General features: G+C 35.4%; 2 pseudogenes; both read right to left on the bottom strand.

The window, feature by feature from the left end:
* Nucleotides 1-35,666: 35,666 nt before the first annotated feature.
* Nucleotides 35,667-72,863, bottom strand: LOC106983172 (D-aminoacyl-tRNA deacylase 2-like; annotated as a pseudogene).
* Nucleotides 72,864-76,824: 3,961 nt separating this feature from the next.
* LOC106983171 (actin, clone 302-like) lies at nt 76,825-130,793 on the bottom strand (annotated as a pseudogene).
* Between the last annotated feature and the right edge of the window lie 13,386 nt (nt 130,794-144,179).

Genomic DNA, 144,179 nt, shown 5'->3' with positions numbered 1-144,179 from the left:
TAATATAACTAGGATTATATTTAAAGCTATAATGCATACATCATAACTTTTCCTAGAAAATCCCACTGACATTCTAAAGAATTTTTGAAAATCTTTGAGAAAACATCAAGGGAAAGAGGAACTCTGAATACAAAATTACTAATGTTAAGTTCAGTAAGGGCTGCTGGTTTAGGAACTGCAGTTGGAGAAATCTATGAAAGAGGTGTAAAAACCAAGAGCTAATTCAGCCATGTGGGGCCTGATCTGGGGGATGTTTCTTAGACTCCGTGAGTTCAATGAAGATTATCTTTTTCAGTTTTGACTCAAAATGGACAATGATTGCCAAACCCCACTACCATCCAAAAATTCAGAGACAGAAGAACCATTCAGCAACCATAACCCAAGTCAGAAAGAGACCAAGAAATGACAAAAATTGAGCAGCAGAGAGAAGTTAGTGTCATATAAAGACTGTGGTCATTCAAGGGGCACCTGGGTGGCTCAGTCGGTTAAGCGGCTGACTTCACCTCAGGTCATGATCTCGCGGTCCGTGAGTTCGAGCCCCGCGTCGGACTCTGTGCTGACAGCTCAGAGCCTGGAGCCTGTTGCAGATTCTGTGTCTCCCTCTCTCTGACCCTCCCCCGTTCATGCTCTGTCTCTGTCTCAAAAATAAATAAACATTAAAAAAAATTAAAAAAAAAAAGACTGTGGTCATTCTGGAGAAGCATCACTGGAAAACAAAACAAAACAAACACTTTTTGGAAATACCACTGATGAAGGGAGAATTTACAATGTGAACCTCAATCGGTTGTAAACTGACTGAACATTCCCCAAACTTGATGTAAAAGCCCAAAGACAAGGTGATCCTGATATGGCAATTTTGGGTACTCACTGAAAAAGAATGGAAATGGCTATGGGCATGATAATAAGGAATTTGATTTCAGGAATGTTTGTATAATTCAATTATTTATGCCATGGCTACCATCACAATTAAAAATGAGAGTTTATAAATACATGTATTTTTACAAGCACATCTGTTAATAATACAAATTCTTTATTTGTTTTAATGTTTATTTTTAGTGAGACAGAGACCGAGTGGGGGAGGTGCAGAGAGAGGGGAAGTCAGAAAATCCCAAGAAGGCTCCATGCTGTCAGCAAAGAGCAGACATGGGACTTGAACCCACAAACCGGGAGATCAGGACCTGAGCAGAAATCAAGAGTTGGATGCTTAACTGAACCACTCAGGCCCCCCTACAAATTCTTTGTTTTATAATTTTCTACAAACAATACTTTTAAAGACTTCAACAACTCTAAAAGGAACTGACCTTTTTTCATTTCCAAATGAATACTAACTTTTGTTTTATTTTTCTATTTGTTAAAGAAACCATAAACCCTTTGCATTTAGTTTCTAATTACTTTGTTATTCAAAACATGCGTAGAAGTTAGCCATCATAGAATAGTTAATGAAAAGGGCCTTTATCAATGGAATTTTAATAGGAATTAATTAGCATTGCTATATACACTTTAGCTAGTTAGTAGCTTACTAGATATTTACTCTTTTATGCCTTTACTATGCCAAGGTCTACTCCTAGGGATATGGCTGAAGAAAAGAGATCCACAGAAAGAAGTAGAATTCATTTTATATACTCAATATGTGAATTTGTAAATCTTACAGTGCATACAAACCACTCTCATGGATGTATGCTTAGAATTTATTCAAAGATGCCAGTTACACATAATTCTAAACATTTTCCTGAGAATTCCTTTCATAACCAGAATTTTTTCTCTGTAAGTTGAACATCCTTCACTCATAAAATACATCATTTATTTTTATTATTTGCTGAAGTGGATTGAAATACTGATCTCTAGGGTACCTGAGTGGCCAGTTGGTTGAGTGTCAGACTCTTGATTTCTGCTCGGGTTGAGTGTCAGACTTTTGATTTTGACTCAGGTCAGGATCTCATAGTTTGTGAGACTGAGCTCCACATAGGACTCTGTTGACAGTACAGAGGCTGCTTGGGATTCCCTCTCTCTCTTTACCCTTCCCCTGCACACACACTCCCCCTCCCCCACATCTCTCTCTCTCTCTCTCTCTCTCTCTCTCTCTCTCTCCTTTCTCTCTCAGAATACATAAACTTAAAAGAAAAAGAAATACTGATCTCAATTTTTATTCCTCATACCAGGTCATGTATTCATCATTGGAAAGGTATACTTCCCTACCCCTTGACTTTGGGCGTGGCCATATGACCTGGTACAATCAATAGGATGTTATTGGGCATGATATGAAGAGAGGCTGGAATTGAGATCATGTGGTAAAGCTTGACATATGAACTCTAGAAATTCTGTCTGTGTACCACAGAAGCAGAGAGAGAGTTATAAGGAATGGAGTACAGCCCCTACCCACCCACCCCCTCAAAGAAAACAAACAAACAAACAAACAAAAACCTCAAGAAACTTTTGTTGAACCAAGTTTCCAGATAATGACTGCCTGAGTCAGTCACCAGCACAGCAGGCTAAACTATGCAAATTCATTTTGAGTAAACTCATAATCTCTCAAGATCACTCACAACCTTACTTCCGGAGCGGTTTGAGTCTGCAACCACTCTGGTATTGCATACTCCTGCTTCTAACCGGAAGATCTTTTTTAAATGACAGTTTTACAGTGATTATAAAGATGTAGAAACAGAGGCTCCTGGATGGCTCAGTTGGTTAAGTGTCTGACTTTGGCTCAGGTCATGATCTCATGGTTTGTGGGTTAGAGCCTTGTGTCAGGCTCTCTGCAGATAGCTTGGAGACTGGAGCCTGCTTCAGATTCTGTGCCTTCCTGTCTCTCTGCCCCTCCCTCGCCCATGCTCTGTCTCTAAAATAAATAAACATTAAAAAAAATTTTTTTAAAGATGTAGAAACAGAACTTCTACTCTATGTCTGCCGTTGTGAGTAGCCATGTGGAGTTTGTATTTGTGTTAAACAAAGAACATGAAAAGAGTAAATTTTAACGGGTAAATGTTTTTGCTTTGTGAATGTAAAATTTTAGTTTTAATATAAGGCTTATCGAATTTGAGTATTATCCAGTTTAATTTACACAACAGGATATTGATTATTACTGATTAACACATGCTTATCTTGTGGTTATTACTAAAAATTATTTTGTAATTTATAGAGAATCCTTTTGGGATGTCAAACATGGTAGTTAAGTTTCTAAAGAAAGCCATTCCCCACATAGAGCTCCTTTAGCCTGGGCCCTAGAGCAAGGCACCTATAGAACTGACCCAGCCTACCTGGAGCCAACCTGGACCAAACCACAGCCTGCAGCTGAAGGACAGTCAATTCACATACCAGTAAGTGTGAGAATAGAGGCTTATCTTTTATAAACCCTGAGTGTTGTTGCGGTGTGTAATTTAGGATTATTGTGGCATTTGTGTACCGAGTCAGGTACTGGCTTTTCAGACTTTTTATTTACTGCTCAAATTGTTTTATCCACCATTTCACTTTACACAATGTTTCCATCACAGAAAGGTCTCAGGGCTTATCTGCCGATTGACTGATAACTCAGCTTTAGACAGTTGGAATTTACAACCCCACTGAAGAGAAAAGGAGTCCACGTGAAAAGTTATAACAATGTAGGATGCTATGCGATAGTACACGTGTTATGCACATGATGAACACTTAGGATTAAAAGGAGGAAAGAAATAAGTGTTATCGGTGACTTCTGTAGGATAAAATACAGAGGAATCTGTGAAGTTTGCTGAAGAAACAAGTTTTAGACTGTATTTAAAGGATTATTAGCATGCTTAGAGAAGGAGGGAGGTCTGCAGAAAATGAGGTGTATACCTAGGGCATGACTGAGCACAGCATTCTCAGGGGTAAGTACCTAGTGGAGAGGTACCTCTGGGAACATGCTGTACTGGGGTTCAAGCTTTGCCTCTTACCCACTTAAGTCGTTGGAGCAAAATTAGTTAACATTTGCAGACCCTTTTTTTCTCTTCTCTGTAAGTGAGCTAAATAATACTTCCTTTTGGGACTATTTTGAGGATCAAGTGATGTAGATTACAAACCGGCAGGCATATTGGATACATCAGAGACTATTAGTTCCCATTGCTCCGTTGATTTTTCCCTCATGTCCCCATATATCTATCTATGTTTTGCTGCTCTGTTGTCTAATTTTCATTTCTAAGCTAAAAACATAGTTACATTTCTAATGTTCAGTTTAAGTTTGGGGAGTATGAAAGTAAGAGAAGTAGAGCCATGAACTGGGAGATGGGTAACAGAATGAGACTCTGGTATTCTTTCATTAAATTTTACAGGGTAGCCAATAACCGTCATCTAAACAGTAATACCAAGAGAGTCAGTCTATGACTTTCTGTGTTTTCTCAGGTGTGAATGAATCAGGGTGGGTAATCACTGGTGAGAAATGAAAAAGCCCTTTGTGTTTCAAAGTGTTTCTTTTCAAGTAGCTCAGTAAGCTAGAATAGGAGGTGGCAACAGCAGTGGCACAGAGTTAACAGACACGCACATGCTCGTGCACCCTCATACTCACATACTGTATCTTATCACAGCATTTTCTGAGTTTTAAAGGACTGGTGCTGAGACATGTTCAAGGTTGCACTGAAAACAATTCTGTTGCACAGAACGTGTCCTTAGAGACAAACATACACTGAAGGATTTCTAGGTCAAGAACAAACACTTTGAAAGAAGATGCTTTCTGCTTTCATAGTTTTATTTGCTATATTGTTGTTCTTGCTGTTTTGCATCTCTATAAAACATTATACTTATGAAGTCATTTAAAAAATAATTTTCGAAAGAGTAAATTTCTTACTTAACCTGTGTCTGACAGAAGCATTCATTTTCTTTGGCAGACTCTCAATTTAGGATTTTTTTTTAATGAACATAATTCAAAACATAAAAGCACGTATACATGAATAATGTATTGGAGAAACATAAAAAAATACCTCATAAAATCCCTTTATTGAGATTATGCTTCACATTTTTTAGGTAGATGGTAGTAGAATGGGAGAAGCTCAGTTCTGAGCCCTAAGGGGGTTAAAAAGGCCATTAACGCCAACGGAGATAGAAAAGAAGACAGAGAACAGGATTTGGGGAGAGCACTAAGCTGTAGAATGTCCTCCGTCAGTTATGACAACCATCAGTGAACTCTAAGGTTGTAAGGGAAATAGAATTTTAATTAAACCAGTCTTAGGAGCAAGAGGGCTCAGAGAAATTATTGGGTGGGACAGGGCAGCATACCAAAAGCAGATATCAAGAAACAGTCAAAGTTACACGCAAAATTATTATATTTTCAGGATATAAAATAATATTCAATTTCTACTGAGCCGCTGGAATGAATTAGGCAAGGTGTAAGCATTTGGTTGGATGGGGGCATTAGAAGACTTTTTAGTCAAGATTTTTTGTACTGGGAAGATTATGTGAAGTAATTTGGGGAGGGCCAAAGTTGATTGGGTTTTTGGTGGGGATCAAGGCTGTTCTCCCAACCTTCACATCAGAATCACCTCTGTGAAGCCAGTCACATAATCTAAGATTGAAGTCACAGTTTCAGTTCCAGCAAGGGTAGTTTTAAAGAGAAAAACATTTAATGAACATAGTGGGGACTAGAAGAAGCCTAAAGCATAAGGCATACATACCACCAGGGCTTGCCTCAGGGACACCAGATCCTTCAGCAGTAGGAAAATTCCAAGCTGCGTATATTCAAAAGATGGGGGGAGAGGGGGCTTATAATCTGCAATAGGGTGGTTTCTGTATTGGTCCAAATTGAGCATACAGGGGCACCTGGGTGGATCAGTCAGTTAAGCAACCAACTCTTGGTTTTTGGCTCAGGTCACAATCTCACAGTTTGTGGGATTGAGCCCTGTGTTGGGCTCTGAGCTGACAGCACAGAGCCTGTGTGGTTCTCTCTCTCTCTCTCTCTCTCTCTCTCTCTCTCTCTCTCCTTCTGCCCTTCCCCTGTGCCTGCACGTACATGCCCACTTTCTCTCTCTAAATAAACTTTAATTTTTTTTTTTAAATGATGCAAACAGATGAAAGGAGGAACAAAGCTGTACAAAGGATATGTTGGAGAAACACCAAGTATAACTACTTCTATATGATTTGGGGCGCTTCTGAAAAATTAAGATAAAAGTACAATAAAATTAAATCAAGATAAAACAATATAAGCAGAAATTAACATATTTGTTATATTTTACTTCTGTTAAATTTACTGAAGGAGAAAGACATTTTACCAATGTCAAAGTTTTTTTTTTTTTATTTAGGCTTTGCTTATTTTATTTAAGAAATTTATACATAGACATTTAAATCTTGCCTCAGGGACTCCTCTATTATATAGATAAGGTACATCCTCACCTGGGGTGGCCTGCGTGGCTCAGTCAGTTAAGCATCCGACTTTTGATTTTGGCACAGGTCATGAATTCAAGGTGTGAGACTGAACCCCATGTCGGGTTCTGTCGGGGATTCTGTCACTCCCTTTCTCTCTGCCCCTCCCCTGCATGCATACATGCTCATGTGCTTGCTCCCTCTCAAAATAAATACATATACTTAAAAAAAGATACATCCTCAACTGAACCCATTTGGTGCCCCTCAAAGTTCTTTCTGCCTCTATTGGTGAGGTCACAGGCACATGACAACTCTCTAATGATGCGTCCTAGCTCTGCCTCCTACCCTATGCCCAAAATTCAATTTTTTTTTTCTGTTTTAGTATCTCTAATTTCTCCCTTACTGCTCTATTTCCATTTTTTTCTCCTCAGATGTGATTTTCCTTAGACTGTTTGCTAGGCTCTTGATTTGTATGACATCATCTTTGGGTTTTTCTCAATGGCATGAAAACTGAAGATTTGTGAAATCCTGCCCCCATGCCAGACCCATTGTCTTCAATTCCCTGCGTCTCTATCCAGATCACTGGCCTCCAGGTACCCACTTATCCAGGAGGGCCGTTTCAACACAAAAACTACTGTATTAGAAAGGTCATAATTTTTAAAGATACACATTGATTTCATTCTCTCTCAAGCATTCTAAAATCAATTGTTGAAATTACCATAAAAACTTTTTTAAGTCACTACCCAGGATGGAAAGCTTTTTAAAGGCAGAGAATGTTTTTTCACTAGCAATGGATACAAAGACCAACACATAGGTAGGAACACAGAGGCAGAGTTTAGCAAGTATATGACCAACTTGATATAACGAATGAATAGAACAAAATACCTTCCAGGGCATCTTAACAACATATATGAAACACTGAGATCAGAGTGAGTAGGGGTCACAGAAGTTTAGTGCCAGCAGTATATAAGCCATTAAACTTCTCCAGGGAAGGCTTGTGAAATCACACTCTGACTAATGAACTTTGACTACAGTTTATCCTGATTTTCTGATACAGACCTTTCTTTTGACAATCAACCTTCTCTGGTATCTGAAAATAACTGAAAACACATACTAATCTATATCTTCTGATTTTACCAAAATTTTAGCTTTGCATTTCTCATAGAAGTTTCGCTTCTGAACCTTGGCACTCTGAAAACTGGTTTCTAATACTGTAGTGCTGAGTTTTCCAATCTGTTTCCCTCCCTGAAATTCTAACCATGGCATAAGCAACCTCAATTTATCACTGACATCATCATTTATTACAACCCTTCATCCTAACCACCCACTGCCTTTTAGTGTCCTTTCTTTTTACTTATTTATTTTGATGGCCTGCCTAGCTCCGAGTTTGCCTTGCATTCCCGATTTGCCTTTCAGCCAAGTGGCTAGTGCAGACTAAGGGGCTATCATCATCCATCACCATCAGCACGCTGCACATTACTCACGGCATTTCAAATGGATGGTGCACTTCAGTTTTTTACATCCCCGATGCCTTTGGTCTCTCTGCCAATAATTCTTCCACTTTAATACTTAAGAGGCACCCAAAAGTTTGGATGTTTGCATATCTGCTTCACAAGGAAGCATGGTGCAGCAGAAGAAAATATCCTAACTTCACGTCTCTTCTTCCTCTTTTGGTGGATGAGTGCAGACATGTGCTAGAAATTCTCTGTCCTTTGGTGGTGAAGGACCACCCCTGTACGTACTGATGTTAATCTTCTTAGTGTGGGAGATAGTATTTATACAAAGATACAAAGTGTTAATCTTTCAGGTGAAAGGAGGTTCCAAGTCTAGTTAACTACTTTGTTCATTTATATACTACAACCTTCAAAGAGATGAAGTGCAAGTTATTCTCACAACATGATCGTATTTTGTACCTGGAATAGAGTTCGGATTGTGAAATAAGCATTAATTATGCTAAACATAGAGTGCGTTGTGTTCTATTTTTATTTTTGCCACAAAGACGTGAATCTGTGTTCACTGCTGCAGTCCCAGTTGACACAGATAAATTCAAAGAAAGGAAAGCAGTAATAAACAAAAGTGTCTTAATCCTGAGAGGATGGGCATTAACTATTGGGAGATATAACTGTAATTGACAGAGATTACCATGTAATCTGTACTTCCTAATAGTTTCATAAGACTAAATATTAGGTCTCAACGAAAAAATTATTTGCAACTACATTTTTAGATTTCATTGTATATGTCCTCAATAAATAGGGTAATTGAATAATTTATTCTACAAACTCTTTATATAGTGGAGAGTGCCAAAATAGTAAAAATTGCATTTTTTCTACATATTTTTTCACTTGGTTGAATGATTCTGTTGGTGATCTATGAAATAGTTCTATTCAAAATCTAATTTCAAAACTAAAATTTCTTCTAACATTCATGTACATTAAAGGAAAAAAATTGAGCCTTGAAATAATTGTTAGAACATGAAAAATAATTTAGACCACCGTTTGCAATGACATGGATTGAGTTAGAGAGTAATATGCTAAATGAAAGAAGCTAATCAGAGAAAGACAAATACCACATGATTCCACTCATATGTGGAATTTAAGAAACAAAACAAGAGAGCAAAGGGAAAAAAGAGAGAGAGGCAAATCAGAAAACAGACCTTTTTAAAAGTTTATTTATTTTAGTAATCTCTACACCTAGTGTGGGGCTCATGACCCTGAGATCAAGAGTTGCATGCTCTTCCAATGGAGTCAGCCAGGTGCCCCCAGAAAACAGACTCTTTTTTTTTAATGTTTATATTTATTTTTGAGAGAGAGAGAAATAGAGCATGAGTGGGGGAGGGGTAGAGAGAGAAAGGGAGACACAGAATCTGAAGCAGGCTCCAGGCTCTAAGCTGTCAGCACAGAGGGGCTTGAACCTGTGAACCACGAGGTCGTGAACCTGAGCTGAAGTTGGACGCTCAACCAACTAAGCCACCCAGGAGCCTCAACAGACTCTTAGTTATAGAGAACAAGCTGATGGTTACTGGAGGTGATGGGGATTAAGGAGACACTTGTGATGAGCATCTGGTATTCTATGGAAGTGTTGAATCACTATATTGTACACCTGAAACTAATAGTACACTGTAAACTAACTAGAATTTAAATAAACACTTCAAAAGATAATCTAGACCAAAAATAATCTAGTATATTCACATACTTTAATCAATTTCTCTGTCAGAGCTGTTTCCCCAATACTGTGTCAGTTTTAGAAAAAAGTTTCTGAAAAATGCACCTTTTTTTTTTTTGGATAAATGGATTTTTATGTCTTTCCCCTCCTCCCACCAAATCGTGTCTACTATCTTCTTCAAAGTTGCATTTAATGGGTAATGACAAGTGTACATCTTCAATTAGCACTTCTCTGTAGATCACAACATTGTTAATTGAAAAAAAATATATTGTTTAGCTAGGAGCTAAGATGTCTGATAAGCTCATAGCAATTTAACCTAAATGGAGAACTTTCCTAAAGTCTAATTTATTGCAAAGAAAAATATTTAAATATTCTATCTAAAATATTTGTGCAAGTATTGTATTCGATCTCTATTCCTTTGATAAATAATTTTACTGACAAGGGGACCTGAGTGCCCTGGGTGGCTCAGTCAGTTGAGCATCTGACTTTGGCTCAGGTCATGATCTCACAGCTCGTGAGTTTGAGGCCCATGTTGGGCTCTGGGCTGACAGCTCAGAGCCGGGAGCCTGCTTCGGGTTCTGTGTCTCCCTGTCTCTGCCCCTCCCCTGCTCACATTCTGTCTCTCCCTGTTAAAAATAAATAAACATTAAAAAATTGTTTTAAATAATAATTTTACTGACAGAAGTCTCCAAAACATTATCTTTATTTGGATGAAGCATTAAGTGTATTATAATTTAGGTGCTGCCAAATCATAGGTCTTTTTGGTTCATTACATTTTGGTTTAGTAAAAACTATTTAACTGTTCTGCAAAAAGTGTGTTTTTATATTACTGGGTAGAGAAAGACTTTGTTTATATTGTAAGATGACTTCTTAATTTCACATATACTTATGCCAAGTGAAGTAATAACTGTTAATTATTGACCCCATTAGGAGATAAGAAACTTCACAAAGTTTTAAATGATACCAGTTTTACATCAGTTCATCAGACGCCTGAAATAGAAATTTAGTAATTATCAGTACTTGTTTGATTTTTTTCTCCATTCAATTTAAGAACTCAAAATAAAAGTTCTGGAAATGTATTCCCCTTGCCTTTTTGTATCACCAAAGGAAACATTTCTGATGGTCATGTCCCAGAAACACAAGCCCACTAAAACTGAGATTTAATCATACGAATATAGAATGTTATCGCTTGTCTATCTATACTTTACCACAAACCAATAAGATCCCATGATAACAGCAGCACATTACAGCTGAAAGATTTTGCAAGACAGAGATGCTCCCTGAGGAGGAGGTATTTAAGCTTAAATATTAAGCTATTTAAATAGCTACATAGCTATTCAAGAAGGCTATATCTATTCTTAAAAATTGAATCAATAATTGGTAACTTAAGAAAAAAAAATAAAGCATCAAGCCCAAATGGTTTCACTGGTGATTTCTACTAAACTTAAGAAGAAAGGATACCATTCTCCATAGTCTTTTCTAGAAACAGAAGGAGAGGAAACACTTTCTAACTCTTCTATGAGGTTAGTGTTATCCTAAAACCAAAATCAGATAAATATATTACAGAAAGGGATAACTATAGACCAGTATTCCTCATAAATATAGACACAAAAATACTAAACACAGTATTCGCAAAGCAACCCAACAATGTGTAAAAGGAATTTTATACCATACCAAGTACCAACTGGGATTTAATCCAGGTATGCGAGTCTGGTTCAATATTCAGAAACCAATCAATGAAAAACAATTTTGCCAACAGGGCAAAGAATAAACAAATAAAAATGTGATCAGATCAACTGATAGATAAAAAGCATTTAATAAGACCTAACATTTATTATAAAAATTCACCACATTAGAAATTAAAGGATACTTTTTCAACTTGCTAAAGGACACTTGCAAAACACTACAGCTAATATTATATGTATTAAGAGACTCACATTTTTTTTTTCTCCAAGACTGGGAACAAGGCGATGATGTCCTCTTTCACCACTCTTGTTCAACATCATATCAGAAGTCCTTTCTTATTGCAGCAAGATAAGAAAATAAATTCTCTACAAATTGGAAAGGAAAAAATAATACTGCCTTTATTTGTAAATAACATGATTATCTATGTCACCCTTACAAATCTACAAAAGAACTTGTTTAACTAATAAGGATGTATAACATGTTTGTAGGATGGAAAGTTAATAGAGAAAAGTCAAAAAATATAGAAAAGCCATTTGATTAACTATATACCAGCAATAAACAACAAGAATTGGAAATTAAAAAAAAATAACATATATGAGCACCAAAAAAACTGAAGTACTTGGACATAAATCTGACAAAGTATCTATAGAATCTTTAGAAAATTATAAAACACAAAAAATCAAAAAGTCAGATAAAAGTGGAGATATTCTTGTTTATGGATTGGAAAACTTGATATTGTTAAGATGTCAGTTCTTCCCAACTTGATCAACAGATTTGATCAAAACCCCTACAAGCTATTTTATATCAACAAACTGATTCTAAAATTTATATGGAAGGAAAAACATCTAAAATAGCTAACACCATATTAAATAAGAATAAAGTTCATACCACCTGATTTCAAGACTATTAAGTTAAAGTAATTGAGACTGCATGGTATTAGCAAAAGAACTAACATATACCTATGGAACAGAATAAAGCCAAAAGGGAGACACACAAACATGGCCCACTTATTTTGACAAAGGGGCAAAAACAATTCAATGGAATAAAGATAATCTTTTCACCCAATGATGATGGAATAATTGTAGGTCTATAAAACAACAACAAAAATGAACCCAGAGATTGTATACCTTTTACAAAAATTAACTAAAAATAGATCATGGATATAAAGGCAAACTACAAAACCATAAAACTTTGAGAAGAAAATGTAAGAAGAAAATCAAAGTGATCTTGGGTTTGGTGATGACTTTTTAGATGTTACACCAAAAACATGATCCATGAAAAAGAAGAATCAATACATTGGACTTTATCAAAATTAAATATTCTGTTCAGCCTAAGATACTGTGAGAGTATGAAAAGACAAGCCATAGATTGGGAGAATATATTTGCAAAACACATATCTAATAAAAGAATTATATTCAAAATATGCAAAGAACTCTTCAAATTCAACAATAAAAAAACAATCCAATTAAAAATGAGCTAATAATCTGAATAGACACATCAACACAAAGATACACAGATGGCAAATAAGCATATAAAAACCTGCTCAATAGCATTTATCTTTAAGGAAATGCAAATTAAAACAATGAGATACCACAACACACCTATTAGAATGACTAACATTCAGAAACTTGACAATTTCAATTGTTAGGATGCAGGGCAATAGAAAATCCTCATTCATTGCTGATGGGACTGCAAAAGTTATACACTTGGAAGACAGTTTGGCAGTTTCTTACGAAGTAAAACATTGTCTTACCATATGATCTAGCAATCACGTGCCCACTTATTTATCCAATTGTTTTTAAAATTTATGTCTATACGACAAATACATGTGAATGCTTATAGCAGCTTTATTCATAATCTCCAAAAAGTGAAAACAACCAAGATTTTCTTCAATAGATGAATGGAAAAATACACTGTTGTTCCTCCATGCAATGGAAGACTATTCAGTGATAAAAAGGAATTGAGCTATCAAGCCATACAAAGATGTGGATGCATCTTAAATGCATGCTAAGTGAAAGAAGCCAATTTGGAAAGGCTGCATGCTAACAAAGGCAAAACCATAGAGACAATAAACAGATGAGTGGTTGCCAGATGGTGGGGAGTGGGGAATAGGTTGAGCTGGTAAAGCACAGGGGATACTTTAGGAAAATGAAACTATTCTGTGATATTTTAATGGTGGATACATGACATGTGTTAAAACCCATAGCACTTTACAACAGAAAAATTAACCTAATGCATATAAATTTAAAAAGTCTTTTAGAAGGTCAGAGTATCCAATGATTGAATATAGATTGTGATGAAAGAACCTGTATCACAAATGTATGAAAGATCCTTACTGAAGGGATAAGGAGCAAAGGTGTGCCGAGCCAAGTAACTTTGGAAATGCATGGAGTCTGTAAAACTAAAAGCAAAAGGAGTTGAACATAAGAAATGTACTGTGGTTGAAAAAGTATTTCCCATGGAAGTGTGAGCTAATACTTCAAAAGCTACTGTATTTGTATATTGGAATTTAAGTAAATAGAGGTGAATGGTGGGAGCCAGATTTTGTACTGCTGAAGTAGAAAGTTAAAATCAAGAATAATGATTTACATGGTTATGCAATAGAATTGAAGACAGTAGTATGAACTCATGTTTAGCTTAATGTAGATACAGATGGATACACATATACACATACATGATTTATAAATATTATAAATATTTTATACATATATGTAAATATAAGTTAGTATACACATATATGTTCTTGCTCTGTCCTCTGAGACTTGCTAGAAGCAATGATGCTGCAGAAGCAATAAACACACCTAACACCTAGATCTTGGTTTTTAATTACATTTTCCAACATAAGGAATCAAAGCTCTTTGGAGAAATGTCTGATTCTAATATTGAGCTAGGAAATATAAAGGCTGAGCCAGGAGGATCTGTAGTGGCACAAAGTAAGGAAACAGTGAAAAACAGTAATGGTGGTGTGCCATAAAGAAAAAGGAGCTCCCAATAGCCAAAGATAGAAAAATTTGAGTAACTAAGTAAATAGTGTTGGATTACGATCCAGCATATAAAGCAAATATGCAGGAGCCCATGTTGATATAAATAAGTGCTTAGATGCACAGATATAGGAGAATAGACAAGTATCGCATGCAGAAGACACTCTGTCCTCAAGGCGATAAAACATAACATTTCACTCCTTAAGTGACCTCCTTCCAAAGAAATCAATGTGGAAAGAGATAAAGAAGAGAAACTTTATAGTGGAAAAGCCTAACATAAGCTATCTCATAATCATGATTAACATTAATAGACAGAAGTCAATAATACGGTAATAACTTTGCCTAGTGACAGATGGTAACTATACTTATGATGAGCACAGGTAATGTGTATAATTGTTGAATAACTGTGTTGTACATCTGAAAATAATACAACATTGTATGTCAACGACACTTCGATAAAAAAATTTAGAGAGAAGTCATGTTGATAGTAGGTACTCTTGATAGGATATTATTAAAATGGCATTGTATGGTCTTCCTGTCACAAACCTATACATCCAATCTACTCATGAGAAAAAAAAAAGACATCAGGCAAATCCTAAGTAATAAACATTCTACCCAATCTCAGTACTCCTGAAAAATTGCCAAAGACATCCCAAGAGAATGAGTCTGAGAAACTTTCACAACCAGGAGAAGACTAAGGAGACATGATAAGTAAGTGGATAATGGTATCACAAATGGAATCCTGGAATGGACAAAGGGCATTATTTAACAACCGAGGAAATCTGAAAGTATGGCTGTTAGTTAAAAAAGAATGTGTCAATATCAGTTGATTACTTGTGACAAATGTCTCATACTAATATAAGATGCTGCTGGTAGGGGAAGCTGGGTGTGGGGTATCTGCAAATTTTCTGCACCACCTTTACAACTTTTCTGTAAGCCTAAATCTACCCTAGAATAAATGTTTATTTTAAAAAGTAAAATAAAACAAAATAAAAAAACACTCTGGGGTCACCAAACAAGGAAATGAACAGCAGTGAGATTTTCACCTTGCAAAAACTGGCAAAAGCATTCAGGCCATACATTCAAAGGCAAGACTACTTAACTTATATTTTTCCCACATATTTTACTCATGCCTAATATACTTGTTTAGGTTTCCAGTGACTCTGTCAAAAACTAGTCTGATATGGCCGTGTGTCTTGCTGGTCTTGGCACATAGCGCAGCTGGCTTGTGCTTCAAATGGTTGACGGGGGCTGTCCTGTCTTATTACTAGCCAAGACTGGTCACATGAATCAGAATGCACTTATTTTTCAGGTGACCACCTGTACTGCTGATCTTAAAGGAGAGGTTTCGATTACCTTACCTCTTGGACTCTTGGGAAGTGACAGGCTATTTTTGATCTTCTTTAATATTTATTCACGTGGTAAAAGCAAAAATTCTGTCCAGAGCATAGACATCACACACACTACTAGAGGAGACCTTGGTAGGAGCTGTAATGACAATCTACCATACCCATTCTGACTTCTATAATTATTATTAATAGTACTTCATTACATTAAAGCAAACTCAAACAAAATGCTAAACTAGATGGGACACGAGGACAGTCATAAATGAGGACTATCTGTAAAAAGCCAGGATAGATGATTATTTAATTCAATAAATTTCCCCAGAATTAGTTGCAAGAGTTTTTGTTGCTCTAGTTTTGTTTACATATTAAGAGTTTAAAATTCAAGTGCTTTTCTTTGCCTTTATTCATAACTAAAATTGCCAAACCAAGATGGGGCAAGACTTTGACAAATGATTTCATACATCATCTTAATTTTACCAAAGACACACAAACTGAGGCAGTATAAGCAACTTGGAGAGATTCACCAAGATCAATCATGTTGGAGCTATAATTACAAACTAAATTTTCTGCCCCTGGGCTTGCTCTGCCACTATATTACCCTGATAGTTTATGCTGAAATTTTATCTCTCCTTACTGAGGTCTCTCTGGCATTTTGTTTCAGAGCAGCCAGAATGGCATTGATGAAACTAAAAGTGTTTATGTAATGATTTTTAAAACTTTTTTTCCATAACATTTAAGGTATGCTCTTATAGAGCTAACAAACCGAATATGAAATCAAAGGTACTATTCCATCTGGTCAACGTCCTTACTTATGAGAGGATTCCAGTGATTCAATCGACCTCTCTTTGGGGAGCAACTACAATTTCTAAGCCACTGGGCTATGTACCAGAATGAGGGGATGGGAATGGGGCAGAACATAAATGTCTAATCAGCATGAAAGACTGACAAGCAGGTGTAATTCGAGGCATCATAAACCATGTAATGATACAGTGTAAGTTTACGGGAATACCAACTAGAGTAATGTTAACTCTGATGTGGATATCAGGTAAAGAATCATGAAGAATGTGACATTTGAGCTTTAAAGTTGAAATAATGAATAACAGAGAAAAGGAAAGATCATAGATGCTAATGGTGATTGCAGAATGACAACTGTCCTTATTTGTCATTTGTTTCTTGAAGGGAATTTGTGAGGGTTGTTTTTTTTTTTAATGTTTGTTTATTTTTGAGACAGAGAAAGCACAAACAGGGGCAGGGTAGATAGAGAGAGAGGGGCACAGAGGATCTGAAGTGGATTCTGCGCTGACAGCAGAGAGCCTGAGAGGGGCTCAAACTCACAAACCCTGAGATTACGACCCAAGATCATGACAAAGTCAGACATTTAACTGACTGAGCCACCCAGGTGCCCCTGTGAGGGTTTTTATAGAAAAGTATATTGGGACCAGATGATACAGTTCCTTTAAGGTCATCTGGCAGGGGATATATATGTATTGAATGCCATTTAACTACTCTGTAACAAATATTACGTTGTTGCAGAAATACCATCTTAGAAATGAGAAATATTTATTAACTTTTACCCATGATGCTCTGTATCAAAATTTCATGGGTCAGTACTATGAAAGCCTAAAATGAAATAAACATCAGCATTATCACTAAAGGTCAAAAGTAAAAGCGAGCAACGGTGAGCATTGGGACGTTTCCACCTGCTGGAATAGCAAAGGCAGGCAACAGTAAGCACAACCCAGGGAGCTGCAAAAAGGCTTTCGTATCAGTGGTGGCACTTCTCTGATCTTGCTTAGTTTTGCCACTTAGGTCTTTGCTGACATTGTGAGGGTCTACCTCTCTGAGGCCAACGAACTGTATCTAATAGAGGCGTTTGATTAAGCTGACACACTTAGTATATACGGAAAGTAATATGTTTCCTACGAACTACAATTTACTCCAATACCTGTATCATATATGAGAACTTTATTCCAAGGACAACAACTTGTTATATTACGAATATGCGGTAGAGCATTAGGGCTTAGGTGACAGGAAGGAAGGTTACAAAATCATTTTTATATGATTCCTGCAAAGCTTTGGTCATTATATACTGTCTTATTTTTATATATGATTGGTAATACCAATCCACACATAGATTTTTAAGCCTTGCTAATTTTCTAGAAATTGCAAGAAATATTGAGTTTATTCATTTGGCTATGCTATTCAACATATTGTTTTAAGGAGAAAAATTGCACAGAAGATAATTTCATTTCTTTTAAATGCAAATAATCAATAATGCACAATTTTATTATCCATTTATAGTAGTAAATTTTCAGAGCAAATCAGCCAAAGAAAATTGGAATTTAAAAGTAATTATAAGGCATGTAAACTTAATATAATCATTTATAATGTAGAAAAAATATGCTAAACACTTGATTTCCGTAACTTAAACTTTCATAAATATTATTTACCTTAAAATTATTAAATCTACCCACACAATATGAGATAATACATATATTAAAATAAGAACTATATAAAACTAATATTAAATGTATTATTATAAAACATATAACTTATATAAGTGGAGCATTCCACTTGCATCGATTTTGGGAGAATATGTGACAAAATATGAATTCTACTTTATTAATCTTAGAGAATGTAATGAGTGACGGGGGAAAACTGTATTTGCTACTAGATCTTTACTGCAAGTTTTAGGAATGTTTTAATAAAAGATATTTTCAGGGGCGCCTGGGTGGCTCAGTCAGTTGGGCGTCGGACTTCGGCTGGGGTCATGATCTCACGGTCCATGAGTTCAAGGCCCTCATTGGGCTCTGAGCTGACAGCTCAGAGCCTGGAGCCTGTTTTGGATTCTGTGTCTCCCTCTCTCTCTGACCCTCCCCTGCTCATGCTCTGTCTCTCTCTGTCTCAAAAATAAATAAATGTTAAAAAAAATTAAATAAAAAAAAAGATATTTTCAGGCATGACACAAGAGTTAAAAGCAAAGTTCAGACACATATGAAGTTTTTGAAATTTTAGATATTTGCAGATTGGAAGTGACATAAACTGCAGGGAATACTTTTTAAAAACTTATACTTTTAGCCCCAGGGCTGACATTGCTCCTAATTATGTCTATGGTTCATTGATTATGGATCAGATGAACATTTGTCCAAATATATATATTTAGAAATATGTATTTGTCTCTTAACGTTGCCATAGCTTAACAAAAAATTAAAGCCATGCGTGGGGTGGCTCAGTTGGTTAAGCGACCGACTTCAGCTCAGGTCAGGATCTCACAGTTTATGTGCTCCAGCCCTGGGTTAGGCTCTGTGCTGACAACCCAGAGCCTGGAGCCTGCTTCGAATTCTATGTCTCCCTCTCTCTCTCTCTCTCTCTCTGCCCCTCCCTTGCTTGCACTCTGCCTTTTTTTCTCTCAAAAATAAATAAACGTTAAAAAAATTAAAAATAAATAGAAAAATTAAAAAAGTGAAAAGAGACTGTATAAAGAAAAGGAAAGAAAAGGAACTGTATAAAGTATTTGTATATTCAAATATGCTAAGGAAAAAAAAATGACCACAATGGAGATTTCCATGATAACAAAGCTATCACTCTCATAGTGAAAGAGCTCCAGTCTCACCTCACCAACAGTACACACACGTACCAGCTCGTGCACACGTACCGCACACACAGACCCCACAGCAAAATCTCAGCTCTCCACAACACTCCCTGCTTGAAAACTTAAGAGCAGAGCTCCTCTGGACTGATTATTGTACCACTAAGGAAATAACCAGTCTACTCTGGAAATAAATCTAGTAGCAAAGGCTTTATTGCTCTGAATTTGCAGAAAGGAGTCAATCAGCCGGTAAAATCTGCCAACAGGTGCTCTGCCTGCAGTTTTCTCCTTGCTTAGTTCAGAAATTAGTTAACATTGTAATTATTTTGCAACAAAGATGTGTTTCTACAGTTAAGTAAAAACAACCTTTTTTTTTTTTTAAGCTTTCCAGCTGACTTGCATGTTAGCTACATTTCTGAAGATTTCCGCCCCCCACCCCTTTCTCCTAATAAGAATTATATTTCTGGGATGCCTGGGTGGCCCAGACCGTTAAGCATCCAACTTCAGCTCAGGTCATGATCTCACAATTCGTGGGTTCAAGCCCTGCATTGGACTCTGTGCTGACAGCTCAGAGCGTGGAGCCTGCTTCAGATTCTGTGTCTCCCTCTTTCTCTGCTCCTCCCCCATTCACACTCTGTCTCTCTCTCTCTCTCTCTCTCTCTGTCTCTCTCTCTGTCTCTCAAAAAGAAATAAACATTTAAAAAATTTAAAAAAATAATTACATTTCTTTCTGAAGTGGCTTATATTTTTGAAGTGGATAAATCTAGAAAATAAAGTTCTTCATTTTGTTTTTTTCTCCAAAAAAGCATTTTTTAAAAAGTGTAATGATTTTTAAAATTCACATGTTTGTTTTGGGGAGAGTGAGTCTCCTAAGTAATCTTATATATTTTATTTTTTTTTAGCTTTGTTAAGTTTTTTATTTTAATTCCAGTGTCTATTTCCCTTATATGTATGTGTGTGTTTTCTACTATAATTAGCCAAAGGCATAATGTAGAATCAGGGTAGTCATAAATATGGGACCAGAAGCTTCTCTTGTCAGAAATATAGATATTTTTTCTGTTTCCATAAAGAGATTCCCTTTTCTGTTAATTTCCTGCTGTTACTTGACTTGTTGGTTGAGTTATGCATCTCTCTTTCCTCCTCTATTTAGTCTAATTTATTTCCGAAAGTCTAAAAGTTTCTTAAATTTACTGGTACTAGATGTGTATTTCTCAGCCAGCAGAAGGTCACCTGTATCTTTCTATGGACAGTTAGAAAAATTTATTTCTAGGAGATGTATAAATTGTAAGCCCTAAGTATTTGCTCCTGTCAGTTAAACTTTCCTGGATTTTCTTTTTAACAGCTGAAGTCAATATGAAAATTAAAAATATACACACACGTATACATAGTATCTGCTATGCATATTTCTATCTATTTCAACTATAATTTTTTTAGATGTTTATTTATTTTTGACAGAGAGAGAGACAGACAGAGCATGAGTGGGGAGGGGCAGTGAAAGAGAGGGAGAAACAGAATTGGAAGCAGGCTCCAGGCTCTGAGCTGTCAGCACAGAGCCCGACGCGGGGCTCAAACTCACAGACTGTGAGATCATGACCTGAGCCAAAGTCGGACGCTCAACTGACTGAGCCACCCACGCACCCCTATTTCAACTATAATTGTAAGTACAGTAAAACCTTGGTTTGCCAGCATAATTTATTGTGGAAACATGCTTGTAACGCAAAGCACTTGCACATCAAAGCAAATTTCCCCATAAGTAATAATGGAAACTCAGATGATTCATTCCACCACTGAAAAATATATTCATATAAATATGATTATAATAGTGTAATATAATACAAAATAACAAATAAAATACAAAATATAAAGAAAAATAAATTAATCAACACTTACCTTTGAAAACCTTCATGTCTGGTGTGAGAGAGACAAGAGAGAGGAGGGTTATTGTGTAGGACAATTTTCACTATCACTAATGGAATCATTGTTATCTATTGGCTCAATGGAATCTTTTTTCCATTGGGGCCATTGTATGAGCTCACACAAATGTTGACTACAGTACAGTATTAATAAATTCTTGCCATATATCATATTTAACCTGACAATAAGACAGCAGAGGAAAGGGTCTCTATCTGCAGACAGCCTGACGTAGAATGAAGCAGAGCATTCCTAAACTTCCCCTTGTATGGAAAAGCAAAGGACTGTCCATAGGTGCTTCCAAGTGACAACAAATACACCAGTTCCAGTTGTGGGCACCTTCCAAAATTCTGAAAAATCACTGATTTCTGCCAAACACTGAAGCCTGAGACTGAGCATCCGAGCTTGGGAAACAATCACCCACAATTCCTCAGTGTGTATGTGTATGTGTGTGTGTGTGTGTGTGTGTGTGTGTGTGAGAGAGAGAGAGAGAGAGAGAACCATTGGTGCAGTTGTGATCATATGACATTGGGTATCACATACTACTCGTATTACAAGACATTGCTCATTTATCAAATTAAATTTTTTTAGAAATGGTTGCTTGTCTTGTGGAACACAAAATGAACAAGTTACTTGCAATTCAAGGTTTTACTGTACTAGTATTTGTCAGATATATAATCTCATTTAACGAACAATAACAATGTGAAAAAGATTTGCAAATTCTTATTTTAATAAACTGCAAAGTGGTATATAAATGTAAAGCTCTATTTTAATGATAAAAAGATCATAAAGAGAAAACAATTTGAGCAATGTTAGAATACAGTCATTTTATTTCTATTTGCCATTAATAAAGCAAAATAATAAAAGATTTAAGCCATCCTCATGCTGCTGTGTTTTTTACTTACTAAAACCCCTTTTTATAATGTTTATTTATTTTGAGAGAGAAAGAGAGCTTGTGTGTGTGAGCAGGGGAAGGACAGAGAGACAGGGAGAGGGAGAATCTCAAGCTGTCAGCACAGAACCGGAAGCAGGGCTCGATCCCACAAACTCTGAGATCATGACCTGAGCCAAAATTAAGAGTTGGTTGCTTAGCCAACTGAGCCATCATGTGACCCCTAAAAAGTTTTAAAAGTAAATCTTTCTTCAACAATGTTTTCTTTTTTATTTATGGTGGTAAACTGGAGTTTGATTTACAGTAATTGGCTGAATGTGAAATTTTTAAATTTTTAAAGCAGAGAATTATTACTATAATGGTTTGAATTCTAGTTTTAACTCTAGTGCTATCTATCAAAAATGGGAATTTTCTGTCACAGATATGCTAAAAATTATCTCTAAACTCCCTTCTAGTTCTGAGACATAATTGTATTATAATCATATTTTATTTACAAACTGAATTTAAAGAAATGTATAGATCTCAATATAATAAATTGTGCAAAAAAGCACATAACACTGGAACTTTCTTGACTACTATCAGACTATTTCCACTTGAATTTACTTTCTGTAATATTTTTTATTCCTCCATTTTATGTAGTTTATATGTATAAAAACACCAAAATGAATTTTATAGTTAATATTCAAATTTTAATTTACTTCATGAGAAAGATAAAACTATGCATTTAGATACTTGAAAGAAGATTTTAAACATCAAAACAGAAGGGTGGTATTCACATTTTGTTGAACACCTATAGAAGCTTGGGGAAACATCAAATGCCTCCACAATTAATATACTTTGTACTCACTTTATCCTTAGGCCTGGGCTCTGGCAGTTTCTCTAGGACTTGGCCTCTCAGAGAAGGTTACCTTGTTGTTATAGTTGATAAGGTCACAGTTGGTGCCATCCAACGCATTATAATTTTTTTTCACTTTGTTAATTTCTGAGAGTTATGTGATGGATATAATTTTAAACAATCTCCTCAAACCCATATGCCATACATAATCTAAATACAGAAATGTCCCTTTAACCTGGGAGTCACTCAAAGATATTGTTAAGCCAAAAGCTGACACTTGAAACACATTTTTAAAAAATCAGGTGGTCTCCCTTCTCTGCATAAACTCTGCAGTTAGGATGTTGGTATGTCTCAAGGATTAACTAAGGTCAGGTGATAACCTGCATCTCAGAAATGTTTATATGAGCAAAGATTTCCAGTGAATCCAAAGAACAGAAAGTCTTTTATTTCCCTCTCTGGACAGTACTTCCATCTAAGAGACCCTAGTAAATGCAGTAGAAAATTATATAAAAATTTTAATTCAGTACTTTATCTAGTTGACCAGGGCCAGAGTAAGGAGGGGGTCAATTTATATATATATATCCAGATCAAGCTAAAGATATAAAGAGGAGTAGTTCAAATTAATCTACCTAGGATCAGTGAATTTAGTCAGTTTTTCTGACTTTTTTTTAAGCAGGCCACAGTAGTTTCTATCCACTTTTCATGAACTTAAAAGGTATTGAAAATCAATTTCAGCGAGATGTGCAATCTAATATTTAAGGGGCTATGGTAAGATCATTTTTTATATCTTTGCATGTTGTTATGTGTTAAGTGGGTTTAAAATGCAATATTCTAGTATGAAAAGATGCTTTGATTATGCCTCTAAGCTCATATGAGGGCTAGATTACACCAACTAATCAGCAAACTAATTCTGCTTTTGTGGGAAAGAAAACTAGCATTCAGATGGGGGGGGGAGGTAGGCAACTTTTCGTGGGCAACAATTCAGTGGATTTATTTTTCTGACGAAAAGTCATTACACGTCGACACTCACTCTATCTTTATGGTTCAAAAAATCAGAATCTTGATTACAGAGCTCGCTGAAAAGATAGAGGCTGGGAGCATTAAGCGAATGGGCTGGTGAGGGACACCAACAAAATAAGCTGGAGAGAGACAAAAATGGAAGACGTGGTAAGAGGGAGAAAAAGAAGTGAGAAAAGAGAGACAAGAAGGGAGGAAGACACCTCAGAAAACAAAAAGTCTGTATGTGGAGGATGACTGCTGCAGGGCTTTACTAGTTAAAGAGCAGAAAATCATGCACAAAATTTTTTTTTTAATTTTTTTCAACGTTTTTATTTATTTTTGAGACAGAGAGAGACAGAGCATGAACGGGGGAGGGGCAGAGAGAGAGGGAGACACAGAATCGGAAACAGGCTCCAGGCTCCGAGTCATCAGCCCAGAGCCTGACGCGGGGCTCGAACTCACGGACCGCGAGATCGTGACCTGGCTGAAGTCGGACGCTTAACCGACTGCGCCACCCAGGCGCCCCAACACAAAATTTCTTTAACATCAAAGAAGAATGACTTAAGTTTGGTAAGTGTTGTTCACGTTTGGGAACAATATGAGTTTGTTCACTTTTTCATTAATTTATTCATCCATATTTAAAAATATTTATTCAGAATCTTCTATGTGTTAACTTGTTTGATAGGCCCTAGGGGTATTTTGGACAAGATAGAAATGGATTCTACTCTCATGGAATCATATAGTTTGTCAGGGTTAGTAATCCAGGAATTGATTAATCCTCAAACAGTAATAGTCAATGTTTCAAGGATAAGGTTTTCCATGTATTTAAATATGTTTAATAAGGGCAACTGGTGGAACTGCAAAATATGTTAAGTTTCATATATCATAACCTGAAAGTTTAGGTTAACCAAGTTCTTTAGATACTAATGTGTTATGTTCTTCCAAAGTGCTTTCTAAAATATAAATCTCTTAGGAAGGTATATATTAAGAATGATATTTCTTGGTTGAAGGAGTGACTTAAACAAAATTGATGATGAATACGCCACGTAATGGTAAATCTGGAGACAGATAACCCTGGGCCAGTGGGGTCTCCATGATTCCAGAAACACCCAAACTCCTTTTGTTTTTCTGCTCTTCCATCCTCAGGGAAAATCCTAGCAATCACACTCTGACAGCTAGGAGTGTGGGAGCTGTCTTCCCAACAGAAGGAAGCAGAACTATGAGTGGCCAATAGTCAACATTGGTCAGCTATATTCTCTTTTAAAGTGCTTCCCCAGAAGCCCCAGGAAACAGCTTGGTATATACAACACTTTGGTGAAGACAGTGTCAAATAGTAATCTTAACTACATAGGAGGATAGCAGATATATTCCATTTTTTGGGCCAATTTCCTCTTTCCAACAATATCTGATTTCTCTTAGCAATGAAAGGATAATAAACAATGGGTAAGGAGTTATCAGTCTCTGCATCACATAGAAGAGTAGATCTTAAATGAATATACCTGAGTGTTGATAGTTGGAGGAGGGCAAGAAAATCATTTGCTGAAATATGGGAACCTAAAAGTTCATTATCCTCTCAGTTTTCTCTGGCACTCTGTAGGGACCCACACACACACACACACACACACACACACACACACACACACACGGCTGATGTATCCATTTACTATGCACTATAGAGTTACCTCTCTCCCAAGCAGTCTGTAAAAAGTGTTATAGTGAATACAATAGGTGTTCCGTTAATATCTTGATAGCATAAAGGAAAAAGAGTGAAGTATTTCCAAACCAGTAGGACTTAGGCTTTAAGCTATATTTAGCTGGGTTTTGTTATCAAATCAGGTGTCAAGGAGCAAAATGATCAAGAGGTAAAAGGATGAAAAGAAATAGAGTGTGATTACTATCTGACATAGTTGGAAATGATGAAGATTCATCGAAGCTAATGCCTTGAGCATCTTTACTGAGCAGATTCCTCATAAATAATGAAGCACTTAGTGTAATATTGGTTACCATCATTTTAGTTAAAAGATGCTAAATGCTTATTAAATAACAGTCTATTTCTTGGGTTGTGCAGGCTAGAGTCCCTAGAGACAACATATAACACTTGATCTCAGCCAAAAGGCCAACAGGAAATAGTCATGATCCATTTGGAAACATTACCGACCTACAGTACATATTCAATTACTACCAAGAAAGAGGAAAACAAACAAAAAAAACCCCTTAAATGTATACTACTACAATTTATTTTAATGTTTGTAGGAGAATACCATTAAGCTTGTACTTCATTTTTGAACTTTTTTGTATGTATTCTTCAGTGATCTTATTGTTTACTACATAATATATTCAATAAATAAGATCTATTTTCTCTCACACTATATTATCATCTTAAAGGGTAAACTTAGATGTTCCTACTCAGATCTGATTTTTATGTTGTCATTAGTCTAATTTTTAAATAACTGCAATTTTCAAAAGTTTTACAGTTGGGAACACTGTGTTATGTTTTTTTTTTCTTTCCTTCTAGAAACCAATGTCCATGAATTTCAAAAATATAGGTGGCAAAACTTTGAGGAAGATATACTTTGTGGATACAACAAAAGCTGGTTTTAGTCATTATGATATTTTAAGCTACAATTCGTATTTTCCAAATCTTCTGGAGTTTTAGCTGTGATTTGCAAGTGATTTCTTTGTCACTTTTAAAAGTATGTGTCCACCCCTTTATTTCATGAAGACAACTGTGCTATTTAACCATGCTACTCTTGAGTAGTTAGTAGAACAGAGACATCATCAGAGCAGGAGCTAAATGTCTCAGGAGGAACACAATGCCCTCTTTAACATCTACACGCAGTGGGCATTTGTTTTGATTTGATTCATTAGACGTGTGCCTAAGTTCCTAAGTATGCGTTTTCCCTTTCACTCTTATAATTCCATCTAAAGGAGAAAATATTATTCCTATTCCTTATACAAGTTGGCATGCATGCTTAACAACATTTGGTTTCTGTTGATAAGCAGTAAAAACAATTGTAATAATAGAGAGATTAAGGAACACTTTATGTGGCATGTATTGTTCTAAGCTCTTTTCGTCTATTCTCTCATTTAAATCCTCCATTAAGTCTACAAGTTAGGTATATTATTGTATAATTATTATCATCACGACACAGATGGGAAACTGAGGCACCAAGGTGTTAAGTGACTTATCTTTAGTAATACAAGAGATATGATAAAGTGAGATAAGCTCTGAAAGCTGGAAATGTGACTACAGAGCCTGGGTTCTTAGCTAATGTACGTATTGCTTCCTGAAAAATCAAATCCAGCCCAATTTAGTAAATATTCAGCGTAAGTTTCTATTGTGCAAAGTATGGCTGTACAGCCTGCTGCAGCCTCGATACTGAGGTAGAGAAAGCAATCCCAATAGAAACTCAAAGACAGACAAATAGCAGACAAATCTTGGAATGTGGCACAAAAACAGTATTTGAGTGTTATCTTGCTTTATACTTCAGATTCAACATGGAAACTCAAAGGTTTAAGAAGATGCACAATGATAAGCTAAAAAGTAAAAGAAGCTATGAGGTAAGATCCATTGATAAAGCATGTGGCAGCCGTATTTAGGAGAAACATCATCAAGGATGATGACGTGACCTGAATTTACTAGAAGCAGATTTTGAGTAATGGTATCAGTTCTTGACGAGAACTCATACGACAGGACTTCAAATCCCACCTCTGTCATCCATTTGTGATCTTAGCAATATCATTATTCATCTGTGAATCTCAGTTTCTCATGGGATTTAGAAACTAAGGGTAAAAAATTTCAGGTGGCATAATAAGGATTGAAAATTTAGTGCATGAACAGTTTATGCTGGGGAAAGCTTATTAAAATATATTAAAAGTATTTTATTTCAGGAATTTTTCATCCATTATCTCATTTCCCACAATAATGGGTGAATTAAGTATATTTATCTTATATATGAAATGTTGAATCTGAAAGAAGTATTAAGCAAGACAACCCTCAAACAAATATTGTTTTGATGTCAAATTTCAAGATTTGTCCACTACTTGGAAAAGTCACAATAAACATTTGCTATATCACTATTTTCATATTTAAAAATTCTATTTTGAAGAAGATAATTTTTCTACATAGCTATAATATTTTTCCATCTATACTTATCTCAATAAAATAGCCATTCCAAATCACATATAAACTGATTTATTTTCCTTCCCTTTTTCAATATGGTTTATTCACTAAAATACTATGCCTTTGAGAATACTAAACTTTGGTTCTGCTATTATTTTTATGAATACTTCCTTTATAAATGACAGCACAAGAGCTTTTGTGAATCAAAGATCAAAATCTTGCCTATAAACAAAATCATAACATCCCATAAATTACAAAATTTTGGAGTATGGAATAATCAGATTAGACAGCCACAGTTCATAATTCATCCAAGTTTTCTACCACTGCTATATAAAGCAACTTGATTGGACTCCCATAAACACTGAATCATCCCTGTCCTCACTAGGGAAGTCAGGTCTTACACTTCTCCAATTATGAGACTGGAAAGGCATTGCAGAGAGGCTTAAACATTTTTTTTTCTAAAAATGGGAAAAAATTATCAGGATCATCGGTTCACTAAGCAGCCTCAAAACATCAGAGATGCCCTAGCACTTTTAAAAAATAGTAATTAAGTCTCTGCTCGTGATAGATGAGTGATCTTCCTTAACGTGGATTTGCCAATCTGATTATATCCGCAGTCATGCCAGTTTAATTGCCTCAAATAACAAATACGCATTTTTCTATTTGATTTACACATTCACACCTCATCATGACTAACAATCTTCCAATTCTTACAAAATCTAAAAGAAAAGCAGCATATATTTTCCAATTTGGTAAGAAAAGACACAACCCAAAATTTATTTCATATTGTTGGCCCTCAGTCTGGCAACCAGAAATAAATCTCCTCTTTTAGCTAAATTTCAGGTTAGTTATCTGATAATACATAATGGGTTTGGGTTGGGGGTTTGGGATTTGAAAGCATCTAAGAATGGGCTTGATTGATTTAAAAATGGAGAGAGTAATGAGCTAATTGGAGAAGAAAGGTGAGATCTGGGAGAGACTGAGCCTGACTGCAGGACAGGAAACAATGCCACAATGTCACCAGTGCAGTTTGGAACAGAAAAATGGATAAGAAATACACTTTAAAAGTATTGCTCTGTGAGGTGCCTGGATGGCTCAGTTAGTTAAGCATCAGACTCTTGATTTCTGCTCAGGTCATGATCCCAAGGTCCTGAGATCAGGCTCCCACTGGGTATGGAACCTGCTTAAGATTCTCTCTTTCTCCCTCTCGTGCTCCTCCCTGCTTCGCACACTCTCTCTCTTTCTCTAGAAATAAATAAATAAAGTATTACAGCACTGTGTGTTATGAATGGCAATGTCTCTTTCAAGTTTTTAAGATGTGTCAGTTAATATTGATATCATTTTTCAGGTCATTGAAGGCATATTTTGGTAGGCAAGGCAATGAGATATATTGCCTCAGCATGCCTAAATAAAAGGCCCCTGAGTGCAACTTTTTACAAAAAAAAAAAAAAAAGGATTAAGAAAAGCTTTTAGTAAATATCAATGCAGTATTCTCAAAATGACAAGAACCTATTTATATCAAGACTCAATACTTAGAAATTTCTAACAAATGTTTCTTTTTCTCCCTTCCTTTTCCACATTATATTCTACAAATACATTTAATGCTAAGTGTTTTTTATAGATACCCAAATTATAATCTCACTTCTATTTTGAAGAAAGATATGATGTTTCTTCAGTTCATTTGGATTAAATTATGTCCCTATAGTAGGTCTCTTAATTACTGTCTGTATATTCAGTGCTCCCAAGAACCTCTGAGTGTTCAGAAATATTAGCATATTGTGCCTATCCCTCAGGGAAAAGGTCCATGGTGATCCAAATTTGTCTTTTGTTTTTCTTTATTCCGCATACTGTATGCTTCCCATAAGCAATCCCTCTTCTACACTCATAGGTGCATAGCCTACATGTTCTCTTTCCTCAAACCCAGGTTAATCCCATCTGTAGCTTTTTCATTCCCATAGGTTACAAAACCCATTTTACTGACACATATTAAAAATATGTCCAGGGCATCTGGGTGGCTCAGTCAATTAGGCATCAGACTTCAGCTGATGTCATCATCTCATGTTTCATGAGTTCGAGCCCCACGTTGAGTTCTCTGCTGACAGCACAGAGCCTGCTTCAGATTCTCTGTCTCCCTCTCTCTCTGCCCCTCCCCTGCTTGCGCTCTCTCATTTTCATAAATAAAAACATGAAATAAAGGGGCCCCTGGGTGGTTTTCTTGGTTGAATGCCTGACTTCAGCTCAGGTCATGGTCTTGCAGTTCGTGAGTTTGAGCCCTGCATTGGGCTCGCTGCTGTCAGCACAGAGCCCACTTTGGATCCTCTGTCCCCCCTCTCCCTGCCCCTCCCCTGCTCATGCTCTCTCTCTCTCAAAAATAAATAGGACATTAAAAAATGAAATAAAATAAAAGCATATTCTGGTTCACCAATATGCAATAACTCCATTCCTTCCAGTCATAATTACCCCAGACATAACAGAACAAACAAGCACAGGTAAATTCTAAAAGGTGGAAAGAAGTGGGCAGACTGCCTAGAGACAGGGCATGAGGCACATGTAGCAGTGAGTCCCCTGTGTCTCCTTCTTACTCCATATACCCCAGATGAGGACTGCAGGAACTGCCAAACTGGACACACACAGATCAATAAAGCTCCAAGAAAAGCCCGTTTTCTCTAACAAAAGACCAGATCAAGATAGCCTAACAGCAGAAACATCTTTCTGTCAATACCTGCACTATTCCAGTGAAACACCAACAGAAAAACCATGTTACAGTTTTAGAAGAGGTTACCATCGGGGGAGACTAGGTAAACTGTACTTGGGATCTTTCTATATTCCTTCTTAGAACTGCATGGGACTCTACAATCTCCATACAAAATTTTAATTAATATATTCTGTTTCTAGCTTTGTTTGTCCTACCTTCAGATTAACATATCTAAATGTCTTCATATTTCAACAGATGTCTAGGTTTTAGAATAAAAGCTTAAAGAGCACATCGAAATTCTACCATCAACCAGTAGATCAGGGAAGGAAGGCCCTTTTTACACAGCGCCAAGTTACCTGTGAAGTCCTATGATTTGTTCATTCCATGAAGTTTTTATGAGTTCATTTCACGTGCAAGTCTCCAGGAGCACAGAGGCAACTATGCGATGGTTCTTATCTATTAAGCATTCATAAGTACGTGTTGAATACACACATAAACCAAAATTAGATTTATGTAGTGATAAATTCAAGTGCATGGGAGGAGAATATAACTATGAGAAAAGAGCACAGGGAAGGAAAGACTATGGGTGGCAGCCAATTCCACATATAATTGATTCCAATTTGGTCAGAAAGTATGTATAGGAACAAGAGTTGATTCTATGGCTTTTGCACAGTTCTTCTGCTAAGCTTACACTGCACCATTCAATCAATTACTCAGTATCCATTCAACACAACTATGTTGGTGCCTCATGGCATTTTTAAATAGTGTGGATATTCCTGATGGCATGTGTTAGCTTACAGCCATGTTCCTGCTCCATCTTAAAAATGTTTTGACAAAGTATGCCTGGAAGTCTTTGAACTAAAAGCTGTTAATAGTCTTATTTTTTGTGAATAAGTCTGATGGTCTTATTTATTGTGAAAACAATTTGGAGGATACTAACATTGAAGGTAATTATGAGAAAAACTAAGGTCTATTTTGCAAACAAATAAAATACCTATAAACTTAAGATCTAAAAAAATATTTGAGTCCTATGGGTTTTTTTTTAATTTACTATTACTTGTTTATATGAATGATAAAAATAAAGAGCCAGATGAAGACATAAAGTGCGTAAGGTCTGGGAGTCTCTCAAACATAGCAGCTTCCATCCCCTTGGAGTTTGGGATATGTCAGTTTCCTCATATGTGTATATGTTCACCAACCTAGAAACTCTCCAAACCGCAGAATTTAGGGTGTAAGCATGATTGCCTAAATCATTGGCCATTAGTGATTAAATCAGTTGCTAGCATTTTTTGGTCTTCCGTGGAGTGTGTTAATGTGTGTTGGGGTGGGGTGTGGAGCCAAAAGTTCCAATCCACTGGTGATTACATGGCTGGTTCCTCTGGCGACCAGCCCCCATCCTAAAGTTGTCTATAGACCTCTCAGCTAAGAATCATCTCAGTAACATACCAAAGACCCTTCCAGCACTCAGGAGATTTCAAGGGTCTTAAAAGCTCTGTGCCAGGAAACAGGGCAAAGACCAAATGAATATTCTTTTATTATATCACAACTCTAGTCTTATATTAAGACATTTTAAAATTTATCTTTTAAGTTTCCTATAATCTCTAGATTCCTCCTCCATCCCTTTTGTTTACTTACAGCTTGTGGGTTAAGGGATCTTGCCCTGTAAAATTTCCCACGGTCTGATCTTTGCTAATTGCACACTATGGTAAAGTTTATTATGTTCCTTTGTCCCTGTATTTCCTGAAAATTTGAAGTTCGATCCATAGACTGGTTCAGACTCAGGTTAGGTCCCTTTGGCCAGACTATAGGAAACATTGTTGTCTTCCTTCTTTGTAATATTAGTAGGCTTTGATTCTTAATGCTTCTATCTCTTAAGTTTTTGGAGACTGTTAAGTGGTGATTTTTCCCTCAACTTATTTAACTAAAAAGAAGAAAAAAGTTAACCCATTGCTCCCCACCCTACCTCCCACATTAAGGTAGAGAAACCTATATAAATAGCACTCTAACTTTTGTAGCATTCAGGTATTTTCAGTTTTCATCAACTTCATGCAGCCAGCATGTTCAATCAAGTTTTCCTCACTTCATTAACCTTTAGCTATTTTACATATTTTGTCCATAGTATTCTGCTTTTTATATCGCTAGCAATTTTTACTGAATGCTAGCTATTGTGAATGATATATTGTGGAGTATCTAGATTTAGCTGTCTATATAAAGCAGGAATTTTCTAGGTCTCAACTGACTGCCCTGAATATTCAGTGAGGTCTCCCCACTCTGGCTCATGAAGTCTAACATCGCCCTGTTCTGTTGGAGTTCTGTAGGTTTTTGAGATTACATTTCCCCAGTATTTGATGTTTTTCTGTACTTGTATATTATATACATATACAGCCAAAGACTCCAGGTACTCTTCCGCAGATGTATGGAGAATTTTTCCTAAATAGCTTTCTCTTATCCAGTACATCTTACTGATAATTTCAGCTTCCTCAGCCTCCCCAATAGCCTATCTTTGTTTTCACATCTCAGTAAGACTCGTATGTTCTGCTTGTATTTTCTGTTGCCATATTGTATAGAAATCCCTTCTAGGCCAACATCCTGAGCAAACATAAGTCTCATACATTTTTCTTTTTCAATAAGGGATACATTCCTATAATTCCTATGTTCTGATATCTGAAAATAGTTATGTCATATTTTGTTCACTTTTCCAACGCTCTACATACTGGTATAGGACTAGACCACCTTATCTCAGTCATTGTCAGAAGCAGGGGTCTGGATTCATTTTGAAGGGAGAGCTAACACGATCTGCTCATGGATTATATGTGAGAGATAAAGAAAAGTCAAGAATGACTCTAAGACTTTTACCTGTTCACTTAGAATGATGAAGTTGGAATTCCATGAAGGGGATAGGAATCACCATGGGAGGGGCACACTGTTTGTTTCTATTGTGGGGAGAGGTACGAATACCAAAAACTGAACTTTCAGACATGCAGACTTGAGGTATCTGTTAGAATCCATATAGATACACTAGGTAGGTAGTTAGATATTTAAATGTAAATGTCAGGGAAAAAATGTAGACTAATGACTTAATTGAGGAGTTCTCAATGTGTAGACAAGTCTTGGGCTAGAAAACATTTCCCTACAAATCAACTGTAGATAGAAAAACAGATGACAAGTAGACCTCAGACTTTAGACCTGCTTGGGTCCTCTTTAATGGAAAATGAGTTATTAGTTGAATCACTTTTAATGGAAAATTATTTTACTCTACTTTTTCTTTTCTATATAGGCAGTACACACCAGTGGAACTTTTTTTGTTGTCTTTGAACTTGGTGTTCAAAGGGATACCAAGAGTGCAGTAATGGGGAGAAAGAAATTAAGAAATGAAAGACTAAAGCACACTGAATTCACTGTATAAAAGGAAGAGGAGGAAAAGATGGAAGAGAAAGAACAGTGTATAAGACAAGCTACACATGTGTTTGGAATAGTACATAGGAGGCGCTCAACAACATTTACTCATTAACTGTAGAAATGAATAGTTCACCCTTCTATTTCTATCCAAAATAAGAGCTTATAAGGGGAGACTTCCTGGAAAAGTCTCAGGTGGGACTAGTTTAGTTTTGAATTTGGTAAAATATAACTCTTGGAACCCATCAAGAAAAATAAAGTTATTCAATTTCATTACATTTGGCTCCATATTGGTTTCAAGTTACTTCATACTGTGGATAATGTTACTTTTAAGCCATGGACACAAATGATTTTCTGTTTGGTTCCATCCCAAACTAATGTTAGCATTTTAATAATTGAATTTGAAATGGCTTTCTTTTGTTTACTGAAGCAGTGGTGGTTATATCACAAGACTGTAAATCACTTAAGCAGTAATAAAGATGCTTCTACAGTATTACACAAGACCTAAAGTATTGTCTGTGCATTTTGTGAGAACAAAGGCCGTTGAATTTTTTTTTTCAGTTTGTGCAGGATTTTACCTAATTTTAAGGCAAATAGTTATTTTTATTATATACTACACACACTTGAGGGTCTAAGAAATATATTTTTTCTTGACTGAACAAAATTATTCACTGCAAAATACTTAAATACACCTAAGAATATTCCCTCAATGACTGTCAAGTGAATAGAAAGCAGTGTTCAAATTATCAAATGAAAGTGTAGAGAAAGCAGGACGAAAGGTGACTGAGATCCAGCTGTCATTGGGTCACTCAGTTCTTGTCCCAGATGTACCAAAGAATTGGAGACCCCAGATCAGAACGGGGAGATAGAGTTGATCAAGTAGGTAAGTAGAATACACTTGCAAGAGTAAAAGCAGACCACTGCCAGAAGAAGAAGGATGGCAATGGCTCCAAGAAGCTCTACCTACAACCTTTTAAGCTTGTTTTGTGTACATGTGAATTTGGCTTTATTGATATTTTTGATTGACACCTGGTGGTTATATGACATTATGGCTTCTCAGCATGCACCTACCCATGATGCATTCTATATGCATTTATTTATGTATTGTGTATTTATGAGTGTCTTATGAGCTTTTGTTGTGACCTTAAAAGTACTTAAGGGCAAGGTGCACATTTTGAGCACATGCTCATCTCTTATAAGTCCCCTTGTGGCTTTTGAGCCAGCTCTGTGGCAAGGCCTTTCCTGTTCTGTTAGCCCTTAGAGGTAGCTCTGAAAGTGTGACTGTTAACTTTCAGGGTGGCTCCAAAGGTGTGGCCAGCACCTGCTTTATCCTTCCTTGCTCATGTCTAACACAGTGTTTTGCGACTTGACAAGGTCATCCAATTAGCAGGTTACAGAGTTATGGATGGGACCCAGGATTTTCTTATCTAAAATTGCTGGTTAGCATAGTCAAGAAGAAGAGGAAGAATGGGGCACTTGGGTCACTTAGTGGGTTAAACGTCTGACTTCAGCTCAGGTCATGATCTCGCGGTTTGTGAGTTCAAGCTCTGCATCCGGCTCTGTGCTGACAGCTCAGAGCCTGGAGCCTGCTTCGGATTCTGTGTCTCCCTTGCTCTCTGCCCCTCCCCTTCTCACACTCTCTCTCACTCTCTCAAAAATAAACATTAAAAAAAAAAGGGGAAGAAAATAATTAGAGTTGAGATCATTTTATACCACAAAACAATTGCAGAAGCTAACTTAATTTTTCAAAACTAAACTAGGTGTGTATATGGTCCACTGGTATCCAGCTTTATAACTCCTGTTTGTTCGGGTAAGTATCCTGTTCCCGCCACAACCGTGGCTTCAGCCGTCTTGCTGTTAGCAGCTAATTCCTTTTCACACAGAGTCACAAATTGCGGATAAAGTTTTAACCCTTCTGCTTTTCCAGAGTTAGAGTGATACTGCATATTTCTGCCTTTTATTCTCCCACCAAGGGTGGCTTGAGGGATGATAAGAATGTTGCCAAGGAGCTCTAATACAGACACGTGCTTGCCATTTTCTGTTTCACTTAATCATATTAACCATTTTGTGAAGAAGTTTTTTATTAGGTGCCTTGGAAAAACACACATAGATCACTAATGCTCCCTGAACCTCCTGGGTCTCGGTGACCCCCTTGGCTGGGTGTATTTACAGCCAGCCCCGCAGGCACTGATCCAGAACTCCCCGGGCCTGAGGTATCCGGCTACCCTCAGCCTGGTCTCAAACCCTGGCAATCTAACATGTCCAGGTCCTGGGCTTGAGGCCATTTACATTTTTAGCTATAGTAACTGATATGTAATCTCTGGAAGAATTATATTTTGACTACATTTTCTGGTAGTTAATGACTGAGTGTGTTTCCCAAAAATTCACATGGTGAAGTCTTAACTCCCAATGTGATAGCATTTGGAGGTGGGACCTTTGGAAGGTAATAAGGTTTAGATGAGGTCATGAGGATACAGTCCTCAGGATGAGATTAGTGCCCTAATAAGAATAGACCAGATAACCTGCTTTCTTTCTTCTCTCTTCTATTTCTGCACCATTTGAGGATACACCAAGAAACCAGTCATCTGCAAGACAGATGACTTCACCATAATTTAATGATGTTGGCATTCTGATCTCAGGTCAGACTTACATCCAGAACTGTAAGAAATAAATGTCTGCTATTTAGGACACCTAGCCCATGGCATTTTGTTATAGCAGCCTGTGCTAAGACACTGTATTGGATTTCGATTCTTCTCTCTATGACTTGTAAATAGAGATTTCCAAAGGTCTGCTGTTTTAGTGAATCAAATTTTTTAAATTTTATTAATAAAGTAAATTTGAGAAAGAGACAAAGAGAGACGAGAGAGTGAGTGGGGGAGGGGCAGAGAGTGAGGGAGACACAGAATCTGAAAGAGGCTCCTGGCTGTGAGCTCTCAGCACAGAGCCCAATGTGGGGCTGGAACTTACAAGCCATGAAATGACCTGAGCCAACTATCATATGTTCAAGCAATTCTACTTTTGGGTATTTATCTGAAGAAAACAAAAATATCAATTCAAAGATAGATATAGATAGATAGATAGATAGATAGATAGATATAGATAGATTGCAGCATTATTTACAATAGCTAAGACATAAAAGTAACCTAAGTGTCCATTGATAAGCGAATAAAGATGATGTACGTATGTATGTATTTATGTATGTATATATGCATTCCTTCACTGGACATACTTCATTTTATTGTACTCACTTTATTGCACTTTGTAGATACTGCCTTCTCTACGAATTGAAGATTTATGGCAACTCTCAAGCAAGTCTATCAGTCCCATTTTGCTCTCAGCATTTGCTCACTCCATGTCTGTCATATTTTGATAATTCTTGTAATATTTCAAACTTTTTCATTGTTATTATATTTGTAATGGTGATCTATGATCAATGATTATGATTTGCTGAAAGTTCAGATGAGGGTTAGCATTTTTTAGCAATAAAGTATTTTTTCATTAAGGTACGTACATTCTTTTTGACATAATGATATTGCACACTTACTAGTCTACAGTAGAAACAGAACTTTCATATATGTATTGGGAACCAGAAAAATTATTTGTTGTAAAGATCACTTTATTGCTGTGGTCTGGAACTGAACTTGTAGCATCTTCAAGGGATTCCTGTGCCTCAGAATATTACTCAGCATTAAAGAAGAAAGAAATGTTGCCATTTGTGACATCATGGATGGACTTACAGAGTATTATGCTAAGTGAAATAAATCTGAAAAAGACAAATACTTATATGTGGAATCTAAACAAGACAAACAAACACAATAAAGCAAACTTATAGAGAACAAAGTGTTGGTTGGTTACCACAGCTGGGAGATGCTGAAGGTGAGCAAAATATGTGAAGGGGACTAAGAGGTACAAACTTCTAGAAGAGAGAGAGAGAGAGAGAGAGAGAGAGGGAGGGAGGATGGGACCAATACTGTATGCTCTCACTTCTGTGTTAGAAATTTAAAAATAAATAAATAGATAAACAGATAACACAAATTCATAGAAAACATCAGATCTGTGATTACCAGAAATAGGGGTGGGGAACGGGGAAATAGAGGAAGGTGGTCAAATTTTCAGTTACAAGTACTAGGGATGTAACGTACAACATGATGACTATAGTTAACATTGCTGTTTGGCATATGTAAAAGTTGTTTGGCATATATAAAAGTTGTTAAGAGTAAATCCTCAACGTTCTCATCACCAGGAAAAATAAATGTATTTTCTTTTTTTTCCCCTGTATCTATATGAGGTGATCAGAGTTAACTTACTGTAGTAATCATTTCATGGTATGTGAAATGGTAAGTGAAATCATTATGCTGTACACTTTACTTATGTGGTGATATGTCGATTACATCTCAATATAACTGAGGATAAGACACTTGAAAAATATTATTGATGGATTTGAGTACTGAAAACATACAGTTTTTAAATTTCTAAAACATAGAAAAGCAGTAAGTTAATAAACAAGAAGTAAAGATGAAACTAGGAAAATATTTAAAAATAACATTATTAGTGAAGTGTTACTATCCGCGATATATATGAAGTTTCCATAAGTAAGAAACATTAGATTCTACATAAAATAAGAAGATGCATAAGGAGACAATGTGTAGAGGAAACAAAATTGGCCAATTCACTTAGAAATATATCATGCTTAAAAGTGAAACTAATGTGCAGTTTTAAAGTATTTTGTCTATCACATTTGCAAAGTTATAAATAAATCCTGGAATATATCATAGTTTTCAAGCATAAATTATGTTTAAGCATAAACTAGTACTATCTTTATGAGACATATTTAGGCATGATTTTAACTTTTTTGGTTTGTTTGCCATATTTTGACCCAGAATTTGCATTTTTGGGGATCTAGCTTAAAACCTCCACACTGTGGAATCATTAATGTTCCATACATTTATTTCATCATTAATCACACTAATCCAAAATTAACATTAAAAATCTCAGAGAGGTACTTTTCTTTGGTGGTTACTGATCCCAATACCCACTCTCCTTTTTTTTTAATACTAGAACATTGATAATTTTAGCTGGATGGATGACCATCTACTTAAAGACCACATTAGCAAGACTCTGGTAAGTTCAAAATTGCCATGTTTTGTCCAGTAAGATAGCAGCAGATGGTGAATGTCACTAATAATTCCTGAAAAGAAAATGCTACCCATTCAAGTATGTTTTCTGACATTCAGTCTTATTTAGATGAGGCATGGTGACAGCAACAACCTAGGGGATGGTAGCCTAACAGTATAGAAGATACCGCTTTCCCTCCAACTCATCTGGCATTTCAGAATTTTTAGAAAAGACGAGTATGATTATTACATTGTTTAAGACACCACTATCAGTTCTCAAAGAGCTTTGACCACGTCTTAACTAATAGTTTTCTGTACTTTCCCAATAATCTACAATGAATATCTACACAGATAACACAAGTCAACATTTAAAAGAAGAAAGAAACCAAAAATAAAACTGGACAGAATTCACTCAACTGGTGTTTTACTGCTAAAAGCTGGTGGTCTTAACTCTAAGCTATTTGGGTGCTTAAGAATTTCTCAGGACTTATCACTAGAAAATATTCTATATGTAAGTAATAGATGTAGTATACTGACTTTAAATGAATGCTTTTATGTGTATATTCATATATACATGAATATAACAGAATTGGGGGAAAGGTAATATATAACAGCCTTGTTGAATTAGCAGAAGGTCCTCTATACTTAGAAAAAAAACAGAATAATGTTAGCACTATGCTTCTTAGAGAAACCTTGCATTTTAGCATTGTCAAATAGACTTAGAATTAGTTATTCTGTATAATGATAACCATTAATTTGGGTTAACTTTTTAGTCATAATTAAGTGACTATAATACAACAACCTAGCTCATCGAGTTAGATGAGGATTAAAAAATAATTTATCACTGTAGCTAGCATGCACACATGGAGTTCCATAAAGATTAGTTTTTGTGATTATGATAAGCAAAATTAGAGATGAGATACTAAGATTAAGTGACAAACAGAAAACGTATACCTGGGTACCTCTCAATGGACATTAAGGTTAGAAAGTTAATGTGGATTAATTGAAAAGGACTACATGGTAGTTAATAATTTTTCACTTATTCAGTTAGTAATTCAAAGCTGGAGATATGCCTTGGAATAAAGATATAACAAAATGCATACTTTAAGATATTGAACCGTGTCAAATTATACTTAACATGTGTATTTAAAATTTATTGTGCTATGACCTTTTTACTGTCACACATGACTAATATCCTCCAATGATGCTATAGAGGCAAAGTGTTTTCATAGATGAAATATTTTTATAGGCAGAATGTAGCCTCAATAGAGAATAATTATTTTATTTCTAGTATCATTCAGTATCAAAAGACTGCTTAATATCATCATTAATAAACTTAAATGTAAAAAAAAAAGAAAAAAATTAAAAAAATAAACTTAAGTGTAATATCTGTCTGGGTGTCATTGCACACTTTTATAGAATGTCATCTAGAGTAAGAAGATGCAGGAGATTATGTTTGAGTTCTATACTACACGTAAATTATGTAATGTGTTTTTTAGGTAGGTGAAGGAGAAGTGGGATAAAGTAGGCTGAGTAAATTCATTAGGGATACATGTAAGCTGTGTTTTAATTATACATTATCCCAAGGTAATATATACCTAATAAACTATATACATAACTATATATAACTATATGAGAAACTACGTATATAACAGTTTATGTTACTGAAAACCATAGATTTGTAAAAATATATCCATTTTCTTTCTTCTAAGCCTGGCTTTCATGTCTTCTGATATCAATTACCCCATCATTATTTTCCCTTAATTTTTATTACCAATCTTATTAGAATGTAAGCTTCTCAGCAGAGGAATATAGGTCTGTTTTATTCAACAGTTCATCATCATCATCAAACTGACTTGCAATAAAACTGCCATATAGTCTCTTACACATATAAATAAAATGTTTAATAAATACATATTTTTAACTAAAGAGAATCAGCAACATTAGTAAAGGAAAGAAACTTGGAGATCATCAAGTTTTCGTAAATAAGAAAACTGAGGCCAAGAGAGGACAGACAAAAAAGCTCAAGATCACAGAACAAGTCTATGGGAGAGATTATATGGTCATGCGAATAGTGGTAATTTTGCATTTTTTCCTTTAAACATTATTGCAATATCCATTCTCTCTTTCTTCTTTTTAGTAAGAAATATTTCTCATTATTATTTTCAATCACTTTCCCTTTTAACGATAAAGGACAGTCTCTTTAATAAAAATGAGTTGTTGGTAAAATGAATGAACATAACATTAAGGGTAGTTTCTCTGGTCACCATGCATGATGTTTCTGAAGTATGCAGTGGATAAAACATTAAGATTAACTTAATGTATATGGATAACATTTCTACAAACTAGTTTCAGTCATAAAAAATATAGCGCAGAAAATGTCATTTCCAAAGTAGAAAGAGTTTCATGGTTGTGCTAGGATTCAAACTGAGACTTTCTAGTTCAAGTGTAGAATTTTCTATGAAATAAACGTATATATATGTTAAATTAGCATGGTTTCAGAATAAATAATAGATAAATGTAGTGCACACTAGTAACCAATTTTAAGTTTCTATTCTCTTTTCCTCCTTCAGACGCTCTACCTGGTGACTGTATTTTACAACCTCTCTTTCAGTTCGATATGGTCATATGACTGTGTCCACACTAATGACATATGAACAGAGGTGGTATGTGCAACTTTTGATGTATCATTGCATTGCACTATTTCCCCTGGAAAAAAATGTTAGAACACAGACCTGGTAGTACTTTGTCTTGGACCGTGCAGATCAGGACAATACCTTGGAGTATGGGCAGATTTATAAAGGATCTTGGTTACTGAATGATATTTTTAAAAATGTTTATTTATTTTTGAGAGAGAGAGAAAGAGAGCGCACATGCATGCAAGCGGGGAAGGGGCAGTGAGAGAGGGGGAAAGGATCCAAAGTGGGTTCATTTGGCTCTGTGCTAACATCAGAGGGCCTAAAGTAGGGCTTGAACTCATGAACTGCGAGATCATAACCTGAGCCAAAGTCAGAAGCTTAACCGAGTCACCCAGGATGTCTAGGTCTCATTCTTACTACATCCTTAGCCATATGTATGTAGCCTATACACTTACTAATATAAAGTAAATAAGAAATCAAGAGAGACAGAAGGGATGTAACTCTAACTTAAGCAAGAGATCAGAACTCAGATCCTGGAAGCCAAGAGTAGGTGGAAAATAGAAGACCAAGAATTGGACAGGGTAATTAATGACAACTACAGACTGGGAAACATATACTGCTTATGGACACAAAGAACTCATGCTGGATATGCTTAAGAGTAATAAATAGATAAAAGGAGAAGGTCTGTTCCTTTTCAGGTTATCTCAGAGAAATTAGAGTGGAAATAAAGTAAAAAAAAGTAATGAGGATGAAGGTCTTCTCAGGGAGATAAGCAAATAGATGAGAAGCAAGAGAGTTAAATGAACAGTATGGTGAGAATTAATGTGTATCTAAATATGAAGAATTATTTACAAATACACTCATTGAGGGGCTTTTTAAAGGGTTCATTAAGTAGTAGGGACTGAGCTTATATTCTCTTGGCTGAATTAAGTAATGGTTCTGAACCTCAGCTTTATCACCTGAAAAAGAGTGGTTTTAAGAATTTGATAAAAACACGATGGAAAGAAAATGGCACATAAAAGTCTAATCATTCTTGTTTATATCATTGTTAGAGAAAATGAGGCAACTAATTCTCTGTAGGATCTGACATCATCAAAGTAGAATATAATAATTTATCTGTGCTCTTGAAAAATAAGTAGATATCTTTTAGGCAGAGAGGAAGATAGGGTTTTTCAAACAGAAGAAAGTATAGACTTAAAGGCAAAGAATCAGGTAAGATCATCATACATAGAGGAAATTAATAGAGATTTACAAAGCTTGGAACATAGGTTACAAAATAGAAAATAATTGAACAAGTAGATAGGGACAAAATCTGAAAGATTTAACTTCCAATTTAAAGTTTTAGACATAATCCTATGTGTTAAAAAGCATACTTTTTTTTAACCAAAGAGTGATATGAAAGATATATTTTATACAAAGAAATCCAAATTCATTATGGTGTATGGAAGAACAAAACAGGCCACTACAGGGAGATTGGACAAAAGATTTGGAAAGAGAATTGATATCCAAACTAAGTCAGGGGAAACAGGCATACATAAAGAAAAAAAAATGATTGAAGAGATAATCTGAAAATAGAATCAGTATCACTTGGTAAATAACTGGATGTGGGATACTCTGTAACTTGAGAAACTCATGATTCTAATAAGCAAAATTTCAAAAACTGGGAAAGAAATAGATTTTTAGAAAAGAAATGAGTAAGTTTTATGAAAGTGTGATTGTTGCCAAAAGTATAGGGATATGGGTATGCCTCAGGTATATATACTTAAGGTAAAATGATGCATATAAGAGTAACATAAAAATCATATTTTTGCTATATTGTTCATCTCCTATATCTTCATACTTCTTCATAAGGAGTTTGTATATTTAATATTAGCTGCTTACTCCCAAGAAAGTATTTGAATTTCAGTGTGAAGGAGCTTGTTGTATGACAAAAGGAACAGAATGAGGAAGACATTAAACATGGCCCCTGCATTTATAAAGCTGAGTCTAGAGTGAGGAAGCAGATAAATTGTGATGGTCAATTTTATGTGTCAACTTTGACAAGGGAAATGGATGTCCAGATTAAACAATATTCTTGGTTGTGACTTTGAGTATTTCTCAGTAAGATTACCATTTGAATGAGTAGACTCATTAAAATAGATAGTCTTCCCCAATGTGGGTGAGTATCATCCAATCTGTGAGGGCTCCAATAGAACAAAAAGGTTTATGAAGGAGGAAGTCACCCCTTTTTGCTTCCTTCATGCCTTCCTGAGCCAGGATATCAGTCTCCTGCCCTTGAACTGAGATTTGCACCATCAGCTCCCCTGGTTTTTAGGCCTCGGGAATAGGACTGGGATTACACCAATGGCTTTGTGGGGTTTCCATCTTGCAGATAACAGATCATGGGACTTCTCAGGCTCCATAAAAGCATGAGCTAAATTATTACAATCTCTTTATATAAATCCACTATGGCTTTATTTCTCTGGAGGACTCTAATACACAAACTAAGAGAAATTTGTTGATCAAGGTACCATCATGACCAATGGTGAGGAGAATAGCAAGGTGAAGTCTAGCTTGTGGGGTTATACTCACATGGTAAATGGAATCACACAGCTATTCTCAGTCATGTTTCCTGTTGAAAGGATTTCTGTCCCTAATAGAAATGAAGTGAACACCTTCCAGTAGCAACAGCTAATATATATGAAGAAGAATAGAAGCAAAAAACCACTCATCTAATCTAGAAAGGCCTGATGGACAAGCAGGGAGAGGAGAAAAAAAGAAAAACACTGGCCTATATGAAACCATTTCATCTGAAAACTTTCAACTTCAGTAAAAGGGGTTTGTTTAGTCCTAACAATTTCTTCATCAACTCAGGCTAATATTAAATTTATTCCTCTGTAAAATCCCAAGAAAAACATAAGTAAATTGAAACTAAGAGATAAAGAAAAACCTTTCACTGAACTTGTAATTTAATAAAAATTGTTATCTATGGATAAGAAAAGGAACAGGGTGAAGAGGCAATGATGGAAGGGTGCCTTTTCGAAACACACCCTGTTACTGTAGTTTTGGTTTAGAAAATATATAAATATTTTACATATTCACAAAGAAAATTTTAATTTACAAAAGCCCCCTTCACCAAAAAAAAAAAATTGAAAAAAGTAAGTAAAGAAACTCAACTTTATATCAAGGTGGAGAGATAGCCACATACAGAAGTAAATTACTTTAAATGACTTTGAAATAAATTAGAAGCACAAAGAAATAGTAAATATTATTTAGCAGTTTAAATTTGGGGTGTAATCAATATTACGAATTTAAACTTATTGTGTAGAATAACACAACTGTGTTTTACCTTAATGTTATAAACCAAATATTTCAGTAAAAAAGAATGAGATCAAGATCCAACCAGTTTAAATTTTATAATGTTAAAATTGAGTCTGAAATATGATAGACCTATAATTTTTCTTAGGAAAACTACATTTTTCTATCTAAAGAAAGGTTTGTATCTTCAAAAACAGCCATGTCGTGAATGACAAGAAAGAGTAAGAAACTCCAGATGAACAATCAAGAGAAATAACAAAAGAATTCTTTGAAATTCAGAGTATTCAATATTCAATACTTAGAAATACTAAAGCGATTTTAAAGTTTAATGTAAAAATTTCAAAAACACTGTCATAAAATAATTTTTCTGCAATATAAACCAGTAAAATATTGCTGAAATCATTGACTGAACAAACGCTTTTAGGTCAAATTAGATTTTTGTAAACAAAGAATCCTGTGACTAGCTTCAAAGTTAGTTCTGTTAAATTAAGAAAAAAATCCCATTTACAATTGTACCAAAAATAAGATACACAGAATAAACCTAACCAAAGAGGTGAAAGAGGTATACTCTGAAAACTAGAAAACATTGATGAAAGAAATTAAAGACACAAAAAAGTAGAAAAACATTCCATGCTCATGGACTGGGAGAACAAATATTGTCAAAACGTTTATACTACCCAAAGCAACCTGCACATGTACTGCAATCCCTAACAAAATATGAACATCCTTTTTCACAGAACTAGAACAAAGAATCCTAAAATTTGTATGGGACCACAAAAGACCCCGAATAGCCAAAGCAATCTTGAAAATGAAAAGCAAAGTTGGAGACATCACAATTCCAGACTTCAAGTTATATTACAAAGCTATAGTCATAAAGAGAGTATGGAACTTGCACAAAAACGATGGAACATAAGACTCAGAAATGATCCCAAATCTATATGGTCAGTTATTCTTTGGCAAAGCAGGAAAGAATATCTAACCGGAAAAAAGACAATCTCTTCAATAAATGGTGATCAGAAAACTGGACAGCAGCCTAAAAAAAGAAAGAAACTGGGACACTTTCTTATACCATATGCAAAAGTACACTCAAAATGGATGAAAGACCTAAATGTGAGACCTGAAACCATAAATAAATAAACCATAAAATCTTAGAAGAGAGCACAGGCAGTAATTTCCTTGACATCAGCCAAAGTAACTTTTTTGTAGTTATGTCTCCTGAGGCCAGGGAAACAAAAGCAAATATAAGCTCTTGGGACTATATCAGGGAAAAAAAGGAAAACAAACAAACAAACAAAAACACCTTTTGCATAGCAAAGGAAACAACCAACAAAACTAAAGGGCAATCTATGGAATGGGAGAAGATATTTGCAAATGACATATCCAATAAAGAGTTAGTATCCAAAATATATAAAAAAATTATACAACTCAACACCCCAAAACCAAATAATCCAATTAAAAATGGGCAGAGGATATGAACAGACATTTCTCCAAAGAAAATATACAGATGACCAAAAGACACATGAAAAGATGTTCATCATCACTAGCCATCAGGAAAATGTAAATCAAAACTACAATGAGATATCATGGGTAAAATCAACAACACAAGCAATGACAAGTATTGGCGAGGATGTGGAGAAAGGGAAACCCTCTTGCACTGTTAGTGGAAATACAAATTGATGCAGCCACTCTGGAAACAGTATGGAGGTTTCTCAAAAAGTTAAAAATAGAACTACCTATGATCCAGTAATCACACTACTGGGTATTTTCCTAAAGAATGCAAAAACACTAATTCAAAGGGATACATTCACCCCTATATTTATAGCAGATTGTATACAATAGCCAAGATATGGAAGCAGCCCCAGTATACATCAGCTGATGAATGGATAAGGAAGGAGTGTGTGTGTGTGTGTGTATGTGTATAATTAGGTATGTATACATACACAGACACACACAGAATATTATTTGGCCATATAAAAGAATGAAGCCTTGCCATTTGCAATGACATGGATGGAGCTAGAGAGTATAATGCTAAGCGAAATAAATTAAAGAAAGACAAATACCATGGGCTTTCACTCATATGTGGAATTTAAGAAACAAAACAAATGAGCAAAGGGAAAAAAAGAGAGAGAAAGAAACAAATCAAAAACAGAGTTGTAACCTCTAAAGAACACTTTGGTGGTTACTAGAGGGAAGTTAGGTGGGCAGATGGGATAAAGCGTAATAGGGATTAAGGAGGGCACTTATTGTGATGAACACTGAGTAATGTATGGAATCATTGGATCACTATATTGTACACCTGAAACTAACATAACACTGTAAGTTAACTAAATAGAACGAAAATAAAAACTAAAGAAACTACTTCTTTTAAAATTCTCAGGAAAGGGGCTCCTGGGTGACTCAGTCGGTTAAGTGTCTGACTGCCTCAGGTCATGATCTCACAGTTCTTGAGTTTGAGCCCCACTTCTGTCTCTATGCTGATTGCTCGGAGCCTGGAGCCTGCTTTGGATTCTGTGCCTGCGCTCCTCTCTCTGTCTGTCTGTCTCTCTCTCTCTCTCTCTCTCTCTCTCGCTCTCAAAAATAAACATTTACAAAAATAAAATTCTTAGGCAAGTGTTACTCAACATTTTCAGATTTGGATGAGGAAAAGGTAATTCATAAAGATAATCCGTAAACAATGGATGTAATTATTTATGCTTTATTCGGGATTTCTTTTTCAGTTCCAGTTTAGTTGGTTGTTGTTTTTAGTTTTTTTAAGAAATACATTATGTTAATCTTTCTTTTCTGGGAAGTAAGAAACATGGGCTTTCAAAAACCTATCTATTTGCATGGCATTATTTGTATGTTATTATTATACACAGAACACCATGGCCATGGTTCATTTAGATTAGATTTATTTATCTTAATTTAGAAAAAACCTGTGGTGTTTCCTACTAAAACATTATCTTTAAGATTTTTTTTTAAATGTAAGATTTCAGGCACAAAAATTGAATGGTTAAAGAAATGTCTATTAATGTGCTGCGTATATAATAACTGAGCACCTCAGAAATAGAGAGTGATATTTAAACTCTGTGGGAAGATCATGAATATCAGAGTTCCACTTAACAAACATTCTTGACAGGTTTTTATTTATTTTTAATATGCTAGCAAAAACATTTAACAGAACTCAGGGTGATTTTCAGTATGCTCTCACACAATCTTAGTACTTCATGTGAACTTCAGGCATCTGTGAAGTGATCATTTACTTTCACTTCTTTCCCAATTCACTTTGTCTAAAATGACTTGACACAACATAAATTTACTTTATTTCACTTACAAATATAAAAAGAGAGGTCTTTTTATTTTATGAATTAGTTTCCCTTTGTCCATATATCTTTCCCAGCTGACAAAAATAATGTATATTAGAGTCTGTGTTAATCTCAAATTCCTCTAGACTTTTAGTCAGGTAAACATGAAAATCTGCATATTATAATTACTATAAATCTGGAAAGGTTAATTTGGACATAATTTTTAATGTATCATCTGCTAGACTTGGAAAACAATGATAATTTTACTTCGTCTCATGCTTTCTCTCGAAACTCCTTCCAAAAATTTTCCAACTTCTGCCTTCCAGAAACCAGGCAATTTCAAACTATAAAAATATACTTAATATATACATTTCAAACTAATCAATTTTACATAACAAAATAGTTTTAGTCTCAATATTGTTACATGAGTTTGATGTGGTCTGTGTATGATCTTTTGGGATTTCTATTTTGTCTCCTGATATCATTTCCTTGAATGTACCATGTGGCAATACTACCTACTATTTTTCTTGTTTTCTAAAAATTGCTTGTAAAACCTCCCAGAGTATTTAACGAAAATGTTAAATTATTTGAAAAATAGTTATTTTAGCTATATTTATTACTATGAAATTTTTTATAAGCTGTGATGCTGTATTTTTAATCTATTGATGCAGCTGTGTTCTTTTCAGTTAAAATATTTTAAACCGTTTGTATTCATATAGCTCTAATTTCTAATAAATCCATGAATCTCAATGTTTATAATGGGTAAACTTTTCTTAAATATTTACTTGATAAATTTTTCATATTCTAGAATTTTCCCTTAACTATGTTTACTTTTGTGAATACGTCAATTTGTATGTTGAGGTCTGAAACAGGTTTCTGACAATTATGTTGAGATAATAAACAATAATCTAGTTGATCTCTCTCTTACAGTTCAAAGAAAACAATCATGAGATAATTAAAATAAGACAAAACTGAATGCTAAGACCCTGAGTTTTTAACTCAGTGCCAGAAATTAATATCACAAAAGTCATACTTTTCCAATGTGAGTGGAATAAAACAAATAAATAATAAAAAGATTTCCTAAATAATTTCTAAGTTCTTTGGAGTTTAAAAATTCTAGAAAATTACAATTTTGTTGATATGACCTATATATAGTTATATATATTTATATTATTTTATGTATATATTATATATACAGTGCTGAGTGAATATTAAAATTGGACACCTTAATTTCTTTTCAGCTTCAAGTTTTTATGTAAATTCCAGTTAGTTAACCTACAGTGTAATATTAATTTCAGGTGTGCAATATAGCAATTCAACACTTCCATACATCACCCTGTGCTCATCATGACAGGTGAATTCCTTAATCCCCATCTCCCATTTAATCCATGCCCCCACCCACCTCCTCTCTGATAATAATCCCTGTGCTCTCTGTAGTTCAGTGTCTGTTTTCTGGTTTGCCCCCCACCTTTTTACTCTTTTTCCCTTATGTCTGTTTTGTTTCTTAAATTCTACATGAGTAAAATCATATGGTATTTGCCTTTCTCTGACAGATTTATTTCACTTAGCTGTACACTCTCTAGCCCCACACGTGTCATTGCAAATGGCAAGATTTAATTCTTTTTGATGGTTGAGTAATATTCCATTCTATATAAATACCACACCTTCTTTATCCATTCATCAGTCAGTGGACATTTGGGCTCTTTCCATGATTTGGCTATTATTAATAATACTGCTGTAAACATCAGGGTGCATGTGACCCTTCAAATCAGAATTTTTGTAACATTTGAGTAAATACCTAGAGGTACAATTGCTGAGTCAGGGTAGTTCTATTTTTAACTTTTTGAGGGACTTTCATACTGTTTTTCAGAGTGGCTGTACCAGTTTGCATTCCCACCAACAGCGTAAGAGGGTTCCCCTTTCTCTGCATTCTCCCCAACACCTGTTTCCTGTGCTGTTAATTTTAGCTATTCTGACAGGTGGGAAGTGATAGTGCATTGTAGCCTTGAATTGTATTTCCCTGATAGTGATGTTGAGCATCTTTTCATGTGTCTGTCATCTAACTTCATGTTTTTGAAAAATTGTTTATTCATGTCTTCTGTTCATTTTTTAATTGGATGGCTTGTTTTTTGAGGTGTTGGCTTTTATAAGTTCTTTATATATTTTGAATACTAGCCTTTTACCAGATATGTCATTTGCAAGTATTTTTTCCCATTCCATAAGTTACCTTTTAGTTTAGTTTTGATTATTTCCTTCCCTTTACAGAAGGTTTTTATCTTGATGAAGCCCCAATAGTTTATTTTTTTCTTTTGTTTCCCTTACTAAAGGAGACATTTCTAATAAGTTGCTATGGCTGATGTCAAGGAAGTTATTGCCTGTGTTCTCCTCTAGGATTTTGATGATTTCCTATCTCACATTAAGGTTTTTCATCCATTTTGAGTTTCTTTTGTATGTAAGAAATTGGTCCAGTTTTATTCTTTTGCAGGCTGCTGTCCAGTTTTTCCAACACCATTTGTTAAAAAGACTTTTCCATTGTGTATTCTTTCCTTTTTTGTCAAAGATTAGTTAACCATATAGTTGTGGATCCATTTCTGGGTTTTCTCTTCTGTTCCATTGATCTATGTGTTTGTTTTTGTGCCTGTGCCCTATTGTCTTGATCACTACTTATTTGTTGTTTTTTCTTTCATAAATGTCATAGCAGGTTTATTAGTAAGAGCCATAAATGGAAGCGGTCAAAATATCTATCAACAGGTGAATGGATAAATAAGCAACCATATGGAACAATCTAAAAATCATTATTCTACTTGAAAATAAGCCAGATTACGGGGAGGGAGGGAGGGAGGGAGAGAGAGAGAAAACACTGAGTGATTCTACACACAAGATTCTAAGAATACAAACTCATCTATATTTGTAATATAACTTGAAGTCTGTGATGCGTCCAGCTTTGTTTTTCTTTTTCAAGATTGCTTTAGTTATTTGGGGTCTTTTATGGTTCCATACAAATTCTGGGATTTTTTGTTGTAGTTACGAAAAATCGATGTTGGTATTTTGATAGTGATTGCATTAAATGTGGAGATTGCTTTGGGTAATATAGACATTTTAACAATATATGCTTTTCCAATCCACGAGCATGGAATGTTTTTCCATTTCTTTGTGTCATCTTCAATTTCTTTCGAAATTGTTTTATAGTTTTCAGAGTACAGATCTTTTACTTTGGTAAGGTTTATTCCTAGGTATCTTATGGATTTTGTTACAATTGTAAATGAGATTGATCCCTTGATTTCTCTTTATCCTTCTTCATTGTTGGTATATAGAAGTACATATCTACATATATTATCATGTCATTGGCAAATAGTGAAAGTTTGATTTCTTCCTTGCCAATTTGGATGCCCTTTGTTTCTTTTTGTTTTCTGATTGCTGAGATTAGGATTTCCAGGACTATGTTAAATAAAAATGGTGAGACTTTGGGCTCCCGAGTGGCTCAGTCAGTTAAGCTTCTGACTTCAGCTCAGGTCATGATCTCACAGCTCATGAGTTTGAGCCCCACGTGGGGCTCTGTGCTGACAACTCAGAGCCTGGAGTTTGCTTCGGATTCTGTGTCTCCCTCTCTCTCTGTCCCTCCCCCACTCACACTCTGTCTCTGTCTCTCAAAAATAAATAAATATTAAAACAAGTTTTTAAAAATAAAAGTGGTACGACTTGACATCCCTGTTTTGTTCCAGACTGTAGATGAAAAGTTCAGTTTTTCCCCATTGATGATGATGATATTAACTGTGGGTTTTTGTATATGACCTTTACAATGTTGAGATATGTTCCCTCTATCCCTACTTATTGATGTTTTTTCAGATTTTTGTAGTGGTTACTCCACAAAGGACTTGAAACCAAATGCTTCTGTTTTTTTGACTTAGGTATCAAAATATTGGGATAGTTTTTTTTTTTTTGGTTATTTCTTTTTAGAATATTAGTTATTACTGCCCTCATTTTTGTCTGAAAGTAGTGTTGGAGAATATGGATAGGACAGATCTAGAACTGCTGATCATTAGGGAAATATTAAACTATTAATAGTATTTAGAGAGAAAATAGAAAAATATACTACTTTTGTAACAGTATTTTCTTTCTAGTACTCAAGTTATTTATGTGCATTTTTTTATATACTCTAAAAAAAGGCAGTATATCTGATTCATATCTCACTCATGACATGCATGAATGTATGCTTAATAAATGATGTAATTAATTTCTATAGCTTGCTTCTCTTGCAGGGTAAGTTTTTTTTTTAATTTTTTATTTTGTAATGTTTACTTTTGAAAGAGCATGAGTGGGAGAGGGGCAGAGAGAGAAGAAGACAGAGAATCCAAAGCAGGCTCCACACTGTCAGCACAAAGCCCGTCGTGAGGCTCAAACCCACCAACTGTGATATCATGACCTGAACCAAAGTCAGACACTCAACCAACTGAGCCCCCCAGGTGCCCCAGCGTCAGTTTCAAGGATAAGAAAAAAGAGAAAAGAATCTCATATATCTTTAAACTCTTTTTTTATTTCCTGAAGTTTAATTCTTTCTGAATTAGGAAAACCAAGCAAACAAAAATATACCCTCACTCTCAGTGTTGGTTTCCATTCTGGCTCCTTCTCAGTCTCCTCTCTATATGGCACTAACTCTGGTCTTTCCAAGGCCCCAGATTTACAGAGCAAGGAAGCCAAGGTTCAGGAGTCCTCACTGGTGTGTTCTTCCCCAGTGGTTTGTATGGTAACGAGACCAACCAGACTGCTTTATCAAATGTAGAAGATATGTGCCAGCATGCATGCCATCACCCTTCTCTTTATTGTACTTCTCTCTCTTGAATTTAAATTTTAGATCTATCATCCTTCTGGGGAGGATAACTAAAGATTAAGAAAAATAATGTTCTCTAACAGAACTCTACTTCAGTGGTTCTCCACCCTGGTTTACATGGGAATCCCCTAGAAAACTTTAAACATCATGACCAAGCCGCCACAGAGAAAAACCTAATAAAGTTGATGTGGGAAGGGACATCAGTATTCTCACATACAGTCAATTTGACAATCAGTGACTTGGGAGCTACCTGGATCACCTGCTCAAAAAATGACAAAATGATCTGAAGATAACAAAAAGAAACATAACTAAAGCTCATTATCTCCAGCCTTGCCTCATTTGAGAATTATGGGTATGATTTATCTTTTCTTAATGACCCATTAAAAAGGTTTTATAATGGGGATGCCTGCGTGACTCAGTCAAATGGCTCTTGATTTTGGCTCTGGTCATAATCTCATGGTTCATGGAATCGAGCCCCATATCACACCCACACTACGTGTAGAACCTGCTTGGGATTCTCTCTTTCCCTCTCTCTCCACCCTTCCACCACTTGCACTTTGTCTGTCTCAAAATAAGTAAATGTTAAAAAAAAAGTGTTTGCAATCGCTATCTATGTGATATTGAAAATTACAAATTTAAGCAGCGACAACTCCCTGAACTGCCTCAAGATGAATGTGACTGAGGGATGCTACACATGGTTATATGCGTACACTCTCACATGCACGTTTTATCCAAGGGAATCTATTTTCACCTCAGATTCCTTTCATCAAAGAGAACCTAATCTATTGTTTCCCATTATGATTGTGCAATCAAGAAAGAAGAATATAAGACATGGAGAATGCATTGTCCGTGATTGAAAAAAACGCATTAATCTAGTAAATACACAGAAATAGCCTTTCAGTTCTTCCAGTATATGCTTTAAGTGCATACACCTACATAGTTTTACTTTGTAGCCCCTCCCACTCCTAGTTAACATAAGATCTGTTCTTCACCTGAAGATTTCCAACCACTGGTGTTTTCAAGATTATAGTCCTGTAAGAGCAGAGTGGCTACGCTTATACATAATTCAAATGGGAAATATAAGTTTTTTTCAAATTTATGTTTGGCTATTTTTCCAAATTTGAGTTCATTATTAGCCATAATTGCTAAGGGGAAAACATTATATCCTTTCTTAAATATGAGACACAAATATTTTATTTAGAAAAATAGAACCTGAGGGGCTCCTGGGTGGCTCTGTGGGTTAAGTGTCCAACTTAGGGTCAGGTCATGATCTCACAGTACTGACACCTCAGAGCCTGGAGCCTGCTTTTGATTCTCTGTCTCCCTCTCTCTCTCTCTGTCCCTCCCCTACTTGTGTTCCATCTCTCTCAAAAGTAAATAAACATTTAAAAAATTTAAAACATAGAACCTGATATTTCTCTGTACAGCATCCACTTGAGAAGCTTTCTTGTTTATATTCCCATGACTTTTTAAAAGAAATCTTTCAATTTTATTGACTATATTTTCTGTTTGCTTATGTTAATTTATATGATCTATCACTATGGTTTTATTGGTAAAATTTCCTTCTCAAAAAGTTGGAACAAAATGTTGTATATAAACAGATTAATCACTGAATTCTAATAAAAGAACTCAAATTTACCTTCCAAGTTCACTGAGTTTGTGCATTAAGTCAATCAATCAGTCAGTCAGTTAGTCAATAAATGTTAATTGAGAACCGGTCTCTGCATATGATTAGGTTTGGGGCCAGAAAAACTAACACTAACACACATTCAAAGAAGGCAGTAAAGTAGTGAAATTTCTACACTTACTGTAATTGTAAACTCTTAAGCTTAAGGACTTAATTAACACTTTAAATTAGTAAGTAATTCAAGCTCTAACTTCTATTACTGAAAATCAGGTAAACAAACCCCATATTTCTCCATTGTCTTACATTTAACAATATTTGGTTATGACTATACATTTGTTGTGTTACGTATATCCCACTTTGATTTATGTAGACAAATGAGAGATCAGTTGTTCTCATGCAGATAATAGTCAAAATCAGATTTAGTATGAAAGTCTCCCCAAATTATTTCCTATTACTGAATGTATGTTCTATAAACCACATACGACCAACTCTAATAATGTCAAAACACAAAGAAGTATATAAAAAATGTTCCAAAACACAAGATTGATCATATCCAGAAGCCAAAGGAATAAGAAAATAATGCTTCAACATGTTCAGGAACTCAAAGGAATCCCACAATGCTGAGATCACTGTGGTGAAAAGTTCCTCCCTTCTAAAAATGGAAATAAAGGGCCTAAATCCTGAGCATGAGGGATTTTATTTCTAAAATAAGTTTTTTATAAATTCATTTTGGCTAAGGACAAAAGGAAGGTTGGTAGATTGTGCAGGGCTTTTACATTTAGACTCCTATTCTGTTTTAATACAAGGAGACACAATTGAAAGCATTGGACTCAGACTAGAGTGACCATCTAATTTATCATCCAAACCAGGCAATTTTGTGAACAAAAGAGGAACTACTGATCATTAGGCTGGACAATACACAAAATCTCGAACTCTCCTGTGCTTTCCACGACATAGGGTCATGCCTATTGCACACAGACCTGAAGTTCTAACCCTATTTTTTTTTACCTAACTAGGTATAAAAATTTGTGGAAATTTTATAATACATCTTGTATCTCAATGCATAGAATTAAACCTGAAAATATGCACCATGTGTCTGTGACACATTAATCATTCAAAATATGGTAGTTATTCCAGGAGATCTATTTTTTCTTTTGGCATCTTTGATCTAAATTCTGTCAGACATAAGATATTTCAAATTTTTCTATTGCCAAATTTTCTCTATATGTTCGTGAAGATATTCCAGGATATCTTTACGAAATATAGTCGTGCCTGTCATCACTGCCATGAGAGGAACGTGCCCATTCTACAAGGAGAGAGACATGTGGAGGAGAGCCATCTCAGGCAAGCTCAAGCTAAGTCAGCTGATGTATATATATATATATATTTTTTTTAGCTCAGGGGCCAAGGAACTTTCTTCCATAAAGGAAAAGGCAGTAAATATCTTCAGCTTCAGGGCCATATGGTCTCAATACCAACTATCAACTCTGCTGTTGTACAACATAGTCTTAGATAACATAAACCAACAGCCATAGCTAAATTCTAATAAAATTTTACTCCTAGAGACTGAAATTTGAATTTTATATTATTTTCATGTGTTGCACAATATTTTCCCTTGTTTTTTTCAACCATTTAAAAATGTAAAACCCATTCTTAGTTTTAATGAATTATACAAAAATAGTTTTCAAGCCTTATTTGGCCATTAGGCAGTAGTTTGCGAACCCCTGTGTTACTTTGTTGTTTATTCATTTACTATTGAAATAAATATACTTGAGCTTATTGTTTACTTTTACATGTCACTGAAGTTGGTAAATTTTTGTAATTTAGAGTTATTTTACTAACAGCGAATTGATACAACTTCAGTACAGAATAGCCGAAGATTGTCAGTGTATAAACATTCATATCAATATGTGTACACGATTTTGGCAACTTATCACCTTTGCATGTAGTAGCACAATGTCAGTTGTGGTTGATTTGAAAACTGTGCTAAGAAAGAACCATAAAGTCAGGTAGTATTTTGACATTTTTCACCTGTCTTCTGGAAATTGAAAACAAGCAAACCAGCTATTTTGTTGGTTGAAAGTGAACACAGCATCTATTTATTACCTTTGGACTGAGAATTGCCAGAGCTCACTTTCCTCCTTTCCTTCTGAAACTGTAATGACCAGCTTTTAAGATCAATCAGCCTGGGTCCTTAAGTGACCATGTTTGAGATGCCCCGTTTCTGTCTGCTAATGGACATCCAGCATGAATGAGAATTGTTAACTTAATTAAACAAAGAGGCCATTAGACTGAGGTGGCTTTAATGCCTCTGTAGCCTACATAAGCAAACCAAAATCTAAGCCAGTATATCCTGCAAGGTTACGAAATCAAAACCTCAGGACAACCAATCTCAAATAGCCAGCTAAGTTTTTCCATATAAGGCAAATGCTTAAACTACAGCCAATCATAATTTCCTGGTTCTGCTTCCATCACTTTTCTATAAAGGTCTCTCAGAGCTCCTGCCAGTAGTGAGCTCCTAACCATTTCTAGTTCAGCACTGCCAGATCATGATTTTTGCTCAGATAAACTCATAGTTTTTTAGTACAGGAATTAACCAGAATGAAAACTGTTTAGTCGCATAGATTTGGGACTGTTTGCTGTCACCATGTAACCTGGTATGATGTGTGCATACATAAACAGTAAAAATTTAGTGCTGTATTTTAAGTGCTGTATTTTAAAGATAAATATACATATTGCAAAATAAAATAGAATACTTTTAAAAGTTGTTGTTGTGGTCTTCCTATTTAAAAGGCAAATATTGTTTACTTTTCAAGACCATATCACTGAGCTACAAATTTTACAGGTCCCAAAATTTTCTCCACGGGAGATTAAATACAGAACTCCAGAAAATAAATATAAATGTCAAATAGGATATTTAGGCAGATATGTTTGGCTGTCACCATCAAATTTTAAAACTGCTAATGTGGACCAAAGCAGTTCCTTTACATACAGTAAGCTTCTATCATCAGAAAGTCTAAAGCAAGTCTATTACGGTCCATAAAGAAATACCATAAATTGTTCTTCCATACAAACAAAAAGCAAATAAATGACACGTTGGATGAATTTTTCTTATCTACAAGTAATTCTTATATTGCTCAAAAGGAGTTGAGGTCTGGTGACTTGAAATAATGCAACTGTTAACCTAGGAGTGGTTGTGTCTTTTCTGTGCCCTAAGTTGTTGCTCAAAGCACATTAGTATAAATTTTGCATTTCAAGTATGCTCTCTTGATTTAAGGAATGAAAGGGCAGACAAGGAACCACCACACACTTTTCTTGCCTTTTACCACACAATCAATTGCATTCAATCTGTTGCTAGAAATCCTCTAGTGCTGCTTGGCCCTAAATCACCGGTATTCAAAGGTTTATTGCACATTCACACTCGCTTGTCATTTGCAGGAAGTCTAATTGAGAGAATTTACAGTTGGTTGAGTGTTTCATTTAGATTGTACATGTTTAATAAAAGCTTTTTAAGTTACTAATCTCAGCTCAGGAAACAACAAAAGTGCTTGAGGGTTAAAGAATAAAACATAGCAGGTAAATGTTATTGTGTGACATTTCCTTATAATGTTTCCGAGGAACTGCATTTACTGGCTTTGAATTGTTTTTACACATCTAACTCGCTTTGCTGGAAAAATTGAGCCTATTAGCTATACCACGTGACAGAAATGTGATGGTAGAATTACTTCTCAGTCAAAATGCTGTGGTTAGCTGAAAATAGTGTCAATAATTATTGCACTCGAGAAGAAAACTTAAAATAATATCTCCAGTGAAATAATCTTGAGCATCTTTTCATAAAAATAAATCTAATTAAATGTTAGGAACTGATTTTAGCCTATGTTACCGTGCCATCATCTTGAAATGGGACCCTGATTTTCAACTTGCATTATTGAACCATATGCATTGTTTATGGATGGTACTGCGCAGAGGGGACTCATTTCATGCAAATGATCCTTGTTGCTATTTAGCCTTATATTTCAAAGAAAATGTGAAACTATGTAGTAAAAAAGACCACAATGTTAAGGTTCAAAAATGTGACATGATAAACTTCCCAGATATATCAACATCTGAATTCTTCTCTCTGTTTTGACGTGGCTAAAATTGTTTATACACATAACAATAAGAAAAATTAGACAGTGCTAATAAGCAATGCTAAAGGACAAAAAATCAAATATGTAGACTAGCTCTTTTAGTACACAGTTGAGAACCTGCCTGCCTTCTCAGTACTCAGTGAACATTAGTCCCTTGCTATTTTCCTTAGTTTGGTGCACCAAATGCTAATCCTACTGCATGACACGGAGTAGCTCTTTAAACTCCATTGTTTCTAAATAAACTCCTCTCTTAAATAAAAGTGTGGATCCACCATTACCACCTAGCTCAATTGGATTAGAATTTGCATTTAAAAAACACATAATTTGCAAATGGTGTTGATGATAACACGAGGCATGAAACACATTAGTGTATTAGGATAGAACCATTTGTCCTTAGAATTAAATTTACAGTAGACAAAATAAAGAAAAGCATTCTCTAAACAGATGGCTAAAATTACTAATACCAAAAAAAAAAATAATAATGAAAACATTCTCACTAATTAGACTGTTGGACAACATTTCTCTAGAAATATTTTAATGAGTTTTAATTGTAATTGATTTTGATCCAGATTCACTTATTTTCATTTTGGAAAGCTTCAAGCAGAATGATGCAGGGAAGTACTTTGACAACATGGACGAGAGTATTTCAAAGCGAAATCGAGAGTTTAGACTTCTCTTTCATCCACTCAATCATTGAGCAAATTATATAATTGTCTACATGCTAGATATAGAGCAGTGCACCAATATGCTTCCTGTGTTCCTGAAGCAGACATTCAAATGGAAGAAAGAGATAAACAAGTAAATGTTTTCTTCATGAGTTCCATGGAGAAAAATAAAGTTATAAAGAGAGGTCAGAAGTGGGGTACAGACAGTACGCTTCTTTAGAGTATCAGAGCAGGTCTCACTCATGATGTGATATTTGAACAGAAACCAAGGGCAAGTGAGGGAGTTAACCACATGGATCACCAGGGAGAAAAACTATCAACATCGGTAGTCTAGTTCTGTATTAAGCCAAAATCAGCTATGACTACATAAACAGCAATGTGCACTAGAATTGTTTCTTGAGTCATCAATTCGCTGAACGCTTTATTCAACACAGCACCACATCTGCCATCCCTATCTTCATTCCCTTCCCTTTTCTTTCTGAGCCAGCTTCAGCTCTCACCGTGGCTTTCCTCACACGAGGCCCTGTGCGCAATCTGCTTAACTACTGTTAGGACACATCAAATAGCTTCAACTGCTGCATCCTTATTCCTGCCTGATTTTGTCTGTGTAACCATGGTAGGCTTGAAAGAGAGAAGAAATTCACCTACTTTCTCTGAAAGTTGGTTTGAATGTTTTCCATCTTATCGTGCAGTAGCTTCTTCGATATTTGTATGTCATCTGTTAATGCCTTTGTTTCTTCACTACGTGTGTATTCAAATCAATCAATAAAGACATCCTTGCTTCCCAACAACTGCACACTTGCCATTACTTCTTCTTAGCAAATAAGTACATGTTAGTTTTCTACTGCAATTGTAACAAGTTACTATAAACTTGGTGGCTTACAACAACAGCTATTTATTATCTCACATTCTGTGTGGGTCAGAAGTCCAGGAGAAGCACAGCTCAGCTGTGCATAGAGTCTCACAAGGCTGAAGTCAACATGTCAGTAAGGCTGCCTTCTTATCCCAAGACTGTAGGGATGAATTTGCTTCCAAGCTCATTTAAGTTGTTGGCTAAATTCACTTATTTGCAGCTAGGGGAGAGAGGTCCCTGTTTCATCCCTGTCAGCCCCAGGGCCTGACTTTCCTGTTAGAGGCTGCCCACATTCCTCGTTCTGTTTTACATGTGGCCCTTCCTGCAACAGCAAGGCTGCTCCACACATTCGGAATCGCTAACCTCTTCTGCACTGTTATCTCTCTTCTGCCACCCCACCCAAAAATGTAGTCTTTCTCTGAGTCCACCAGAGAAACTTCTCTACTTTAAAGGACCTAGGTGTTTACATTGGGTCTACCTGGATAATCAAGTATAATCTCCCTATTTTAAGGTCAATTAATAATTTTTTTTAATGTCCACTTACTGATTTTGAGAGAAAGAGAGAGAGTGCAGGGCAGGGGCAGGGAGAGAAATAGGGATAGAGAGAACCCTAAGCAGGCTCCAAGCTCAACTCAGAGCCCAACGCAGGGCTCAATCTAACAACTAGGAGATCAGGACCTGAGTTGATATCAAGAGTCATATGTTTAACTGCCTGAGCCACCCAGGTGCCCCAGTTGCTTAGCAATTTTGATTCCATCTGTAAAGTCCCTTCACAACAGAAACTAAATTAGTGTTTAAGAACGGTAATCTTGGGGGAACACCTTCAGAATTTAATCTACCATAAAGTGCTAGCACCTTATGTTAGTATGTGTTGTCATAAAAAGAGCAGCTGTTAAAGCTGGTAACTATTAATATCTTTACGCTATAGATGGAGAAAGTGAATGCAATTTAAGTAACTTCCCCAATGTTCTTTACCCAGTGAGACCTGGAACAGGAATTAAATCTATGTCTGTATGATTCCAGAGCACATGTTCTTCCTCAAAGAATGGCATGCTCTTCTTCAAACAATGAATGGCGATGTCAGATACACCTTGATGAGCAGGAATCGAGGCAATGGTTCTAAGTTAAGCTTGATTAAGCAACTACTTTGAGGTCAGATTATGGATTAGGTACCTGAAAGACTTCTCTGTAGCACAGTAAATAGTAATCTTCTACCTGGAAATGCATTGCATTTGAAACTACTGGTGGTCCTTTTAAAAGTACAGTATTCTTTTTGTTTGTTTCTTTAGATAATTTTGTTCACATTATTTTAACTCATGAGTTAAAACAATCACCTCTCCATTTAAAAGAATAATTTTATATTTAAATATAAAGGAAATAGATTAAAGCATTAATTAGAAGAATACAAAATATGTATATCCCAATACTAGAATTATGTCATGATTCTTTAAAAGGCATATGTTATTTTAATAATCAAGTGACAATTAAAAAGATAACCACTTTAATGTTGTGAAAATAGTAATGAGATTTTTAACATCAGTTCTAGATCACTAATATATATATACACATGTATATACATATATGTGTATATATATATACAGCAGCGTTTCATATTTATAAGTTTCAGTCATGAACTTCAGCTTCTACATATCATTTGTTTATTCTAGAAATTTTGACTAAATGTAAGTAAATGAAAACACAATTAGAAATCATAGATAAGGATTTCCAAGCGCAAATTAAAAAAAAAAAAAAGAGGCGAGTTTGGCAATACTCATTTAATTTATAGTCAGACTAAAAAAATTGTAAACATACTTGCATTTGTAGCCAAACTAGATAATTTGAGGGCAGAATATTTTAAAAGCACTAATAGTAACTATTTTTTCCATTATTCAATGAATAGATTAATATACTAGATATTGAAGAAAACATTCCCTGACTTACATTATGGATTACGGTTGTATAGCCTTTAGAATAGTTTGAATTCCAAGACTGCAACATTTTTCAGAGAAAATAAAGTGAACATAAAGTAAACATACTGTTTACATTTTAAATTCAATGCTATGTTTTTCACAAAAGTCTTTTATTGTATTGTAATTTGAAGAAAAAAAGAAATGATGCACTTGGGTCATTTTCTCAACTCATATTACCTAGTTAATTAGATTAATATACAGAATCCATTGATCAGCAAATTGTCATTACTTGTAATATAGAATCTGTAACCTTGCTCTTTTAAACTATAGGTCTTCTCAAATTTAAGAAAAAAATTGCAATCACAGTAAATATTTTTAAAAGATGAATGCTTATACCAATAGGGATTAAACACAGTAAGGATTCTCCTCATAATTATTGACAATTTTTAAATTTTTTCTTTTTAAAAATTTTTTTAATGTTTATTTTTGACAGAGAGAGAGAGAGAGAGAGAGAGAGCGAGCATGAGTTGGGGAGGAGCAGAGAGAGAGGGAGACACAGAATCTGAAGCAGGCTCCAGGCTCTGAGCTGTTAGCAGAACGGGGCTCTAACTCACCAGCCATGAGATCATGACCTGAACCAAAGTCAGACACTTAACCAACTGAGCCGCCCAGGCTTCCCGCAAAATTTTTTAATTTCTATTAGTCGACAAGAAAGATAATCTTTGCATTCACTGATATGTTGGTTACAGAGAATAGAATAAAATTTGAGGATTTGTCTAGTACATTGGAAACTTAAAAATCTTAGCTTTTAACACCTTTATAACTTTAAGGATTTGCTATTTTCTATACCCAATACACATGCACACACATATACACACACGCACACGTACACACATCCACCACAAAAAACTCAGCTGGAGACAAGTTAAATCTCTGTAGGGACCAGAACCTCTCTACACTAGCCGACTGTGATTTTCAACTTATTTCCAGGCCACCCGTCTAGTTTTCTGGGTAGTCAGATTTCTTTCCACTAGCTACTGCCAGAGGATGTGTTCAAAGACCTTAGTTCTGGGATTCCGCTTGGCATGCACAGGGTTACTCAGAGAAGCGACTCTGCAGTGTTTTCATAGTATAGTATAGAAATGGAGGTTTGCGTGTATCAAATCCTTGACAAATGTTCCAGGCAGTTAAGTAAAACTTTGTTTATATTGCGTGCCTCTCAACAGAAATTAAGAGCTGTGGAAACAATTCACGCAAGTGGTTGGCAATCTTCTCTCGTTCTCTCTTAGTGAATATGACAAGCTCACCTGCTGTGGGAGGCTGAAAATAAAGGACAATCTCACCACATTAATAAAACATGAGCCACAACTGAATCTGAGGCCAACTAAACCACCAGAGACCTAGTGTGACGCTTAATTTTGTCGATGATGGAAGTACTTTAGCCTGAGGTAACTTTCGTGGAGGCCATATTTGCGTGCAAACCTTCACTTAAAGCACTACAGCTGGGCAGAGTTAATGTTCATAGGGGTGTAAACTTACAGTAAAAGGCAGGAACTGCATAAGATGTTACATTGCTCAAGCCAGTCAACTTTGGTAGTGGCCTAATGTTTTATTGAAGCTCATTCCTCCTCACAGGAGATCTGAAAACCCACTTAGTGCCCTCAGAAAATTGTCTGTTTTGGCTGCATGGACTGGTTCCTAATCACAGAAAGATAAAAACATCAAAATAAGCTAATAGGGTTTTGCCATGAAATACGGTCCCGGGAGAGCGAGAAGTAAAACGGGAAGGTTTCTGGGGGATCTATTAAGTTCAAGGGTTTGGTGAGGTTAAGGGAACATGCTCCCATACAATGAAAGGAGGAGACAGAAAAGGCATACGAGTAAAAGGGGAAGTTAAGAAGAAAAAATAAAAAATATATTCTTTAGGAAATGAAAAAAAGACCCAGTAAATTAAGTAAAACCATTCTTAAATTATGTATCAGTCAGTGTTTGAAAATGATGCTGAGGCATTGAAACAGAATTATGGTGATGGCTCATATGAAAAATGTTCCTTGGAAAACAGTTTTAAATAAGAAATCATGATACAATGCCACCAGAGAAAAGACATTTTGTGAAAGAAAATTTTGCCTTCTGTCAATTAGATATTCCAGGCAAAGATTTCAAAATTATGTTTTCACTTATTTCCATGTTCGTTCCTTGAGAATGAGAAAATAGGATTTCTTTAAATTATATTCTCAACCAAACAGTGTTTAAAAATGGAAATATGGAAGAGAAAACATATAAAATGATTGATTATTGGAGAACCTTGGGATTTCTTGTTGATCTCATCTCCAGCTACTTAGGAGATTTCAAACAAGGGCTTATGGAAAGAAGTCTATAAAGAAAATAGTGCAACTTACAGAGTTAATACTTCTGAGTCTCCGTATGCTTCAATTTGTCGTGAGTAGACTATCCCCATGGTTTAGAAAGTAAATGTTTTATCACCTTTTGTGCAACAGCAAAGTTTTATATCTAATAACTCCCAGAAATTCTTTCTGGGAGGTTCATAAATTTGTTACATAGGGCGCTGATGGTTTTGGTAAAGGTATTAGAGCACAAATTTAGAATCATATATTCTCACATTTGCAAACGTATCCATGTCATTGTCTGCACTTTCTTAGTTCCATAGCAAAGAAGGGTTTTAAGGAAAGAATAAATTATATAAATGTGCACTACCTTGACAGTTCTTGTCTTATATTGTATTTATTGTGAACCTGAGCCAAATTCAGATTTTTAGAAATGATCACTGAGGTAAAAATTCTTACTGTTCTTTCAAAACCGAATAAAACATTACTTCGGGGAGCACTGCAAATCACTTCCCCCTCTAGCCGAATTCAACCAGCATAGGCATTTTGTGTGGCTCAGACTTTTTTTTTTCTCCAATTTTTAATAGCTTGATCCAACTGTTAAAAATTGAGATGCTTTGGAGAGCCTGGGTGGCTCAGTTGGTGAAGCATCTGACTCTTGGTTTCTGTTCAGGTCACGATCTCACGGATCGTGAATTCGAGCCCTGCATCGGGCTCCGTTCTGTCAGTGAGGAGCCTGCTTGGGATTCTCTTTCTCTCCCTGGAACTCCTCTGCTTGTTCTCTCTCTGTCTCTCTCTCTCATTCTCTCTCAAGATAAATACACTATAAAAAATTTAAAAATTGAGATGTTTTATATTCCAAGTCTGAATTCCAGCTTCCCTTGGAAGTCAGAAGATCAGCTTCTACCAGCTACTACTACCCACCCACCATATCAGTTGTGATCTATCAGGTGGAACACTGCCAAGACTGAGCCCTATGGCCAGCCTTTTCCAACCCAGTACTTCTCCATCTTCCCTGTGGTCTTACTTACAATGAGACAAAACCTCTTTGCCATCTATTGTCACTCTTGCCCTATTTTTTAAAATTATTTTTTTCTGGTTTTTTTTAAGGTTTTAAATTGTTTTACTCTATATCCTTATCTGTATTGAACATTGGAAAATGTGTATGAGTCTTCCAGTTCAAAAGCATAGCAGAGCATACTTCCTTGTGCATATGAAGAATGCGTCTAAAAAAAAAATAGAATGCAACTAAGTGTAATATAATATATGCACCCCTATCTTCCACATAGACTACTCTTTCACCTCTCTGTCCCACAAGGCATTCATATTTCAACGCTTTTAAATCCTTGTTAGAATGTTAATCTCTTTCCTGTGAACCTCTAAAGCATTTCTCATGAAACCTACGTTGTACTTCACCATGGATATGCCTCTTCCCTCTTAACAGACTCAGGGATCTTTGAAGACAAGCCTCATGCCATACTTCTATTTTGTAGCCCCCAAACCACTTGGTTTAACACTGCTAAATAACTTTAACAATTTTTTTATTAGAACTAATGTGTGAAAATGAAACTAGTTAAGAAATACCACATTTTTTAAATTTTTTTTTTTAAGAAATACCACATTTAAATGGCAAGGTACATTAAAGGATTACTATCCAAAAAAGTTCTAGCATCTAGATGAGATGAGTTTGCCCACTACTGGATTTAATAATTATATCTCTCCTTTCTTTAAATACAATTAATAAAGCAGTGTTATATACAGACATTCTTTACTGTAGTTTTGTCCACTAGGACTTTTCCTCAAGATTCTTCTTGATTTGGGGCACCTGGGTGGCTTGGTCAGTTAAGTGCCTGACCTGATTTTGGCTAAGGTTATGATCTCACAGTTTGTGAGTTTGAGTATCACATCGGGCTCCATACTGAGAGTAAGGAGTCTGCTTGGGATTCTCCCTTTCCCTCTCTCTCTGTCCCTACCTGTTCACAGGTGTGTGCATGCTCTCTCTCAAAATAAATCAATAAACTTAAAAAAAAAAAAAAGACTCTTTGATTTGCCAAATACAGCTCATAATTTGAAAGTGGAGTAAGATATAGAATGACATTTTTAAAATTCTCTTTCACCCTGGATGAGACATTTTATGATTGCATCGTATTTTTTTTAGAAGTAACTTTACCTCTGCCTATAGTTGAAATAGAGACTTATGTGTTAATTGACCCAGAAATATTTGGTACATTCATTTAATATTTAATGGGTTATATGCAAGAATTATTTTCTATTAACTTCAATAATTACTATGATAAATAAAAAAATAATAAAAAATAAAAAAATAATTACTATTAAATATCTAGGATTACCCCAAAATCAAAGAGAAACTTGAATAGTTCAAGCAAACTATGGTTATTGCTATAGCACTCCCTAGATAACTCTCTAGAGAATACTTTTTATGCTATCATTCACAATGTGTTAATATCTAAAATCATTTCCCATTGGGTTCTCTCACATGCTATAAAGTTTACATTATTAAAATTAATTAGATATGGGGCTATGTAATAATACGAACTATAAAAATAACTTATGAATTATTTTCCATATGCCAGGCATGATGACAGATTTGAGATGTATAAATATAATGCTCACAACAACCCTCATTTTGTTGATGAGGAAACTGAGACACCTAGAGATTAAGTAACATGTTCCAGGTCACCCCACTAATAAGGAGCAGAGCCTGCTTTCTACTCAGTCTGGTTAGCTTCCAAGCCTATGCTCATAAATACCATATAAAACTGGCTTTATTTATGTCAATATCATATGAAGTAATTGTGAGTTTCAATAGTTAATTTTTCCCAATTTTAAAGATATATCCTGGATATAATATTTCATGAAGAGAACATAGCTTTGTTAAATTCTGAGACAAATGTGACTATAGTGATTATTTTTAATGTGCAAAAAGATGGTCTAGTGATTCTTTATTCTTCTTTTAATAGGCACCAAATTGGTTAGTGTATGAAGTACAAGTTTAAACCAGTAATAAAATACACTTTTGCATTATCATTTATAAAAAAATCAGGCATATATTTTAGCACATTTATCAGGGCCAGAGCTGTTGGCTCTGTGTAAATGGTGAATCTATTCCTCCTGTTCCTTGCAAAGTTGGCTGTTTTTTCAAATTTTAGGCCCTGGCATAGATATTGCCTCTCTTGATGTCCCACATACTTTGCACACATTTGACTATCACTCCATTAATTTCTTTCAGAGAATTCCTCTAAACTCATGTTTACATAAAAGTTTGTATATATGTGTATTATTTCTTTCCCAGATTAGAGGATAAATTTACAGAATGTGGAAACCATGTGTATTACATTCACTGAGGCATATAATATCATAGGGATTGGCATGAAGAAATGTGTTGCATAAAAGATTTTCAATTAGCTGTAAGTAGTTTGATACTAAAATATAGAGGGTTGGCAGTTGTGAATTGGTGAGAACCCAGTAAGAGATCAATTGCAGAGAAAGCCAAAATGTATTCCATACAGTCTATCATACTGTAGGTAGTTTCAGTAATACTCTTTAGTGTTTCCAAACCATTTTCTTACATATTTCAATCAATGCAACTTTTGAGCATACCTTTAAACATAAAAATTGTCAAAATATAATTTCATCTCCACTGCTACAACCTTGGTCCAAGCCACCATCATCTCTCACTTAGACTCCAGCAATAGTGTCCTAATTGGTCTTCCTACTTCTACCCTTACTCCCCTACAGTCTCATCTTGGCACTTAAGTCAGAGTGAATCAGATCATGTAACTCCTCTGATCAAATCCTTCCATGGTTCCTCAACTCAGTAGAAGCCAAAGCCCTCACAACAACCTACATAGCTCTAAAGATCTGGCTTCCACTTAAATCTCTAATTCCTATCCTACTTCATTCTACCTCCCTTTCTTTACTCCAATCATTCTATGTACTTTTTGTTTTTTGAAATGGTATACAAATACACACCTTAAGACTATGCATAGGGTGATTCCTGTGTCTAGATTGCTATTCTTTGAGGTATCCACATAGAGAACTCCCTCACCTTCCTCAGATCTGTGTTTAAATGCCATCTCAGTGAGGACTATTCAGACAACATGATTTAAATTGCAACTTAATCCCTCAAAGCCTTCAATACCATTTCCCCTGCTCAGTTTTTTTTTAACCATACAATTTATCATCTTCTAACACATTTCAATGGATTACTTTCTTGTCAAGTATCTTAAGGCAAAATATCCTTCTCTGACCATCTGACCTAACAGGGCCAATGGGATGTAAATAGATGTGATGTAAACAGAAGCTTTGCACAAGTCTGAGGTTCAATTTGTCCCTAGGACTCCCAAATTCTGGGAGGAGTACATGTCTGAGCAGTTGCTGGTCAAAAGAGAATGAGGAAACCTGTGGGACAGAATCCAATCTGCAGCCTCAAGTCAAGCCCAGGCTACATGAACCCTGAAGAAAAATCACCTGAATCCACTGACAGACCAAACATCAAGAAAAACAATTATTTATTGCTATAAGCCACCAGGTCTTATGGCAACTCATAAATTATTATTGTGGGAATAGCTGACAAATATATGTGGAATATATTTATCTGTTTTATTTCCTATCTCTCTTCCTCTCTGTTTCTTCCATAAACACAGGTTTACATTATTTTGTATTCCCAATGCATAGCACAGGAAATGGTATGTGGTAGGCACTTAACAATAGTTAAATGAATAAATGAATGTATGATAGCTAATTCTAATGTCACAGTATACAATTAGAATGAATCCTCCTTCATACACATAGGATGCACATTTGTATTTTGAAGAATATCAAAACCCCAAGAGTAATTATAATTTTTAAAATTATTTGAAGATGTGAAAATTATTCTAAATTGTCTTATGCAGAATAACACATAAGAATAGCTAGATACAAGGAAAAAAAAACTGAAAAAATCCCACAAACATGTAGAAGCTAAACAACATACTACTAAACACATTTGAAGAAATAAAAAGGAAATATAAAAATACATGAAGGAAAATGAAAACACAATGGTCTAAAATCTGTGAGAAGTAGCCAAAGCAGTTCTAAGAGGGAAGTTTATAGTAATATACACCAGTGTCAAAAAACAAGAAAGATCTCCAAATAAACAACCTAACCCTACACCTAAAGGAGCTAGAAAAACAACAAAGCCCAAAGGAAGTAGAGGGAAGGAAATGGTAAAGATTAGAGCACAAATAAATGAAACAAAGACTCAAAAAGACAACAACAAAAAATCATTGAAGCAAAGAGCTGGTTCTTTGAAGAGATAAACTCGATACATCTTTAGCTGCCTCATCAAGAAAAGAGAAAAAAAGGAGAGGACACAAAATCAGAAATCAAGGAGAAATAACAACTGACACCACAGAAATACAAGGAACTATAAAAGAATATTAACAAGAATTGTATGCTAACAGATTAGACAACCTAGAAGAAATTGATAAATTCCTGGAAACATGTAATCTTCGATAACTGAATCATAAATAGAAAATTTGAACAGAGCAATTACAAGTAATGAAATCGAATTGGTAATCAAAAACTCCCAACAAACAAAAGTCCAGGAATAGACAGCTTTGAAGGTGAATTATTCCAAACATTTGAAGAGATCATACTTATTCTTCTTAAACTATTCCAGAAAACAGAAGAAGGAGGAAAACTTTCAAATTCATTCTACAAGGCCAGAATTAGCCGGATACCAAAATCAAAGACACTGAAAAGAAAGACAAGAAAGGAAAAAACAGAAAAAAAAAAAAAACAAACCCAAAACTATAGGTTGATATCTCTCATGAACATAGATGCAAAAATCCTCAACAAAATGTTAGTAGACCACTTCAATAATGCATTAAAAAAAATAATTCACCATGATCTAATGGGATTCATTCCAAGGATGCAAGGGTGGTTCAACACTTGCAAATCAATATGATACATCATGTTAACAAGAGAACGGATAAAAACCATATGTTCATCTCATAGATACAGAAAAAGCCCCGACAAAATAAAACATCCCTTCATGATAAAAACTTTCAACAAAATGGTTTTAAAGGGAACATTCTTCAACATAATAAAGGCCATACATGTAAACCTAGGGCCAACATCATACCCTGTGGTGAAATACAGAAAGTATTTTCCTCTAAGATCAGGGACAAGACAAAGATGCCTATTCTTGCCATTTTTATTCAACATGGTACTGCATGTCCTAGCCATAGTAATCAGAAAAGGAAAAGATATAAAAGGCATCTAAATTGGTAAAGAAGATGTAAAACTGTCACTATTTGCAGATGACCTACTATACATAGGAAACCCTAAAGACTCTACCAAAAATCTACTACAATAAATAAATTAGATAAAGTTTCAGGATAACAAAATTAACACATGGGAATTGGTTGTGTTTCTATACACTAACAACAATTAGCAGAAAGAAATTAAGAGAATAATCCATTTACAATTGCACCAAAAAGTATAAAATATCTAGGAAATAAACTTAAAGAAGTAAAAGAACTAACTCTGAAAACTATAAAACACTGATGAGAGAAACTGAAGCCAACACAAACAAATGGATATTCCATGTTCATGGATTGGAACAAGTAATATTAAAAAATCTATGCTTCCCAAAATAATCTACAGATTCAATGCAATCATTATCAAAAAAAACAAACAGCATTCTTCACAGAATTAGAACAAATAATGCTAAAATTTCTGTGGAATCACAAAAGGCTCCAATTAACCCCAAAAATGGTATGGTACTGCCATAAAAATAGACACACAGATCAATAAAACAGGATAGAGAGCCCAGAAATAAACCCACACCTATATGGTCAATTCATCTATAATGAAGGAGGCAAAAATATCCAACAGGGAAAATATAGTATTTTTAATAAATGGTGTTGGGAAAAACTGGACATCTACATGCAAAAGAATGAAACCGGACCACTTTCCTATACCATACACAAAAATAAACTCAAAATGGATTAAAGACCTGAAGCCATAAACCTCCTAATAGAAAAGACAGGTAGTAATCTTTTGGAATGATGATCAGGGTCATTTATTTTAGTAAATATTAAAGTACGTGATAAAGCTACTATATTTGAGCAACTTGCACTGGCACATGGGTAAGTAAAACTCCATGAAAGAAAAAAACATAATCAAGAAGTATGACATCACCAGATGGTGAATTAGGAAACCCCAGCCTCTGTTACTCCCACCCAAAGATAAAGATTTAAGATAGCTTTCTATAAATAAAAACAGCTCTGGGAGAGCAAAGGTGTCCACTTAAGAATAAAAAACAGGGGCACCTGGGTGGCTCAGTTGGTTAAGCATCCAACTCCAGATCAGGTCATGATCTCATGGTTTGTGGGTACGAGTCCCATGTTGGAATTTGGAGCCTTATACTGACAGCTTGGAGCCTAGAGCCTGCTTTGGATTGTGTCTTTCTCTCTCTCTCTCTCTCTCTCTCTCTCTGCCCTTCCCCCACTCACATTCTGCTTCTCTCTCAAAAATAAACATTAAAAAAATTTTAAAAAAAGGAATGACAGAACAAAAAACCTGATAATAATTACACAAAAAAAGGCAGAACAGCTTCATTTTGCTTGCATCATCACATCACCCAGACTCACACTGCTTAGCACCAAGAAGGAACAAGCCAGCTAGAAAGATTTCCCTCCCACCACTGGAAAAGTGAATGCAGGGTGAATGACTAACTTCTGTAGCCATTCAGGGCACTATAGGAAAAACCCATTTAGTTTTCACCCCACCCAGAGACCAGCAACTATCAGATATACAGAGATAGCTGGAAATAAGGAAGAACAGGGGCTACCAGTAACAACCATGCAGTGGGAGTAACCACAATTTCCAGTGACCTGCTCTTCAGAGGACCCCAGGGTCTTTTGCCACTGAAGAAACCAATAGCCAGCACAGCCTCTACAGAGCCCCTACAGATTCCACCAGTTTTAGGCTCACAGGTATACATGTTTGCAGACACTACCATCTAAATCTTTCCCAGTCCCTCCCAACCCCTCCCAAAACCTGGGATCCAAACAGGCAGGCAGATAGCCCAGGCTTCTGCCACTGCACAAGTGCTAAATGCCAGTCTAGACCCCAAGGGTGGACCCCTACCATCATGTGCACACTTTTGGCACTAGTCCTCCAGCCATAGCTCAGTATGCCACTGGCCTGAATTCTGTCACTGGCCTCCACCACTTGTATGCACATTCATGGTTACATCCTGCAGCCTTAGAAGTGCACATAGACAGAAAAACCCTCACAACTGTTTGTGGGCCTGAATTCGACCCTATCTCCAGTTAGTGGCCTGCACCACTGGATTCATACATGTTAGCCATTCCATCTTTACACCTGCATGAACCTTTATAAAGCTATCAGTTTCTCAGCAAAGACTTTGCAGGCCAGGTGACTACAATGATATATTCAAAGTGCTAAAAGACAAAAAAAAAAAAGAAAGAAAAGAAATTGCCAACCAAGAATTCTCTACTCAGCAAAGTTGTTTTTCAGAAATGAAGGCAATATAAAGACATCCCTAAACACACAACAGTTAAAGGATTTCACAGCACTAGACTTTCTTTACAAGAAATGCTGAAGAGAGTTCTTCAAGCTGAAACAAAAGGACAGAAATTAGTACCATAAAAACGTGTAAAAATATACAACACACTGGTAAAGCTAAGTATATTCAGAATACTTTAATGGTGAAATATGGTGGTATGTTAACCACATACCTCGAGTATAAAAATTAAAAAACAAAGGTATTTAAAAGAACAATAACTATAAGGACACCTGGGTGGCCCAGTTGGTTAAGCATCTGATTTCAGCTCAGGTAATCTCAAGATTTGTGAGTTCAAGCCCTACGTCAGGCACTCTGCTATCAGCATCGAGTCTGCTTCAGATCTTCTGTCCCCCCTCTCTCTCTGCCCCACCCACGATCATGCTCCCTCTTTCAAAAAATAAACATTAAAAATTAAAAGAGCAATAACTATAAAAATATTAATAAATACACGATATAAAAGATGTAATTTTTGACAACAAATGTAGGGGGGAGTAAAAGGGTAGAGTTTTTATGTGTGATCAAAGTTAAGTTGTTATCAGCTGAAAGTAAACTTTTATATCTCTATCAGCTTTCAAGTAAGCCTTGGGATAACCAAAAGAAGAGATGGGAATCAAAGTATACCACACTAAAGAAAATCATCAATTCACAAAGGAAGACAGCAAGAGGCAAGAAACAAAGGAACCACATATCAGCTAGAAAACAATGAACAAGATGGCAAGAGAGAGAAAGTTCTTACAAAAGGCATAGTATGCTGAATGGATTAAAACAAACAAAACACAAACCAACCAACAAACAACAATAACAAAAAAAAAACACAAGACCCAACTATAAAAGACTCACTTCAGCTGTGAGGACACACACACACACACACACACACATACCCAACACGGAAGCACCTAAATATAGTAAGTAAGTACTAACAGATGTGAAGGGAGTAGTAGACAGCAATACAATAACAGTAAGACACTTCAATTCCCCACTCCTGACAATGGGTAAATCAACAAAGGAAATGTTTTAATTGAACCATATTTTAGACCAAATAGACCAAACAGATATATACAAAAGTTTGCATCTAACAAAAGCAGAATATATACTCTTCTTAAGTGCACATAAAACATTTTCAAAGAGAGATTATATGTTAGGTAACAAAACAAATCTTAACAAATTTAACAAATCATACAAAGTTCTCTTTTCTGACCAAAATGGTGTGAAACTGGAAATTAATAACAAAAAGAGCTCTGGAAAATCTACAATATGTGAAAATTACACACACTCCTGAACAACCAATGGGTCAAAGAATAAATCAAAAGGGAAACCAAAAAAATATCTTGCAACAAAAAAATGAAAGCAAAACATAACAAAAGTTATGAGATGCACCAGACACAGTGTTAACAGGGATTTTCACACCAATAAATGACTACATTAAAAAAAGAGAAAGATCTCAAATAACCTAGATTTAAACCTCAAGCAACTAAAAAAATAAACAAATAACTAAACCCAAAGTTAGCAAAAGGAAGATCAGAGAATAATTAGAAAAAAAATATATAAAAGATTATAAGAGGTGTTTTTTTGAAAAGATAAACAAAAATTGACAAACCTTCAGTTGGACTTACCAAGAAAAAATAAAAGGAGTACTTCCATATGTAAAATCAGAAATGAAAGATGCTACAACTGATAAAAGAAATGCAAAAAAATCCTAACAACCTACCCTGAATAATTATGACAACAAACGGTATTACTTAGAATTGATAAATTTCTAGAAACAACTTTCCACATTTGAATCATGCAACTTACCACATCTGAATAATGAAAAAAATATAAATTTGAACATATCAATAAACAAGTAAAGAAATTGAATCAGCAATCAAAAATTTCCCAACAAAGAAAAGCTCAGAACCAAGTGGCTTCACTGGTGAATTCTAAACATTTAAGGAATTAACGCTAATCCTTCTCAAAATCTTCTAAAAATTTAAAGAGAGAACACTTTCAAAATCATTTATGAGGTTAGCATTACCCTAATACCAAAGCCAGGTAAGGGCACTACAAGAAAATAAAGCTATGGACCAATATCCCTGATAAATATAGATGCAAAATTCTCAACAAAATAGTAGCAAACCAAATTCAACAGCACATGAAAAAGGTCATGTCATGATCAAAGGGGACTTATCCCTGTGATACAAGAATAGTTTCACATATGCAAATCAATAAATGTGATATACCACATTAATAGAATGAAAGACAAAAATCATAAGATCATCTAGGTAGATACACTAAAAGATAACATTCAACATCCTGTCTTGATAAAAACTCTCAAAAAATTGGGTATAGAGTAAACATACCTCAACAATTGAAAACCACACATGACAAGTCCACAACTAATATACTCAATGATAGTAGGTTGTAGGCTTTCTGTCTGAGATTAGGAACAAGACAAGGATGCCCACTCTTGCCACTTTTATTCAACATAGTACCATAAGTCCTAACCAGAATGATTAGGCAAGAAAAAGAAATAAAAGACATCCAAATTAGAAAGAAAAAAGTTACCTTGTATGTTTGCTGATCACATGATCTTTGATGTAGATAATACTAAAAATGCCACCAGAAAAACTGATAGAATAATAAACTCAGTATAGTTTTAGGATACAAAATCAACAGACAAAAAGCACTTACGTATCTATACAACAACGTCTGAAAAAAATATCTGCTATCTATCTATTATCTATAAAATCCCATTTACCAAAGCATCAAAAATAATGAAATATTTAGGAATACATTTACCCTATGAGGAGAAAGATCTCAACTCTGAAAAATATAAGATGATGAAAGAAATAGAAGAAAACACAAATAGATATTTTGTGTTCATGGATCAGAAGTGCTAATATTATTTTTAAAAAAATACTACCCCAGTCTATAGATTTAATGCAATCTCTATCAAAATCCCAATGAATTTTTCACAGAAATTCAAATGGTACCTGCAAAGACCTTGAAATGTAAAGCAATATTAAGAATAAAGTTGTAGACATCACACTTCTTGGTTTCAAATTATTCTACAATAATTACTATAGTAATCAAAACAGTATGGTATAGGAATAAAAACAGACACATAGACTCTATGGAACAGAATGAAAAGCCCAAGAGTAATTATGGGCAATTAATAGTGGACAGGGGAGCCAAGAATACTCAGTGGGGAAAGGATAGTATCTTCATTAAATGGTATTAGGAAAACTGGAATTTCACATGCAAAATAAATAAATAAATAAATAAATAAATAAATAAGTAAGTAAGTAAGTAAGTAAGTCCTACAATCCAGTGCAGATATCAGATACAAGCTTCAAAGACAAGTTTATTTTTTTTTTAATTTTTTTTCAACGTTTTTTATTTATTTTTGGGACAGAGAGAGACAGAGCATGAACGGGGGAGGGGCAGAGAGAGAGAGGGAGACACAGAACCGGAAACAGGCTCCAGGCTCTGAGCCATCAGCCCAGAGCCCGACGCGGGGCTGGGACTCACGGACCGCGAGATCGTGACCTGGCTGAAGTCGGACGCTTAACCGACTGCGGCCACCCAGGCGCCCCAGACAAGTTTATTTTCAAAGGCTTATTCCAGTTTCATGGGGCTAGCATGAGGTGTATACATTTGGGCAAATGTATACTTCAGAATTCACTCATGTAGCAAATGCTACACATGTCCTCCGTTTAGAAGTATTTGTGATGGATGATGGAGAGGCCAGACCCATCACAATCCTGCTTGCTGATCTGCATCTGCTGGAAGATAGACAGCAGAATGTAGCCCCCTATCCACACAGAGTACTTAAGTACAGGAGTAGAGATTATCTTGCTTTTCATCAGGCTGGGCTGTGATCTCCTTCTGCATCCTGTTGGCATTGCCCGGGTATATGATGGTCCCACCAGACAGCACCATGTTAGCATAGCAGTCCTTTCAGAAATCAACATCACACTTCAAGATAGAGTTGAAGGTGGTCTTGTGGATACCACAGGACTCCATACACATAAAGGAGAGCTGGAAGAGCACTCAGGACAGCAGAACCATTCACTGCCAATGGTAATCACCTGCACATAGGCAGCTCATAGATCTTCTCCAGGAAGGATGAAGGGGTGGCAGTGGCCATCTCCTGCTCGAAATCCAGGGCAACAAAACAGAGCTTCTCCTTGATGTCACTCACAATTTCCCATTCTGTGGTGGTGGTGGTGAAGCTGTAGTCAAGCTACCCAAGAATCTTCATGAGGTGGTTCCATCAGGTAGCAGCCAGCCAGGTCCAGATGCAGGATGGCTTGGGGCAGGGTGTACCCGTCATAGATGGGCACAGTGTGGGTGACCCCATCCCCAGAGCCCATGACAATACCAGTGGCATGGCCAGAAGCATACGAAGAGGGAACAGCCTGGATGGCCATGTACATGGCTAGGGTATTGAAGGTCTGGAACATGATCTGAGTCATCTTTTCATGGCTAGCCTTTGGGTTCAAGGGGGCCTTGGTCAGCAGCACGAAGTGCTCCTCAGGAGCCACATACAGCTCGTTGTACAAGGTATGGTGCCATCTTCTCCATGTCATCCCAGTTGGTAACAATGCCATGTTCAGTGGGGTACTTGAGGGTCAGGATGCCCGGTTTGATTTGGGCCTCATCACCTATGTAGGAGTCCTTCTGGTACCTGCTCACGATAATGCCCTGTTGCTGGGGCACTCAACCATGGGCAGGAAAATGGCCAGGGGATATCATCCCCAGCAAAGCCTGCCTTGAGCTTGTCAGAGCCATTGTCAATGACGAGCCCAGCAATCTCCTCTACTATTGCCGTTGGTGGAGGTGGAGGTGGCGTCAGTGGATGCAGAGACCAGGCAGTGGGAGAAGGCAGAATCCAGGCTGGCTACAGTGAGTGAGACTTCCAGGTTTCTTTTAATTGGAATCATGGATACTTAGTCTACTGTCCTGTTGGTAAGAATATCAGTGAGAAAAAAAAAAAAACAGGCTGGCATCCTACTTTAAATATTTTCATACTTGATGCATCTTCTTTTATCACCCAAAATCCTTCAACTTCATGCTTTCCCCAAATTTGAGATCATACCATCTTTGTCCCATTAAGAGTGTCCTTTGTGTACAAATGATACTGCTCCTTTAAAAGTCATTAGTGAGATGTAGACTCCCCTAAGAGACTCTATGATATGTTGTTTGTGCAGTTGGTTCTCTGAGAGTTCTTCTTCTGTTTTATTCTTGTCCTTCATCTTCAAGATGACATGGTGCCTTCACAAGTGTCTCCTTATAATCTATGTAAATTATTTACTATGTTGGTTTTCTACTGCCATACTAACACATTACCAGAAATTTAGCAGCTAAAACAACACAAATTTGTTATTTTACATTTCTGAAGGTCAAAAGTCCCACACAGATTTCGGGATGTCAAGATGGCTGTGTTTCCCCCCTCCCAAGAATGCTCTAGGGGAAACCTGTTTCCGTGCCTTTTCTGGTTTCCAGAGATCTATATATCCCTTAGCTTGGGCTCTCCTTCCCTAATCTGCAAAGGCAGCACTATTTCAGTTCTTGGACCCTTCTTCATGGTCACATCTGTCTCTAAGCTCTGCCAAGAAAGTTTCGTGCTTTTAAGGACTCATGTGATTAGATTTGGTCAATTGGATAATCCAGGATAATTTCCCATCTCAGAATACATATCCCTATTCATTTCTGCAAAGGCCCTTTGACTCTTTGCCATGTAAAGTAACAATATACACATCCCAGGGATTGTGTTTAGCACATTTTTAAGGGTTTATTATTCTGCCCACCACTTTCACCATGACATCTTCCAAATATGGGAATGTACTGTGTAATATTTCAATACAAAAGCAGATGCAGGGGTGCCTGGGTGGCTCAGTCGGTTAAGCGTCCGACTTCGGCTCAGGTCATGATCTCACAGGTTCGTGAGTTCAAGCCCCGCGTCGGGCTCTGTGCTGACAGCTCAGAGCCTGGAGCCTGTTTCAGATTCTGTGTCTCCCTCTCTCTCTGACCCTCTCCCGTTCATGCTCTGTCTCTCTCTGTCTCAAAAATAAATAAACGTTAAAAAAAATTTTTAAAAAAAAGCAGATGCAGAATTCCACACATACCTCCAAGAAAAAGTGAATCACATTCAACTGATGTATTTATTAATAACCTCAAAAATTTCTATGTACCAGGATGACAAATTTCTTTCTGATCAAATGTATTCAATATAACTTAGTATTTGATTTAAAATAAAACATTAACGTTTTATAAGAAAGGCAGAGATTGTTAAACTAGGGTTCTAAAGATGGATTACTTGGAAACAAACACATTTATATCCCATCTTAAAAATGATTAGGATGAATGAAGATGTAAATTATAATAAAATGATCAAAGAGAAGGCTGCCTGCATCTGGCTCTCTGCCTTAGAAGCTCAGGGATGCCCTTCTTTCTATTTTCAGGGATAATCAGTCCCTCAGGGACTGTCTTATGCTAACTAAAGAGTGGAGACTGAAGGAAAAAAAACAGATTGCACTTTTATTAATTAAAGTGAGAAATAAAGTTGTCACAAGCCCCCAAATTCAGAACTTATGTCAGATCAAGCAGCAGGTCTTCAGGCTGTAGCTTTGCTACATGGAAGTCATCATCAGTAGCCACTTCATTGAAGTGACTCAAGAAATAATTTTCCCAGTGACATAATGCTCATGTACAATATAAGCAACTCGTCATAATTTTAGTGTAGGATATCCACCTGGGATTCCCAACACCAACATAGGTGAGTTTAAAATGAGAAGAAGAGGCTGGAAAATAATTAAAATCATTGGCTTCAAAGTGTCATATATTCCTTCGCTTCAAATGTCATTAAGAGAGAAATATTCAAATGGTCTCACCTATATGTAAGGAGCGGTGAGAAAATTAGTCCTCATCTGGGCACAGCATGTTAGAGCCAGCATGGGCAAGGAGAAACATGGAAAGAAAGATGTGTAAATTAATGAAATCTGAGTATCTCTCTCATCATGCTTGTAACTTATAGTCTTTCCTTCCTTTTTAATCACCTGCCTCGTTGTCAGTTACATTGAGGAGTTTAAAACCTCTTTGTCATAACATATCCCGCAGAAAGATTTCATGAGGTTTGTACCTTTCGGTGCACAATATCTGAAGATACATGGTTAAGATGAGATTTTAATTTTTCTTTCATCTTCTGATTTTTTTTCTTAAGAACAGACTTACACACACATGTCCGTAAGGAAATGCAAATGAGTTAGCTTCAGCTACTTCTGTTTAGACTACTGCTTATTGGTCTAGTAAGAAAACTAAGAAATGTTTTTCATTTCGAAGAACCACAAGTATCTTCAGTTGTCATGGTATGCAGTTCTTCTAAACTGCTAAATCTCAACAGTTTCTTTTTCCCTAAGGGATTTTAGTCTATGTCTTTGAAGGCATTTCTCTGCTCTTCCCCACTTTGGATTACTGGTAGTTGAATCAGTGTTAACTTCCTAGACTTTGAGTCTATCTTTGTAAAAGATCTTACATTTAACCCTTAAAATGATAGAAATAGAATTTCTAAGGCTAATAATGGGTTTTTCCTCTCTTCTAGACTTTCAAACTTTGCAGGAATCAATTTTTAAAATATATATGCTCAAATCAAAGCAGTTGGAAGTAACAAAGTATATGATGCTACTATAGGCAAAGTTTTTTTTTAATTTTTTTAAATATTTATCTATTATTGAGAGAGAGAGAGAGAGAGAGAGAGAGAGAGAGAGAGAGAGAGAAAGAGATAGAGAGCTTGCACAAGCAGGGGAGGGGCAGAGAGACAGGGAGACACAGAATCGAAAGCAGGCTCCAGGATATAGGCTCTGAGCTGTCAGCACAGAACCTGACCCGGGGCTCAAATTCATGCACTGTGAGATCATGATCTGAGCCAAAGTTGGACTCTTAGCAGACTGAGCCATCCAGGCGCCCCTTAGCAAAGCTTTTAATGCAGGTCGAAGCAGGCTTTTAATTGTTGCAAAGTACTGTGCTCATCTGAGATAACAAAAAATTCCCAGGATTTTTTAATAAATGCATTTTTCTTAATTAGTTTGTGCACTCTTTTGGAATAAGATCTGGAAATGAGTGAGGCACTGGGGAAATTTATTGTTTATACCTCAGAGAAACTAGAATAGTGTAAGACACAGAAATGTTTGCAAACAATTGTTTTTAATCTTACTTTGGGGAAAATGAGCACACACTTGGGAAACTCAATAGAAGAGTTAAATGTTTCAGATGAGGGTGGGCTTTTCTACTTATCATGATTGCTTGGGGGAATAAGTTACTTTGAAGCACAGGAAGGCATTGTTATATCTAATCCTGGATACCTTCTAAAAATAAAGGACCATTATTTGTGGTTCAAATGCTCATTCCTAAGCAATAAAACTGGATTTGAAAACTTCTATAGTGTTGAAATAAATGAGCAAAATTTTTGAGCTTTTCTTTATTGTCCTCTTCTCCATGACCAAGTGTCTTTCTTTTGGAATCTCAGTTGATTCTCATTATCCTCCCAGAAATAATCTTCTCTTTGTTTCTAGTTTTCTATATATTCTAGTTTTTTTTTTCAGTGTTACCTGAGGTCTGTTTTAGAAACGAGGTAGAAAGGTTGAAGAAGCATGAATCAAACAATAAAAGTTATGGTGTCAGAGGAAATGAGATGATTTTGCACTTCCTGAAATCTGAAAGCAGTTTATGGCTTTTTCTATTGTAGCAGCCTGAATTTGATCACTTAATTACAATGCAGTGTTCTTATAAAAGGCCCATTAACCAAAAAGAGAAGACCAAAAGAGTTTGAGTTGTGTTTATTCAGAACTTTAGAAAGATAATTAAAATGAATGAATCACCATAAATCATTCTGGCCCTGAATTTGCTCACACCCTTGTCTTGACAAATTAACAGAGTGGTACAAAAAATAGCCTGTTTCCAAAGAGATTTTTTCCTCTTCTCTTCAGGTTCTCTATTTACATTCTCACATTTAACTTGTCTAACCAAATGGATTAGAATTAAATTGTAAATGCAACTTATTTCCCGCCTTAAAAAGACGAACACCGTTTAAAACATGTTCACTGCCTTAGCACATTTTGTAATAAATTTGGTTTAAAAATTAAATTGATGCATATTCTCTAAATACATTTTTTAGACCAGGAAAAAATATTCTCTTCTTCCCCTAATAATTTTTTTTAATTTTTCAATACACTTCAAGCTACCTTCTTCAACTTAGTTTGTTCAATGAAGAATGGAGCTGCACATATTCAGAACACATCTATAGTAATTTATATTTTTCTTTGGAGGCAGAGATCTAATGCAGTAGGAAATTAAATATTGATATATCATCTGCTCCACACTGTTTGGTAGCACAACCATTTCTGGGATTTTTATTGACACTTTTCATAAAAATATTTAGTTTGTTTATGATGAACTCAGAAAACTAGACTGATATTCCAAAGAGTTAAACATTTCTGTCCTACAGCTGAACAGTAACAGAAACTTTTGCACCTGCCACTTCCTTGAAGTAGTTTAAAGTATTTTATAGTTGACATGACTAGGAAATATGGAGAATATTTCACGTTTTCTTTTAAAATTCTATATAAGGGTTGTCTACTCAAAGACTGAAAATGATAGGAATGATTGTCACTCCACATCTATTGCAGTAAACTGTAAAAGGAGACATTCTTTTAGCTTACAAAAAGTGTACCAGAACAGATACTAACATTTTAGTACTCAATGGTACCTTACTAAACTAGCATCTTCATCATTAAGATAATAACACAATGGCCCAGAGAATTTAATGATTTTACCAAAAGCATAAAACTTTATTACATCTCAAGTCTCATGCTTCTTACCAAGGATGAGAGCATTCAGCTGCTCGGCTCTAATACCCACTGGGATACTGGAAACAGCATTTTTATCCCCTGTATTAACCTTTTCTCATACCTCCTACAAGTAAGCCAAACTGTACATTGGTATTCAACCATCTCTCACCGATGGTTTATAAACAGCACTATCACCTGTGAAGTAATATCAGAGATGTGTGCTACCTCTTCTATAACCTGAGGGATAAAAAAGCTGCTGACCATAGAAAAGACCAAAAAGAAAAAAAAAATGGCAAAGCCATAATCTTAAAAATCATCATGCTCATCTTTCCCACTGCAAAGAATGCCTTCACAGAATTAAAAGTCCATGTCTATCAAAGTAATATTATTTCAGGGAAAAAATATTCCAACCCCTGGTAAATACCTGTCTTTCCCCACTTAAATAGTATCTAATAAACTAAGAAGTCTGGACAGACCCTCAGCATTTGGTATAAGAAGATTTAATTAGGGCTTATCTCTTGGAGTGCCTGGGTGGCTCAGTCAGTTGAGCATCTGACTTCAGCTCAGGTCATGATCTTGCGGTTCGAGCCCCACGTCGGGCTCTGTGCTGACAGCTCAGAGTCTGGAGCCTGCTTCAGATTCTGTGTCCCCCTCTCTCTCCGCCCCACCCCTGCTTGTGCTCTGTCTCTGTCTTTCAAAAATGAATAAACATAAAAAAAAAAAATTAGAGCTTATCTCTTTAATCAAAACAAAAAAATAGCATGTTATCTGTATTCTACCATATATTCAGTGCTTACTAAGTGCTAATAGACATTCTTCCAAGAATTTTCTTTGTATCAGCTTATTACATCTTCCTAAACAACCTCAATAAATAGAACTATTATTGTCTCTATTTTGTAAATGAAAGGAAAGAAACTAAGACACAATTAACCAAATCCCATGTACCACACAGTAGCAACTCTCTTGGACACAGCTTAAACTCCCTAAATCTTTGGTGAACAAATAAATTAATTCTATAACCTGACACTAATTACACAGATCTAGCCACCATTAATAATCCTAAAAAATATTAATAGGCATGCTATAAATGCTTATTGATTGCTATTGCTTGGGGAATGACACATATTTTCCTTCTTAATTCAATACTAGGGAAAAGAAAGGCTGTATCCAGCCTCGCCAGTTCTTTTTAGGACATTTCAACTTTCGAAGAAGGCCTGTAGAAATACAGTTATCTATATTTATACAGATTGATATTTTCATATATATGTATCTGTGCATATAAATATATGTATATGAGAGCGAGAGGAAGAGAGATTTCAAATAGTTAATCTGCACTAAAAGTATATCACTGCATTAGGAATAATATACAATGCTGTGCTCTCTTTCCCTCTATGTCTGAATCATCTTTCATTATTGGATAAAAGATTGATTTGGCTGGAGTTAGACAAACCCAGGTGGCTCCCTGATGCTTATCGTGTGCACATATTGTCTAGCACCTGCTGAATATTACTTCATTCTGTTCTTTTCTGTAATAGCCCTTTAACCACAAAATTAATAGTGTACTCAGAGGTGTACAAATGGAAACTAAGCGCACATTATTTCAAATTGTTATTATTTCTTTCAGATTGGCTTGAAGGCATTTCACCATTTTGGGACCCAAAACTGGTACATTTGTCTGGTACCACATGGTCAAGCAGAGTCATAATTTTCTCGCCAATATCTGGTGCAGTTATGGTTTCCTTATAAAATATGCATGCCTTTGAGTGAAGAGATTCTAAATGGTAAATATAAATGACTGACTTTTTGTGTGATTTACTCTTTCTTGTTATGACTCTATTTTAAAGTGCCCCATTAATATAGATTTATTTATATGGCATGGGTTGGGTGCACAGAAATGAGACTTGATTGCACTTCAGAATGAAAAGAAAAAGGTTATAAAAATGTAATCAGTGTTTATAGTATGTGTTTGTATGTGTGATTCACTGAAAATCCACAGATACAGGATTTAAAAGAGATTCTGTATGAGGAATAAAGATGTGTTTGGATACCCTCAGGCAATTGAGTTCAACACATAGAAAGTTAACCTACTAAAAATTCAATTTATATAATCTGTTACTAATTATAAATTGCAATAATATAAAAATTATACATTGAAGTAAGTGATCTATAATTAACATTGTAATCTGTTATTAATTTACCTTAAATACTTAATGAGTTTCTCTTATAATTATTCTGATACTAGATTTTCTTGGCAAACATGAAAGATGAAGTTCCTCAAAGAGATCTTCATCTGTGGAAGGTGGGAGTGTATAAACAGATAAAAAAGAAAATATAAACGGAAATAATCTGATTAGAAAATTCTAAGAAGTTCCTAGAATTCTGATACTCTACTGTTAGCAAGATTATAATTTAGATTATTTGGTCTATCAAAAAAAATCATCAAGGATCTGATAATATTCAGACAAAGCTAACCCTGCAATATAACAACCCCTTAACCACATCATCACAAGTTTAGGAAATAATGATCTCTTAGATTTACTTTTGGTTGCTTTTTGTGAGACAGATTTTTGTATCTTTGTTTCCCCATGTGCTATTTCTGCTCATTTTAAGTGAAATTTCTAAACAAGCACAAAAACAAAAAACACACGAAGAAACAAGCATAGCACTTGCGTGGGTTAATACAAACTCTATTAGTAAATGTTTGCATGCTCCTCCAGTGTTATATCATGTTAATATTCCTAAACCCTGAATACCAAGTTATTCAAGTAATAACCAGTCATCCAGCATGATCCTAATTAGTTTGTGAACTTCCCTACAACTCAGATATAACACTTGAGAAGGAAGCACCTGCTGAACCCTGTGATGAGGAGGGATCTGTGTTTTGGTGCATCTCCAATATTTAATTAACCTGTCATCTTTTATTATGTCTCTGCAAAGCATCTAAATCTTGTACAACTTAAACACGCTAAAAATATTTCGAAACCCAACCTGGCATTGATTTAAGGTTAGTCCCCTATGGGCATCGTATTATTTTTTATAAATTACAACGTTTTTCGGCTTGTGAAAGTGTTTTGTCCTTTTTATGGTTAAGGTTTGGGCAAGTCCAACTCACAGAAATTTTAAATAGATTAAGCAAAGCAAACTCAGAAGAACGTGATTCTACCTCATTTACACATTGCATTTGTAATTATTCTTTTCAGTTAGGTTCAAAACTCAGAAGTTAAATACCTTGAGCAATGTTTTGCGTTAATGAGCCCAAACTACAACACAACAGTCAGAATGATGACACAGCATACTTTAATTATGTAATTCAAGGTAGGTCCTGTACACAAGAATTCTATTTCACTAGAATATCACTATTGTGTGTGTGTGTGTGTGTGTGTGTGTGTGTGTGTGTGTGTATAATTACCAGTTAAAATAAGTAGTCTATTTCAGGAGTTGCTCATGAGTATAGAATCCTAAATTAAGGTCGGATTCAGGGTCCTCTACGTGACATGGTACTTAACTCAGATAGGACCCTTTTAACTAAAGTAGATTTGCAAAGCATATCTTTAGTAATTTTTATTAACCTCTCTAAATTTGTCTACTTGTTTATGAATGTGCTTTTGATAAAGCATAATATTTAGAATAATTAATATTTCCCTAGCCACAATATTTTCTTTTTAATGTTTATTTATTTTTGACAGAGGGAGACAGAGAGACAGAGCACGAGCAGGGGAGGGGCAGAGAGAGAGGGCGACACAGCATCCAAAGCAGGCTCTAGGCTCTGAACTGTCAGCACAGAGCCTGACATGGGGCCCAAACTCACAAACGGTGAGATCATGATATGAACCAAAGTCGGATGCTTAACACACTGAGCCACTCAGGTGCCCCTAGCCACGATATTTTCTCAGCCAAGGGTTCTTTTCACTCATTGAAATTTCTATCAGTTATTCTAAGGTAATAATCCATTGAAAAGAATTAATTTCCATTTGCTATTTCAGACCCAGGGATGACAAGGAGAGAAAACTGGTTGCAGCCTTTTCTCAAAGAGACAGGTAGTCTCCATATTTCATAGGAGACTTGTGCATAACCCATGAATGTGCAAATTTGTCCACTGCAGAATACACTTGTGTTAAACAGAGCATTTGTAGATATTTGAGGCAGGTGAAAACTCACAAAGTCTTTCAAAATGTAAAAGATAACCTATTATGATCTGAGTTTTTGAACATAAATTGTCTGCTCTTTCTTTCTTAAAGCTAGAGTAATGACTGCTATAGAATTAAAAATACGCCTAAATGTATGGTATCACCTAAATCAACGTTACATACAAAAAGAAAAAACAAAGAGGATGAATAAATCCATTACCTGTATAAATTGTACAAGAACATAAAATTTCCTAAGTTCTATAACTGCCAGTGCCAACACATTGAAAATGTAACATACAAATGTGTTTCTGACTTAGGAGTCGGGCTTTTCCAATTATAAGATGTGACTCAGTAGGACTGTTACTCCCAGAAGTGACACTTCAATATTCAAGCAGTGAACTACTAGATTACTGCTCCAAAATGCCTGAAAAACTGTGTAACTGCTCCAACTTCACCTTAACACTAGAGTGAACAGTCTGAGGCTTCAATAGTTTTGACTTGTGGCAAAACTTTAAACTGCAAATGTACTACCATTTTCCTGGAATTGTTCACCTTTTTAGAATACCTTTTGCCTAAAACAGTATGAATGAGATGCCACCACAAATTAATAGAATGCTTTGCTCACTAGTGTTTCCAGTGTAGATGATTTTTACAAACCAAATACATGATACAATAGGTGGCTAAACAATAGAAATTATTTGACACGAAATACTTAAGTATATGTAATTCAATTTATTAACTTTCTATATTTTCTGGACATTAGAAATAGCTAATTTGGATATTCTATAAAGTGAATCTATTAATCATGAGTTCCACTGACCTTTCTGAGATATATAATTTTTCAGTAGACTTCCAAATACTCCAACAGATTAAGGCCAAATGTGACGTGCATAATAGGTGAATAATAAATATTTTTGAGTGAATAAATGTAAGAATCATAAGTGGGTATTCAGGATTTATCCTCACTTCAATAAAACCCATAGCAGGTTTATTTCATTACAAATGATGGAATCTGCTTTATTATATTGAGATAGAATTCTCAATTGGCTATAGGAGTACAGGAAGAGAAAGTAATATGGTACAAATCAAAGTTATGCCTCAAAATGTGGTCATATAAGATTTCCTCAATAACAATAGATCTCAAAATAGACACAAGTGGTGATAGATTTTATCTAAACAGAGTGCAATCAAAACAACAATTTTGATTGAAAGTTATAATAAAATTTTAATTCTCACAATAAGGTTTATAAAAGTTCTAAGAATAAATTTATGGTTTACTTATCCTGATTTTGTTTTTTTGTGTTTTTTTTTTAACAAAACATATTAGAGAGCATGCGAGCAGGGGAGAGGAGAGGAGGAGAGAGAGAGAGAATCTCAAGCAGGCTTCCCACTCAGTGCAGAGCCCAACATGGAGCTGAATCCCAAGACCCTGGGATCATGACCTGAGCCAAAATCAAGAGTCAGATGCTCAAGGACTAAGACATGCAGGCACCCCATGTATCCTGTTATAATACTAAGTAGTTTTCCCCAATTTTGATTCCAAGTAAACATTTCTCAGATAGAAAACAATGATTCCTGTTACCTACACATGTTATAGCTCAATATAATTAGTATTGAGATATAAGTAATATTTGATATTTTCTTATATTCCTTTGTTTCAGGCCAGAGAAGAATAAGAAAATGCATTTATAACACTTAGTTGATCTAGATAATCTGTGAGGATAAAACACTTATAATTAAAAAAAAATTCACCTATTCTGCACATGATGCAACATTATTTGGTTATTGGCTATAACCTGAATTTGGGAATCACTTTCAAAATGCCAGTATTTATTTCATAAGATTATCTCCACATTTTTATCTATCCTTATCTGTATACTTACATACAAATGATTGAAACTAATTATTTGAATACCTTAAACTATTTGTCTTAAAAGACTTTAATGGTTAAAAACAAAATGGCACTTCTTTACACAGAAAGCTATGTCATAGCAATTAGGAAAATGAAAGGCCAGCGAATTTTCGTGACTGACTCTAGTCAGTAGTCAGTTGAATGCTTTGGTTCATCACCCATACAACCTGCGTTTGGGAAGAAGGCATTCTTGCCTGCACTGCTAGAATATCTTTGGAGGTGAAAGTGACCTCACCCAAGGTTATATGCTTCCCTCGGACTGGCAGTCATCCAATGAGCCATCAGAAGGGACAGTAAATCACCCCAGGCTTCATGCCTCAATTTGAGACATTTCTGATGGTCACCCTAACTTCAGAGTTCCATGCAGGAATACTGCTAAGGCCATTATTCCAATAGCATTATTCCAACCACACTGTAATTTTCTTCTTTCCCTACATTCCTGCTTCCTTCCTTTACTCCCAACAGATGTTATTCCTGAGAGTATCCCTCATAAGCTTTGTGCATGCAAATCTCTGTTCAGAGTCTGTTCCCAGAAAATCTAAGATACCTTCTGTGCTGGGAGAGGAAAATAGCAGCAGACATTGGGGGAGGGGCAGGCAGTGATTTTCAGACAGTTTCCCTTACTGGAGAATTGGGTATGAGAGTGAATGCTTACATTTTGTCCTTGGGCAGAACAGTTAAGTTAGAGCTAGCCGTGGAGACAATAGGTAGAATTACTTCACTTCAATCCCCAACAGCAAGAATGTAAGTCAGCATTCTGGAGAGAGGAAAATAGGAGAAAATGAAGAGACTGAGGAAGTGTCAAATGAAAAGCTCAGTGCAGATATTCTCAGTGTTCATGTGGCTGAGCGTCTGGAAGTCAAAGCATTCTTTGGTGAACACTAGGAAATATTGACATTGGATTCTAGGATTCAAAATATAAATCATTTTTTACCAGCGGAAAGGGCCAATATTACATAAAGGCAAATGGAAATCACACTTGGTCTAACAAAATGCTTTACAGTTCTAAATATGCCTTCAGTTTTTCTGTTAGCATTCGTTACCCTAAACTTCACTATGTAGCTGCAAGCTCTTATAGCAGATGACAAAGGGTTAAGAAATAACACTTAATTTAGAAAATGCTATTTCTTATTTTCTTCTCCATGAATTTGGAAAATACTCCTTGTGTAAATTTTAATAACAGAACATCTATATGCAGCAGAAGCATAGCTTTAGAGTCCCTAGCTTAGTGTATGCAAGCTTCCAGACAACGGAAAGAAATGAGAAGAATTAGAATAGCTTGGATATATGGTTTATGGATTGTGAGCAAAGAGCCTTCACCTTCATGGAATCCGTACCAGTAACTGACAGGGTGCATGACACAGCTATATACACATACACACACACGCGCTCGCCACACACACACACACACACTCAAATCTGTCAACTTGATTACTCAACATTGTGAAAAACAATTTCACAGACATCTAAATATATGAATATTTGTACTGTTCAATTGTATAATCAATCTTTATAATTTGAAAAAAGGGCTATTTGCAAAACAAGTTATTAGCCATAGCAAGAAATGTCTCCATATAAAATGCTGTTGAGAAACCAAACAAGAAGGGAACATAATTCAGAAAAATGATCAAATTATTCTCATGTTTAGCAGAAAGCCCTAAAACCTATTGTTGCCATTAAATATGTTTTGTCTTTATTATTTTATAAAGACTTAAATATATTTAGAATGAAGATAATGCTTCTCTGCATTACATTATTACAAATCAGGTGAACACAATGGCAATTTAAAGTTTGTAATTTTAATGGTAGTAGCAGAAACCTTTTGCAAGGCTTAAACCAGACTTTTAAAAAAGGGTTTTCAAGGGCTCTTGGGTGGCTCAGTTGGTTAAGTGGCTAACTCTTGGTTTCTTCTCAGGTCATGATCTTAGGTCATGATCTCATGGTTCATGAGATGGAGCCCAGTCCCTCGTGGGACTCTGTGAGCCTGCTTAGGATATTCTCTCTCTCTCTCTCTCTTTCTCTTTCTGTCTTTCTCTCTCTCTCTGCCCCTCCCCCACTTACACTTGCGTGCACGCTCTCCCTCTCTCTCACTCTCAAAGTTAACAAAAGTGTTTTCAGTATATAATGCTGTTATTCCTTAAATATTTCTTTTAAAGACAACAGATTCTTTGGAAATAAACATGTTAGCTGGCCCCTTCTAATGAATTATTTTTACTATTGAAACCACCAATATATTTGGTGGATGTGCTACTATTATTTACTTCTTAATAAGAATATAATCATAGTTATTTCTATTTTATTTTTGTCCAAATCCATGTTACTCTTAGAGGTTATTTTTTATCTGATTTTTTTAACCCAATGTTTTTGTTTTTAATATCAATGAGAGTGAAGACTGATTACCTAGACCACAAAAGCAATAACCTTAGAATTAAATCAGAGAAGTCTTTGTGAATTTTAACATTATGATCTATTAATTATAACATGGTCTTATATCAGTATAAGGATTATAACACAAACTTTCTTAAAAGACAAATTCTTAATTTTTCTTCCAAGCAAGTGAAAACATTCAAGAAGAATTTAAGTGGAGAATATTTGCACATGAGTTACAAACTAGTAAAAAATCACTCTAAATACCACATTTTCAGAGATAAACAGAGACTCTGTTTAGCCTGCATATTGGAGACTTATAATTTAGCAAAAAGAAGGAAAACCATGAATATATTTAACAAATCTCACAGCAGCAAATATTCTTCTATACCCACACACTAAATACTAAAGTACTTTGGTTTACTATTGGCTTCTATCTTTCTTCCACTTATCCTCATTTTAGAATATATCATGGCCATTTACTTGAATAAGACATGCTACATCACCAAAATAACAAACAGATGGAGTTTTAGGATTCATTTTATGATGCATTAATGTGTTTTATAGGCAGATTCACACACACTGGAGAAAAAAGATTATTTTCAAAAGTCTGTTAAGACCTATGAGCTATATATTTTCTATGAAATCATATCATAAATGCACAAGACCATAATCAGTTAGGGAGTTGCAAGGGGCATAGATCTCCTAAGTTAGAATGTGCTGTGAAAGTCCTACAGAAACATTTCTTAAATTGAGGATGATGATATGTAGGAGATGGAGTACTGAAGGGCATATGAAGGGTAAACTAGGGATGCAAAAAGTAACCAACTGCTGTGGCTAGAGAGAATGACAAATCCTATGAAGGTGGGAGTGATCCTTTGCCCCCTATCTGAACGTGTTCTCTTCCTGAAAAGAGACATTGAAAGTTTAATAGGGATCACCATGATGTTAAAAGACCACATAAGGCATAGTTACATTATTCTTTGGCAGTTACTTAAAAAAATTATATACATTTAATTTGCCACAGCTACTTTGTTTTATGCTAATTAAAGCCTAGATATTTGCTCTTGTATGAGATTAGACTATCAGCATTAGTTCAACTTGATTCTGGAAGCCTGCAATACTGTGTTTATTACTTATGTAAATTTGGTTAATTACACACCAACTCGGTTATTTATTGCATTTCAATTAGTATCCTTTTAATAGTTACTAACTCTTTAATTAACTCACAAGAATAAGAGGTGTCTTGTTAAATGTAAATTAAATAGATTTAAATAGACAATAGATTGCAAATGGTAGATTTACTGCTAATGCTATAGAAAACTGTTGTTGAAGAACTAAATGTACTCAATACCATCTGCCTTCATCTCTAGGCAAGAAGAGAATTGTAGTTTCTTTAGAATCCTTTTTAGGCCAAAGACCAGACCAAGACAAAACCTAAGTATGGCAAGTTTTTGTTTTGTTGTTTTTGCAAGAGTGTGTTAAATGTAATTTTGAGTTTTGGCTTATTACTGATGAAAATTCAAACAAAGAGAAAGAAATGTAAAATCTCTCTTGAGTGTGGCATTACTTCTAAAATGAACGTTAAAAGGCTTAAAAATAATCCATGATCACTGATTTATCTGTCCAGTGTACAAGGGAGCAAACTACTACAGCTCTTCCTTAAGTGCTCCCTTATGACCTAACAAGAAAATTAATTACCAGGGCACCACTATATGGCAACAACCATGACTATGAGGAAGACTGAATGTCAATGGGCTGACACTGTAACCCAGTTTTGTGAACATAAATGTTTCTTTTTTAGCTAGTTTATTTCTCAGAGGTGAAATAAAGACTTGGCTAAGATTTAGAGAGAATCTATTTCATTTAATAGCAAGTTTTACTCCTCACAAAGGGAGTTCAAGAGCATTTCTGGATCCTGTTATTTATGTCTTGTGACTGACAGAGTCTGTCACTGTAAACACCCACAATAGGTGGAATGGGGATTTGTACATATTCCTCTGCTATGTCCTCCACACTTTGGATGTAAAAAGGTTTAACATGGAGGAAAAATATTTTAAGATCTGTTGGGCCAAGGTTTGGCATACCTACTGTAAAAGAATAATACAAGATATAGTTATGCTGACATAAATTCCTGAAATTTAAACAAAGTATTTAGTTTTTTCTTCAAGATTATAATATCTCAAAATGATGAAATCAAACAGTCAAGGCAATAATATCATCAAATGTAAAATTAATGGAAAAATTATTAAAAAACACCATCATGTCTTCGGCAGTACTCAAATTACATTTAACTTTTATAATCACTGTCAATATGACAGCCTCAGATAGTCCCCTTTTCCTCCTTTCTTTTACAGCTTCCAAGATATTCTGTTTTTCTCCAGGAATTAGTGAACTGGAATAGTATCCATCATAGAAGATTCTGATTGCAGGCAATGTTATACTGTGAATATTACATGAGACTACTTACTGCATTCTACATTTTCCTTTCTATCGTTACTTTATATCATTTCAAAATGATAAAGTTTTCTACTAAATATTCATTTAAACTTTTTAAAAATAAAAAGTTCCGTCGTCAAATTCCTTTGCAGAACTCAAGTGCGTAAAAAAGGTCTACAAATTTCTTGAGGTAATTAATCTTGGCAATATTCTCTAAAGAATATGCATCTTGCTCTTCCCATGAAATTCTTTCTAAATAAGCATCCTGAGGATCTATTCTTAGCAAAACTTTTCTAACCAGAATATCAAATGGTATAGCATTTACATTCTGGAGCGATAGGTCTGAGTTTGGGTCATGCCTCCAACAATCAGCATCTAAATGACATGGGTAAATTTCTTAAGCTCTCCAAACTCAAATATTTAATTTTCAATGAGGATAATAATTATTAACATCTTAAGTTTTACATGAGGATTTATTGATATATTACGTGAGAATTATTTGCCAGATGTTTAATGCAGTGTTTGGTATTTAGTAATTGCTAAATAAGTGGTATTGTGCCTATTCAAATATTAAAGGGTTCTGTTAGATTTAAGGACAGAAACATGGTGCTATATGCAAATAAGAAAATATATGCTATTATACTTTGTAAATGAGTAATTATTTCCCAGGTTTAAACTATAATTATTTGAAAAAAATTTTTTTCTTAAATTATGTAGCCACAAAACAAAATAAAAATATTAATGGCTTATAGGGACTCTACCTACAAGTTATGCAAAGACCTTTTTATAAGCTATTCTTTCATTAGCGAAGACAACTTTGAAACCTACTTTATGCAGTTTAGTTGCACCAACTTAAATATTATTATACTTCCTTGATATCATTACTGTTTATATATATTGATTTGAGCAAACCATGTCACTGTACTACCCTGAGCCCAATCTTCCAGAATTGTCCTACCTCTGGAATCCTAAAATCTATTCCCCACATATTGCAGGACTTCACCACTCTTCCTAATGTACCTACCAAGCCACTGTCACTTTTCAACAGTGAAGTTTTTATCTGGTTTGGGAGAGACCACTGCATGTACAAGGCTTAGAGGTACTCAGCTCCCCGAGTCCACAGCTCCAAATGTTTGTATAGCTCCTCATCCTGACATTTTTTTTTTAGTTTCAAAGAATGGGAAATGTATTAAACTGTTCATGTATAATTTGATCAATGAAACCAAGGGATTTTTTAAACTAAATTCTACATCCAATGTGGGGCTCAAACTCAAAACCTCAAGATCAAGAGTTGCATGCTCTACTCAGACAGCCAAGCACCCCAAAATCTTGTTCTGTGCAAAGATAAATAAAATTGATACAATTTTAGCTAGACCTATGAGATAAAAACAGAAAGGACCCCAAAGAGAAGTAACAACTGACACCACAGAAATGCAAAGGATTGTTAAGAGTATACTATAAAAAACTATATGCCAGCAAACTGAACAACCTAGAATAAATGGATAAATTTCTAGAAACATATAACCTTCCCAAACCGAATTAGAAAGAAATAGAAAATCTCAACAGACCAATTATTAGTAACAAAAATGAATTGGTAATCAAAAACCTGCCAACAAACAAAAGTCCAGAACCAGATGGATTCATATGTGAATTCTACCACTTATCATTACCCTGATACCAAAACCAGATAAAGACATAAAGAAAAGGAAAACTACAGGCCAAGATTCCTGATGAATGTAGATGCAAAAATCCACAACAAAATATTAGTACACTATATTTAACAATACACTAAAAATAACATTACCATTATCATTCAGGATTAATTCCCAAGATGGAACGATGGCTTAATATTTGTAAATCAATCAATATGATAGACCACATCAACAAAATAAAAAATAAAAATCATATGATCAGGTTGCCTGGGAAGCTCAGTTGGTTAAGCATCCAAGTCTTGATTTCAGCTCAGGTCATGATCTCATAGTTTGTGAGTTTGAGCCCCGTGTTGTGCTCTGCACTGACAGCACAGAGCCTACTTGAAATTCTCTCCATTTCCCTCTCTGTCTCTGTCCCACCCCCCACTCACGCTGTCTCTCTCAAAATAAATAAATAATACTTAAAAAATCATATGACAATTTAAATAGTTGAAGAAAACACATGACATAATTGAACATCCATTCACCACAAAAATTCTCAACAAAGTGGGTTTAAAGGGAACATAACATAATAAAGACCATAAATGAAAAACCCACAGCTAACATTATAGTCAATGGTGAAATAGTGAAAATGTTTCCTCTGAGATCAAGGATAAGACAAAGATGTCCATTCTTGCCACTTTATTCAACATGGTACTGCATGTCCTAACCACAGTTATCAAACAAGGAAGGAAAAGATATAAAAGTAACCAAATACTGGTAAGGAAGACATAAAACTGTCACTATTTGCAGATGACCTACTATACATAGAAAACCCTAAAGACTCTACCAAAAATCTATTAGAAGTAATAAATGAATAAAGTTTCAGGGTAAAAAATTAATACATGGAAATTGATTGTATTTCTATACACTAATAACAATTAGCAGAAAGAGAAATTAAGAAAGCAGTCCTATTTACAATTGCACCAAAAAGAATAAAATATCTAGGAATAAACTTAACCCAGGGGTAAAAGAACTAACTCTGAAAACTATAAAATATTGATGAAAGAAATTGAAGATGTCGTGAATGGAAAGATATTTCATGCTAATGGGTTGAAAGAAGTATACTGTTAAAAAGTCTATACTACCCGAAGCGATCTATAGATTAAAGCAATCACAAAGCATTCTCCACAGAACTAGAACAAATAATACTAAAATTCCTGTGGAACTACAAAAGACCCTGAATAGCCAAAGCAATCTTGAGAAAGAGGAATAAAGCTAGAGGTATCACAATACCAGATTTCAAGATATACTGCAAAGCTATAGTAATCAAAACAGTATGGTATTAGCACAAAATAGATACATAGATCAATGAACAGAATAGAGAGTCCAGAAATAGACCCACACTTAGATAGTCAATTAATGTAAGCCAAAAAAGGCAAGAATATACAATAGTAAAAAAAGATGGTCTCTTTAATAAATGGTGTTAAGAAAACTGGACAGCTATATGCAAAAGAATGAAACCGAACCACTTTCCTATACCATACACAAAAATAAACTCAAAACAGATTAAAGACCTAAAAGTGAAACCTGAAACCATTAAACTCCTAGAATACAGGCAGTAATCTCATTGACATCAACCATAGCAATAGTTTTCTTGATATGTCTCCTTGGAAAAGACAACAAAAACAAAAATAAACTATCAGGACTACACCAAAATAAAAAGCTTTTGCACAGCAAAGCAAACGAACAACAGAATGGAAAGGCAACCTACTGAATGGAAATATATATTTGCCTATTGTGTATCTGATAATGGGTTAACATCCAAAATATATAAAGAACTTATATAACTTTAAATGGGCAGAGCACATGAATATTTTTCCAAAGAAGACATACAAATGGCCAACATACATGAAAAGATGCTCAACATCATTAATCATCAGGGAAATGTAAATCAAACCCACAAAGACGTATCTTAGACCTCTCAGAATAGCAAAAATAAAAAATAAATAAATAAAACACAAGAAATAACAAGTGTCAGTGAGGATGTGGAGAACTAAAGGAACCCTATGCACTATTGATGGGAATGTAATTTGGTACAGCTGCTATAGAAAACAGTATGGAGATTCCTGAAAAAATAAAAATAGAAATACCATAAGATCCAATAATTCCACTACTGGGTATTTAGCTAAAAAACAAAATGAAAATTAATTCTAAAAGATATATGCGCCCCTATGTTTATTGCAGCACTATTTATAATAACCAAGATATGGAAACAACCCAAATGTCTGTCTATAGATGAATGGATAAAGAAGGTGTATGTGCGTGTGTACAATGAAATATTACTCAGCCATAAGGAAGAATGAGATCTTGCCATTTGAGACAACATGGATGGACCTAGAAGGTATTACGTTAAGTGTAATCAGACAGGGAAAAACAAATATCATATGATTTCATTTATACATGGAATCCATAAAAGCAGAAACCCATAAACACAGAGAATGTTATGGATGCCAGAGGAGAGAGGGATGGGGGGATGGACATAATGAATGGGTTATGGGGATTGGGAGATACAAGCTTCCAGTTATGGAATGAGTAAGTCATGAGGATAGAAAGGTACAGCAAAGGGGATGTAGTCAATGGTATTGTTACAGGTAAGCATAGCATAAAATATAAATTTGTTCAATCACTACATTATAAATGTATAAGCTTATTGAACAACTATGTTGTACACTTGAAGCTAATGTAACGTTGTGTGTCAACTCCAATGGAAAAAAAATATTTATACCTCACTGTGGGACAAGGAAATATACTCTGTAATGCTGGATGTTAAAAAATGTTTGTAACCATAATAAAAATTCACTACTTCCCAGTAAATGTTATTTTAGTGAAAGACTGTGTTTTCCACATACATGGCTTTTAATGCACTTTGTGAAGTCACTAGTATAAAACATGTAAGAATGCTAATTGTGTATGTAAATAAAAACAATGTGGGTGTGCCTGGGTAGCTCATTTGGTTGAGCATCTGTCTGACTTCTGCTCAGGTCATCATCTTGCGGTTCGGTTCCTGAGTTTGAGCCCTGCACTGGGCTTGCTGCTGTGGGTGCAGTCCCTCCCCCACTTACTCTCTCTCTTCCAAAAACAAAAGCAAAACAAACAAAAACAATGTTTCTTCACGAAAAAAAAACAAAACTGACCAGAGGAATATGCTTCAACAGCATTTTGATAACTGTCAAAGGTGGTGGGTTTTATTTAACGATGTAAATTTTAATTCTAATGTCTCAAGCAAAATATTGAAATGGAAATTTTGGCTTATACTCCTGATAGGGCTCTCTTTCATAGACTTAGGAACACTCAAAGAACTTTAGTACAGAATCATCGAGTAGGTGGTTAGAATGTCTCTGTGCTCAAAGTGCCTTTTAGAATATCTTAAAACTAGTAATAATTACATTGAAGTGTAATTATTCCAAGTGTTATTTTTTCCCTATTCAGAATGAACCACTTATTTTAAAGAGGATTTTCTAATGAAATAGAGATGTATGACTAGAGACAAATTTTACCTAATAATTCATCTTTTGATTGTTTTTACTGTAATTTTTTAGAACACAATTGCAATAATGGTCCTTGAAAGTTTTGTCATTTATATCTTGCTATACTAAGCAGATTTTTTAGAGAAAATGTTCATGATAGTTTACTTTTTCTTATTTTTTGACCTGGGCTGCATCTCTGAATGTTGAATACCATGACTGCCAGGATAATGGAAGACTGACTCCTTAATTTATACATTCACAACTCCTGCTCCAAGAAGAGAAAGTAAGTTGCATTGCGTTGCTCAGCTCAGTGTGGGATGAGGAAGACGAGCTGAGTGAAGAAGAAAAATGAATGGACACAGTCAATATTTGACACTTGTTACACGATCCTTTTAAGAAAAGAGAGAACAAATTTATTCTATATTTTGCCTAATCATATAGTTATTGTTCATCTTTGCAGGGTCTGAGAAAACAAAATAGCATGCAAAATTAGAAAACTGCAGAAATCCTTAATGCTGATGCATATACATATACAAATTGAGGTGGCTTAGCTGAAGAAGTGTTAAGTGACAAACACTTGAAACACTTGCTAAGTGTTTTCTGTTTCTCAGCTTTTGAAAGCTAATTGGCCAAATGACAATGAGAGAGTGGATTTAATAAAAATTTAAGAAACCACCTTTCGTTTCTATTCCCTCTAGTAGAAACTCCTTATTTTTTTGAGGGCACCTGCTCATATTTTCCTGCTTTAGTAATCCTGAGAATAGGAATAACAGAAAAATCAGGCTGAGTATCTGACATTTATGGATTGCCACCTGCTTTAGTGAGTAGGTGGACTTTTTCTCCCTTCAAATGGATTCCTGATAAAGCTGGGGTCTTCACATTGTAATGGTGATAAATTTTGTGATCAAAGAAGAGGATGCTATATACACATATGTGATGGAGATTGTTACAGTAGAAAAAAACACATCTGGTGGAAAATAATTTTGTTAAAACACTTTACAAACATAATTGATACATTTATTCCTAGTACTCAGAGTTGTGAAACCAATAGACAGGTCACTATAGAAGATTCAAAATATTTATTTTCTTAGTTTGCTATCTGATTCTACATATATCCAAAAGACCTGATGTGGGCCTCAATTTTTCTAACTATAAAGTAGATAATTACCAATCGTATAAGTAAAAGGTTAGAAAAAAAATTTTTTTGATATATTTTATCATGGTTGCCCTTTTCTGTCCACAATATTTATCAATGTTTATTTAGCTAGTACACATGATTCATTTTTCTGTTAGTCTCCATGGAGACAACAAGGGACAAAGGTCATGGCTCCACAAAGCATTTCCTCAGGTAATTGCTCAATTTTCATAGCTCTCAAGCTGTTACTAGTGAATAGATAGTCTAAGGGGACATAACATATCAGAGATGTTTGCTAACTCATCCATTTGAAAATGACCTTAGAGAGGTTTTAGAAATTGGAAGCTACTGAAAACTTCTGTAGTTTCACTGGTTCAAATGTGAGTGAAATAGAACAAGGGAATTTTTTAAAAAATATTGTTTATATGGAAATTGAAACAGTCTTAATGACAAGACTCATTTATTATTTCTTTCAGCAAAGAGTTACCGGTGAAATTGATAGTATTCCACTAACACAGGATAGGACAGATCACACACATATTTCTTTTAGTGTGAGATGCGTCATGAAGTTAGTTTTGGCAAAGAAAGGGTGCTAGGTCCAAAATAACTACTTCTCATCTCTGCAAGTGAGTATTGTGACACATTCACATGGTGCTCTTAATTTCCTCTTCTCATGTACAGGTCAAAATTCCTAATACACCTCCATGGCATAAAATGTCCTAGACTTAAAATATTGGTTTATGTAAAATAAATCATGAAAGCTTTCTGCTCAGCCTGGTACATCTTTATCCTAATGTGCAACTAAAATGAGAAATATTCAGGGGTTACTTTGTAAAATCAGAAAAGACTTTCATTGTTGGTTAAATCAATTTTGATTGACTATTTTCATTAGGAAGTGACTTAATTAAGGTCAACAAAAAAATTATAGACCAACCGCTCTTGTTTGAAGATAAGCTTCTGTTTGAAATATTTTTTATTATGAAGGAATTGATACATTTCCTTTACACCCTGAAACTCACTCCAGAATGACTGGCCATGGGTATGAGCCCTAGTGGTTAATGATTATTTTTGTGCGTACCATTGTTTACACTTAAAATTACCAAGAATAAGGAAACCGTCATTTTTAAGTGAGAAAGGTAAAAGACACACTCTTTAATGTTACATCAATCAAATTCCTGACACCTGACGAATGTTTTTGATTATTTTCTGTCAAAATTCTATTAATGTAATAAAATGTGCCAGTTCAGTGTATACATAAAATGTATTTTTAACATTTGGATGAAGTGGTTTTCACTGTTAAGTTTTGATATACTTTGATACAATCAGTGTTGCTAAATAATTGGACCAGTAAATCAGATATTATTAGTGAGCTAAATATTCATTTGCCTTACTTTTCTCCCGGTAATTTTTTTTAACTAGAGGTTTATCTTACAATTTCGTGGCATTTTTCTTTGAATTTAGTGATGTAAATCATTTATCTGTAAATAAACTTTGTGAATTAAAACAACGATTTAAAAAAATCTTAAAATGACGTCAGGAGTACATTTATCCCAGAAAGGAAAATCTTACTATATTGATTTCTATTATTTATTTATTCCTAAAATTTCAAGTAAAACTTTCAGGATGCCTGTACTGTTACAGTGTTTTTTGTCAATTCAAAAAATCCATTCTAAATTCTCTAAATACTCTAAATTCTCTCGTCCAACTTTAAGGTGAAAAAAAGGGTTTCTTTCTTCACAGTTGATTAATTATTAGAAATTATATTGGTAAATCTACATGACACAAAAAAGGTCGTAATAGCATTAATTTTCCTTTGATAAGGAAGTCTGTCAGGAACTATTCCCCTTCAATGTCAGTAACCCTGGCAAGAGAAAATCACCTGCTTTCAAATTAAATTTAACCTTTTGGAACATTAATTATTTACGCAACAATTTCCTTTCTGAGTATTCAAGTACAGTATTACTCACATGCTTTGACTTTCATGATGATGAATATTTACAAAATGGGGAATGAAGGGATTGAATCCGCTTGGTTGAATTGGTTTTAAGGAGTTTCTATTTTAGCTCTTTTAACTACATGATACTAAAAAATAGTCATGCTTTCAGCATTAAAAATTTTTAGTCAAATGTGTTTTTTGCATGAGAATTATAATACAAAATAACAAAAATCTGTATGTAACACATTTTTACACACAGAGCAATCAAATTAAAACTTTTAAAACTTAACTGTAAAGTTCAAATATGAAGAAGAGTATGATAGTTTTTATAAAGTACACAGTGGTTTATTTTGTTTGTTTTTTGTTTTTTGTTTAAGTCCTCATAGTTTGCTCAATTTACTGAGGCTAATTTTCATATTGTCCCAGCATGGAACCACTCCAGTGACAAAGAATGAGACATGGTAATTTGCTGCTTAAATTACAAAATCCTGGATCTCAACTAATCCCCATTCTGGGGCTGTATCCCCACAGATTCTAAATAGATGAGTTTGGGGAGGGAATCACATTGGTATGCAGAAGCTCCCAGGTGATTCTAATGAGCATATAGTTCTTTAAATTCCTTTAAAGCAAGGTCCTCAGCCTTGTTGTGCTTTGCAAGGATCTGGAGGCTTAAAAAAAAAAAATAAGGATGTTTGGGTCCTATGTCCAGCCATTCTAATTTCATTGTTCTGAGCCATGGCCAGGGTGTCATGGTTTTTTAATTTCCCTAAATGTTTCCATTGACTGAAACGATTACTTGCATCAGTCACCAGAAAATTCTAGCAGTCTTTATGTTCTTCTTGGTCCAGTTGTGAGCCAATGTTTTCAATCCACTGTTGCTACTGCATCTGAACCTTGATACTCAATCTCTTTTGGACATCACCTCATGCTCTCTGCGTTATCTTCACATTTTCATTTTGGCATCTCTCAAATGTGATTCATGTTCTCCACTTGAAATCTTAGGAAATATCCTGTCCTTCTCACTTAATATGAGGCACCCATTCATGTCATCCTTGCCTCCCCGATGGCTACATAGAGTACTCCAATCAGATTTTGCAGGTTCCCACCAAACACAAAAGGACAAAATAAAGTCTGGTTCTCAGTCATGAAAACTCCGTGTGACAGTCGTGGAATGGGCTGGAGAACTCCTGTGTCAACTCAGTTCCCCAAGAATCCCTCAAGTGATATGAACTCCTGAACCAATGTCTTCCATTAATTCTTCAGCAAAATTTGAATTATATACCCATACATCCCTGTAGACACAATCCTTCACTTCCAAGTTCTATAGCCTCCACTGCCCCGTGGAAAAAAATTTACTTTTAATTTGCTCTTGTGTTGCAATCTCTCCAGGTGTTTCCTTCTACTCTTCCTTGATTTTCTCTGATCATCCCAGAACTTATAGTTGACATTGTTACTTCTATGCACAGATATACATTTCACCAACTGTTTAGAATAACGTGTTTTGAATTGTACTTATTACTATGTTGTTTTAGTTTTTGTTTTTGACTTTTTCTCCTGTTACATTCTGTTGCTGTGGTTGACAATACTGAAATTTACTTTCATTAAACCTTTGAAACCTAATTTCTGAAATATACTATAGAATAGCATATTCACAATCCAACTGCAAAGGTATTGTTCAAAAACTGAAATACTCATCACACAAGCTTTGTAAGTTCATGCTGAATATTAAATTCTTTGAAATGCTAAATTATACAGCTCTAGATTTTAGTCTGTCTCCTTCAATTTCTTTCAATGAATGTAAAATTGACTCCACCTAGAATTCTAACAAATTGAGGAAGTAATTCAGTCTTTATAGTGAAAAACTATTACTGAGGTGATTTCTGCTGTTTTGTGAAAAATGAAGACTAAAACCTTGTTTCTTGATTGTAAAAAAGTTGGGTTTTTCTGTTTCTGTTTTTGTTTTTGTTTTTACAGAGGATCATATACTAAACAGTTGACTTATAGGCTATTTACATCTTTATTTAATCATTAATGAGTAACATGGAAAAGGACAGATGGTGTTTGATAATTCTAAAAAAAAAAAAAAAAAAGTCTAACTAAAAGGGCTCCCTTTCTACACACAATTGACAAATATATTGAAAGTTATATCAAAATTAATAATATGATCTTTTCCATAAACTACAATGGGTGTAATAGCGTATTAACAGTGTAATGATCAAGTTCTTTCTGTGTATAAATTTTGCTAATATTTTAGTTCCAAATTCTTTACTTCTTCAAGTAACTTCAATTGAAAAGGAATTAAACTCCTATAAAGCCAGTTTTGTAAATTATTTTGTGAGTAGCACAAAAATGATACATAATACAACTACATATTAGGTATTTGTATAGTACTTATTTTATTATTATTACTATTTTTTTAGAGAGAAAAAGCACAGGTGGGGGAGAGGGACAGAGAGAGAGACAGGGAGAGTGAGGGAGGGAGGCAGGGAGAGGGAGAGAGAGAGAGAGAGAGAATGAATGAATGAATGAATGAATGAATGAATATCTCAAGCAGGCTCTATATTAAGCACCAACCCCAACACAAGGCTCAATCCCATGACCCTAGTATCATGACCTGAGCCGAAATCGAGAGTCAGAGACTCAACCGCCTAAGCCACCCAAGCTCCCCTGTATAGTATATTATTGTATTAGTGCATAATTATGAATACAATTAGGTACCTCTGAAGTAGTTTTAACAGAGGTAAAGGCACATAACTTTAAGCAGTGGTGTTCTGGTAAATGATAGTCCTGGTCCTCCCCAAAATATATACATATATGCAAATGCATTTGTTTATTATAAATTTTTCAGATAAAATGTTGTACAGCATACAATATACAAATAAAATTTACAGTACTCTGTATTCTAAATTTCATATAGCCAACTGATTCTCCTAGTATGTTTTTGTTGATTTTTTGCTAACTTCATAGGCACTATAATTGCCAGTGTTTAATATCATTCTGACCAATGTTGGTGGATACTTTTATTTACTTTAATAAGCCAGATGAAGTAAAAGATGGCATGCATTGGAACTTCACTCTTAACATTAGGGACTTTTTTGCTGAATTGGATAATAATGTTTTGAATAGTTTTTTTTTGTATTATTCACAATGTGATGACCAAAGTCACAACACACTTTTAAATTCAACTGCATAATTAACATTTTTTTCCTTTGCTTTCTGAAGTCCAGGGTTTTGCAAACTTCTTCTCAAAGGGCAGATGGTATACAATGCAAGCTTGCTAGCCAGACAGTATTTGTTTCAACTACCCAACTCTACCATTAAAGTACAAAAGCAGCCAGCCGTGACTAGGTTCCAAAAACACGTTAGCTATAAAAGCAGGCTGCTGACCCACAGGTGGTAGTTTACTGACCCCTGGCTTAGAAAATGAATGAAACAACAAATCAAGTCCTGATTTGTAGAATTTGCTGATTCTAGTGGCAGATTCCCACCACGGCTGATTTAAGCTATCAAAGTGACCACTGGAAGAGGAGTTGCGAAAAGATACTCAGTAGAAGGTCTTCTAGTATTTCAAACATGCAGATGCAAAAGGTATGGAGAAAAGTATAGTAACTTAATTAGGAAACAAATTTTGAGTACTTACTACCCTTAACTTTAATGAAATGTATTTTAATATGCATGATCTCTTACATGTATTATTACTAACTACCAGTTTGTATTTGTAAAATTCCTGAAAATTTAATAACCTGCTCTGTGAACCAAAATAAGCCAGCTCTAGAAGGCTTTGGTTTTATGCTTCATAATATGTAATTTAAAAACTAGTGTTTAAGTAGTCCCATCTCTATAAATAATTGTAAATATTCCATACACATTGTTCTTGAAATTCTTGACAAAGCATTTGAACAAATGCTGACCTTTAACAGCTTTTATGTGAAAAACTAGTATGTGTTCATTGCATTAATAAGATCAGATCTAGAGATAAATCTGAAGACAAAAAAAATGGATACAAGCAAATACAAACATTGAACTTCATGTATAGATTATGATCTTTATGTCCTTCCAAATTGAAAGACAATTGTAGAGAAAAAAACATTGATCATAAGTAAATATTCACATGAATTCTATTTTTAGTTTGACAGTGGATGAAATAGAAGGAGTCCTTTCTCACCTTTTGACACCTCCCCCATTTATAAGGTGAAGATTATGAACTTTCTCATTTGCCTTCCTCATAAGGATACCATAAGTTAAAGAATATCCAAAAAATATGCTTATTTAGTGGAAAAGCACTTTGCTAAAAACAGAGACTTTTTAACTCTATGCACAGTAAAACCTAGCGTTATAGTTAAATTGTGGCATTAAATAGGCTTGTTGGTTTACTGTGTGTACACAACAGGTATGTCAGATCCGTGCTGGCAATTCTCCTGACTCAAGCCCAGTCTCTTAATGCCATTGCTTTGAGCACAACCTTATGGTGACAGTAAGTATGGTTTGATGGAGGGTCCAGCAGGGAAGTTGCGTGGTCTCGGACTCTTATTCGCTATATGCCTTAGATAATTCTTCATGAACTGACCTTTTAAATTAACTGTTTTGACTTTGACTTTACAGTGCAAATATAAATGTACCAATAATAGTCTGAGGTAGGATAACATTCAGTCTACATGATTGGGGAAATGAAAGGATAAATACAAAGCCCTATGTTTGCTAGCTGAGGAAGAAAACCTATAGTCCAATATGGGTATTTATAAAAGGATCTCCAGCTTATTTGAAAATGAATATGTGAAAATCTATAAAGTGAGGTATATTCAATTTTCAGAATTGGTTTCTAGAGAAGACTTTGCTAAGAAAAAAGGCTGAAACATTTAGCTTCTAAATAATTTTGAATCAGTTTCTGTGTTTATTGATTTATAGAACAATTCCCTCAATTCCCAACTCCAGTAGGTTTCCCAGGAGGAAATGAAAAGTGCAAAGCAGAGACCCTAGAAGGAATTAAGAGAACTCCAAGAAGGAAATGTGCATGGAATCACCTGTTTTTAAGATTTCGTTTCTTGGGGGGCCTGGGCGGCTCAGTAGGTTAAACGTCGATTTGGTTCAGGTCATGATTTCACAGTTCATGAGTTTGAGCCCCATGTGAGGCTCTGTGCTAACACCTCAAAGCCTGAAGCCTGCTTTGAATTCTGTGTCTACCTCTTCTCTCTGTCTCTGTCTCTGTCTCTGTCTCAAAAATAAACAAACTGTCTCCATCTCTGTCTCTGTCTCTGTGTCAAAATTAAACATTAAAAAAAAAAGATTTTGTTTCCTGCTTTAGTCTTAAGGCCCCTGCTAGAAAAGTCTGACATGCAATCTGCTTTACAATGAATTTTCTACACCAGCATTGTCAACTCAATAAGTACATTGTTTAAAGGAGTGTTATTAATAGCATCAATAGTCTTTTTTATTTAAAAAAAATAATAATACACTGAGGGATGGAGGGAAATGCTTTCAAAAAGTCCTCTTTTTGAAGCTTGCATAAATTCAGTCTACTATGATGAGCATGATATCCTGAAATAGGTTTTACCTTTTTCATACCTTTCCAAGACAGCAAATTCTAAGAACTTTTAAGGATCATGCCAATTGTCAAATATCTATAAGTAAAAAATCACTGTCAACATTTAGTTGTTGTGAAAACAGCAACAGCTATGTTAATCAAACACTCCCTTTTAATGAAGGTCTAGAATAATGAGTGAGCTATCTGTCATGTGAAAAAGGGAGTCCTGGTATAAATGAATGACAAATGCCATCAGGCATTGAATTGAAGACACTTAACAATTTATGTCACCACTTTATCATTGATAACAAAACAAAATTGCTTAATTTCATGTTATTGTATGAAATAATAAAGTTCTGATCTTTCATAGATTTTTCCACAAGACTTGAATATAATTTTTATTGCTGTTTTGTCAGTCTGTCTGGGACACTACAACAAAATGCTACAGAAGAGGTCGCTTACAAACAACAACTAATTTATTTATCATATTTCTGGAGGCTAAGAAGCCCAAGATCAGGGTGCTAGGATGGTCACATTTTGGTGAGGCCTTCTTGCTGGTTTACAGGCAGAGCTTTTTCACTGTGTCCTCACACAGTACAAAGGTCTAGGGATCTCTCTTTTAAAGGCACTAAACCCATTAATGAGTGTTTCATCTTCATGATTTAAGCACTTCTACAAGACCCTTTCTACCAATACCATCAGCTTGGTGTTAAGCTTTGACCATATGAGTTGTGGAGGGACACAAACCTCCTGACAACAGCATGTTCTATAAAATAAAGTATACAGCACTTCATTCCTGATTCTTCAAACTGACAATGTTTTTAACTCTGGATGGATGCCCTTTTTATGTTTTCATCAAGGTTCCTGTTGTATAGGTAACTAAATACTGCATAGAGAAACCTGGTTACCTGGCCTCCCTCCACCTTGGATCTGTTTTCCAAAAGTTCCACCAGTCAACTTGGTTCGTGAGGCAGAAAAGGCTAACTTTCCAACAAATATGTGTGTCCAATTCTATATTGCAAACTGGGAAATGGCTGCTCAGCCAGGAACTAGAATTCCTACCTTCTTTCTTTCTCTCACAACCTTAAAATTAGAAGGGGCCACATGACTAGAATATGTGATAAGAAAAGGGTGTGCTTTCTGTACTTGTTTCCTCACTTGTATCCAGATGCAGAGGTCTTGGATGACTGAGGCCTCATGAAATGAAGGAATGTGGATCCCTAAATTACCATGAAGGAGACAGTCACCCACAGAATAGGAGTCATTTGGATTTTGATTGACTAAATAATGAAGTCATCAAATCAAAAAGAAAGAGAACAGAAGGAAAAAGGAATTAAAAATCAGAAAACAATTTAAAATGCCATAAATACTTATCAAAAATTACTTTAAATATAAATGGCTAACTTCTCTAATCAAAAGACATACGGTGCCAAATGGATTACAGAACAAGACCCAACTATGTGGTGCCTACAAAAAGACTTCCTTCAAGTTTAATAACACAAATAGACTAAAAGTGAAGAAGTGGAAAAAGATTTTCCAATGTGCATGGAAATAAAAAAGATGAGCTCTGTATGTTTTAAACAAAATAGACGAAGACAAAGCCTGTATTAAGTTATAAAAAAAAAATAGGCCATTATATATAATAAAGGGGTCAATCCAATAAGAGGATATAACATTTATAAATATGAAGTGCCAAATGTAGTAGCATCTCAAAATATAAAGCAAATATTGAAGACGTAACACAGGAAATACACAGAGAGCTAATAGTAAGGGCATTCATAACCTGCTTTCATTAGTTGATACAATATCTACACAGAAAACCAATATGGAAACATTGGGATTCAGTGACACATTAGACCAGATGGAATTAACAGACATTTACAGAACATCCCATTCAAAAGCCAAATACACATTCTTAAGAACACATGGAAATTCTCCCAAGATATATATGTAGGTCCACAAAACAAGTCTTAAGAAGACTGAAATAACATGAAGCATATTTTTTCTGACCACAATGTTGTGAAACTAGAAATTTTAACGAAAAAATGAAAAATGTACAAATAGGTTAAGATTGAACAACATGCTATCAAACAATAAATGTATCAAAGAAGAGAAAAATCTTCAGACAAATGAAAATGGAAACACAACATACCAAGACTTACAGCATGCAGCAAAAACAGTTCTAAGAGGGAAGTTCATAGCGATGAGTGTTTACATCAAAAAATAAGAAAAATCTCAAATAAACACCCTACCTTTAGATCTCAAAATACCAGGAAAAGAAGAACAAAGGAAACCCAAAGTCATTTAGGATCTTTGTTAGTAAAATAAAGAAAAAAAATGATCAGAGTGGAAAATAATAAAATAGTGTCTAAAAGGTCTATAGAAAAGATCATAAAACTGAGGGCTATTTCTTTGAAAAGATATGAAATTGATAAAACTTTAGCTAAACTCAACAAGAAAAAAAGAGAATGCTCAAATAAAATCAGAAATGAAAAAAAAATATAGTCGATACCACAGAAATAAAAAAGATCTTGAGACTATTATGACAACTATACATCAACAAACTAAACAACCTAAAAGAAACTGACAAATTCCTAAAAATATACAATCTACTAAGATAGAATCACGAATAGAAAATCTGAACAGAACAATTAATAGAATGGAGATTGAATCAGCAATCAAAATGCTCCCAACAAACAAAAGCCAAAAACAAGATAGGTGGCTTCACTGGTAAATTCTACCAAACATTTAAAGAAAAATTAACACCAATCTTTCTCAAAGTCTTCCAAAAATAGAACAGAAGTGAAAACTTCCAAACTCATTTACAAGGCCACCAATATGCTGATACCGAAATCTGACCAACACTCCAGAATGGGAAATTGCAGGCCAATACTCCTGAAGAACTCCTGAAGATGCAAAAATCCTCAAGAAAATAATAATAATAAAAAAAATCCAACAATTCATTAGTAGAATCATATCCATGATGAAGTGGGATTTATTTAAAGGAGGCGAGGATAGTTCAACATCCACAAATCAACGTGATACAGCATGTTGACAAAATAAATGACAAAAATCATATAGTCATCTCAATAGATGCAGAAAAACCATTTGCCAAAATTTAACATCCATTCATGGTAACTCCATAAAGTGGGTATAGAGAGAAGGAACCTCAACATTATCATTCAAAGCCATAAATAGCAATCCCAAAACTATTATCACACTCAGTGGTGAAAAACTGAAAGCTTTTCCTCTATGATCAAGACAAGGATGCCCACTTTAACCACTTTTATTCAACATAGTACTTAGAAGTCCAATCTGGTACAGGTACACAAGAACAAGAAAGAAAGCATGCAAATTTGAAGGAAAAAGTAAAACTATCTCCACTTGCAGATGGAAGGTTATTATATATAGAAAACCTTAAATTCTACACCAAAAAACTATTAAAACTAATAAATAAATTTTAAAAAGTTGCAGGATATAAAATCAATATACAAAAGTCAGCTGTATTTCTACATACTAACAAGGAACTCTCAGAAAGAAAAAATCAAGAAAATAATCCCATTTACAACTGCATTAAAATGAAGAGAATTTCTAGGAATAAATTTAACCAAGGGAGTAGAAAATTAGTACTCTGAAAACTACAGAACATCGTTGAAGGGAACTGAAAAAGACACAAATAAATGGAAAGATATCCTTGCTTATGTATTAGAAGAATGAATGTTCTTTAAATGTCCATACCACCCAAAACAACCTACAGATTCAATGCAATCCCTATCAAAATTCCAATGGCATTTTTCATAAAAATAAAACTACACTAAAATTTATATGAGGCCACAAAAGACCCAAAATAGCCAAAGCAATCTTTAGCAAGAAGAACAAAGCTGGAGGCATTACACTATCTAATTTAAAGTTATATTACAAAGCTACAGTAATAGAACATAAAAACAGACATATAGGTCAATGAAACTGAGAACCCAGAAATAAACCCACACATAAATGGGCAATTAATTTACAACAAAGGAGCCAACAATATACAATGGGGGAAAGAATAGTCTTTTCAATAGGTGGTACTGGGACAAATGGAATGTCACATGCAAAATAATGTAACAGCACCACAATTTTACAACTCACACAAAGAGTAACTCAAAATTCCAGGCAGGAATTTTTAAGCAATTTACACATATTGTCATATTTAATCATTTCAACAGCAATTGGCAACTGGTGCATACGAAAACAAAATATGATTCGATCCATTCATTTAACAGCATTAGAAGTGTATACATTTGAAGCTACTATAACCATATCCTCAACTCATATTTCTTTATTTTCTATTACTTTTCTCCTAGAGTCAAAGATGATATCAGAAAATCTGAATTTTAATTTCTTTTATATTTATTCTTAGTTGAATTTCAAATCTGAATTTTAATTTCTTTTATATTTATTCTTAGTTGAACAACCGAAGTCAAGTGAAAGAACCTCTCTGAGGTTTCTTTTTCTCACCTATAAGCCAGTGTAAGACATACCTAAAGAGCCTGTTGAAATGATTAGATGTGACAATATGTATAAAATGCTTAAAAATGCCTGACACAGAGTAATGTTAAGCAGTAGATACTATTTAAGCATTATTCCTGTGTCAAAGAGCAGAAGACACTTCACTTTTTCTAGTCATTTTTTGTATTCAAGAATTTTGACTAAGGCTAAAACATTTATGTAACTATTATTGTAAAAAAAATCTAGGTGAGTAAAAAACATTTTTCATTCTTGATGATTTTTCATAAAGTTTTCATACTTGTCTTTGAATTAAGGCTAACATTGAGTCATTTTGTTCATATGTTTCCTCCAAACAGAAGCCAATTAAATACTAGCAGCAGAGTAAAATATATAATACATTTAGTCCATCAGTTCACAAAATAACCACAAATAAGGTTTATTATTTAACAGTGTCTACTGTGAAAAAGTATTATATTTATTTCTCATTTAAATCCCACATGCTGCAATTTAAACTTATTTATTCTTTGTATATTCTCGGCGGAGTGACTAAACAGGGGCTCTTACAGTCATAGAGGAAAAACCAAAAATTTCGCTTGGATAAAACAATAAATGGCTTATATTATGGTGACCTTAATTTTGTATATAAAGAGTTGAATAACATTAGTGGGAAGAAAATAGCTATGTGCCCATTATATTTAAATTTTTAAAAGGCTTTTATTAATTGACTTCATAAAAAGTCTAAAGTCGCTAAACAAACACCAATAAAAATAGGTTCATATAAGTGGAAAGAGTAGATACAATCATTCCTAATAGAGTAAGAGAGTCAGCAATCTTTGAAAACTTATTCATCCTCTTGGACCCAGGGGATGTTCAGGTAATTGAAAAAGAACACAATAATACTGAGTTTCTAATGGCTCAGCAATGCTGCATACATGAAAACATTGAAACTGTAGTTAAATAATTATGGTATACTGCTTAGTGAGCATAAATATAATGGCAGTGCTTCACAGCTTCTAAAGATTTTTTGTCATGCCTTTACACAAAATGAAGGAGAATATTATATATTGGTTAGGATAATTCACCATTTAATTTCTATATTTGCCTACTGCCATGAAGTCAAGCTAATCAATTTAGCTTCTGACAATATAATCTATTTTCCATATTCGTACATAATCTTTTTTTTCCAGAATTTATTTTAATGTCTGAGTTACATTAATTGAAATCTACCCAATTATTCACAAGTGATCCCAGAACACTTGCTAGCTTTCATGACATTGTCCAGCAAAACAGCAAGCTCATTCTTGGGTGGTTGTTTCTAATCACTATGTGTATTTTTATCCCAGATGCTTTGTAACGGAATTACTAGCAAAAAAAAAAAAAAAAATCACTAGTGTCTAATTAAAGATGAGACCAAACTTGGAGATTTTTTTTTTAGAGTGACACCTACACAAAAAAGTACAGAATCAGGAACAGAAAGAGAGATAAACCCTTGAAAAGGCAAGATGCAAAAATGTGGAAGCACAAAAGAAATGACAAAATATCTAGGAAAAGTATGGGCCTCTAGGTTACAAAGCAGTAGCATTAAAGAAAATGAAGACAGAAACTTACAGAGATGTTAAATTGAGTACTGCTCCACAAGTTGTCTTCCGCGAATGAGCATAGTTATGATGTACAGCATTTAGAGAGGGTTAGAATGGAGCAGAGCACACAGAACGGAATGTGAGTAAATTATTGCTGAGCTTTTTGAAAGGGCTTTGGGTAAATGAGAACAGGATATATGTCAGTGAAGTTCATAGAAAAAAAAATTAATGCTGTTGGAAGAGTTCTACAGGTAACAACCATAAACAAGTGGAGGCTCCTAAGGAAAGTTGAAGGCTGTGGCAGTGACAAGGGTAGAGAAGCACTGGAAAAGCAGAATTCACCCAGAGGAGCAACAACTGGGAAAGCTGCTTATCTGCTTATCACAGACCTTTTGTCCTTTGACACTCAGTGGTCAAAGTAACATTTTTGCAACACATGTCACTGCAAAAAGTATATCTTAATATATAAATACTTTATTCTGAGTATAGAAAGTCTGGGGCATCTGAGTGGCTCTGTTGGTTGGGCGACTGGAAATTTTGGCTCAGGTCATGATCTCACGATTGTGAGACAGAGCCCTGCGGCAGGGTCTGTGCTGACAGCATGAAGCCTGCTTGGAATTCTCTCTTTCCCTCTCTCTCTGTCCTTCCCTTGCTCTCTCTGTCACTCTCTCTCAAAATATATGAATAAACACTAATTTTTTTAAAAGTAGATCTTCTTAGATCTGTCTATTAGAAGTCTTGTTTGAAATGTGATACGAATAACAGAATGCATGGGGCTAAGTTAATGGTGCCCACACATACACAGAAATATGCAAATACATATACATGTATGTATAATATACCTATATTCTCCTTTGAACCATCTTCAGTTTTGCCTGTTGAAATGTTTAACTCTTGTTTCAAGAGTGGCAAACTTATCTGAGACATTAGGTCTGGTTATTTCCATTTAACTATGTAACCTTAATTTATTTAACTAAAGAACCTCTAGATTTCTACTTGTGAAAACTCAATTAGTAAAATAATTTTTAAGATCCATTTTATGTATCATATTGTATTCTGTTCTCTGAGTTTCACTTTAAAAAAAATCTCAAAAAATTAAGATCTACATTCAAAGTTGCCTTTGTACTTGAAAGCAGGATCAGGATATATGAATGTTTTTAAACTTATAGTAACCTTTCTTAATCATCCATTTGAAGGAAGCCTTCAAAGGTGGTGACAGATCATACTGCCTTTTATATTTATTGGATATAAAGTTAGAGCCTACAGTAAATGCACTTAATGACATTAATGCATGCATAGCATTTTTTTCAATGTGTCACATATAATTTTTGTGCAGTGCATGATATATGTAGCAACTAAAAGTATAAACCACCTGTTGTTCAGATTTTCACTGTTGAGAGTACTGCATTGTTTAGCTTTTTCTACAGTGTGCTGTGTGTCAATATTGATTTCAGAAAAAGTAATAAAGGATCCTGTCAAAATAAAATTAAAACCTAAGGCAATTTACTTTGCTGAAGGGGGTCAGCTTTAATAACCATCACCATCTTACCAGAACCGCTGTGAAATTTCATTAACACTGTACTCCACTGGCATATCAGCTAGGTTTACAATTACTACTTGATTATATGTCTGTATAGATCGTTAGGCACAAGTCTCCTTTTTGTGCTCTATATCGTTTGGTACATGGGGTTTCTTTTCAATTCAGTGGAAGCTCTATTCGAAGAAAGAAAATGATAATAAAGAAAAGGTTGGTATCGGAACTGTTCCTTGACTCTGCACAAAATTACTCAACATGTTAAAATATCAAGACATTTGACATTTTAATCGATTCACCCTTAAGTTGGATACCTACTTGAGATCACTACAGGGTGGCTATATATGGAAAAGTAAAGAAAAAAAAAAACATGCAAGAGTTTGGGAGGAGCTAGGCTGTGTATCAGGAAGAACATGCAACTGCCTTTTTCCCCAGCTTTGAGATGAGGTACATTCTCAGATCCTTCTATTACCTATCAATACATGTTGACCCTTCCAATGCATTAGAGAACAAAACTGAACAGTCCAGAACTACGAAACTACAAGGGCACTGAAATGGCAAGAGATATAAACATGTGGACCCTCTCATTCAGTAGGTTGATGTTCCTATGTAATCCTTTTCAACTATAGGCTGGAATATTTTTTTGATATTTTTTAATGTTTATTCATCTTTGAGAGACAGAGGGTAAGCAGGGGTGGGGCAGAGAGAGAGAGAGGGAGAGAGAGACACAGAATCAGAAGCAGGCTCCAGGCTCTGAGCTGCTAGCATGGAGCCTGATGCAGGGCTTGAACTCATGAACCTGTGAAATCATGACCCGAGCTGAAGTCAGATGCTTAACCAACCGAGCCACCCAGGTGCCCCTAGACTAGAACATTTTTATCTTCAACTTTGAGTGAAGTCATTTTGCAAGTTTTGGTTTTACGCTTCAGTAAATAATATTGTCTTGCACGGTATCCAAAACAGATCAACTCTACAAGGAATGCTTCTCAGTAACAAATAATGGCATGAGGTCCCAACATACTTACATGCATATGTATTTGAGAGGCAAGCTATAAATTATCTTATAAACCATGTAATCCATAGGTCTGGCCACACCAACGTTGCAAGATAAATTTTAAAATAAGGGTAGATATCTGTCAATCACTTAGGCTTATCAACCACAGGGTTTGGATACAGCCCACTGTTGAGGCAATCCTGATCAAGTGGGAAGTGTTTTAGAAGACCATATTCACCAATGGGTAATTTCTAGGTAATCATGTAGCATTAAGCCCAATGCCTAGTGTCCATCAGACCTCACAAAATTTCTGAGGAACAATGCTTTTCATCAATCCAGTCTTGAATCATTCAGGTGTAGGTTAAGACCTGGTCCTAATTAAGCTCTTTTGCTTCAGTTGGAGGTCAGTTACAAGCAGTTGAATCACCTTCCTTTTGTCCTAGAATCATTAGGTCACATCTGCCCTGTAATTACTGTCATTGCTACCCAAAGATTATCTTAATATATTGATTAAACATTCTAGATTTGAAGGAGAGGGGAAAGTGGGTGATGGGCATTGAGGAAGGCACTTGTTGGGATGAGCAGTGGGTATTGTATGTAAGCTAATTTGACAATAAATTGTATTAAAAAGAAAGAAATCTAGGGGCGCCTGGGTGGCGCAGTCGGTTGAGCGTCCGACTTCAGCCAGGTCAGGATCTCGCGGTCCGGGAGTTCGAGCCCCTCGTCAGGCTCTGGGCTGATGGCTCAGAGCCTGGAGCCTGTTTCCGATTCTGTGTCTCCCTCTCTCTCTGCCCCTCCCCCATTCATGCTCTGTTTCTCTCTGTCCCAAAAATAAATAAACATTGAAAAAAAATTTTGAAAAAAAAAAAAAGAAAGAAATCTCAAAGAAAAAAAAAGCTCTAGATTTGAAGTAAAACAGAACTTCTTTCAAACCTAGGCCCTGTCTTCTATTAAGTACATGAAGTATTATTTCCCTCTCAGTTTTCTTACCAAAGTAAAAAGATAATGATAATTTCTACATTACAGGATTTACAATAATTTGAACAGACAATATTTTTAAATAGAATGAATATCATACTGTGTAGTAAATAATAAATAACAAATATTAACTATGTTCTCTTATCTTACGAGAAACATAGATCATTAGGACTATTTCAGACTAATATGGAAGTTGGATCCTGCCTTGGATATTGTAAAGTAAATGAACAAACTTTTATAGTGCCAGTCTCATAGCTGGACTCAATTGTCTTTCCTTAACTGTTAGAGCTGACAGTAACAAGAGTGATAATACATCCCTTTCACCCAAGAGTTTTGCTGCCTCAAACACCTTTTGGTGGCGTCACTGGGAAAATGTCTATTCCATGACTTAATACCTGCAATCAGCAAGAGTTGCCTCTGTCACTGTTACCATTTCAATATGGAGACATAGATGAAGGAGACATAAGTACAGACCTTTTATTTTACCCAGCCACCAGTATTATGTAAAACAGAGCTCAAGATGAGCACAGATATCCCAGATATCGAAATTAATGGACTAAGCTTCCTAAGGAATGAATTTATCCTTTCAGTTTTGGGATTAGTCTCTTCTCAACAAACAGCGTACTAGGCAGTGGGTTGGATTATATATATATATATATATATATATATATATATATATATATATTTATATATATATATATATTTATATATTTATATATTTATATATATATACACACACACATATATATAATACACACACATACATACATATATACACACATACGTGTATATATACACACACGTATGTATGTATATATGTATATATATATGTATATACACACATACGTATGTATACATATGTATATATATGTATATACACACATACGTATATTATACACACATATATATGTATATATATGTATATACACACATGTGTATATATACGTATGTGCATATGTATATGCATACGCATATGTACATACATGTGTATATATGTGTATATACATACATACATGTGTATATATGTGTATATACATACATACATGTGTATACATATGTATACTCATACATATATATACACACATACATATATAGATGTATAACTTTTTATTTAAATTCTAGTTAGTTAACAGTGTAATATTGGTTTCACGAGTAGAATTTAGTGATTCATCACTTACATATAGCACTTAGTGCTAGATTGTATTTGAATAGTACTATTTGGGTACCATATATACAGGCCTTCTCTCCCTGATAAGAGGCAGTCAGTACCCAAATCAGAATCTGGGTACTCTGAAGTCTAGTGGATCCCCCATGTAATAGATCCAGCAGATCCTTTTGAAAAACAGGGTTCATGGTGGTCCATCCCTAGTATTACAGAAATTATAAGTTGGGCACAGATTTAGGAATGCCATAGACCTTCATAACATTTAAACTTCAGGAATGAAATCTTTCTATTTTCTTATTCCGCATATGCACACTACTTGATTCTCTTTCCATTCTGCCTCAGAATAAGTGATGTTCCTTTTTCTTTTCAAGAAATTAAGAGTATGCAAATAGACTCTTCTTGATAAAACCCAGAATCTATCATTTATTAGGTCAATGAGGGTGAGCTCTTTAGCTCCTCTGAGGCTTCATCATTGAATCATCAAATAGTGATCAAAGGTTTTGACGATTACATGATATAATGTAATAAGTTACTTGGCCTAGGGCCTGAAATATAGTAAGTAACCAATAAATATAAGCTGGTTTTGTCACTCTCATGATTAATATTACTCTTACTACCTATGTTTCATTTAGGATACATCCTAGGCGACTCGATTCATTGCTAAGCAAAATCTTGCACTGGAACCCCACACCCTAGACTTTTTTTCATTTATGAGAAAAGAATAAGAGTAAGAGTTACTGACATCTATCTTCAATTCCTTCTTTCCTATCCACTTTAAGACAATCTCGTCTTCCACTTTCAAATTATTCTGAATTACCAAATGAAATAATTCATTTAGTCCTCATTCTATTTGAGATTCCTGTATTCTCTATAGACTGTAACATTTATCATTAGTTTGATATTCCAATAACCAGAATTTCAAATCTTTAATTTACCATGAGCAGGGCATTGGCTTTTTTTTAATATATCATAATCAATTTGCCTTATTATAAATGTAACTATTATTTTGAAACCACATGACTCACAGGATAAAACCTAACACCTACTAGTATTTTATCCTGATTGTAACCTTCATATGAATTTTGTGTCCTGCTTCTTCACCATCCTTTTGGTTGAATCAAGGATGGGCCCGACAACTTATGGTCATTTTCAGGTACTAAAAGACCTCAGGTCCCATTAATCCCCCAACAGATCAGTAGCAACATGTTTACTCTTAAAACAATTTTTTTAAATCTTCCAAATTTTACTTGAAATTAAACTTCTTCCTTCCTCCACTTTTGGAAGCCTGAAGCCAGAAAAGAGTATGGGTTTTATTAGTTCTATTCTTTATACCATTAGCACTTACATATCTTCTGACTAGTGGTACCACTAACACCTCCAGAATTTAAAAGAGGGGGAAGTAGGAGTGTTATGGGCATGAAAAGTATCTTTCTTGACATGTACCTTCATGAGCTGGCTACAGAGATCCGTAGGCTGGACTCCTGTCAAAAGTAGGCTCTTGTTCCTATGTTTATTTTGATGAACCCTTTGGAGACTCATTTCAAAATAAGTCATTCATTCACAGTTCCTTTGATTCGAGAGAATGCATCACTCCTGGATACTCTTCATTTCTTACTTAACACCTGGGTATTTGGGAGTACTACTGGATCCTTTTCTGCTGAGTGCTCCAAAACCCTGATGGGGTCCTCTGGGACAGAGCTTTACAACTTCTACTTCCAGCACTCGTTCCATACACAATACACAGAAAAGTATCCTTGACTCACCATTTGTGGGAATTAATCAATAACCAAATGCAGACTTTTTCTGTTTTGTTGCCTGGTAGGGTGTTCCAGGCACGGGCTGTTTTCTTTAAAATTTTCAGTTACGAATTTGCATCCTCGCAAGGATAAGTGTTAAAGATCCGAAGGTGACACTATCAGCATACCTAAAGTTGTCTCAAAAAAATCTATTTCTCTAATTGCCTACTGAATTCTTTACCACTGTATGTTTTTGAGTGATTGAGTCCCATCACTGGATGGGTGCTCAGCACTCATTTTCAAATGTAAGACTGGTTGATCCATCTGATAAGACTATGAAAACATTAAAAAGATAGTTCCCCTTTTTAACATCTTGTTAACCTAGCCAGAGTTTTGTCAAAATTCTCTACAAATTCTAGTGTTCTACAATCTGGTTGGACTCTATAAAAAAAACTACTGAATCCTTTAAGAACAATTGCAAAGCCTGGCTTAGCAATCTGTTCCTTGCCTTAGACACAGGCCTCCAACTGACTTTAAAAAAAAAAAAAAAAAAAAAAAAAGTGGCTCAGTCCAAAGCATCCAATTCTTGGTTTTGGCTCAGGTCAAGATCCAGTTTGTGAGACTGAGCCCCGGGTGGGGCCCTGTGTTGGCCCCAGGTCAGGCTCTGCACTGACAGCATGTAGTCTGCTGAGGATTCTCTCTCTCTCCACCTCTCCCCCACTTAATGTACACACACACACACACACACACACACACACTCTCTCTCTCTCTCTCTCTCTCTCAAAATAAACAAACCTTAATAAATAAAAACAAAGGTGACTTCTATGCATTTTAGGACACCAGATTTTAAGAAATAAGAGGTGGAAGGAATACCCAAATAATTAATTGACTTGGCAAGAAAGCACAGCCTGTTCATTCCAGCTATCCTATACCAAGCCACTCTGCTAATACAATGAGAACTCTCATTTATCTCCATCTTTGATTACAGAGCTCTTTGGGAACTTCTCTTGCTATTTGGACTCTGGAGAAACCAGACATTCTTCAGGACTCACTCAGGAAAAATTATCTTTTACTCTCCTGAAACACACACACACACAAAATTTTTCTTTAACATGGATCCAGTAATATTTTCTGCATTTATCACATTTTACTCTGCATTATAGTTATTAAAATAATCTTTCCTTTACACATTCTTGAGGTTGCAGGTCATGTATAATACCTGTTTGCTTTCCCATTTCCCATCACATTGTCTAGCAGGTTACAAATGTTTCTTGGGAAATTTGGACATTTAAATCATTTGAATTCTTGCAAATATATACAACGATATTGTGTGGTTTGCTGTGTTTCACTTTGAAATGTAATGATAGTTTCATATAGTGAAATGAGTCCTCAAAAATAACTTGGATATAATTAGGTTTATTATATTTGAAATAGGCTCTTTTGACTTTTACTAGTCTTCTCAGTCCCACAGAGGAGTATATGTAGGCCATACATGCTCACTCGGAGCAAGTCAAAGTTTATTAGGAAAAAAGAAATTGCCCACTGTTTTTGTCTTTGCACTAGAGAAGGCAGTTCTTTTCCTAAAGTAGATTGACAATGGCTGAGGCACAATATCAATATTGGCAGTTCACTGTGCTCTGGAGACCTTGAGTCAGCAGACAAATATTCCCAAATGCACTTACTCTTATTACGCAAGAAATAAGCTGTAGGGGACTTTTGATTGCAAATGGTTCTAGTTTACTAAGGAAAGACTGTGGTCATTAGTGAGCATGTTTTATTGAAAACAGCCATTATGCTGAATGAGACATCCTATTTAAGAAAGTTCAAGTGAGATGTCAGTGTTTGGTAAAAACTTTTAAAGTCAAATCAAAAGATTTGACTAGGAAATCTAGTAAAAAAAATAACATTTCTGCTTATAGTTTGTAAACCTATGTATTTCTGAAGGACCACAAAAAATTAGGTTACTATTCGGCCGCAGATGGCTTCTGAAACAATCTTGTCGTCCCCAAATTCTTTATATCAGATTCAACCCCTTCAGTAAAGTAGTATTTATTACAACTACCAAATGAAAAACAAATTTGCAATGCATTGTGGGGGCAGTAAGGTGAAGTATAAAATAAATCTTTGCTATTGAGAATTCTTGAGGTGAAAAAATATGGGAATACACAAAATAATTAAAGTAAAATGAAATCGGTGATTAAGTGCTGTATAAATGGGAAAATTATAGGTATAAAGAGATTCAATATGGAGTAATAAAGGAAGACTTCCATTAGAGAGGGCAAGTTTAACTAGAAACTGAAAGATAATTTAAATAAAAGAATAGGGAAAGATGACAGATACCTTGTACATAACCACAAAACAATATTTTAATCACTGAATGTATAGAGTGTATTTTTTTAAAGCTTATTTATTTTGACAGAGACAGAGACAGCACTTGTAGGGGAGGGGCAGAGGGAGGGGAATACAAAGAATGCCAAGCACACTCCACACTGTTAGCTTGGAGCCCGATGTGGGGCTCCAACTCATAAAGCCATGAGATCATAACCTGAGCTGAAACTGAGAATTGGACGCTTAACTGACTGAGACACCTGGGCGCCCCAGAATATACTTTTAAAGGAAAATTAACTTATCTTGCCACTAGGGAAGTAGAATATGATATAGGTAACTAATAGAATTTTAACTCTTGGCCATACAAAATTTAAGTAAACTTTTTTTTAAATAAATCTCACATGATCTACAGATCATAGAAATCTTCCATGGCTTTAATTATCAGAATTCTAGCATCGTTCATTGGCTTGTTATAACAATAATCCCTCCTAAAGAAAACTGTGCCTCCCACAGTCTTGCTGCAGGATTCAACCTTAAGCAGCTAAACCCTGAAAATCCACTGAGTCATCAACTCTCTGACCTTCTCCCTAGTTACCATTCATGTAAGCAAGGAAGGACATATGATTCAAGGGCAGCTAATATAAATTTAGGACTTATATTGCTATAAAAAGCTGCAACTAGGGTTTTGGTTATACTGAAACCATCATGCTTCTTCTCTTGAAAGACTTGTAAGAATTATACCGTATAAACAAATAAGATAACTAAACAGAGAAGACTAGGGAATGTAGTTGAATTTTTACAGAGCATCTGAATGAATCTTCATGTATATTTCTGCAACTACTGGGTCTCTGAACCTTTGTATTTTACTTCCCTTTGTATATATCTCCTGACCTCTTAAGTTGTCTTGATAATGTCTGTTCATCACATTCCAAGAGTTTAAAAAAGCATGTTCTAGGAGCGTCTGGGTTGCTCAATTGGTTAAGTATCCAACTTCGGCCCAGGTCATGATCCCGCGCTTCCTGGGTTTGAGCCCCACATCAGGCTCTGTGCTGACAGCTCAGAGCCTGGACCCTGCTCCAGACTCTGTGTCTCCCTCTCTCTATGACCCTCCCCTGCTTGTACTCTGTCTCCCAAAAATAAATAAATATGTTAAAAACTAAAAAAAAAAAAAAAAAAAAAAAAAAAAAAGCATGCTCTAGATGCCCTTGTAGTTTTCTCTGCCTGAAATACTTTCCATTCGCCTAATCTTACCTTCAGTTAGCTTATATATATGAATTTAAGGGTTTGTTCAGATGTACATTCCTGGGGAATTCAAAGATTCTTAATGTGCTTTCTTCTAGACTTCTATGTCACTTAAGGTCATGCCCATTTCATCACATTTACTACATTCTATTATGTGGCCCAGTAAATATCTTTTTCCACCAAATGGTAGGATTTGAGAACAAGTTCACTACTGGACTAATTTGAATAGTTCTGGGACTTACAGAATAGTACCTGGGTCATTATAGAGACTCAAAAATTACCAGGTGAATAAAAATGGTAATGCCTGTAAGTATTTAAATATTTGGAAGCTAAGAAATTTTAAGACATGACAAATGTTTTTTATGAGTCCAGAGGAAAGAATTACTTACTTTGATGTAGAGGAGTTTGACAATGAAAAGAATTAATACCAACATAAATATAAACATTAACACAATTCATATCATGGAGGTTATAAGAATGAAGTTAAAGTGGGGTATTACATGAATGTTGCAATAACTAGAATAAATTCAGTGATACAGAGTTAATGTGGAGATAATATATGTTGAAAAAGTTATTTTCAGTTGTGTTAATTTAGTGCCAAGTTATTACTACAAATTTACATTCTGTATGAATTTATAAAAATGTAAACTAGATTTATAACAGGAAAAGAATAGATAACAAATTCACTAGATTTTGTCAAATGATGTAGATACTTTTTGCCTATTTCTAAATGGTTCTAAAAATAGCATGTTGCTGAATTACAATCTTATTCTAAGAATTTTATGAAAATATCAATGGGATTTAAGCTATTTCTGTGGCTAAAGTATCTATATTATACAGTGAAATAAACTTAACATTTTAGTAAAAAAATGTATTTAATGCCAAATTTATTCTTTATGACTATATATAAAGAATTTTGTGGGCTTTTTTCCTGCAGTTTAGGAAAACAAAAAGCTGAATAGTGAAGTTAACATGTGACTAAAATTCCTTAACTGTTCAGTCTCTACAAACACTCTCAAAAGCCTTCTTCATCTAACCCTGTCTCATATTTCATTGCAATGCTTGCCAATCAGTTACAGTCTTTGGCCCCATGTCACTTTCATCCCATTGGATGACTGTCATGGGAGCTGCCCAATGGTGCGCTGCTAATGAGGCAGCTTAAAGAGCAGCTGGGGAAGTGCAATTGCTGGATTAGGGTCAAGGCCAAGAGAGAAAATGGATGAGAGAGATCGAGTCTGAATGACTGCCAATAAGCAGGGGTTCTATTATCCTGCTAAAACAGGACATTCATTACCATCTATTGTAACATAATTTGGGTTCAGTCAAGCTGTCTCTCCCTCTCTTTGGATTTACAATTCATAAACCACAAATGGTCCAAAGGGTGCATTGTCCCTTGTGGCCCTGTAACCCTGGGTGAGGGGGAAGCATGGCAGAAATGAATGAGCTATAAAGTCCCTAGTGTGAGCACCATCAGGGCTGACACCTTGTTCCTTGAAGCTGTGACATAAGTTGTAGGCACAATGCCGAAAAAGTTTTGCATGTCTTTGGAGCCAGTTTGCTCATTAAGCAAAGATAAAATAAAAAGTCCTTGTTTATCCTTTGCAAAAATCAAATCCTGATGCTAACAGCCAGTATCTCCATGCTAATTTCCTCTTGTTACTGGTAAATTCACTGCACAGGAACAGAAGAGGCTTGTTTTTCCATAAGGAACAAACTCTTGGGTTTTTAGACCAAGTTCTTCTAAGTCTCAGAGAATAATCTATTTTTCCAGTAGTTTTGTGTTGTTTCTACATATGAAAAATGACATGTATAAAATTGCCTCATTATGTCTTTTTCTTCTTTAATCACAAAGCTTCCTTTAAAAAGGATAAATGTCCCTTCCCTTCTTCCTCTTCCCCTCTTCTTGTGCCCCTACTGGTCTTTTCCAATTCTACTACTTATTACCATTTGGATTCAGTTCTAAGGCCCACCTGCCATCTGAACTAATGGAACCATAGTGTTATTGTCTATGTGCTGTACTCGGTTAGGAAGGCAAATGAGCTTGGTGAAAAGAGAGCAAGTACAATAATTCAGAGCAAATTAACCAAGGCACAGTGAAAATAATTAATCACTGTAGTAACGAAAACATATGCATCATCTTTGTTCTAGCCTGATTGATAATGGAACACTGTTTACTTCTGGCTGTGGGGCAGGTAGACCTCACAGAGCATCCTCTACCAAAGGGTTGCTTCCATAAGTCACAGATGAAAGTACTGGAGGACAACTGGTAGTTCTTATACATCTTTTTAAATATGGCTTTAACATAGGTAACTTTTAGCTTGTTCTTGCATTTTCTGGATGTGTCAGAACCCAATCCATGTTGCCTTTCTTTCCTCAGGTGTTCAAGTTTCATCTCCTATGTATGACTGTTTCACACACCATTGCCTGGTGGAAATTTGCCATAATTCATCTCCTAATTATTTTTTCATATGCTTTATAAAAAGATTATCTTATGTTAAAATTTTGGTGTTTTGATTTTAAAGGCTTAACAGTGTAGGTATTTCAAACTGCCCAAACCATAGTAAACGATCGTTAGCAAAATCTGTCAATGATTCTTCTAAAGATCACTATAAATGTATTTACAAATTTCAAAATATACACTGCCTTATTTAATTCGTAGAAATAGAATTCTCTTGTAATGGATTTGGGACATTTAATATTATGTTTTAATGTATTATCATAACAACTCTGATACCTAACTGTAAAATGCCATATTCTGATCAACAATATCAACAATATCTGTAAGATCAAAGATGATCTTAATAGATCATCTTTATTGAAGGCATATGGTGCTCAACACTGAGTTTGTGTGTGTGTGTGTGTAAATGTATTAATGTTCCTGAAAGCTTAAAATAGTTGATTAATTATAGCTATTTCCTTTTACAAAAGATAATGAGTTTCATCTGTGGATCATTGATCTAATAAGATATATATTTTTGATGCTAATACAACCCAGATGAATGAATGTAAAAGTAAATTTTTTGAGGATGTGGATGCTAGGTATTCAAATCTATGAAATTTAATCTTATATTGAATGATGCACATGGCCAGGCGTAATAATTAGCCTGTGTTTTACAAATAGTTATGTGTCAGATTATAAACATTGCTTTACTGAGGTAGTTTCCATTCTGAATTTGTTTATGAAATACATTCCTACCCTGACTCATTTAATTGTTCCTTTAACAAATATGGAGTCTATGAATTAAAGGTTGGAAACATGACATTCAAAGGAAGTGTTTGCCTCAAATAATTAAATAGAAATTGAAATAAATACTAGGGACAGAGAGAGAGAAGGGGAGGGAGGGTGAGAAATAGGGTGGGAGAAATACTTTTTTAAAAACATTTATTCACTTTTGAGAGACAGAGAGACAGAGCGTGAGCAGGGGTGGAGCAGAGAGAGAGACACACAGAATCCGAAGCAGGCTCCAGTCTCCAAGCTGGGCAGCACAGAGCCCGACGCGGGGCTCGAACTCACTGACCACGAGATCATGAGCTGAGCCAAAGTGGGTCACTCAACCGACTGAGCCACCCAGGAGCCCCGAGAAAGGTTTTTTTTTATATAGCCATCAGTACATTCTAAAGGAATCTGCCAGTGGAAGGTTTTTTTTTTGTTGGGAGATGAAATGACTGGTAAAAAGAAAATTTAAAGGTAGAAACAGGATCTAGTCTTAATTACTCAGTATAATGACAATAGTGAGGAGATTCTGGTTCTCTGGGTTAAGTTTATTTTTTTTTTAACGTTTATTTATTTTTGAGACAGAGAGAGACACAGCATGAATGGGGGAGGGGCAGAGAGAGAGGGAAACACAGAATCGGAAGCAGGCTCCAGGCTCCGAGCCATCAGCCCAGAGCCCGACGCCGGGGCTCAAACTCGCGGACCGCGAGATCGTGACCTGAGCTGAAGTCGGACGCCTAACCGACTGAGCCACCCAGGCGCCCCTCTGGGTTAAGTTTAAAGAAAAGGACAGTTGCCAATGATGGGGGTTATATAAACCTTTTCTGGAGAAAAACTTAAAATATGGGTTTGGATAAGAATCAAGTAGAAGTTTTAAATAGGATTTCTCCACAGGACCTTTAAAATTGTCAATAAAATTACCAAAACCATGAGAGCTTAGTAAATTTGTAAACTTTGAATAAAGGGGCTGAATTTAGCAATGGGCAACACCAAAAATCAGCTTCTAGATGAGAAGACAAATGGGTCACAATCATAATTCTCAGTGCAGTAACATGTCTGTAGACATCACGTGCCTTTTACATGTCACCAAGACAGTTAATACTTGGTTAGCTGCTGCTCATGGGGTTGCTGAATGCCATTACATTTTGGAAATAATAAGGGCTCCCATTCATTTAGTTTTTACTCTGAGACAGGTACTGTGCTCAGTGCTTTACTCCTCACCATATACCTCTTCTATAAGGAAAGTATTTTCCCATTTTTTTCCCCAAAGAGAAGATGAATGCTTAGAGAGAGTTTAAGTAATTTGCTTTAAATCACCCAGCTATTAAATTGTAAAGTTGAAATTCAAATCTAAGCAGTCTGGCTCCACAGCCTATGCTCTTAACCACTGAACTAGACTAGTAGGGAAGGAAATACTAATGTGTTCCCCTAAGCATTGCATTTCTGCCAGGGAATGACTTTAATACCAACAGAGAATTGGTCTTTTGGAATGAAGCCCTAAGGGATAAAGAAAAAAATAGCAACTTTAAAATAAAAAGAATAATGACCACAAATAGAAGCATATTTTAACATTATATTTCTTTCATTAAATATATTTATCCACTCAGCTTCTTGGAGAGTTAAGAACTAGTCTATAAACTTTTTTGAAAATATGTTTATTAATTTAGTATATGTTTAAACAGATCTAATATCCCATTTTCCAACCTTCCCTTATTTCTAGTGGACAGTCAAGGAATAAATAGACAAAATATTTTCCTTAACAGCTTAGAATCGTTGTCTAGAAATTATTGGTAAGGTTTATCCAGCCTCTAAATGACTATTTATCAAACACCTTCTCATCTGAAACTTACTAATATATAAATATACCTATGAATCAAATATTTGTCCTTAAAATTTTAATTTCATGTTATGATTTAGGGTATACTTAATAGTCCGGGAAAGTGTGGATGTAAGTACACACACCTTTATCTCTACCATCATTCCACGCACACACCCATGCATAAAACAATCACATTTTGTAAGTAAAAGCAAAAGTTCGTATCCTTAAGATAGTTATATGAATAGAACAGCTATTATCCCCAACAGCTTAAAAAATATGCTTGTTAATTGTGTCAGTGAAAAAGCATTTTGTTATCTTAATAACTATTTTCTCCCTTAGCTTATTAAAATATATTCCTGGAGGCTTCCAGAACCCATTTCATATCTGCAAGCCTCCAAAAAAAACCTCACAAATGGTGACATTAGTGGCACTGGTAATCGGAGCAGAGGTAAAGAATGTAAATGAGAAGTGCTGTGTAAATCAGCCTCGATATTGTTTCTGCTGCTTTTATCTGTCCACTGTGGGTTGGGTTCATTGCTACAGGAGCTCATCCTGGCTGATAAAAACCACAATCAAGTTGCAGACCAAGACAAATAGCTCTCAAAGGAATGCTGACAGAAATGGGAATTATAGAAATTTCCACATTACCTGCTTCCGTAAGTCCATAATTTACAGTCACATCCTTGACGCCATGTGCATTTTTATTTTGGCAAATGCTAGATCTACACTGCAGTTCAGTGTTCTCTTGAAGTAACCTGCACTTGACAATTTAATGGGAACACCCTCTGGTTGTCTGGATTCCCCTACGATCTACTTGCTCTTACGTTTTTGGCTATAGGGGCCAATCTGCTCCCTTCTGGCAAGTTTCTCGGAAGTAAAAATGTGGAAAGATTATCAGAATCATGAGCAGAAAAGCCTTGCGAAATATCAGCTGAAAAATACATAAAATATAAGTTATCTGAAAGAGTATCCCATATTAGAAAGCCCATTTTGCTTTTGAGCTTAGTAAACCAATGAGGGGGTGTTTTGTTTGTTTTAATTTTAAAGCAATGGTACGAACATGTTTTTTAGGGATTAATATTTTTTTGGAGAATGTATAACATATATAGGCAAAAAAGAAAATATATATATGTTATGCCAATTTTTCTCCGTCACCAATTTTACCTTGGGGGAAAAGAATTTAATATGTTTCTGGGGAGGAGGGGCCAACATTGTGAAGTAAGGGGATCCGAAGTTCCCTCGTCTTGCAAACACAGCAGTGTTGAGGCCAAAGGACTTTGAACTCCAAGCGTCTGGGTGGCAAAGTGACAGAGATGCCTCTAAGGATCCACGGGGACAACCCGGTGGGCCATAAGTACCTGGATCCCGAACTGGGAGAGATAAAACAAACGAGTGGCAGAGGAGTGGAGAGGGGAGGGGAGGGATCCCCTTCTGCCAAGAGACAAAGGGAAGAGAAAGAGGCTGGGGAAGTGTAGGACAGTATCTGGAGGAGAGAAAAACCACAAAGTTGGATGGAGAAAGATCCAATCTCTAACTGCGGGGCTTTCTCCAGACTGGGGCCAGCTGCCCAGATCCCGCACCTGGGAGGAGGGGAGCCAGTCGCAGGCTCAGTAACTAGTTCAGAGGCACAGTCCACAGTGGGGGAAAGCGATCCACTCTCTGGAGTGCTGTGGGTATATACCCACTCAAAGGGCAAAGGCTGCCTGTGCCCACCAGCCAGAGGCCATATATCCGCGGCACAGGGCGGCACTTCCCCAAAACTGGGGTAGAGTAGGAACCTTAAAGACACCAGGGTTTAAGTCCCAGCCGAGCACCAGGGAAACATGGGAGTTGGCAGAGTGGGACAAACTGCACACATGGCACTGAGGCGGCGGGGCATCTCATCCCCAGAGCCAGGATTCAGGAAGTGGCAATCTTTAAGACATCGGGGTTTAAATCCCAGCCAAGCATCAGTGAAGGCAGGGGAGTAGGCAGAGCAGGACAAATCACTTCGTTTGCACCGTTAGCACAGTGAGGACGGCTTGAACAGAGTGGTTTGGGACACCTGGTCCGTGAAGAAGAGACTGGGCTGTCGCCATTTTTCTCCCCATCACCAACAAAATGGGGCTTCAGGGAAGGGACAGTGGGCCCACAGGGGAGGCAGGACCCACCTACACCAAACCACTCCCCTCTGCTGGGTAGCTGCTTATCTACTGCAGCCGGATTGACACTGACAAACCAGACAGCCCATCCCCCAGACCAGCACTGTTGCATTGCCCAATTTAATTCTCAGACAATCCTCTCTCTCTCTCTCTAAACACACACACACACACACACACACACACACACACACACACAGAAATATATATATAGAGAGAGAAATATACACATACACGTACTTCCTTCTCTCCATATCTCTTCCCTCCTCTAGTATGGTTACTCTGGTTGTTGGTTTAAGCAGACATATTCAATCTATTCTCTTTATACATGTTCTACACCTTCTTTCCTTTCCTTTCTCTCTCTCTGGATTAAGCTGAATAGTTTCTCTGTCTGGTCAATTTTTCTTTTCTTTTCTGTTTCCCGGCCCCTGTCATTTCTGTCTTTGTATGGGATAAGGACTCTTACATCAGCACCTCCTCTACCCTATTCTATACTTGTTGCTGTATTTGTTTTTTTGTTTTGTTTTGTTTTGTTTTGTTTTGTTTTTTTGCTTTTTTCCCCCCGTATGTGTGGTTTTGCTTTCTGTTTTTCTTGTTTGTTTTCCTTTCCAGGGCTACTTCAAGGAACAAATTGAAGCACACCTGGTGGCAGGTCCAACACATGACTGAGTAGGGAGATAAAGTAACCAAAGTCACAACAACAGAGAGCAACTAACACTCTCCAAAAAAACACCTCCTTGAAGGGCCAGACCCTGGACAGTATATGACCCCTCTTTAATATAGTAGGGCCTGAAGGTGCAGGGCACATAACAAGTGTTTAGAACACATAAAGGACAGAAAACTAGCCAAAATGATGAAACGGAAGAATTTTCCTCAAAAGTAGTTCCAGGGAGACATGACAGCTAAAGAATTGCTCAAAAAAGATATAAACAGGGGTGCCTGGGTGGCTCAGTGGGTTGAGCATCTGGCTTTGGCTCAGGTCATGATCCCACAGTTTGTGAGTTCCAAGTCCCACATCCGGCTCTGTGATGACAGCTTGGAGCCTGGAGCCTATTTCGGATTCTGTGTCTCCCTCTCTCTCTGCTCCTCCCCTGCTCGTGCTCTCTCTCTCTCTCTCTCTCTCTCAAAAATAAATAAATAAACATTAAAAAAAGATATAAACAATATAACTGAACAAGAATTTAGAATAATAGTCCTAAGATTAATTGCTGGGCTTGACAAAAGCATAGAAGACAGCAGAGAATCTGTTGCTGGGAGATCAAGGAACAAAAAATAGTCATTATGAATTAAAAAATGGTGTCAATGAGCTGCAAAGTAAACTGGGGGTGGTGTCAGTGAGGATTGAAGAGGCAGAGGAGAGATTAAGTGAAATATAAGATAAAATTATGGAAAAAGATGAAGCTGAGAAAAAGATTAAAAAATTCTGGACCATGAGGGGAGAATTAGAGAAATAAGTGATTCAATGAAACAGAACAATATCCATATCATAGGAGTTTCAGAAGAAGAATAAAGAGAAAGGGGCCAAAGGTATACTTGAACAAATCATAGCTGAGAACTTCCCCAATCTGGGGATGGAAATAGACATTGAAATCCAGGAGGCACAGAAAACTCCCTTTAGATGTAATAGGAATCGATCTTCTACATGATATATCATAGTGAAATTGGCAAAATACAAAGATAAAGAGAGAATTCTGAAAGCACCTAGGTACAAACTGGCCTTAACTTAGAAGGGTGGACACATAAGAATAGTAGCAGACCTATCTACTGAAACCTGGCACACCAGAAAGGAGTGGCAGTAAATTTTCAATGTTCTGAATAGGAAAAATATGCAGCCAAGAATCCTTTGATCAGCAAGGCTGTTATTCAGAATAGGAGGAGATATAAAAGGTTTTCCCGAACAAAAACTGAAGGAATTCATCACCACTAAACCAGCCCTACAAGAGATCCTGAGGGGGACTCTGTGAGTGGAACACTGCAAAAGCTACAAAGAACCAGAGACATCACTACAACCATGGAACCTACAGATAACACAATGACTCTAAATCTGTATCTTTCAATGATAACACTGAATGTAAATGGACTTCAATCAAAAGACATAGGGTATTAGAATGGATTTTAAAAAAAGCACCATCTATTTGCTGTCTACAAGAGACTTATTTTAGACCTGAGGACACCTTCAGATTGAAAGTGAGGGGTGGAGAACTAGCTATCATGCTACTGGAAGTCAAAAGAAAGCTGGAGTAGCCATACTTATATCAGACAAATTAGATTTTAAACTAAAAGCTGTAACAAGAGATGAAGAAGTACATTATATCATAATTAGGGTCTATCCACCAAGAAGAGCTAACAATTATAAATGTTTATGCACTGAATTTGGAAGCACCCAAATATATAAAAAATGAATCACAAACATAAGCAATCTTATTGGTAAGAATGTAGTAACTGCAGGGGACTTTAATACTCTACTTACAACAATGGATAGATCATCCAGACAGAAAATCATTAAAGAAACAATGGCCTTGAATGATACACTGGACCAGATGGACTTCACAGATACATTTAGAACTTTTCATCCCAAAGCAGAATACACATTCTTCTCAAGTGCACATTGAACATTCTCCAAGATAGATCACATACTGGGTCACAAAACAGCCCTCAATAAATATAAAAGAATTCAAATGATACCATTCACACTTTTAGATCACAATGCTAAGAAACTTGAAATCAACCACAGGAAAAGTTTGGAAAATCTCCAAATACATGGAGGTTAAAGAACATCCTACTAAAGAATTAATGGGCTAACCAGGCATTTAAAGAAGAAATTTAAAAATATATGGAAACAAATGAAAACAAAAACACAACAACCCAAACTCTTTGGGACTTAGCAAAGGCAGGCTTAAAAGGAAAATACATTGCAATCCAGGCCTATCTCAAGAAACAAGAAAAATCCCAAATACAAAATCTAACAGCACATCTAAAGGAATAATCAAGAAACTCCAAAGTGAGCAGAGAAGTAAACAATATAGAATCCAAAAAGAAACAGTAGAATAGATGAAACTAAGAGTTGTTTTTTTGAAAAAATAAACAAGATTAATAACCCCCTAGCCAGACTTCTCAAGAGAGAGGACCCAAATATATAAGATCATGAATGAAAATGGATTTATCACAACCAATCCCTCAGAAATACAAGCAATTATCAGATAATATTATGAAAAATTCTATGCCAACAAACTGGACAACCTGGAAGAAACAAATTCCTAGACACCCACACACTACCAAAACTCAAAAAGGAAGACATAGAAATCTGAACAAACCCATAACTAGTGAAGAAATTGAGTCAGTTATCAAAAATCTCCCAACAAATAAGAATCCTGGGCCAGATGGCTTTCCAGGGGAATTCTATCAGACATTTAAAGCAGAGTGAATACGTATCCCTTCTCAAACTGTTCCAAAAAATAGAAATGGGAGGAAGACTTCCAGACTCATTCTATGAAGCCAGCATTACCTTGATTCCCAAACCAGACAGAGACCCCACAGAAAAGGAGAATTACAAGCCAATATCCCTGATGAACACAGACGCAAAAATTTTCAATAACATACTAGCAAATCAAATTCAACAACATTTAAAAAGAATTATTCACCATGATCAAGTGGGATTCATTCCTGGGCTGCAGGACTGGTTCAATATTCACAAATCAATCAACATGATACATCACATTAATAAAAGAAAGGATAAGAAACTTATGATCCTGTCAATAGATGCAGAAAAAGCATCTGACAAAATACAGCACCCTTTATTAATAAAAACCCTCAAGAAAGTGGGGATAGAAGGAACATACCTAAACATCATAAAAGCCATATATCAAAAGCCCACAGCTAATATCATCCTTAATGAGGAAAAACTGAGAGCTTTCTCCCTGAGATCAGGAACACGACAGGGATGTCCACTCTCACCACTGTTGTTTAACATAGTGTTGGAAGTTATAGCATCAGCAATCAGACAACAAAAGGAAATAAAAGGCATCAAAATTCACAGACATGATATTCTACATGGAAAACCTGAAAATCTCCACCAAAAGACTGCTAGAACTGATACATGAATTCAGCAAAGTCACAGGGTACAAAACCAATGTACTGAAATCAGTTGCATTTTTATACACCAAAAATGAAGCAACAGGAAGAGAAATCAAGAAACTTATCCCATTTACAATTGCACCAAGAACCATAAAATACCTAGGAATCAACCTAATCAAAGATGTAAAAGATCTGTATGCTGAAAACTATAGAAAGCTTATGAAGGAAATTGAAGAAGATACAAAGAAATGGAAAAACATTTCACGTTTGGAAGAATAAGTATTATTAAAATGTCACTACTACCCAAAGCAATCTACACATTCAGCGAAATCCCAATCAAATTTGCACTGGCATTCTCCTCAAAGCGGGAAGTAACTATCCTAAAATTTGTATGGGACCACAAAAGACCCCGAATAGGCAAAGTAATATCAAAGAAGAAAACCAAAGCAGGAGGCATCACAATCTGAAACTTCAGCCTCTACCACAAAGCTGTAATCATCAAGACAGTATGGTATTGGCACAAAAACAGACACATAGACCAAGGGAATAGAATAGGGAACCCAGAATTGGGCCCACAAATGCATGGCCAACTAATCTTTGACAAAACAGGAAAGAGTATCCAATGTAAAAAAAAAATGTTTAGCAAATGGTGCTGGGAGAACTGGACAACAACATGCAGAAAAATGAAAGTAGGCTTCCTTACACCATACACAAAAATAAACTCAGAATGGATGAAAGACCTAAATGTGAGACAGGAAACCATCAAAACCCTAGAGGAGACAGCAGGCAACAACCTCTTTGATCTCAGCTGCAAAAACTTCTTGCTTGACACATCTCTAAAGGCAAGGGAATTGAAAGTAAAAATGAAGTATTAGGACCTCATCAAGATAAAAAGCTTCTGCACTGCAAAGTAAATAATCAACAAAACTAAAAGGCAACTGATGGAACAGGAAAAGGTATTTGCAAATGACATATCAGGTAAAGGGTTAGTATCTAAAATCTATAAAGAACTTATGAAACTCAACACCTGAAAAACAAATAATTCAGTATAGAAATGGGCAGAAGTCATGAATAGACACTTTTCTAAAGAAGACACCCATATGGCCAACAGACACATGAAAAGATGCTCAACATCACTTACTAGGGAAATACAAATCAAAACTACACTGAGATACCACCTCATACTGGTCAGAGTGGCTAAAATTAACAACTCAGGAAATAACAGATGCTGGTGAGGATGTGGAGAAATGGGAACCTTCTTGTGCTGTTGGTGGGAATGCAAACTGGTGCAACCACTCTGGACAACAATGTGGAGGTTCCTCAAAAAGTTAAAACTAGAACTACCTTAGGACGCAGCAATAGGACTAGTAGGAATTTATCCAAGGGATACAGGAGTGCTGATTCCTAGGATCACATGTGCCCCAATGTTTCTAGCAGCGCTTTTAACAATAGCCAAATTATGGAAAGAGCCCAAATGTCCATAAGCTGATGAATGGATAAAGAAGATGTGGTTTATATATATAATGGAATACTACTTGGCAATGAGAAAGAATGAAATCATGTCATTTGCAGTAATGTAGATGGAACTGGAAGGTATGCTGAGTGAAATAAGTCAGTCAGAGAAAGACAGATATCATATGCTTTTCAGTCATATGTGGACTCTGAGAAACTTAACAGAAGACGATGGGGGAAGGGAAGGGGAAAGTTAATACAGAGGAAGAGAAGCAAACCACAAGAGACTCTTAAATACAGAGAACAAACTGAAGGTGGATGGGGGTGGGGTGGGGAAAAAGGGGTGGGGGAGAGGGGAAAATGGGTGATGGGCATTGAGGAAGATACTTGTTGGGATGAGCACTGGGTGCTGTATGTAAGCGATAGACCATGGGAATCTACCCCAAAAACCAAAACCCAGAGCACACTTTACACACTGTATGTTAGCTAATTTGACAAATTATATTTAAAAATAAAAATGTTTCTGACTTCGTCTATAATACCATTTTATTTTTATATGTTATATCTTGACACAATAGCTTACTGATTTTTATCTGTAATTCTTTGAACGTTGAGGAAGATTAAGATAGTCCTGAAAAAAAAAAAGTACTAATGTCCCTATTTTTTTATATTGGTTTAAAAGGTTAGAAAAACTGCCCAGTGATTTTGGATCTCTCTGAATCTATAGCTGTGCTCTTCCTCATCATGCTCAAGTGACACAGAACCCGTAACAAGCTTCTCACACAGGAAGACGAGACACTTAGGCTCTTCTTCCCAAGAAGCAGCTTTATTTTTGCAGGTGCGGGCTCAGCAGACTAAGAGACCAAAAAGTCTGAGCTCTGAGTGCAACAAGGTGTAGCCTTTTATGCAACTTCCGCTTCTTTGAATCCCATATTTGGTGACACATATAGTCTGGTTGGACACAGTCCAAGTTACAGAGTCATGTCAGAGTTATGCATACATATATAGAAGTTGATTGGGCTATGCTGCATGTTGCCTGCCTCTGTTCTGAGAAGCCCTCCACCACACTACTTGGGGAGGGGCTCCACCACAAATTTACAAAGGGCATTTCATTCAAATTAGGTCAGGAAAACACTGAGTAAAAAAAGAGCAATTACATTGGTTATTTTCCTTAGTGCTTACATAAAATTAACCAACAAATTAAGACCTACAGGTCAGTCTTCTAGCTCCATGTAATAGCAAAGCAAATTATTGCTTCTTTCAAAATTCATTTAGACTAAGAATGAAACTCCAGGCAAAATAAAACAAAACTGAGAATAAACCAACATTTAGAATACATACACAATTTCCTGGCCATTTTGGATCTTAGTCATTGCTGGAGATGTTTTATTAATACAAAATGGAGGAATTATTCTGAAACAATCTATTAAAGAAATTTGAACACCTTTTGTGTGGTTAGCACTAAATGCAAATATAGTGATACTAAGATTGAAGATTTACAAACACATCAACCGTTAAATAAAGGGCTTGAAGGGGGGCGGTGAAAAACAGTTGAAAGAACTTTGATATTTTAAGGTAGAAAATGTAGGTACAGGCTAGTCAAATTGGATGCTGTATTTATTGTCGAATATTATCAAAATATGACAGGTAAACTCAGGAGAAAGGTGGCAGCGCGGTAGCCATAATGCCATTGCAGTAATTTGGGTCAAATTACTCCCAAATTAGTAATTTGGGTCAATTTGGGGAGATAGTAAGGGCTTGGATTACCATAGTAACATCATGCTATTCTTGCTTGTCTCTATTCTATTTTGTTTTGTTTATTGTGCATTTTAAACATGTTAGACCTTTCACCACTTCCACTCTTACTTTGTTATTTAATACAGTCATAGTGGAAAGTAGAACTGGACATGTGATTGTAAATTACCCAAGCTAATTCTAACTAAAGCTTTGGTACTAACTTCTGTGACTTTAGTAAAAAGACTATGTTCTATGAGTCAGGCTTGTTAGCTTTCCAATGTAGATGAGTGCAGGGTTTTTTTATTATGCTGCAAGATTCAAGTCACAAAATTGAATAAAATTACGCAGTGCCTCCTGGTTTTTACCATCCTGCTCTTCCAACATTGCCAAGTAAACATCTCTACTTCCTATTTACTTCTTAATAATTTTCATTTACATTGTTTAGTTTGCATGGTAATTCACAAAATGCTGTCACATACATTTCTCTGTGCAACACTCACAAGCACACTATGGTGAAGGTATCCGTTTCCTCCATTTTCTAGATGGATCTTAATTTTCTCACTTGTCAGCATTTGCTGCTCTCACTAGTTTCAAAGAATGTGGATTCAATGTGTCCTATACCTGACACACCTACTCCAGAATTCCAAGTCTCATACAGACTTACAAAGCAGTTAATGAGAAAAAGACATGATGCAGTGTTTAGGAATAGATCAAACCATAGAAAAGAAAATACTAGATATATACGTACATTTAATACCAGAATGCTTAAATAACAGCACAAGAATATTTACCTTTGGTTTCTTCTGTTTTTTTTCACTGCACAAACCTAAGGAGCTACTTTTTCCTGTGTATTATCCCTCTAAATGTCTTTTACACCTACCTACATATCCTTTCAGGCCATTTCCACATACACAGCTCAAGTTAAAACCTGAACATTATTGTGATAATCCTATTATTTATCTGTTCTTAAATTGCAATGTTGTTCTTTTAACTAGAGAAGAACATATACTCTATGCCTCCACACGTGCATAGCCTCTCCTATCATCAACCCCCTCCATCAGAGCGGCGTATTTGTTAAAACTAATGAACCTACACTAACATCTCAGAATCAGCCAAAGACCATAATCTACCTAAAGGTTCAGTCTCAGCATTGTACATCCTATTGGTTTGGACAAGTGTATAATAAGTATCTATCTCACTGCAGTATCATACAGAGTAGTTTCACTGCCTTAAAAATCCTCTGCTTTACCTATGTATTCCTTCACCCCAACTCTGAGCCATAGATCATTTCATAATTTCTAGTTTTTGCCTTTTCCAGAATGTCGTATAGTTGAACTCATACAGTATGCAGCCTTTTCATATTTTTTTCTCACTTAGTAACATTCATGTAAGTTTCCTCCATGTTTTTTTCATGATTTGGTGGCTCCTATCTTTTTAGCACTAAATAATATTCCATTGTTTAGATGTGCCAGTTTATGCATTCACCTACTGTAAGAAACAAGCCTTACATTTTCACAGCTGAAAAATAATTCCACTCTTCTCTATATGGTCATAAAATTTTGTTTATATATTCTTTATAATACTTAAAAATAATAATGCTAAGTAAGCGGTTACCATTACTACTCTACTTTAGATTTTATGAGGGCAAAGTTTACATCTTGTTCATGTTTTGTCCATATTTCCTTCCATAATGTGTGGGAAATGAAAGGGGCTTAGTAAATAAATGTTAAATAAATGGATAAATAACAATGAATATTTCACTGCCTATTTCCACAGTTCTTCCTTTTTTATCCCCCACTAAATCTGGTAACTTGTCTCTAAGAGTTACTGAGAAGGTCTTTGAAAATGAAAAATCCGTCCCATGTATTGTCACTTCGTGATCAACTAGGAGTAAACTCAATGGCAAATGGGTCATAGGTCTGAGCTTCAATGACACTTAGGATGGCAATAAATTGAGGACAAAAATACTAAAATTACTATTGAATTTCAGATATTTTTCTAAAGAAAATAATGCAGACCAACATGGTTTTTATAACGAATACCCTTAAAGGTCAGTGGGAGAGAAAACAACACTTGGAAAAACAGGTTCTGTAGAAATGTTCACTTAAATGTTATCTTGAGGGAAAGGGGGAATGTATTTGTATGATAAAATTGTTTTCTTAACAGTATACTGGGCCTCACCTTCTTGGTTTGAAAGAATAGCTGAGGATTCCCAACACTATTTTTGTTTTGTTTGCCACTGGGATAAACGTAGACAACTTCATAATATAATGAAAAAGTCTGGTACTGCCCTCAATGCTTGAATATGTCTGTTCAGATTTAAGAACCTGCTGGACTCAGCTCAAATTCAATAATTTTCAAGTTAAAAAATATAAACCCTTATCTACTTTTTTATGAATTAGGATTTTTGTAACTTCCAACAACTTAATTTCCTTAAAAAATCTATTAACATGTTTAATCAGGGGCCAACTGATTTACTGGGCAAAGGAGCAGGTGTTGCTGACTTCCCATTTGGAAGCAGCTGGCTCTTTTTCTTAAAATGAACTTGGTTAGCTCCAATGTTAAGCAGTGTGCCAGAAGTGCAGTGGTCAAGGCTTTGATCTCTCCCTGCTTTGTCCTGTTCCCTGACCACACATTACCCTTAACCCTCGTAAGCTATGTGCATTACATGGTCTTTCTGACAAAGGAAATGAGCTAAGCTGGATCAGCACAAAACCACCCACAAAACTGGAAAAAAAAAAGTAATCTGAAATGTACATACATCACTAATCATACTCTTTAACACCATTCTTGCGTAGGAAGGGCAGTAGTATTATTAACACTTAAGATTTTCCATAATTAAAATTAATAGACTAAAAAACTCATGTGGGTTGCTTTCATGCCAAGGGAAGAATAGACTTTTAAATTTAGGCTAAGAGTGTTGATATTTGGTTGATGTAATTATAGAGGGCAAAACCACTTCTAGAGGTCTGCCCTTTTCTTTCTCTTTTTCCTGCAAGAATAGTCTCCTTAGTATCATCACAGATTATAGGCGTCAGCAGATGTTAGCTCCATGTGGTAGCTCCATTTACCATTCTGGGTAAAAATCACTTTCCTACAGCAATACAGAGCAGAGAGCAATCTGTAGAACTGCATACAGAGAGAGTAGCCAAAGTAATTCACATTCTGTATCTGTTACATAGTTCAATGCTGATAATTTCAAATGGAGTATTTAACTAAAATATAAGTATATTTAAGAGATTATATATATATAATATATATATAATATGTAATAGGAAGTAACAATACTGTAAGTTGAGCAAGCATCAATACTTTCAGTAGAATATGTCCTCAACATAATTTTAACAATGTTGAAATCAGTAGTAGCAGTGGCTAAATGTTTTTGAAGACATTTTATGACAGATATTATCTGATACATACTTCTTTATCTTACTTACCATTAGAATTCCTGCATCAGAGGGGCACCTGGATGGCTCAGTCGGTTGAGAGTCCGACTTCGGCCCAGGTCATGATCTCACAGTTTGTGAGTTCCAGCCCCGCGTCGGGCTCTGTGCTGACAGCTAGGAGCCTGGAGCCTGCTTCAGATTCTGTGACACTCTCTCTGCCCCTTCCCCACTGATGCTCTGTCTCTCAAAAATTAATAAACGTTAAAAAAAAAAAAAGAATTCCCACATCAGAAATACATAGTATTCTTCCTCAATTTTGTAATTGAGGAAACCATGGCTCAGAGAGACTTAGTACTTTTCTCAAAATCCCACAACAACTAGAGTTACCAAAACTTAAGCCCAGGATTTTCTGCCACCAAGTCTTAATTTCTTGCCCAATACACTAAATTAAATGTGGTAAAATATTAAGATATATCAAAATTAAAATCCAAACAGATATATAAAAATTATAAATACACCTGCATATTTATGCATCGTGGCCATTCACTGTTTTCATTTTATATTCGGACATTTGAAGATTATTTCAATCAGCATTTTTACAAAATGTGCTCCATTAAATAAAATTATGCAGATTAATAAATTTTACATGAAACCTTAAAACCTAGTTAAATGAGTCTACGTTAGACAAGTTTAAGTAGAGCTATCTTACTGTAGGGTTCAGTTTTCAGATCACAATATGCATTTTGATTTTCCAAAAAGGGGAATGAAATAAATGTTTGCCAATTGTCATTACTTGTTTATCAGGTTTCAGACACAAGCATTACTACACTTAATTCTATCAGGCTTATGTGTTCAGTTTATCATTATCATTTAACAGATGAGGAAGCTGAGACTTATAAATGTCAAATAAGTAGTCCACAGTTCCAAAACTAGACTGAAACCACAGAACCTAACTCTCTTAACTACTAGGGTATGCTACATTGCTGTCTTTTATATTGAGAGCCCCTTAAAATTTTTCTGATCTGGAATCTTGGAATCACCAATTAAGGCCTACTTAAGACATAGTCTTGTGACTACTAATATGCTGTGTATTATTTTCTTTTGTCAATATCTGCTCCCTTTGCCTTTGGTATAATGAGCTCCTAGAAAACAGGAACTGTTTGTGAGTACAAGTATGATGGATATAAGAAGAGTGCCTGAACCATAGGCACTCAGTAGATATTCAATAGTTACATGGTGAATTAATATTTTTTCTGTAAATTGACTGACTTTACTCTTCTTGGTTGCCAAATCTACATTGGCAACGTTATTGCTAATCCCAAGTCAACCCTTAGTGCTGGAAGTGAAAGCAGATAAAAGTAAAAGGAAATCACAGTTCCATTCTACCTAGAATCTTGAGAATGAAAACGTATTTAACAGAATTATCAGTCATTAGAACACATATAATCAGGAACTGGGCTACAGAATGTAAAATATGCATTATAATTCCCACAAATAACTTATTTCAAAGTTACACTTATGGTAAAAGTAAATGAATGAACATTTACAATTAAAAAAATGTGAAATTGTGAGAAGGCCATGGTAAGCACAGGATTAAGTACTACATAGGGTGGAATTCTTTCACTTTTTCTTCTTTGACCAAGTAAGCACACAGTGTTGAACCTCACTTTTCTTATTTCTGAATAGTTCAATTGTCTTTCTTATATAATGTTGTAAAAATTGAGATAAACCACCTAGAGTAGTGTCTGGAACATAACAGTCACCAAAGAAACACTAAAAAATACTTTTACTCCAGCGTGACTTTAAATCAGTTCAGAATGCTGATTTTTTAAGAATACATTTACTCATAAGGGAATTGGACCCATGCAACTAGCCTGTTCATAATCTGCTATACTGAGTTTACTTCTGATTCTATCCATTTCTAAGAGGTTCATTTCTCATTTTTACAATGTGCTGATGGTAGGGAAAAAAAATGGATGCATTTTGAGACAGTGCTATGACACCCTGACCATTCATCAGGATAACTCAGCAACTTCATGAACAATCTTAAAATTGATTTCAGAGGATTCCTTCATCTAGATATAAACTGTAGCATGTTGAGACCTTAGATGGTCATATATGGGACTAAATAGGCTAGCAATCTGCATAAACTAGATAAATGTTGGAATAAATCTGCTGTTATTTCTAATAGAGGGTAGGCCTTTCTGACATGTCACTGCTGAATGTTGTACTTTATAAGATTGAAATTGTCCAAAGTGATGCACTACTCTAAACAGGGTCAATACTAAAAGGGATTTACTAGTCAGCTCAGTGTATAAATCTATGATTAAAGCTAGTTCTAGAGGATATAGTATTAACGCTGGAAATCTTCCTTTTCTAGTTCACAGGAAATAATCAAATACATTCATTTTGAGGATGATAAAGAAGCAATTTTTTTATCATGATTATCAATGTTATTCAATTAATTCATTGGTTCATTTCTCACATGTGATTTCTCAGATATGATGCGCACTTTGTTAGCTAGAAGGTTATATTACACATAGATCCTTCCCTTGAGGAGCTTACGATCTACCAGATTGTTAATTACAAACCTAAATAAATTAATTTCCATGTTGAAACAGGCAAATGCCACAAGTACATTAAGAGAATTTTAGAGAGGGAGAATACACCTGGTTTG

This window comes from Acinonyx jubatus, chromosome B1 (genome assembly GCF_027475565.1).
Source record: "Acinonyx jubatus isolate Ajub_Pintada_27869175 chromosome B1, VMU_Ajub_asm_v1.0, whole genome shotgun sequence".
Taxonomy (NCBI): domain Eukaryota; kingdom Metazoa; phylum Chordata; class Mammalia; order Carnivora; family Felidae; genus Acinonyx; species Acinonyx jubatus.
The sequence above is the reverse complement of the archived record's forward strand: the minus strand, read 5'-3'. Positions and strand labels throughout refer to the sequence as shown.